Here is a 129987-nt window from a genome sequence, read left to right as displayed (position 1 = left end):
GCCAAGGTCATTTCGTCTGCGGGGAAGGTCATGGTTTCAGTTTTCTGGGATGCCAAGGGCATTGTGTTCATGGACTATCTTGAAAAGGGACAAACCATAAATGGACAGTACTATTCTAACCTACTGAGACAGTTACGCGAGGCTATCAAAAAGAAGCGACCAGGAAAGCTGACGAAAGGGGTGCTGTTCCATCAAGACAATGCCCCAACTCACAAGTCAACAGTGGCCATGGCCACTATCCACGAGTGTGGATTCGAACTGGTAGATCACCCACCATACTCCCCTGACTTGGCACCCTCGGACTTTCATCTGTTCTCAAACCTGAAAAAAACTTGGCTGGGAAGCACTATTGGAACAAGATGAAAGCTTCTATGCCAAGGGAATCGAAGCACTCAAGCACAGCTGGAAGAAGTGTGTGGAGTTACAGGGAGACTATGTAGAAAAATAACCCTGAATTTGTTCAATTTGACAACTGCATCATAGTCAGCCTTAGAACTTTTCAGCCTACCCTCGTACACACACACACACACACACACACACACACACACACACACACACACACACACACACACACACACACACACACACAAATCAAATCAACTTTATTTATATAGCGCCAAATCACAACAAACAGTTGCCCCAAGGTGCTTTATATTGTAAGGCAAGGCCATACAATAATTACGGAAAAACCCCAACGGTCAAAACGACCCCCTGTGAGCAAGCACTTGGCGACAGTGGGAAGGAAAAACTCCCTTTTAACAGGAAGAAACCTCCAGCAGAACCAGGCTCAGGGAGGGGCAGTCTTCTGCTGGGACTGGTTGGGGCTGAGGGAGAGAATCAGGAAAAAGACATGCTGTGGAGGGGAGCAGAGATCAATCACTAATGATTAAATGCAGAGTGGTGCATACAGAGCAAAAAGAGAAAGAAACACTCAGTGCATCATGGGAACCCCCCAGCAGTCTAAGTCTATAGCAGCATAACTAAGGGATGGTTCAGGGTCACCTGATCCAGCCCTAACTATAAGCTTTAGCAAAAAGGAAAGTTTTAAGCCTAATCTTAAAAGTAGAGAGGGTGTCTGTCTCCCTGATCTGAATTGGGAGCTGGTTCCAGAGGAGAGGAGCCTGAAAGCTGAAGGCTCTGCCTCCCATTCTACGCTTACAAACCCTAGGAACTACAAGTAAGCCTGCAGTCTGAGAGCAAAGCGCTCTATTGGGGTGATATGGTACTATGAGGTCCCTAAGATAAGATGGGACCTGATTATTCAAAACCTTATAAGTAAGAAGAAGAATTTTAAATTCTATTCTAGAATTAACAGGAAGCCAATGAAGAGAGGCCAATATGGGTGAGATATGCTCTCTCCTTCTAGTCCCTGTCAGTACTCTAGCTGCAGCATTTTGAATTAACTGAAGGCTTTTCAGGGAACTTTTAGGACAACCTGATAATAATGAATTACAATAGTCCAGCCTAGAGGAAATAAATGCATGAATTAGTTTTTCAGCATCACTCTGAGACAAGACCTTTCTAATTTTAGAGATATTGCGCAAATGCAAAAAAGCAGTCCTACATATTTGTTTAATATGTGCATTGAATGACATATCCTGATCAAAAATGACTCCAAGATTTCTCACAGTATTACTAGAGGTCAGGGTAATGCCATCCAGAGTAAGGATCTGGTTAGACACCATGTTTCTAAGATTTGTGGGGCCAAGTACAATAACTTCAGTTTTATCTGAGTTTAAAAGCAGGAAATTAGAGGTCATCCATGTCTTTATGTCTGTAAGACAATCCTGCAGTTTAGCTAATTGGTGTGTGTCCTCTGGCTTCATGGATAGATAAAGCTGGGTATCATCTGCGTAACAATGAAAATTTAAGCAATGCTGTCTAATAATACTGCCTAAGGGAAACATGTATAAAGTGAATAAAATTGGTCCTAGCACAGAACCTTGTGGAACTCCATAATTAACCTTAGTCTGTGAAGAAGATTCCCCATTTACATGAACAAATTGTAATCTATTAGATAAATATGATTCAAACCACTGCAGCGCAGTGCCTTTAATACCTATGGCGTGCTCTAATCTCTGTAATAAAATTTTATGGTCAACAGTATCAAAAGCAGCACTGAGGTCTAACAGAACAAGCACAGAGATGAGTCCACTGTCTGAGGCCATAAGAAGATCATTTGTAACCTTCACTAATGCTGTTTCTGTACCATGATGAATTCTAAAACCTGACTGAAACTCTTCAAATAGACCATTCCTCAGTTAGCTGTTTTACAACTACCCTTTCAAGAATTTTTGAGAGAAAAGGAAGGTCGGAGATTGGCCTATAATTAGCTAAAATAGCTGGGTCAAGTGATGTCTTTTTAAGTAATGGTTTAATTACTGCCACCTTAAAAGCCTGTGGTACATAGCCAACTAATAAAGATAGATTGATCATATTTAAGATCGAAGCATTAATTAATGGTAGGGCTTCCTTGAGCAGCCTGGTAGGAATGGACATGTTGATGGTTTGGAGGAAGTAACTAATGAAAATAACTCAGACAGAACAATCAGAGAGAAAGAGTCTAACCAAATACCGGCATCACTGAAAGCAGCCAAAGAGAACGATACGTCTTTTTCTCTAATAGTTAGAATTTTATTAGCAAAGAAAGTCATGAAGTCATTACTAGTTAAAGTTAAAGGAATACTCGGCTCAATAGAGCTGACTCTTTGTCAGCCTGGCTACAGTGCTGAAAAGAAACCTGGGGTTGTTCTTATTTTCTTCAATTAGTGATGAGTAGTAAGATCAATCAATCAATCAATCAATTTTTTTATATAGCGCCAAATCACAACAAACAGTTGCCCCAAAGCGCTTTATATTGTAAGGCAAGGCCATACAATAATTATGTAAAACCCCAACGGTCAAAACGACCCCCTGTGAGCAAGCACTTGGCTACAGTGGGAAGGAAAAACTCCCTTTTAACAGGAAGAAACCTCCAGCAGAACCAGGCTCAGGGAGGGGCAGTCTTCTGCTGGGACTGGTTGGGGCTGAGGGAGAGAGACACACACACACACACACACACACACATACATATGAAGCAGCAGGACCTTCGTGGCCGGGACGACGGTGGGGATCAAACCCACGCGGCTCACACAAAAGACCATTCCTCTACCAGGTTAGCCAAAGGGGAACTCCCCGTTAGCCAAGCTAGCAGGAACGTCTTTTCAATTGGGACCCGGGACTTTCATCCCGCTACACATCTCCCCACCATTTTTGACTTCGTCCCGAAGTCACAGGTGCATGTTAGCATACTCTGTGATCCACATCCTGTTCGTGACGCCAGATTGAAGCAGCAGGACCTTCGTGGCCGGGACGACGGTGGGGGATCGAACCCAGGCGGCTCACACAAAAGACCGTTCCTCTACCAGGTCAGCCAAAGGGGAACTCCCCGTTAGCCAAGCTAGCGGGAACGTCTTTTCAATTGGGACCCGGGACTTTCATCCCGCTACACACACATACATACACACACACACATATATACAAGGTCTATTAGAAAAGTATGCGACCTTATTATTTTTTTCAAAAACCATATGGATTTGAATCATGTGATTACATCAGACATGCTTGAACCCTCGTGGGCATGCGAGAGTTTTTTTCACGCCTGTCGGTTACGTCATTCGCCTGTGGGCAGTCTTTGAGTGAGGAGTGGCCCACCCTCTCGTCGATTTTTTGAGACTGCTGCTTTGTTTGATCAAAATTTTTTCAAAACTGTAAGGCACAACTGAGTGGACACCATTCGATAAATTCAGCTGGTTTTTGGTAAAAATTTTAACGGCTGATGAGAGATTTTGGTCTGGTAGTGTCGCCGTAAGGACGGCCCACGGTGCCTGACGGGGATCTGCGCTTCGAGGCGGCAGCGTCTCGTTGTTTCAAGTTGAAAACTTCCACATTTCAGGCTCTGTTGACCCAGGAAGTCGTCAGAGAACAGAGAACTTTCAGAAGAAGTTGGCATGAGGAGTTTATTCGGACATTCCATTGTTAACGGACATTTTGTAATGAAAGAACGTGCGGGCAGAGTCGCATGTTGGGCCGGACCCGACCGCGGGGGGTCGTGACAGGAAAAACACCTCCGTTGGAAACCTTAACGGGCAAGTTGGAACATGCCCAAACTGTTAAACAATTTCTCAGTTACTCACTTGTTGAAAGCCATCAAAAGCCGCCTGAATTTTACAAATGGTTTTCAACACGGAGGTGTTTTTCCTGTCGCGGCGCACACAGATTCGCCGAGTCGTCACGGAAACGACTCGGCGAATTTACGCGCACGTCTTTCATTAAAAAATGTCCTTAAACAGTGGAATGTCCGCATAAAGTCCTCATGCCGGCCTCTTCTGAATCTTCTCTGTTCTCTCACGACGTCCTGGGTGAATTAAGCCTTAAATTAGGATGTTTTCAGGTCGAAACAGGCCGACGACGGCTCCTGGAAGCGCTGCGCGACGTCCCGATCCGTGGGAAGTCCTTACACTGACAGAAACACCCCATAATCTCTCATCAGCCGTTAAACTTTTCACTGAAAACCAGCTTAATTTCTCGAATAGTGTCCACTCGGATATTCCTCACAGGTCCAGAAAAATTTTTGATAAAGCAACGCGCGCTGTCTCGAGCAGCGTGTGAAACAAAGGAATTCAGCCGAGAGGGCGGGACCACATCTCATTCAAGGCCTGCCTACAGGGAAATGACGTCACCGATACGCGTGAAAAAACTCACGCATGCGCACGGGGGTTCAAGCATGATTGGTCGCACGTCATTCAAATCCATATAGTTTTTAAAAAAAATAAAAAGGTAGGATACTTTTCTGATAGACTTCGTATACATACATACACACATACACATATATATATATATATACATACATACACACATACGTACACACACATATATATACATACATACATATACACACATATATATCAGAGGTGTCAATTAACGAAGTACAAATACTTCGTTACTGTACTTAAGTACACTTTTTAGGTATCTATACTTTACTCCATTACTTATTTTTCTGCCTACTTCTGACTTCTACTCATTACATTTTCACACAAGTATCTGTACTTTCTGTTCCTTACATTTTTAAAACAAACAGCCTCGTTACTCTTGGCGGCTTCAGTTCAATGTTTTTATATATATATTTATATATATATATATTTCACGTCATGTGCACCTGTAATCAACTTTTCTGCAGCACGGCTTTGCTTTGAACCGTGAACCAATCGAAGCAGTGGTTCGCAGATTGAAGCAATGATTCGACCTATTGCTTCGTTTATTCTTTCTTTCGCTTAATTTTCCCCCGCTAAAACCCTGAAGAGCATACTTCTGTGAGTATTATTTACCTTTTCTATGTTAAACCGACCTGTTATGGTCTTCTGAAACAATTGATAGATGTATTTTATAACTTAAAAACGTGAGCGACGCTAACATGGGAAGGTTGTTAAAGGCAAACATACTGGTAGACCAAGGAAGACATCAAAGTGTCAAGACAGAAAACTTAAAGCAATATGTCTCAAAAACTGAAAATGCACAACAAATGAGGAACGAATTGGAGGAAACTGGAGTCAACGTCTGTGACCGAACTGTAAGAAACAGCCTAACGGAAATGGGATTTACATACAGAAAAGCGAAACGAAAGCCATCATTAACACCTAAATAGAAAAAACAAGGTTACAATGGGCTAAGGAAAATTAATCGTGGACTGTGGATGACTGGATGAAAGTCATATTCAGTGATGAATCTCGAATCTGCATTGGGCAAGGTGATGATGCTGGAACTTTTGTTTGGTGCCGTTCCAATGAGATTTATAAAGATGACTGCCTGAAGAGAACATGTAAATTTCCAGTCATTGATGATATGGGGCTGCATGTCAGGTAAAGGCACTGGGGAGATGGCTGTCATTACATCATCAATAAATGCACAAGTTTACGTTGATATTTTGGACACTTTTCTTATCCCATCAATTGAAAGGATGTTTGGGGATGATGAAATCATTTTTCAAGATGATAATGCATCTTGCCATAGAGCAAAAACTGTGAAAACATTCCTTGCAAAAAGACACACAGGGTCAATGTCATGGCCTGCAAATAGTCCGGATCTTAATCCAATTGAAAATCTTTGGTGCAAGTTGAAGAAAATGGTCCATGACAAGGCTCCAACCTGCAAAGCTGATCTGGCAACAGCAATCAGAGAATGTTGGAGCCAGATTGATGAAGAGTACTGTTTGTCACTCATTAAGTCCATGCCTCAGAAACTGCAAGCTGTTATAAAAGCCAGAGGTGGTGCAACAAAATACTAGTGATGTGGAGTGTTCTTTTGTTTTTCATTCCATAATTTTTTCCTCAGAATTGAGTGATTCCATATTTTTTTTCCCTCTGCTTGGTCTAAAAAAGTAACCGTTACTGCCACAATTTTTTTTTCTGATTTCTTATAGTGTTTCTTAAAGCCAGAAAGTTGCCATTTGAAATGACTACTTTTGTGTCATGTCTGTGATCTGCTTTTTTTCTACAAAATTAAACAACTGAATGAACATCCTCCGAGGCCGGTGATTCCATAATTTTTGCCAGAGGTTGTAGTCAGGAATGAGGGAAAGATGAATGCAGCAATGTACAGAGACATCCTGGATGAAAACCTGCTCCAGAGCGTTCTTGATCTCATACTGGGACAACGGTTTGTCTTTCAGCTGTACAATGATGCTAAGCACACAGCCAAGATATCAGAGGAGTGGCTTCAGGACAACTCTGTGAATGTCCTTGAATGGCCCGGCCCGAGCCCAGACCTGAATCTGATTGAACATCTCTGGAGAGATCTGAAAATGGCTGTATAGTGACACTCACCATCCAACCTGATAGGTGCTGCAAAGAGGAATGGGCAAAACTGCACAGATAGGTGCACCAAGCTTGTGGCATCATATTCAAGAGTAATTGCTGCCAAAGGTGCATCAACAAAGTATTGAGCACCTTTGGCAGTATTAAGGGTGTGAATACTTATGTCCATGTGATTTCTCAGCTTTCTTATTTTAATAAATTTGCAAAAATTAAAAACAAACCTTTTTCATGTTGTCACTCTGGGGCGTTGAGTAGAATTTTGAGAGAACAATAAGGCTTTAACATAGCAAAACATGGATAAAGTGATGCACTGAATACTTTCCAGAAGCTGCACAATGATGCAGAAATTACACTTACAAAACCCTACAACATATTTCAGTTGATTTGTTCATGCTTATCACTTACTTCCATGAAAGTTGTGTTAATAAGGTGTGCACCACATACTGAGCATAAAACATACACTCAGTGGTGCTGTGCAGTGAAAACCAATAGGCATACCCCTGGACCGTAAACCCAGTCTTATCGCACGACTTTTCACTTTCGGTGTTTCTGAGAATGATTTGAGATTAAATTTTTCACACCACGTTAGAAACAATCAGTCTTACAGCAAAAACAACCAGTTGAGCCACTACTTCCCTTTGAGTTTTTTTTAGATAACACAGTAAATGCATAAATGAATTTCACCTCTGAACAGCGACTGTAGCTGAACACCACCAAAATTAACTGCAACAGGAAGGAGTTTCCAACAGGGGATCCCAAACTTACCCTGAATTTCACCTCAGAACAGTGACTGTAGTCTAAATTCATTCAAAGCCAGTCTTTTTTTTTTTCAATGAAAGTCTAGATTAATGAAAGAAAAAAAGGCACAATCTTTTCTGAAATCCTGTTTATTTTCCAGAGAGAAAAAAAATTCTTACCAGTTCGCCTTTCACGTTCATCTTTCAGGTGTGTTCATGAAGCCAGCAACAATTCCACAGATTCCTGGCCTTATCACACTTTTTCCAAACAGTCTTTCTCGCCATCTTCGCTCTGTCTGATGTCGCTCCGTGACACAGACATGCTGCAAAAATTCTTCTTTTAAAAACTTGAAAGTTCTAAAAGTGTGCGATGTCCACATGCTACGTTTAGCTAAGCTTCGCACAGGAGCCAGTGTCACCACAGCAACCAACCAGTCCCGCTTTACAACTGTCGTAACAGCCAGGCTGAGTGGCATTTTTCCTCCGCTAATCTCTGCGGATCTGAGAAAACTGATTTATATCTGTAACACACAGATCAGTGTCCGCGGACTTATAAAACTTGCATGTCGTAAAAAAAAGAAAAAAAAAAAAGAACGCTTTGCGATAAGCATTTTAAAACCTCAGTAACGATCACGATTAAAGAGTACAACACTAACACACCCCCGCCCCCGCCCATGATGAGTTTTAACAGCCCTGAATATGCTGCTACACACTGGTTAGGCATATCGACAAACAAGTCCCTGAGAGCTGTGTTTAATCAAAGTTTCTGCCGCTAAAAAAAAGTGTAAACAACGGCTGCCAAGCGTGCAAGCCGATATGGTCTACAGGCAGTGACGTATTTCAGGTTTGGTGCTTAGCGGGAAGCTGGTCACGGGCGTGCAGATTTTTCAGTGGCGGGACGTTCAAATGTTGTTTATAACGGGAGAACTGCGTCCATTTTCCCAAAATGCTTAGGTTGACCGAATTATATAACCTTTGTTACATGTAATAAGACTATGTTGTCTTTAAGTGTCATATCCACTTTAATGTGTGAGTGTACCTCCATATAAATCCTGGTGACTACACACATACATGCACAACAGGTTTGATGAGGTAAAACAAAACAAAGACTGCTAAGAATGTCTTTACAGTTTTATTAATTCACTTATTACAAACAGCTCATCCCAAGAAATCAGCAGCAGATCCTGAAAAACAAAAAAGAAGCCTCAGTCAGTCCACCAGCTCAGAAAGTGTAAGAAAATGAAGTGAGATGTACAACCCTAAATCAGAAAGAGTATGGACAGAATGGAAAATACAAAATATATAAAAGCATTCTCACAATTTCTTTGACTTCTATTTAATTATACAGAGTATAAAGGCAAGATTATTTCACATATCTGGTCAACTTCATTTTTTAATATACATACATTCATGCATTTCCAGTAGGGGTGTCGGGGAGTGAAAAATTGATTCACGTCTTATTTATTACGATTCTGAACCGATCCAAAATGTCCAAGAATCGATTTTTAAAAAGCATTTTTTTAAAACATTTTCTTGCTTACTCGCAGCGTGTACTGTTTGTCAGGCAACGGCTTCCGTACTACAGCGTCCCCGCGAGGGGCGGGGTCTCCGGCGTGCTTCAAACACTCGTGCGCTGCAGAGTTCAGTGGCTGTAGCTTAGCATGGCGGACAAAGAGCTAATTCAGCCAGCACCGTCTTTGCTGAAGGCAAATGTTTGGGCGCATTTTGGATTTTACTACTTGCTGCGTAAGAAGGAGCTTGACATGACTTATGCAGTGTGCAAAATCTACAAAATGAAAGTCAAGCACGTCTGAAACACTTCAGATCCGCAAGCCCACATGCTACGTCATCACCCGGAGCTAAGAGGGGAGCAGCGTTATCTGCCGACTACTGACCAGCACTTCGCTAAACTGCCAGCCAACTCCGAACGAGCAAAGCAGATAAGTAAGTTTAAATCTAAAATCACTTGATTAACCTTGTAAAGCTCCATTTTCTTAAACAAACATTTTTAAAGTAATAACTATTTCTCAGAGCTCTTTGAATCGAAAATCGATTCTGAATCGAATCGGCACCCCAAGAATCGGAATCGAATTGAATGGTGAGTTGTTGAACGATTCACATCCCTAACTTCCAGCCTCCAATACATTCCGAGACAAAGTTTGGATGTGCGAGCATTTACCACTTTGTAATGTTGCCATTCCTCCTCACAACACCAAGACTTGTTCGCATTGAGGATACTAAGCAATGAAGCAGTTCAGGTGTTATTTTGTCCCATTCTTCTTACTGGATACAAGAGTACAGGGTCCACACTGCATTTCCATCGTGAACACCACATACATTGCTTTAAAATTTCAATGTACTTTTTTGTAAAGCATCTTGTTTTTTTGCCAAGTAAAGTTTTAAGTAGCATCTGTGAATATCACTTCATACTGTAGTGACTGACAAGGGGTTCCCAAAGCAATCCCTTGCCCAGTGTAGTCTGAGGGACTGGAGACGGATTAAAGCAAAAAACGTTGTTGGGGCGGCGGGGGGGAGACGTCACCCTCACTCAATCCAAGTTCATCCCTGGTTTGCAGTCTGAGCAGGAATAATCAAGAATTTGTGTATTTATGTGCAAAGCACAACCGGAGTGAGTGCTAAGAAGCTTTGAGCGCCTTTTATGTTATGTCGTCCTCAGAAAGAGAATTTAGACGTATTTTGGAGAAAAAAAAGGAGCAGGTGTTTGTTATACATCGTGGGTCTACAGCTGTGTTTTTAGTTTAACTACAGCAAAGACTCACAAAAGACACAGCACAGACTTTGAAAGAAAAGAAAAGTTTAAGAATGTTTTTAAAACTCTGCTTGCTGTGTTGGACGTCACCTCTCTCTGACACACTCAAACACTACTCCCCTCTCCTGCTGCAGCAGAGTGCAGAGTGGACACAGAGAAACAAACTGGGACTCACTGCCAGGAGGGAGATAAAAAAAAAAGTGTTATTCTAAAAATTGATTTCTGAACGTGGTAAATTTTATATCATGCATCCAGCTTTGATTTTTTGTCAGGACACCGCTGGTGCAAAATTTGCCTTCTGGCAGCCCAATTGACAGAAATCCATTGTGGCGTCAGAGAACTTTAATTCCTGTGGCGATCACCGCAGCCTTGCCCTTTACACACTGAAATTTTTACAAATTCATTAAAAACTAATCACATGTTCATAGGCATTCACACCCTTTGTTCAATACTTTGTTGATGCACCTTTAATAGCAATTGCATCATTCTTCTTGAATATGATGCAACAAGCTTGGCGCACCTAACTTCAGGTCTGGGCTCTGGCTGGGCTACTCAAGGACATTCACAGAGTTGTCCTGATGCCACTCCTTTGATATCTTGGCTGTGTGCTTAGGGCCACTATCCTGCTGAAAGATGAGCCATCACTGTCTCCCTCCTGTTTCCCCTCAATCCTGACTAGTCCCCAGTTCCTACCGCTGTAAAACATCCTACATGATGATGCTGCTACCACCATACTTCACTGTAGAGATGGTGTCTGGTTTCCTCCAAACATGACACCTGGCCTTCAGTTGTTCAGTCTTTGTCTGATCAGACCAGAGAATTTTGTTTCTCATGGGCTCAGAGTCCTTCAGGTGCCTTTTGGCAAACTCCAGGTGGATTGCCATGTACCTTTTACTAAGGAATGGCTTCTGTCTGGCCACTCTACCATACAGGCCTGACTGGTGAATTGCTGCAGAGATGGCTATCCTCCTGGAAGGTTCTACTCTCTCCACACAGGAATGATGGAGCTCTGACAAGTGTCCTCAGGTTCTTGGTTACCTCCCTGACTAAGGCCCTTTGCCTCTGATCGCTCAGTTTAGACGGGCGGCCAGCTCTAGGAAGAGTCCAGGTGGGTCTGAACTTCTTCCATTTACAGATTGAGGCCACTGTGCTCATTGGGACCTTCAAAGCAGCAGAAGTGTTTCTGTACCCTTCCCCAGATTTGTGCCCTGAGACAATCCTGTCTCAGGGGTCTACAGGCAATTTCATTCACTTGCTATGAATACGTCTTTTTTTTTTTTAATCATCATTGTGGCATACCATGTGTAGAATTTTGAGGAAAAAAAAAAATGTTTTAATCCATTTTGGATTAAGGTTGTAACATTAACAAAATGTGGAAAAAGTGCAGCACTGTGGATACATTCTGGATGCACTGCAAACAGACCAGAAAAATCTTTCAGAATGGAAATCATTTCATACTTTCACCCATGCTTTTTTGAGTAATGTTTTCACCTTGTTATATTAGCCCTAAATTGCCAATGTATGCAAAGTTGACAATACAAAGCATGATGCATCTCTAAAGGTCCAAACTGTCTACAATGAAACAAAAGTCAAACCAGATTTAAAGGACATGTCACATGTTATTTAATATCCCCGGTTAGCAACACATCATCAAAGTATTCATGATTGTAAATCTATCCGTGTGCATGCGGTAATAATTAGTCAGCAGGTGCATTTCCAGAAAACACCTTACTCAGTATTTCTCTGCATGTGACGTACATTTTAGGAAAAGTAGAAACATCCTGATGTCCAACAGAGAGTGAAACGCTGCTACGTCCGAAAACAAAGCTTCTGAGCTTTCATTCATAAGCAATGGCGTGGCTTTATATTGAATATACAGACAAAAGGCGACACATTTCACCCCAAAACTTTTTTCAGAGTCTGTCAGAGTTTGGTTCCTAAAATGTACCGATGCTGCTGTCTGTGTTGCAGGATGGCATTTTACTACCGTGGAGAAACTGCACGTGGAATGTCTCCACAACGCTGTTTTTGCAGGCTGCCTCACCATGCAGATGTATTTCTTACAATGGGGGGGACAGAAAGCATTGTACAGTGGAGGAAATAAGTATGTGATCCCCAGCTGATTTTGAAATTTTGCACAATGACAAACAGTATGATTTTTATGGTAGCTTTATTTTAACAGTGATAGAATATAAAAAAAATAAAATAAAAAATTACATGAAATGAAAAATAAAAATTTGCATTTCATTGAAGGAAATAAGTATTTGACCCCCTAGCAAAACATTATTTAATACTTGGTGGCAAAACCCTTGTTGGCAAGCACAAGAGTCAAACATTTCTTGTAGTTGCTTACTAGGTTGGCACACACATCAGTAGTAATTTTAGTCCGCTCCTCTCTGCAGATCATCTACAAATCATGGAGGTTCTGAGGCTGGCGTTTGGAAACTCCAAGCTTCAGCTCTCTCCATAGATTTTCTATAGGATTAAGGTCAGGAGACTGGCTAGGCCATTCCATGACCTCGATGTGCTTCTTATGGAGCCACTCCTTTGTTACCTTGGCTGTATGTTTTGGGTCATTGTCGTGCTTGAAGACCCACTTTCAAAGTCCTGACGGAGGAAAGGAGGTTGTCACCCAAGATTTTGCAATACATGACCCCGTTCATCTTCCCATCGATGTGGTGAAGGCGACCTGTCCCCTTAAAAGAGAAACACCCTCAAACCATAATGCTTCCACCACCATGCTTGATGATGGGGATGGTGTTCTTGGGGTCATATTCAGCATTTCTCTTCCTCCAAACACGTCAAGTTGAGGCCAAAGAGCTCGATTTTGGTCTCATCTGACCACAGCACCTTCTCCCAGTCTCTCTAGGAGTCATTAATATGTTCAGTAGCAAACTTGAGGCGGGCCTGGACGTGAGCCTTCTTGAGCAGAGGGACCTTGCGTGCACTGCAGGATTTTAAACCATTGCGTCTGTGTATTACCAATGGTTTTATTGGTGACTGTGGTCCCAGCTGCCTTGAGATCATTAACCAGCTCCCCCCATGTAGTTCTAGGCTGAACTCTAACCTCTCATGATCAATGAGACCCCACGAGCTGATATCTTGCATGGAGCCCCCAGTCTAGGTCAGTTGACAGTCAAGTTGTACTTCTTGCACTTCCGAATAATTGCACCAACAGTCATCACCTTCTTATTCAGCTTCTTACTTATGGTTTTGTAGCCCATCCCAGCTTTGTGTAGGTCAACAATTTTGTCCCTGACATCTTTAGACAGCTCTTTGGTCTTGCCCATGGTGGAGATGTTGGAGTGTTACTGAGTCTGTGGGCAGGTAGCTTTTTATACAGGTGACAATTTAGGACAGGTGTCTCTCATGCAGGTAATGACTTCACTAAAATTAGGAGTATGTCAATGGTCTGTGGAAGCCAACATTGCTTATGGTTGGTAAGGGATCAGCTACTTATTTCCCTCAATGAAATGCAAATTGATTTCATGTAATTTTCTCAATTTGATTTATATTTTTTCTATCACTTAAAATAAAGCTACCATAAAAATAATAAACTGTTTGTCAGTGTGCAAACTTTCAAAATCAGCGGGAGATCACATACTTCTTTTCTCCACTGTATCTAAACTGCCAGACTCGTGAGAGAACTTTGTGAGGAGATGAAGCTGGAGCTGCCGTGGGATTGTTCTCCGGTTGACGATCACGCGTGAAGACTTCTTTGTTGGTGTGGACTTTACATATTTAATCTTGGAACTTATTATACAAGTGGATGAGTGCCCTGTTCAGATCTTTTTCCTTTTTGTATTATGTTCTCCTCAGTGGAGCTGGCAGTCTTTATTTTAAATTTTACTTTGAGGCTGTTGGATTTTGGAGCTTAACGTGTGAGTCTGTTCTCTGTAACGAAGCAGTACTCTGTTTTAGCCACCCCGTGAACGTGCATGCGGAACAGTCAGCTGTTTTTCAGGCTGTCTGACCACACAGATTATTTAAAATTTTTCACAGTTATATCAATGACATCACATAAGCGTGCATAAAGCTGAGCCTCCAGCAATGACTGTTTTAACAGGCTGCATTCATGATGAACGTGTATGCGCACCAAGTCTTCTCACAGTGGAGAGTGACTGCTGCTTTTACAGTGACTGCATCAAAATGAACAGTTATCACTTAAAAACAAGTCTTCATAACACATCATCACATTTATGCAAACTTTGCAATTAATCTGCAGCTCAATTCTTAATGTTAGCAGCTATATTCCATTCAAGCGCACGCTGGGACGTTTTCCTCAAAGCTACGTAAACGCTGTCGGAAACACTCGGAAAATCGAGTACTCACAAGTACTTTGTTTTTGGCATCCACAGCTGTTTGTTGCAAATGCCGCATACTTTGAGACCGGTCACGGAAGTGTACAAAGTAATCCCGGTGGATCACCGGATGGTCACTAACAACCTAAATCTAAGTTATGATGACTATGGTGCGACATGTCCTTTTAGAAATCACTATCACTAGGGGTGCAGTTGCATACCATCCACTGTTTTTCTGATTTGGGGTTGTAGAATTTGCACTACTGTACCTGATTAGGCCTTCTCTGCTACTGCTTCTTCATCTCCTCCCTTGGTGTTACGTGTGTAAATCAGCTGCGCTCTGTGTTTGGACACCAGTTTAATCATACCTACAAGATGAAATGACACTTTCAGCAAACATTTTACCACAATGACTTCTGAACCGTTCCTTGTCTGGGGCTGAATAATGTGATGTAATGAATAAATAAAATAAACAAACATATGCACATCTTGTTTTCTGAGTTAACGGCATCAGACATTTACATACACCCACTTTCAAAATGTCTTAAATTGCAAAATCCTCTTAAATCTTTATTTGTAAGAATAATTAATAGCATGTCTTTAGTATTTTATAAACCAATTACACAGAAATGTCCCAGTCAATGTTCTGCCCCTAATGAGTCATCTGATACTGAACATCTGCCAACACCAACTACGGCTCAGGTACTTGTGCAAGCACAATGTCAATCCAATGTACATGGCAAGATTGACAAGTGAACAGCTCTGCAACATGTAAAAACACCTAGTGTAAGCAAGCTGTTTCATATGTTCCCTAATTATACTTTATGCAGTGTAACAGTAAAACGAGAACACATAGCAATATTGAATAAATAAGAGACTGGTGGCTGTGTTTTACAACCCCTGGCAAAAATTAGGGAATCACCGGCCTCGGAGGATGTTTATTCAGTTGTTTAATTTTGTAGAAAAAAAAAAAAAGCAGATCACAGACATGACACAAAACTAAAGTCATTTCAAATGGCAACTTTCTGGCTTTAAGAAACACTATAAGAAATCAGGAAAAATAATTGTGGCAGTCAGTAACGGTTACTTTTTTAGACCAAGCAGAGGGAAAAAAAAAAAAAATATGGGCTCACTCAATTCTGAGGAATAAATTATGGAATCACCCTGTAAATTTTCATCCCCAAAACTAACATCTGCATCAAATCAGATCTGCTCGTTAGTCTGCATCTAAAAAGGAGTGATCACACCTTGGAGAGCTGTTGCACCAAGTGGACTGACATGAATCATGGCTCCAACATGAGAGATGTCAATTGAAACAAAGGAGAAGATCAACAAACTCTTAAAAGAGGGTAAATCATCACGCAATGTTGCAAAAGATGTTGGTTGTTCACAGTCAGCTGTGTCTAAGCTCTGGACCAAATACAAACAACATGGGAAGGTTGTTAAAGGCAAACATACTGGTAGACCAAGGAAGACATCAAAGCCTCAAGACAGAAAACTTAAAGCAATATGTCTCAAAAATCGAAAATGCACAACAAAACAAATGAGGAACGAATGGGAGGAAACTGGAGTCAATGTCTGTGACCGAACTGTAAGAAACCACCTAAAGGAAATGGGATTTACATACAGAAAAGCTAAACGAAAGCCACCATTACTTTTGTTTGGTGCCGTTCCAATGAGATTTATAAAGATGACTGCCTGAAGAAAACATGTAAATTTCCACAGTCATTGATGATATGGGGCTGCATGCCAGGTAAAGGCACTGGGGAGATGGCTGTCATTACATCATCAATAAATGCACAAATTTACGTTGATATTTTGGACACTTTTCTTATCCCATCAATTGAAAGGATGTTTGGGGATGATGAAATCATTTTTCAAGATGATAATGTATCTTGCCATAGAGCAAAAACTGTGAAAACATTCCTTGCAAAAAGACACATAGGGTCAATGTCATGGCCTGCAAATAGTCCGGATCTTAATCCAATTGAAAATCTTTGGAAGTTGAAGAAAATGGTCCATGACAAGGCTCCAACCTGCAAAGCTGATCTGGCAACAGCAATCAGAGAAAGTTGGAGCCAGATTGATGAAGAGTACTGTTTGTCACTCATTAAGTCCATGCCTCAGAGACTGCAAGCTGTTATAAAAGCCAGAGGTGGTGCAACAAAATACTAGTGATGTGTTGGAGCGTTCTTTTGTTGTTCATGATTCCATAATTTTTTCCTCAGAATTGAGTGATTCCATATTTTTTTTCCCTCTGCTTGGTCTAAAAAAATAACCGTTACCGACTGCCACAATTTGTTTTCCTGATTTCTTATAGTGTTTCTTAAAGCCAGAAAGTTGCCATTTGAAATGACTTTACTTTTGTGTCATGTCTGTGATCTGCTTTTTTTCTACAAAATAAAACAACTGAATGAACATCCTCTGAGGCCGGTGATTCCATAATTTTTGCCAGGGGTTGTAGTTGTTAAAAATACATTCATACTCTATCATTATAACATCTCAGTTTCAGAACATTTTTTCAGCTACAGTTTCATAACATTTCAGAAAGGGCCAAATGAGTGCAGGTTTTCTTTGCAACCACCCACTCCACCAGGCGATTTCACTAATTAACATCACTTTGAGCAGGTGGAGTCAATTAATTAGTGAAATCACCTGGTGGAGTGGGTAGTTGCAAAGAAAACCTGCACTCATTTGGCCCTTTCTGAAATGTTATGAAATGTGAAAATATGTAATGTCTCAGGGTTTTGACCGACAGGTGCTACACAGTAAAATCACCAGTGTTAATTTAACACTGTCAGTTTTAGACTGGTGATCTTACTGTGTATACTGTTACCAACTCCAGTGATCGTGCAAGGATTACAGAGTTGTTGGACGCACCATTTAACTCGCTAAAAACTTTCAAAATGACAAGGATGTAGAGCATATGGATGCATATGACTATCTGAAAACTCATGAAAGGTATACATGTCCTGTAGATAAGAAAAGAAAATGTGAATAAAAAATGTGGGAAAATAAAGCAATATCCACATCATGCCTCTGTCAGACAAGTTCAAGCTCTGTCAGATTATTCTGGCGATTGAGTAAATCGGATAAAAAGTACTTTTGTGTATTTATTATCAACAGTCCAGGGCTCTCCCTAAGCAATGGCACAATGTCGCTGCGTCATCACGGAGATTGTCAAATTTAGTGCATCTCTTTCTGTTTTCCTGGGTAATCACGTATTTTTTTCACATCTTTACAAGTTTTGGATCTTTAATGGTGTCAGGAGCTCAGCCAAAGTCTTGACATTTTGCTGAAATGGCGATGGGATGTGGCTCTGTTTTTGTTTCTCCCAACTAGTAAAATTAAACCATTTAAAAAAAATTTTTTTTAAGGCTGGTGAACTGTGGCCCTGCGCGATTTTTTTTAATCCCTCTTTCTCTGCGATTCAGCCAATGCATTTCAGCTGGAGGTTGAACATGCAAGCCTCACAATCAGGTTTTTGTTTTAATTATTACTTTGAGTTACCGTGTTTGTGAAGCGTTGTGTGTTGCCCAAAAAAGCGAAAATTAAAAAGCTAGTCTGAGCAAAACACAGAAGGAAGAGTGGACTTCTTCCAGAGACTGTCAGTGTGTTCGAGGATGGAGCTGTGAGGGCAGTGCTGAGCCGCTCACACACAGCCACCGGCCGCCACGCGAATAGCCACTTCCCATGTAGAGCGGGTAGCGGACGAAATGATGTTAAAACAAAAAAACACACACACACAAAAAAAACACACTACCTCGCTTTAAATGCGCAGTAAGCTATTTCAGATGATCAACATGGACCGTTTTTCTCCTTAAAAACTTTATTTCACTCCATGTGTCCTGTTGAAAAGTTGTAACTATTGTGCTAATTTGATTAGCGCTTACACAGCTCATGCATGCTCGAGTCTTTTTGGGGTTTTTTTGGGGGGACGTTAACAGCGCCACACACAGGCCTGGCACATGTACTACAATGTTAAATTAAGCTTTGAGGCACAGAATTTGCCACTAACATTTTTGTAATCAGAATTTGCCACTAACATTTTTTGTAATAAAATTATTTGAGTTACTCGACTAATCATTTAAGCCCTACACTACAGATTATAAAGAAATACAATATAACATCAAGATTAAAAAAAAAAAAAATTGAATATTTTCAGAGTAAAAAAAAAAGAAAGAGAAAAAAAAAAAGACAAGGAGCACTAAAAAATTATCACAATAATGTAATACATTTATTTCTATAGAGGACCAAAAATAAAATAATCAACTCCAGCCCAAAATTATATACATGTAACTGCACCGATAAAAAATACCATTATTCTGGAAACCAATGATTTCAGTGCATCTGCAGAAATGTGAATGATAAAGAGCCCCATTTTTTTTGTAGTTCTGCTGCAGACATGGGTCAAACACCTGTTACATTCCTTATACAAGGAATTTGCTTTAAAAATGGTCATGGAATTGTGTGTGAAATACGTTGTGTGTGTGTGTATATTAAGTAATGATGTTTTATGCTAAAACGCTTGCTAGTCCGTAAAATGTGTCAGGCCCCGTGGAATCTCAGAAACCAAATACATTTTTAATCTAATGATACATTTTCAGCATCTCCTGGAACAACAACAACAAAAAATCTCAAAATTTGTGCATACGAGGTCTGTCAATTAAGTAACTGTCCTTTTTATTTATTTTTTTTCAAAAACTATATGGATTTCATTCATATGTTTTTACGTCAGACATGCTGGAACCCTCGTGCGCATGCGTGAGTTTTTCCACGCCTGTCGATGACGTCATTCGCCCGTAAGCACGCCTTGGGATGGAGTGGTCCCGCCCCCTCGTTGGATTTTCATTGTCTGGAAATGGCGGAATGAAAAGGACTTTTTTCCATCAGAATTTTTTCAGAAGCTGTTAGAGACTGGCACCTGGAAACCATTCGAAAAATGTATCTGGCTTTCGGTGAAAATTTTACGGGCTTCACAGAGAATAAGGTCTGTTACTACAGCTTTAAGGACCCCTTTAAGGACACTCAGCGCGCCGCGCTCCGATGACGCGGCATAAGCCACCGGACCATTTCTAAACAGATGGCTCTGTGGATACGAGACCGTCGTGTGCTCTTTCTCTGGTTATCACAAGAGCTGGACATCAGCCATTTTCCGGCAGATTTCACTTTTAACGAGATTTTGTCATGGAAAGCCGCGTGGAGGCTTCGCGCGTCACGACCGATTCGCTTTGGAAGCGAGACAAAGCAACACCTCAGTTTCGGCATGTCAGAGGACAAGTTTGGACATGTCCAGCTCTCCACAATTTCACTGATACTTACTGGACTGGTAAGCACTGAAAGCCGAGATAGACATGTCCAAATTTGTCCTCTGACAAGTCACCGTAAATTCACCGTAATCCATTCAGTCTTTTTTTCCAATGAAAGAAAATCTGGATTAATGAAAAAAGTCACATAATCTTTTCTAAAACCCTGTTTGAACAGTACAATGTTTATTTTCCAGGGAGATAAAAATTCTTACCGTGTTTCCTGATGGCACAGTTCACTTCTCCCGTTTCTCTTATCTTTCAGGTTGTTGATGAAGCCAACGACAATTCCATGGAACCTTGTCCTTATCAAACTTTTTCAAACAGTCTCTCGCCATCTTCTCTCTGTCCGACGTCGCTCTGTGACAGACATGCTGCACAATAATTATTTTAAAAACTTTACAGCACTAAAGGTTTGTGATGTCCACATGCTACGCTTATCTTAAGCTTCGCACAGGAGCCACACAGCGTCACCACAGCAACCAACCAGTCCAAGGTTGGTTGCAGAGGAACCGAGGACACTTATTTGTATCTGTAATATGCAGATCAGCGTCCGCGGACTGCCGCGGACTTATAAAACTTGCACAATGTCGTAAAAAAAAAACTTTGTGATAGACATTTTAAAAATAGTGACGATCATGATTACAGAGTAAGACACCCCCCGCCCCCATGATGAAATCTGCGGAATTTTGCGGATCCGCTGAGTTGTCACAGGCCTGTTTGATGGCCAATGAAATGGTCTTGCTGGTCCACTAAATTCCTCTTCTTCCACAAGTCCAATCCATGGAATGTCATCATAGATGCACCAGACAAAGCTCTGTGCATGAACAACTAAGGGTACACATAAACCAAAACTGCCTTCATGACCAGGGTCTTGGATCACTACTAAATCTGGATTCATCTGGCTGCTGAGTTTGTATGCTTGCATAGTTGTGAGGATGACAGGGACAAAACAATGGCACTGAAGAGTTCCCTTTATTATCTTGGTTAAATCAAATCTTGCTTTTAGTTCAGTTTCACAACTACATGAAATTCCGAGAAAACAATTTCTCGGATAGTCACACGACTGAAAAGCCGTCTGAATCTTCCGAATGGTGGAAGAGCTGGGCATGTCACAACATGTACTGTGAGGTTTCAACACGGTGACGCTTTTGCTCCGCCATCAGCTTCGTGCCAAAGCCATCGGCATGAATTTCGCTGTAACTCTTTTCACGGCCAAATCTTCTGTCACAGTGGAATGTGCAGAAAAAGTGCTGATGTCCACCTCTTCCGCAATTTTTCGGATAGTCACACGACGGTCCCACGTCACTACAGTGTTCACTTTGGAATGATTCGGTCATTTCAGCATGCTGAAGGTTGACTGGAGCGTGGGTCGCTTTCCACCGTTGTGCGGCGTCTTTAAACCGGTTGTACCGCTCCTTAATCTGTGTGATGCCCATAGCATCGTCACCGAAAGCCGCCTGAATAATCAGAATGGTTTCCACCTGGCTGTCGCCCAGTTTCTGGCAAAATTTGATGCAGTCGCGCTGCTCCAGTCATTCCGCCATTTCCTTGCAAAGAAAAAACGAGAGACTACACCCATCCTCACACAAAGGCTGCTTACAAGCAAATGACGCAATCGACAGGCATGAAAAAACTCACGCATGCGCACAAAGGTTCAAGGTTGGCTCATGCAAGCACACGTGATTCAAATCCATCAGGTTTTTGAAAAAAATAAAAAGGTCCAATACTTTTCTAACAGACATTGTATTTCAATAAAACAATTTCATCACAAACAAATAACTCCAATTTAGTGACAGACTGTCAGGTCTGTTACAGTTTGCGTGCAACTCTTGTACCACAAACTTTTTGATGTCACTGTGATACGACCAATACTACTAAAACAAAAACATTGTGTGCATACATTCAAATATGAACCATTTATACATTTGATCAATATAGAATTTCACCTTTGGAAAGCAGTTCCTGAAGAGCGTTTCTGGCGAGGGAGCCACGGATTTTCAGCCTCTCTGACACGACAGCGGGGGTGATGAGTTTATAGTTGGGAACCTCTTTGTATAGTTTGTCATAGGTGGCCTTGTCAAAAAGGACCAAGTTGTTGAGCTTATCCCTCACTTTTCCCTTGGACCACTTCTGCTCAGAAAAATTTAAAATTCAGATTTTATTTCACAGTCAAATCAAGTAAAACATTACAAATCTATAAGCATTATACCTTCTTCTTAGCTTTGCCTCCAGACTTATTGACTGGGTCTTTGTCCTTCTTAGACTTCCCAGTGTCCTTCTTCTTGTCTGCCTTGGGAGGCTAAAAGGTAGAGATCAACAATTTATAACTATGGAGAAAGACGGCATGATTGTCATGGCAACAGCAGCACCATTTCCTAGTTGGTCAAAACATGCGTAGGGATGGGTTATCAGGATGATTCGATCCACCGACATCTATAACCTTTTGGCTTAATGATTCCCTTAGTGGCCCTTCAGAGCGGTTGTTGTTTTAGAGGGTGTTTGTCAGGAAAATGATCACTTCTCTTGGTTCCTTGCGTCGCTGCTTTTCAGAAATGGCAAATCCACTTCTTTACCCCTCTCAAAGCAATTAAAATATGTCAATCGTGAGTCACTTTTGTGCAGATTAAAGTCACTAGCTGGGACTCCTGTCTTGTTGCGAGAAAGAAACGATAATCGTCGTCCGTGCTGTCCGCACAGCTCCAAATGCTGTGCCACGCTCTGCCAAGTCAAGTTAGAAAGATAAGAGCTCAGTTGTAATTAATAACTTCAAAACAAATTGCCGTTTAAACCTCTTTCCAAATGTTGTAATACAAACAGCAATCAATCAAAAATGTTTTTGGTTTTTTCCTCCCAAAATGAGACTTCCTGCGCCGACGTGCAGCAGCCGGCTGAGCGCAGCTCAGAGGTATGGAGTGACATTCATGCCATACAAATTTTGTTTATTTCTTTTTATGTCCACAGATCAAGGATCCACCATGTAGATTTTATTCAAGTCCAGAGATCAAGGATCCAGTGACCAATTTTGGCGTCTAACCCATTAAACGTGAGTGGAGTTTTTAAAAATAGGATACAGTGTTACTTTACGCTAAACAGAAAAATATCAATTGCTTTAGGCCCTAATTTATTTTATTCAATTGGCAGTACAGTCAGCAACACAGCTCCAATATCACCCGAACTGCTACAAAACACAGAAGTCCGCTGTGTTTTCACTTACTAAAAAACGAGGGCTGCATTACTATTCAGGTTACAGGATTAATGTCCTGGACGTCTGACTACATGGATTGTGGTTACTTATCAACACTCCCAGTAATCCAAGTAGGAGCTATCAAAATAATATAAACTTCTAAATAACTACTGTAGATGATTAAGAACAAGAGTCAATGTATAGGAGAGCACGGCGCTACATCACATCCAGTTAGCAACATGACCGCCATGTGTGAGCCGCTGAAAACAACCAGCTGTCACTTGTTGTGCACTGCACAGCTTCAAATCACTGTGTACATCATAAAACGATGTGGATAACCCTCACCAGTGAGGTCAGGAGTGGATATGACCTCAAACTCTCAATTATATTCCTCAACACCCGAATTATATTCCTCAACAGCCCTTGCTAGCCAATGAGAGAGGAGTTCCGAGCTGTTTGTGCAGTAAATGCCCGGCTGTCCGCAGGGGTCTATAAGGGAAATTGGGGGAATGGATGGATAGTTTGGAGTTATTTGGTAAAATTAATATGTAAAATACAGTACATTATATAAATGGCACCAAGGATAACATATAAAGTATAAAACATTTATTTCTAATGTGGTCCTCTTGATAACTGGAAGCACAAATACAAAGAGTTCAAACTAGCTGAGTAGTAGTAAATATTAACAAATGTAACAATATTCATATTAGACACTAAATAATGTAATACCTTAAGAAAATAGACAAGAGACTCGCACCATAAAACACTACTAATTGCTAATAAAAACTACCACAAAACTCTAGTGTGTTGAATAGAAACAGGAGACAGCAGGCTAAGTTTTGTCCAACATAACGTGTTCTATCTTCTGAGAGCATTTCCAGCCTGTCGGCTTATCAGGTACAAAATATGGATAGTTACTTTTGTATGCCTTTAACCACATCGCCCTACATCCAGACAAAACTCTAACTAGGAATGACGCTGTTGGTTAGCAGGCAGTATAACGTGAAAGCATGGCCGAATTAGCAAGATAGCGCCTAAGTAAAATCCTACTAATTAATTCAATTACAAGTTCTTTCATTCACTCAGAACAAAACAAAATAACATTCAGACTAACAGTATCCCAAAGGAAGTGCAGAAATAAGTCTAAAGTTATTATTTTTTTCCAAAAGCCGTTTAAAGACTATCGTTACCATGTTTCCTCGTCAAGATGTCGCAGCGAAAGGAAGTCGGCCCCTGCAAGGGCCGCCGAGACAACCTGTGCATGCGGATATGGAAAACAGAGTCATGGGAAATTGAGTTTTTTTCCCTCCTTCTTCACATCGCTTTGGCAGTGTACTGTAGACACTGCTAAGCATGTTGCTGCCCTCTGCGGGATACAGAGCTAACTGTCAGATTTACACTTCATATTTTCTTATTCAGCCCCGAATCATGTTGCTTTTGATACTAACTGGCCAACATGAAAGTGGATCTTCGCAAGGCAGCTTTACGGATAGTTTTCTATCAGTGCACTGGTGGCAATATTGGGATCTACAGTTGTAAGCAATCCAAACAGTCAATGGTGATCTGTACCCACAGTTTAGAAATGTGAGGCCGCAGATTTCTAAGCCATCCATCCATCCATTTTCTTCCGCTCTATCCGGAATCGGGTCGCGGGGGCAGCAGCTCAAGCAAAGCCGCCCAGACCTCCCGATCCACCCCCCCCCCAATTCCTCTGGGGGAACCCCAAGGCGTTCCCAAGATTTCTAAGCCATTCCCTCAAATTTCTAAATTTTGTAAACTGTACCCATGTATTTCCGTTCTCTCAGATTTCTAAACTGTAGGTACAGATTATCATTGACTGTTTGTGAAATCTGGTTTACAAAAGTCTTTTCAACGCATTTAATAATTGACATAAATGCAAGCTGTGTGGATCGTAATTCAGAACACTGTAACAAAGAGGCCTGTAACACAAATGAGCCAAAGAAATGTGAGACTTCATAATAACGACGCACTTGGTAGTACTTTTACTACGGTCTCCCACAAAACAAACCAGGAATGAGCACTGTTGCTTTTAATTTATGTCATTCATGGTGTGAATGAGACTTTAGGCCTGCTAAGCTAAAGATAACATGCTAATGCTGACTGGGTGTAAATTATTAATCAAAAATACATCCAAACTATTTTCACCACAGGTTTGTGTGTGATGTTCAGTCGTTAGTGAAACTGGCTTCATACGTTGCTGTTTGTGCAGTCTGTAATATTTCATTTTTAGGTGATTTCACACCATAAATACAGTACTGGAAGCTAACTGATGTGCTAACATCTCTTGAAGGACTACTTTCCTTCTCTGTGCCGTCAGCTTGGAGATTTGTGTTTTTGTGTTTAAGTTCCTTAAGAACACAGAACGTTTTGATAGGATTTAGTTAACCTTTTTTTTTTTTTTTTTTTTTTTTTTTATGAATTATTTATTTTGTCACTCCGTCGATGCTCCACATCTGTAGTTTCACAATAGTACAGTTGGTGGCGGTAATGCAACATTCTGGATGCCAACCGCCAATAAATTGCAAGAAGAAGAAGAAGAAGAAGAAGAAGAAGAAGAAGAAGAAGAAGCTGAAGATGTGCTAATGTCACAATGTAGAAAATTCTATGAATAAATGTGCTGTATTTTTTGTGTTACTGTATTTTATCCTGTTTCTGAGAACCATAGTGGAAGAAAATAATTTGTTTTTGTGTTATTCTTTGTCAAATTGTATGTACATGTAATATTGCCAAATAAATACGTTACTTTATAAATGTTTGCACTTAATCTGTATGTTCAAGTATAATTACAGAAACTGCAGTTATGTTGAAAACTCTCAATCTTTCATGTTAGTATAATATTTTAATGTTTGTTTTTAATGTTTAAAGTGTCCACCCCATCAAACGTATTCCTCCATCCAGAGGTACAAAGTGAAAAGATAAGTTTATTGTATAAAACACTTGAGTGATTTGTTTATATTAAATGTGTTATGATGACCAACATTCAGTCCCTCTAAATTTTTGCTTAGAATTATATAAGGAAGTAATATTGTCTGGAGCACAGCATGAAGTCTGCGTGTGTGTTTGTCTGAACCACACCAAGTACACTGTCTTTTGGACATTGTGATTTGTCTGCAATACATGTAGAAGCTGGCAAAATGTGTTATTTATATTTATTTATTTCCCCAGGAGGTGATTCTCTGAAAATTGCTGGATGTAAAAAAAAAACAAACAAACAAACAAACAAAAAAAAAACAAAACAAAACTGGTGGAACCTTTGGATGTTCCAAAGAGAAAATTAAAAACCCTTAATGAACTGAAGTTTGTGACACCTGATTCAAATTTCCTGTCCGTACATACATGGCCAATGAAGCTGATAAGACAGCCAACAATATAACAATACAAAGGTTGGTAAACTTAAAATACAATTTACTGCATCTTTCATAGCTGCGGCCAGTGAAAGTTTCAAAAACCTTGACAAACTTCATTTCCCGAAATGCATTTCTTGTCGGTGTATTTCAACGAATCACAATGAACATCGTAGGTCAGGTGTATTAAGAACAATTAAAAATAAGCTTAGATGCGGTATCAGGTGTCGTTCTATAGTACAGTTATGTAAGACAAAAGTTAGGTATTGACTGACAGTGAAACTTTAGTGGAGATGTTTTTTTCTCTCCCTCACGATGCCTGGGCGACACTGATGGTCACGTGACAGGACGCTTACCGCAAAGATGGTGATTTTCAGTGTGTATATTGTCAACAAGGCTGGAGGCTTAATTTATCAGTATGACAACTATGTTCCCAGAGCAGAGGTCGAGAAGACGTTCAGCTACCCCTTAGATTTAGTCCTCAAACACCACGATGAAAAAGTGGTTGTGTCGTTTGGACAGCGGGACGGAATCCGAGGTAATGTTTAAAACACTGCATGAGCTAGTTAGCATGTTAGCTAGCCAATCGAAATCTTGCCTTTTGCCCACTAGTAGGTAGAAAACGCGTACAAAAATGCCAAAAGTCTTATTGCATGTACCAAAGGTGTGAAAGAATATGGATCCGAATCGGTCCAAATACAAATTTAGTGAGTTGTATCACGTGACTCCAGGAGTAGCTGCAGAACGTCACTGCAACTTCGCAAAAACTGACAAATAGATCAGTGGTTCTCAATCTGGTTTTCAAGGAGCACCTAACCTGCACATTTTCCACCTCTTCCTGTTCTGCCACAATCTGAGTACCACCCGAAGTGTTGGTTAGCTGGTGCCTGGCTGGGATGAGAACGACTGAAATGGATCAAACACAGTGGCAAATCACTTATTGTCTAAAAGCAATTTAAATGGTGTATAAATAGTACATTATTTTTACTATTTTTGGTCATAGGGGAGGCCAAGCGGATAGTGTCCTTGTTTCCAGCACAGAAGCCCACCACCTATTCTCAATGTAATGTGGAGTTGCATCAGGAAGGGTATCTGTTGTAAAACGTGTGCCAAGTCAACATGCAGAGCTGAAAGAACATTTATTTTTTTGCAAGAAAAAAAAAGGGATGGCCTTGAGGGATGGGCCCGACACTTGCACAACTTTGATTCACGCACCTGTACATAGTATGTCATACTGGTGAGTTAACTCGCTGTGAACCGGTGTAGACTGAACGTGAGATATGGGCCACCACGTGCAAGTGTGAAATGTTCAAATATTTCTCATGCATCAAAGTCGTGCAACAAACTTGAAATGGCTGTGAACATTGCGGGATCTACTTGCCAACACTACATGTTGATGCTTGATGTGCATGAGATGGCACGCGCAGCTCATCAAGTCAAATAAAGAAGTGAACAGTGTGAGTGATTGCGTCAGCGCACCGCATCAGAGCGCAGCTCGTCTGAACAATTAGAACAAGATGTTAAATCTATCATAAACATATTTTTACAGCTGCACACAAGAAAGAAAGAACAGCTGTTTTACTAAGCCATTACAATGTCAACATGACAAATAATTACCTTTTTAGAAGGCTCCAAATGCTTTCTCCACCTCGTTCAGTGCGCGTGAGAAAAGTTCCAGCTGTAACAGTCTGCTGTGATTCCGGAAGCGATTAGAGGCGTTTTCAACAGCCAGCTCGAAGAGAAAATGATTAAGCCGCTATGAAATAATTATTTACAGCACACAGCATCCAGTGGAACAAAGCACGGTGTCCAGCTGGGAACACAGTGGGTGGGATCGTCACGATGATGTGCTTGCCAGTGCGCGGATCACAGTCGTGCAAGTGTCAGGGCGCCTTGAGAGTTAAGAATGTGTTAATCATTTCATATGCAGTTGTTCATATTTGGGTTGGAATGTGTTGCATAGATGTCTAACAAATTATTGTAGCTAGCAAACTACCTGCCCTATGGGCGTGAACTTTGCTAGGTGAAAATTTCAAATGCCAAAATCATACGTATATTCTGGAATGGAATTATAATTTCATAGTGATGGGGACATTTGAATGAAGAGTTTTGCCATTACACAATCACACTGGTCACTGATGTTTATGCAGCACTGAAAAAGTAATACATTTTGATGCAGCTATCTATGTAATGTTTCCCCCCAAATTAAAATCTATTCCTACTTCGTTGCTTCACTCTGAATATCTTATTGTGCTATGTAGAATAACTTTTCTGTACTGCAATAATTATGTTAGATTTAAGATGTATGTATTTTCTGAAACTAATGTATTGTTCCCTTCTATTTTTGTGATCTTTCTCCATATCTAGTGGGTCATGCAGTGCTGTCCATCAATGGAGTTGATGTGATTGGCAAGAACACAGCAGATGGCAAGGATATTCTTGAATATTTAAAAGAACCCTCAAATTATCCAGTGTCTATTCGATTTGGACGGGCCCGCCTGAGCTCCAATGAGAAGCTGATGCTGGCATCTATGTTCCACTCGTAAGTCTTTTCTTGTTTCCCTTTCACACAGGAGGTTAAGGAAATGTCATTCAGCTTACTTTTACAAACACAGATATTGATCCAGTCTTTACATTTGGCCTTCCTGCATTGGGCTAAAAATAGCAAAATGCTTCACTCAGTCCTTAGTTTGGTCTTACAAGACATAGCTTGGGTTTGATGATTTAAAAAAAAAAATTCAGTGTGTGTCATACATTTTTTGTCTTTCTGCTCTTGTTCAATTTTCCCTCCAGATTGTTTGCTATAGGTTCACAGTTGTCCCCTGAGGCTGGAAGTTCAGGGATCGAGATGCTTGAAACAGATGTATTCAAACTTCACTGCTTCCAGACTCTCACAGGTCTGTGGCATAAATCAGTGTCATTGTAGGTTAATGGAAGATCAACAAAGTAATTTCACTGTCAGTTGTCAAGAGTATGTTCCAAAAAACTCCCTTTACTGCAAAAATAGATGGTAATAAGCTGTAGTGAGTTGTCCAATACTTACACTCACAACTGTAGTCAGGAACGTTTATGTAAATCACCACTCAGAACATTAAGACCATAAATATTTGGACTTTTTTTTTTCGTTGTTTACAGTGAGGAAAATAAGTATTTGAACACCCTGCGGTTTTGCAAGTTCTCCCACTTAGCAATCATGGAGGGGTCTGAAATTTTCATCTTAGGTGCATGTCCACTGTGAGAGACATAAAAAAAAATAAAAAATCCGGAAAACACAATGTATGATTTTTTTTAATTTATTTGTATGTTACTGCTGCAAATAAGTATTTGAACACCTGTGAAAATCAATGATAATATTTGGTACAGTAGCCTTTGTTTGCAATTACAGAGGTCAAATGTTTCCTGTAGTTTTTCACCAGGTTTGCACACACTGAAGCAGGGATTTTGGTCCACTCCTCCATACAGATCTCTAGATCTTTCAGGTTTGGAGTTTCAGCTCCCTCCAAAGATTTTCTATTGAGTTCAGGTCTGGAGACTGGCCAGGCCACTCCAGGACCTTGAAATGCTTCTTATGGAGCCCCTCCTTAGTTGCCCTGGCTGTGTGTTTGGGGTCACTGTCATGCTGAAGACCCAACCATGACCCATCTTCAATGCTCTTACTGAGGGAAGGAGGTTCTTTGCCAAAATCTCGCAATACATGACCCCATCCATCCTCCCTTCAATACGGTGCAGTCATCCTGTCCCCTTTGCAGAAGAGCACCCCCAGAGTATGATGTTTCCACCCCCATGTTTTACGGTTGGGATGGTTTTCTTTGGGTTGTTCTCATCCTCTAAACATGGTAAGTGGAGTTGATTCCAAAAAGCTCTATTCTGGTCTCATCTGACCACATGACCTTCTCCCATGCCTCCTCTGGATCATCCAGATGGTCACTGGTGAACTTCCAACAGGCCTGGACATGCGCTGGCTTGAGCAGGGGGACCTTGCTGCCCTGCAGGATTTTAAACTGTGACAGCATCATGTGTTACTAATGTAATCTTTGTGACTGTGGTCCCAGCTCTCTTCAGGTCATTGACCAGGTCCTCCTTTGTAGTTCTGAGCTTTCTCAGAATCATCCTTAGCCCACAAAGTGAGATATTGCATGGAATCCCAGACCGAGGGAGATTGACAGTCATCTTGTGTTTCTTCCGCTTTCTAATAATCATAACAGTTGTTGTCTGCTACCAAGCTCCTTGCCTGTTGTCCTGTAGTCCATCCCAGCTTTGTGCAGGTCTACAGTTTTGTTCTTGGTGTCCTTAGACAACTTTTTGGTCTTGGCTATGGTGGACAGGTTGGAGTGTGATTGATTATGTGAACAGGTGTCTTTTATACAGGTAACAAGTTCAAACAGGTGCAGTTAATACAGGTAAAGAGTGCAGAATAAGAGGGCTTCTTAAAGAAAAATTAACAGGTCTGTGAGAGCCAGAATTCTTGCTGGGTGGTAGGTGTTCAAATACTTATTTGCAGCAGTAACATACAAATAAATTATTTTAAAAAATCATACATTGTGATTTCCGGATTTTTTTTTTTTTTTTTAGATTATGTCTCTCACAGTGGACATGCACCTAAAATGAAAATTTCAGACCCCCTCCATGATTTCTAAGTGGGAGAACTTGCAAAACCGCAGGGTGTTGAAATACTTATTTTCTTCACTGTAAATCCTATTCCTCCTGCAAACAAAAACTTTTGGGGAGGGACTGTTATATTGTATATATTCCGTCTCATATTCACAACTCCTCCTAAACAGTTTGGTGGATTTCAGTGAATTTTACACTGTGGTGGTTCTGGTTTGACATCTTCAACATGAGATAATTGGAATCTTTGTGTTTAGTTGATCCATCTCACGATATTGACCTCTTAGGTGCAACGTCTGCTAAGCTGGATTTCCATGAATTTTCACACAGCGGTAGCCCACCATATGAAGATGTGCGTGAAGGAAAAAGATTCCGAAATGGCTCTTCAAGGGGAGATATGGGGGTCGGCTGTGAAGTTCTGCCTTCTATACAATTACACCAATAACAAGCAAGATACACACATGAATCAAATACGAGGTCTGTTAGAAAACTATCCAACCTTTTTATTTTTTTTAAAAATTATATGGATTTGAATCATGTGTGCTTGCATCAGCCAAGCTTGAACCTTCGTGTGCATGCGTGAGTTTTTTCACGCCTGTCGGTTGTGTCATTCGCCTGTGGGCAGGCTTTGAGTGAGCACTGGTCCACCCCCCTCGTCGGATTTTCATTGTCAGGGAAATGGCTGAGCGATTGGAGCAGTGCTGAATCAAATTTTTCCAGAAACTGTGAGAGACAGCCAGGTGGAAACCATTCGGAAGATTCAGACAGCTTTCGGTGAGGATACTCTGGGTGTCACACAGATTAAGGACCATTACAACCGGATTAAAGACGGCCCACAGCGACGGGGTGCGCCGTACTCTGAGCGTCCATCGACAGGCTGAAACGACCAGATCATTTCCAAAGTGAAGGCTGTGTTGATCCGGGACGTCGTCTAACTACCAGAGAAATTGCAGAGGTGGTGTACATCAGCACTTTTGCGGCACATTCCACTGTTACAGGAGATTTTGTAATGAAAGACGTGCGGAGGAATTTGCGCGTCGGGACGGAGCCGCGTAATGGCGCACAACAAAAAGCACGTCCGTGTTGGAAGTCTCACAGGACAAGTTGTGACATGCCCAGCTGTTACACAATTTCTCGGATACTCACTCGACTGAAAAGCCACCGAAAGCTGTCTGAATCTTCCGAATGGTTTCCATTCCATTACTTTCCACATAGTCACCTTCCCTTTCTAAAAGTGACACTGTCAGCATTAGCACAGTAGTGGAAGCAGCCTTTGCTGTAGCCGTTAAACTGGCCTCTTTCTGACTGTCCATCTCATTTGTGTTTTGTCAGGCATCAAGTTCATTGTGCTGGCAGACCCTCGACAGTCTGGTATTGATGCTTTGTTGAAGAAGATTTATGAGATATATTCAGACTTTGCCCTCAAGAATCCATTCTATTCGTTGGAAATGCCAATCAGGTAAAAGTTCTGCCTTGTGAAACTGGCACTTTTTTGCTATTTTGTCTTTAAATTAGAATTCAGAAGTTGCAACTCCTTTGATGAGCCAAGCATGTGCTTTCGATCAACCACACATGATCACTTTGTGTGCCAAGATGTTACTAAAAATACTTGATTTTTGTCATTTACAGGTGTGAACTCTTTGACCATAATTTGAAAAGTGCATTGGAGGTAGCAGAGAAAGCTGGCAACTTTGGAGCTGGCTCTTGAACCAGAGGTTTGGGAGGCAATCTGGATGACAACAACAAGGTTCTCTCTAACCACAGCATTGTCTCCACACAAATGTGTCTGCTGAGTGTAAAATGTCTTTTGTGATACATTTACCCCAGTTACTGAAGTGCTGGTAATTGACAAATTGTATATAATGATGTTGTGTATATACTTAAAACATTAAATTCATTTGAATTTGGATGCGTGTGACACTGTTGTTAAATAAATTCTGTTTTTCCTTTAAAAGATTAACCTCTTCCAAGAGTCCCCTGAGTTCTTCACAGAAAAAAAATTCTTAACCACGTATTATTTGATGCTGTAATTTGAGTAAAAATACTTCACATTTTTTAAGTTATTCAAGATGTGTATGCAAACGGTCTAAATATGTAAAGAAGCACCTTGTAAAACAGGTTCTTAAGAAAGGAAGACTCTTTTCCAAACATCTGCTTTATCTGTAGCAACAAAAAACAGGCATTTGAGAGAAAAATTAAGAACAACCTGAAAATACAATGGCTACACAAAATATTGTTTTCTTCTAAAGTGGGTGGACGTTTCAGTCTGCCTTCTTAGAAACATGACCCATCTTGGTTCTGATGTTGCGCAGCAGGAAAAATACAACAGTGGAACCTCCACAGATTATCTCTGCGACCCAAAAAGCCATTTCCCAGCCGTAGTGTTTGGCAATGGTGCTGAATGGCAGCCCAGATAGAAAACCACCAACTAAGAAAAACATAAAAGGATACATTCTTCACTAAAAAATTATATAGTGTGGTAACAGCACACAACCCCCCCCAAAATCAAGAATTTTCTTGAAAATGACAAAGTGAGCAACACAGTAGCAAAACTTTTTTTTTCCCCCTGAATGGTTGTAATATTAATTACTATGGACAACAAAGATTTTTGCTTTCTGAATACTTGTAGGTGTTTCTGATGGTTGTTGGGCTGCTAATCAGCAAATAAATAACCTTATCTCTGTCACACAATCAACTTCACAGTACTATAATATAATTACAAACATAATAAATCCTCGTATTTAAGCATTCACAAAGTCTGGAATGGTAAATCATCAAAAATTAGCAATATAAATGATGACTGAATTCTGTTGCACATCTAAAAGGTTAATTGATTTGTGCACATCATGGTTCATATTTAAAATGATTACAAAATGTGACAATTCTGAAATAAACAGTCAACTTACTGTTGGCCATCAAGGCAACAATGGCATGTGATGTCCCACAGTAGTTGGATGGGGCACTTTCATTGGCTATAACCCCAAACAGTGCTATTGGTCCATAGGCACAGAAACCAAAAGCAGCACCCAAGCTAAGTATCCATACCTGAATGTACAGACAAAGAGACACATCTGTGTATTGGAGATGCGTCATGATTAATTCAACAGTATTACTGTAAATTTTGAATGGTTTTCAATACCTGTGAGCTGTCTGAAGTGACTGTAACTCTGAACAGATACATGGACACAAACAGTCCGGCCATCATCGAGATCAGGATGAAGTGTCGAGGGTTGCCATGGCTTCTCATGCCTTGCTGTACAAAAACAATTAACTTGTTTTGGTAGGGCAGCATACTATTATGTAAAATTGCAACAGAAAAGTAGAGACGGATGGGTAACTAGGTCTTAAGATATCCAGGACATGGGAATAGTATGTCAAGAGGATGGTGCAAACTGGTGTATGCATGTTGACAGAGAAGTTATATGAGCTGAGAAACATTTAAAGATCTAGGAGCCTCATTTATAAAACTGTAGGATTCATACTAAGTGTATGTACAACAAAAAAGCAAAAATGGCAGAGGAACAAAAAAAATAAAATGGCACAACTGCAAGCAAAATCATCTTTATGAATCACACTTTACTTTGAACTGTATGCACATTGATCTGCCTCACATCCTGCCCTCATTCAACCACAAATGGCCAAATGCCTTCAGCTGGACGGTGCCACCACTGGTCACACTTACCACGCTTTGTAAGAACAAAGCTAAAAACATTCCCAGTTATCAGAAAAGATGTGCTGTATCCAAAGAAGGCCATCTTTTAAGTACAAGGTTATATGATGGGTGAAGAAGAAGTCAGCAGGTCAAAGAGCCTTTTCGTATCGTGCACCCACCCTGTGGAACAGTCTTCCTGCGACCGTGAGGCAGTCTGAGTCTGTGGACATTTTTAAGTCAAGACTCAAAACCTATTTTTATTCTCTTTCTTATGGATAGTTTTTATTTTTGTTTTATTCTTTTACTTCTGTTTTTATTTGGGTGATTCTTAGACTACGGGCACTTATGTCCTTTGATCATATTGTATGAAAAACAAAAAAAGGGAAATTTCACACTTTTATAGTTATCTTTACAATGAAAGTGTGTTAAGAAATTTGTTCTAGTAGTCTATGATGACTTTTTCACCTTTTTTCAGCATCATTATATGCAAATATTGCCGTTTTGTGCTTGTCCCACACCCAGACTTTTGATTTTCAATGATAAAAATGAATGTTAAAGAAACGTTTTTTCTAATGTTTTAAAATATCTCTGAATAAAATATCAGTAAAATAATCAAAACATAATTTGGGTATTCAGTGTCATACAACTGTTGTGATTTTTTTTAAACAAAATGTAGTTGTCCCACACTATTGCTGTAATTTCCACCACAACACTGTAATGTCCCTTTAAACAGTTTGTATGAAAGATTGTTTGGGTAGTTTCTATGGAGATAAACTGTGACATCAGAGCACATGTATATAGCGCCAAATCACAACAAACAGTTGCCCCAAGGCGCTTTATATTGTAAGGCAATGGTGTGGTGGAAATTACATTTACAAGGCCAATAGTACCCATAGTTAAAGAATCACCCATTTATGTATTTGAATTTTTTATTCATTTTTAATTATTTATTAAATTTTATGTTGACTTGTTTTATGTAAGGTGCCTTGAGACAGCTTTTGCTGTGATTTGGTGCATTATAAGCTAATTAAATTACAATTAAATATGATTCGCTCAATACAGAACCTTATCTCACCCTAGACAGGATGCCAGGTTGTTGCAGGGCCACATATAGACTGACATTCACCGACACCTACGGTCAATTTAAAGTCACCAATTCACCTAACCTGCATGTCTTGGGAAGTGGGAGGAAGCTGGAGCACCCCAGGAGGGAACCCACGCAAACATGAGAAGAACATGCAATCTCCACACAGAAGGTACCAGGTGGGAAGCAATGCCACTACCTTCTTGCAAAAGCACTAACCACTAACCCACCATGCATACACATGAAGACTGAAATGTGTACTCACATGGTAACAGATGTTGCTCTTCCTCTCTTAAACAGAGGAAGAGCAAGAAAATAAATTCTGAAACAGAAATTGAAGTGCTTGTATGTGATCACAGCTGTGACATGACAAAAAATAAAGTGACATAACTAATAAACGTAAACATTCTGCTGTCTAGTTTGTTTTTATAAATCACAAAGTGTGTTAAAATTGTGTGCATCTTTTGGGTCTCATTTTGTGTGTGCAGAATGGTTATAAATTAGACCCCAGGTGCACTGTGTACGCTGTGCAAACTCACTCTGGCCACAGCCTTGTCAGAGAGGTAGCCTGCAGCTAGACTTCCCACAAGGCCTCCAACCTCCAGCGCACTCATGTATGAGCTACCTACGAAGAGGATTATAGTGACTCACAAAACTCAGCATGTGTGTTACAAGAGGTGTGGTACTGCTGCAGATCTCCTCCATACCCATGAGTGTAGACTGGCCCATGTCCTGAATGAGAAATAGCTGGCCCCAGTCGGTGTAGGCAGTCTTCACCCCAAACACCACAAGGTAGGACACAGAAAGCAGCCACAGGTAGGGCGACAGCAGGAACTCTATCAGGGTGCTGTCACCTGCAGATGACTCTGCACATCCAGGCAGCAGAAGAAACAGCATCAGGGCTGAGCACCACTGAGAAATATCACTGAAACCAGTGTAACAAGTAACAAGCCAGGTCACTGGCTACTGTTAGCATCCAGGTCTCACTACCACACAGTAACACTGAAAGCACCAGGACTCCATACACTCGAGCACTGATCGTCCTGTTAAGACAGGTGCTTCAACACACACCTCTGTCCAGCAACCTCGTGACTATTACCTCTTCCTAGACAGCTCTTATACTTGTACACCAAGCTCCCAGAGACAGGAATCTCACTACTGTGATAAGATCATGGACATAACCAAACAAAATGAGTTTCCTTTGGCAGAGGGGCTAGACTCAACCAAGAGAAATTGTGAGAAGTTCTGATACCTGGAAGGAACCCCTGGCAAAAATTATGGAATCACTGGCCTCGGAGGATGTTCATTCAGTTGTTTAATTTTGTAGAAAAAAGCAGATCACAGACATGACACAAAACTAAAGTCATTTCAAACGGCAACTTTCTGGCTTTAAGAAACACTATAAGAAATCAGGAAAAAAAAAATTGTGGCAGTCAATACCGGTTACTTTTTTAGACCAAGTAGAGGGAAAAAATATGGAATCACTCAATTCTGAGGAAAAAAATTATGGAATCATGAAAAACAAAAGAATGCTCCAACACATCACTAGTATTTTGTTGCACCACCTCTGGCTTTTATAACAGCTTGCAGTCTCTGAGGCATGGACTTAATGAGTGACAAACAGCACTCTTCATCAATCTGGCTCCAACTTTCTCTGATTGCTGTTGCCAGATCAGCTTTGCAGGTTGGAGCCTTGTCATGGACCATTTTCTTAAACTTCCACCAAAGATTTTCAATTGGATTAAGATCCGGACTATTTGCAGGCCATGACATTGCCCCTATGTCTCTTTTTGCAAGGAATGTTTTCACAGTTTTTGCTCTATGGCAAGATGCATTATCATCTTGAAAAATGATTTCATCATCCCCAAACATTCTTTCAATTGATGGGATGTCCAAAGTGTCCAAAATATCAACGTAGACTTGTGCATTTATTGATGATGTAATGACAGCTATCTCTCCAGTGCCTTTACCTGACATGCAGCCCCATATCATCAATGACTGTGGAAATTTACATGTTCTCTTCAGGCAGTCATCTTTATAAATCTCATTGGAACGGCACCAAACAAAAGTTCCAGCATCATCACCTTGCCCAATATAGATTCGAGATTCATCACTGAATATGACTTTCATCCAGTCAACCACAGTCCACGATTGCTTTTCCTTAGCCCATTGTAACCTTGTTTCTTTCTGTTTAGGTGTTAATGGTGGCTTTCGTTTAGCTTTTCTGTATGTAAATCCCATTTCCTTTAGGTGGTTTCTTACAGTTCGGTCACAGATGTTGACTCCAGTTTCCTCCCATTCGTTCCTCATTTGTTTTGTTGTGCATTTTTGATTTTTGAGACACATTGCTTTAAGTTTTCTGTCTTGACGCTTTGATGTCTTCCTTGGTCTACCAGTATGTTTGCCTTTAACAACCTTCCCATGTTGTTTGTATTTGGTCCAGAGTTTAGACACAGCTGACTGTGAACAACCAACATCTTTTGCAACACTGCGTGATGATTTACCCTCTTTTAAGAGTTTGATAATCCTCTCCTTTGTTTCAACTGACATCTCTCGTGTTGGAGCCATGATTCATGTCAGTCCACTTGGTGCAACAGCTCTCCAAGGTGTGATCACTCCTTTTTAGATGCAGACTAACGAGCAGATCTGATTTGATGCAGGTGTTAGTTTTGGGGATGAAAATGTACAGGGTGATTCCATAATTTATTCCTCAGAATTGAGTGAGTCCATATTTTTTTCCCCTCTGCTTGGTCTAAAAAAGTAACCGTTACTGACTGCCACAATTATTTTTCCTGATTTCTTATAGTGTTTCTTAAAGCCAGAAAGTTGCCATTTGAAATGACTTTAGTTTTGTGTCATGTCTGTGATCTGCTTTTTTTCTACAAAATTAAACAGCTGAATGAACATCCTCCGAGGCCGGTGATTCCATAATTTTTGCCAGGGGTTGTAGAACCATAGTAGAATGATTAGCTGATTGAACATAATAGTTTTGAGTTTGTAGCGTCAACAGCAGATGCTACTATTATTGTGAACACCCCCTTTTCTACTTTTGTTTTTTTTACTAATAGCCCAATTTCATAGCCTTAAGAGTGCATATCATGAATGCTTGGTCTTGTTGGATTTGTGAGAATCTACTGAATCTACTGGTACCTTGTTTCCCATGTAACAATAAGAAATATACTCAAAACCTGGATTAATCTTTTTAGTCACATAGCACTACTGTTATTCTGAACACTACTGTAGATCGCATCTGGCCTGAGCAAACCTTTGGCTCCCTCAGGAGCATCTAGAGGATATGGCTGGGGAGAGGGAGATCTGGGTTGTCTTACTTAACCTGCTGCCACCATGGCCTCAATAATTAGTACAAAATGGACGGATGGGAAGGTTGGACATGCACTGACTCACAATACAATAATGCATAACACAGTGTTGAATCTGTCAATGACCACGGAGAGGGTTGAGAAGGTTTGCACTGTATGCCTTTAGTTGAAACTTAAGGCATCAAATATCTCTCATTAGGTGTGCTAATGTCACAGGGTTCCCACTTTCCTGTTGCCTACCTTGTGTTTTGGTTTTATTTTGTGTGTATGTGTGCTGTGTAGTGGGCAATAGGTAATGGACCTACGAATTATCCTGTACTGCCCCAACCTGGCGATTGGTTAATTGCAGCCTTGAGAACAGTTTAAATAGGCCATTTGGAGAAACTGGGGGCGTGCAGGGGAGGACGTCTCGTGTGACGCAGACCCGGAAGCGGAAGCGGGAGAAGGAGTATCGCACGGATCAGAGACAGCTGCGGAGGAAGACAGCTGCGGAGAAGAGAGGAGACGGGACCCGCGCACAAACAGCTGAGTGAAGGGATGATTTCCCCCTACCGTGTGTGTGTGGTGTACGGTTGGGACATGAGTGAAGCACCGGCTCAGTGTTTGTTTACTTCTGTGTCCCACAGTTGTCGCATGTGTCTGGTCGAGTCGGCAGGAGAGGGAGGAGCAGATCAGCATTTAGATACGCCTTTAAAGCCACACGTAAAGGGACGTGCACCATTGAGCGTGTTGCTGTGTGTGTGGTGTTTTTTGTATTTTATTATTGAGCATGTCCGGTGGCTAAGGTCTGACTCTGCGTCCCACAGGGAAGCCTATGCCAGTGCGGTGTGGCCTGGGAAGAGGAGTGAGACGAGGAGCCGAGGAGACACGGAGTCGTTGTGCAACGCTATTGTCACGATAAGTAAAGGAACGTGTCCTGCTATATATTTGTGTGTGTGGGTCGAGCACGGGAGGGGCAATTGTTTGAGTCCCGTTATATTTGTCCCCAGCTCCGCATGGTGGTGCTGGTCTGGTGACGGAGGTGGTCGTGGAGCGGACGCGAACAAGGACTTCCGCTAGGAGTATAAGTCTGGTGTGGACGCTTGTTCATGTGGGGAACGCCTGGGGGCACGATTGAACACTGCTTCCACCTGTGGACGCCCCAGAATCCCCCCACCGGAGAGGAACTGTCTTTTTTAGTTATTTGACTGGCTTTTTAGTGGCTTAGTCCAGTCCAGTCTGGGACTTGATTTTAACAGGCTTTATTTTAATATAAAAATTTTATAAATTTTAATTAGAACTGTTACAAACCTCTCCAGTTGTCCTCATTTTTTTCGGTGGTACATTCTGGTGACAAAGAGGAGTCTTACGTTTTGACATCTCTTATTTTGGCATTGTCAGCAGGATCACCAGTACTACCTGAAAAATGAGTCAAGATGAACAGGGTAGAAGTCAAAGCATCTGTGCAAATTTTATGATGCCATGGTTTATGGGGGCTGCATGGGTTCCAAAATTTAGTGGGGAACCGACTACATTTGGAGAATGGAGGGCACAGGTGGAGGCCATGTTAAGAGCACAAGGGCTGAGCCAACAACAACAGGCTGACTTTGTTCTAGGAGCTCTTGAAGGGGATGCTAAAAGAGAACTGATATTGACTAAATCTGGTGAGAAGGACACTAGTGATAAAGTGCTAAACCTACTGGAGGCTTTGTATGCAAAACCAGCAACTAAAGCTCAGGCACGTACAAACTTTTTTGGCTGTAAACAACGGGCGGACGAAACCATAAAGGCTTTTGTCCTGCGTCTCCGAGAGACATTTTCTAAGTGGCAGGAAAGAGATGAGGGTGGGACGGAGGACTCTGATGATCTGTTGGTAGACCAGCTTATGGTGGGCCTCCGAAAAGGACAGGTTAAACAAGAACTCAGTAGACAAATGAGGCATCGGGATGACATGTCGTTCAGGGAAGTATGTAAAGAGGCTTGTGCACTGGAGCAGGAGTTAAAAGAGGAGGACGAGTCCCTCATAGCACATCGCGTCACTACTTTTGCTCCTCCAAAACAAACTGACATTAATCCCACCCAACTGAAAGAACACATTTATTCTGAATTGAAAACAGAATTGTTGGGGGAAATTGTGAAGGAGGTTAAAGAGCAAATTAAGACTTTCACATCTGCTATTGTAGCGGACATTAGGACTGAACTTTTTAATCGTGACTATTCCCCAGCTCGACCCCCCTCAAGACAGACTTCAATGCCCAAGCATCCCCCCTACAGCTGGGACGAACAGGGGAGGCCTATTTGTAGGACCTGTGGTGCTGCTGGACATATCCAAGGCCACTGTCCTCAAAGGCCTGCCAGGCCTCAGGATTTTTAACTACCCCTGCAGCTGTGGGGGCAGTCGTTGCTGAGCCCATAATACAAAGGACCCTGCCGACAGAGCACCTAGGGCCTCCAACTAAGCCGGAACCTAGAACAGCACTGGTTGGTGAGTGCCCTGATGTTTTGATTAAAATAAATAACTGCACAATCCCATTTGTTCTTGATACAGGATCTCAGGTCACCATGATGAGCCAGAGCCTTTTTCACAAACACATACAGGGGATCCAATTGACTAATGCTGAGGAGGTGCCCTGGCTGACTTTGCGTGCTGCTAATGGGCTACATATCCCCTACAGTGGCTATGTGATTGTCAATTGCGTGGTAGGCGGGGTTAATATCCCTGAGAAAGGAGTAATAATTGTTGATGACAGCTGTTTGGGGCCAGAAAAGGGCATCCTGGGAATGAACATAATAAAACCACTCTGGCTTTCACTTACACAGGGCAACCACCCAGGACTGGCAGCATTTAAGACCACCCTGACCACTCCGGAAGTGAAGTCCTGGAGCAAAGCGTTTTCAGAGTGTCAGCGGGTTGTTTGCGGTGGGCCCCAGCTGCATATGGAGGGAGCAGCAAAACTCCCAAGACAGCCCCCTGTCATCATCCCCCCCCATACGGAGATGGTCCTGTGGATGCAGGTAACTGAGACAAATGCGAACTGTACTGTGATCATTGAGCCTCTCCCCAACAGTGCTTGTGAATGGAGGGTCGGCCGGACATTAGCCACACTCAAAGAGGGGAAAGTGGCCTGCCGGCTTTGCAATCCAAACCCCTACCCGGTGGAGGTGCCCCAGCGACAGCCCCTGGCGTGGGTAACAGAGGTGGATGCCACGGACATACAGGGAGAACAAGAGCTGGTTCTGCATAGTGTTGAGCCTGACGTCATGGAAGTGGCAGTAAGAAGGGTGGTTAACGCGGCGGACCCAGACGACGGCGTGCACCCTGTTATGTCCCTGCAGGGGGATTCTCTGTTGGGGGAGCAGCAGCAGAAGATGTCCGATCTGTTAGCATGATGGCAGAAGGTGTTCTCCCGCCACGATGAGGATTCTGGGCGGACGGGTGTGGTTAAACATCAAATACCGACCGGCACAGCTCCGCCCAGCTGCGAACGTTACCGCCCAGTACCACCCAGCCTCTATACGGAGTTAAGATCTTTGCTGAAGAACATGCTCGACAGTGGAGTCGTGCGGGAGAGTTCCAGTCCCTGGGCCGCGCCTACTGTATTGGTGAGGAAGAAGGATGGCTCATGGCGCTTTTGTGTAGACTATCGCAGGTTGAACGCATTGACACATAAGGACGCTTATCCCCTCCCCCGCATCGAGGAGTCTTTAACTGGACTTAAAGCCGCAAAGTGGTACTCCACTTTGGACTTAGCTAGCGGCTACTGGCAGGTGGAGGTGGACCCAGTGGACCAAGAAAAAACTGCATTCACCACCCCCTTTGGACTCTATGAATTTGAAAGGATGCCATTTGGCCTCTGTAATGCTCCGGCAACCTTCCAGAGGCTTATGCAGCGGTGCCTGGGTAACATGGTGAATGATTTCCTCCTCATTTATCTCGATGATATTGTTGTTTTCTCTCCAGATTTCGACTGCCATCTCCGCCATCTGGAAGAGGTGTTTAGTAAGTTACAGGAGCATGGCCTGAAGTTGCAACCTCGGAAATGTTGTTTGTTCCAGAAGAGTGTGACCTATTTGGGACATGTGATTAGAGAGGAGGGGGTGGCTACGGACCCAGCAAAAATGGCGGCAGTCAAGACGTGGCCTGTACTGAAGACGGCGACGCAGGTGAAATCATTCCTGAGTTTTGCTGGTTATTATCGTCGCTTTATTGCAGCGTTTTCAAAAATCGCTATGCCATTAAATGCTCTGACACACGGCACTGCACATGAGAAGTCTGCCCCTGTAGTCTGGTCTCCAGACTGTCAACAGGCTTTTGATCAGCTAAAAGAGGCATTGATTAACGCCCCGATCTTGGCCTATGCACACTTTTCACTGCCCTTTCATTTACACACAGATGCCAGCTTTGATGGACTAGGAGCAGTGTTGGCCCAGGTGCAGAACGGTACAAAGCGGGTCATTGCCTATGCCAGCCGCAGCCTTCAGCCTGCTGAACAGAACGACCAGAACTACAGTTCCTTTAAAATGGAGTTGCTCGCGCTGAAGTGGGCTGTCACGGAGAAATTCAAAGACTATTTGTATGGTGCTGAATTTACAGTCTATACAGACAGTAACCCCTTGGTGCACCTGGAAACAGCTCGTCTAGGTGCAGTGGAGCAGAGATGGGTGGCCCAGCTGGCTAACTTTAAATATACCTTGAAGTACCGCCCAGGCACTCATAATAAGAATGCTGATGCCCTGTCGAGACTATCCGTGGGCGGTGCCGCGCCGACGCAGTCCTTCCAAGTTACAACAGCGGGGGAGACGTCGTGGGCGGAGCGTCAAGGTGCAGACCCCGACCTACAATATGTTCGGCAGATAAAGAACCAGGGACAGGAGGGACCAGCGGTCAGTGAAAATGCATCCCCTTACCTAAAGGCATTATTAAGGGACTGGAGTAAGATTGAAGTGGAAGGTGGGGTTTTAAAGAGACAGTGGGAGGAGGCGGGGGCAGGCACAATAACGCTCCAGGTTCTTGTTCCTAAGCAGGAGACCACTGTAATAATCTTCGTCCTTTCTCAATTCGTGTTTTTCAGAAAGAGGTGCCAGTAGAGAGCCCCGTACACCCCCAAGAGCAGCCCCAGCTACCAGCTACCCCCTCCAACTTGGTGGCTGCCCAAATTAACTGTGACCCAATTGACTTCAGAACAGCCTAGAGACCCACTGCAACATGCCCCACCTGACCCTCCGGAGCAACCTCCACCAGTAAGATGCTCACAGCGCTCAAATTTTGGCACGTTGCCATCAAGGTATCAGGTTTAATTGGCCGGGACGACCAAGGACAAAGAGGGGAGGAAAATGTCACAGGGTTCCCACTTTCCTGTTGCCTACCTTGTGTTTTAGTTTTATTTTGTGTGTATGTGTGCTGTGTAGTGGGCAATAGGTAATGGACCTACGAATTATCCTGTACTGCCCCAACCTGGCGATTGGTTAATTGCAGCCTTGAGAACAGTTTAAATAGGCCATTTGGAGAAACTGGGGGCGTGCAGGGGAGGACGTCTCGTGTGACGCAGACCCGGAAGCGGAAGCGGGAGAAGGAGTATCACACGGATCAGAGACAGCTGCGGAGGAAGACAGCTGCGGAGAAGAGAGGAGACGGGACCTGCGCACAAACAGCTGAGTGAAGGGACGCTTTCCCCCTACCGTGTGTGTGTGGTGTACGGTTGGGACGTGAGTGAAGCACCGGCTCAGTGTTTGTTTACTTCTGTGTCCCACAGTTGTCGCACGCGTCTGGTCGAGTCAGCAGGAGAGGGAGGAGCGGATCAGCATTTAGATACGCCTTTAAAGCCACACGTAAAGGGACGTGCACCATTGAGCGTGTTGCTGTGTGTGTGGTGTTTTTTTTATTTTACTATTGAGCATGTCCGGTGGCTAAGGTCTGACTCTGCGTCCCACAGGGAAGCCTACGCCAGCGCGGTGCGGCCTGGGAAGAGAAGTGAGACGAGGAGCTGAGGAGACACGGAGTCATTGTGCAACGCTATTGTCACGATAAGTAAAGGAACGTGTCCTGCTATATATTTGTGTGTGTGTGGGTCGAGCACCATCAACATGTTTATTAGACCCCATTCCTACCAGGCTGCTCAAGGAAGCCCTACCATTATTTAATGCTTCGATCTTAAATATGATCAATCTATCTTGTTAGTTGGCTATGTACCACAGGCTTTTAAGGTGGCAGTAATTAAACCATTACTTAAAAAGCCATCACTTGACCCAGCTATCTTAGCTAATTATAGGCCAATCTCCAACCTTCCTTTTCTCTCAAAAATTCTTGAAAGGGTAGTTGTAAAACAGCTAACTGATCATCTGCAGAGGAATGGTCTATTTGAAGAGTTTCAGTCAGGTTTTAGAATTCATCATAGTACAGAAACAGCATTAGTGAAGGTTACAAATGATCTTCTTATGGCCTCGGACAGTGGACTCATCTCTGTGCTTGTTCTGTTAGACCTCAGTGCTGCTTTTGATACTGTTGACCATAAAATTTTATTACAGAGATTAGAGCATGCCATAGGTATTAAAGGCACTGCGTTGCGGTGGTTTGAATCATATTTGTCTAATAGATTACAATTTGTTCATGTAAATGGGGAATCTTCTTCACAGACTAAATTATGGAGTTCCACAAGGTTCTGTGCCATGACCAATTTTATTCACTTTATACATGCTTCCCTTAGGCAGTATTATTAGACGGTATTGTTTAAATTTTCATTGTTACGCAGATGATACCCAGCTTTATCTATCCATGAAGCCAGAGGACACACACCAATTAGCTAAACTGCAGGATTGTCTTACAGACATAAAGACATGGATGACCTCTAATTTCCTGCTTTTAAACTCAGATAAAACTGAAGTTATTGTACTTGGCCCCACAAATCTTAGAAACATGGTGTCTAACAGATCCTTACTCTGGATGGCATTACCCTGAGCTCTAGTAATACTGTGAGAAATCTTGGAGTCATTTTTGATCAGGATATGTCATTCAAAGTGGCATATTAAACCAATATGTAGGACTGCTTTTTTGCATTTACGCAATATCTCTAAAATCAGAAAGGTCTTGTCTCAGAGTGATGCTGAAAAACTAATTCATGCATTTATTTCCTCTAGGCTGGACTATTGTAATTCATTATTATCAGGTTGTCCTAAAAGTTCCCTAAAAGCCTTCAGTTAATTCAAAATGCTGCAGCTAGAGTACTGACGGGGACTAGAAGGAGAGAGCATATCTCACCCATATTGGCCTCTCTTCATTGGCTTCCTGTTAATTCTAGAATAGAATTTAAAATTCTTCTTCTTACTTATAAGGTTTTGAATAATCAGGTCCCATCTTATCTTAGGGACCTCGTAGTACCATATCACCCCAATAGAGCGCTTCGCTCTCAGACTGCAGGCTTACTTGTAGTTCCTAGGGTTTGTAGAGTAGAATGGGAGGCAGAGCCTTCAGCTTTCAGGCTCCTCTCCTGTGGAACCAGCTCCCAATTCAGATCAGGGAGACAGACACCCTCTCTCCTTTAAGATTAGGCTTAAAACTTTCCTTTTTGCTAAAGCTTATAGTTAGGGCTGGATCAGGTGACCCTGAACCATCCCTTAGTTATGCTGCTATAGACGTAGACTGCTGGGGGGTTCCCATGATGCATTGTTTCTTTCTCTTTTTGCTCTGTATGCACCACTCTGCATTTAATCATTAGTGATCGATCTCTGCTCCCCTCCACAGCATGTCTTTTTCCTGGTTCTCTCCCTCAGCCCCAACCAGTCCCAGCAGAAGACTGCCCCTCCCTGAGCCTCGTTCTGCTGGAGGTTTCTTCCTGTTAAAAGGGAGTTTTTCCTTCCCACTGTAGCCAAGTGCTTGCTCACAGGGGGTCGTTTTGACCGTTGGGGTTTTACATAATTATTGTATGGCCTTACCTTACAATATAAAGCGCCTTGGGGCAACTGTTTGTTGTGATTTGGCGCTATATAAAAAAATTGATTGATTGATTGATTGATTTTAATATAAAAATTTTATAAATTTTAATTAGAACTGTTACAAACCTCTCCAGCTGTCCTCATTTTTTCGGCGGTACATTTTGGTGACAAAGAGGAGTCTTACGTTTTGACACTAATTTGACCCTGTACCCTTCTTTAAATGAGACAACTGACATGTGAGGAGTACACTGGGTATAGAGTCCACAGGAAAACTGACCTTCAGTTTCACAAACATGACACACAAAAACATATCTCCACCACACATTTTTGCCACAAACTTCCATCCATCCATCCATCCATTTTCTTCCGCTTTATCCGGAGTCGGTTCGCTGGGGCAGCAGGTCAAGCAAAGCCACCCAGACCTCCCGATCCACACACAACTCCCCCAGCTCCTCCGGGGGAACCCCAAGGCGTTCCCAAGCCAGCCAAGAGATGTAGTCCCTCCAGCGTGTCCTGGGTCTTCCCCGAGGCCTCCTCCCAATGGGACGTGCCCGGAACACCTCTCCAGCGAGGCATCCAGGGGGCATCCGGAAAAGATGCCCGAGCCACCTCAGCTGACTCCTTTCGACGTGGAGGAGCAGCGGCTCGACTCCGAGCTCCTCCCGAGTGACCGAGCTCCTCAGCCTATCTCTAAGAGAGCGCCCAGCCACCCTGCGGAGGAAACTCATCTCGGCCGCTTGTACTCGCGATCTTGTTCTTTCGGTCATGAGCCAAATCACATGACCATAGGTGAGGATCGGAACGTAGATCGATCGGTAAATTGAGAGCTTTGCCCTCCTACTCAGCTCTCTCTTCACCACGATGGTCCGATACAGCAACCGCATCACTGCAGATGCTGCACCGATCCATCTATCGATCTCACGCTCCATCCGTCCCACACTCGTGAACAAGACCCCGAGATACTTAAACTCCTCCACTTGAGGCAAGGACACTCCACCGACCTGAAGAGGGCAAAGCACCTTTTTCTGGTCGAGAACCATGGCCTCTGATTTGGAGGTGCTGATTTTCATCCTGGACGCTTCACACTCGGCTGCAAACCGCCCCAGTGCACGCTGAAGGTCCTGATTTGACGAAGTCAACAGAACCACATCGTCTGCAAACAGCAGAGACGAGATTCTGTGGTTCCCAAACCAGACCCCCTCCACACCCTGGCTGCGCCTAGAAATTCTGTCCATAAAAATAATGAACAGAACCGGTGACAAAGGGCAGCCCTGGCAGGGGCCAATGTGCACTGGAAACAGGTTTGACTTACTACTGGCAATGCGAACCAAGCTCCTGCTGTGGTCGTACAGGGACCGGATAGCCCTTAGCAAAGGACCCCAGACCCCGTACTCCCGAAGCACTCCCCACAGGGTGCCCCAAGGGACACGATCGAACGCCTTCTCCACATCCACAAAACACATGTGGACTGGTTGGGCGAACTCCGATGAACCCTCGAGCACCCGATGGAGCGTGTACAGCTGGTCCAGTGTGCCGCGACCAGGACGAAAACCACACTGCTCCTCCTGAATCCGAGGTTCGACCATCGGTCGAATTCTCCTCTCCAGTACTCTGGAATAGACCTTACTGGGGAGGCTGAGGAGTGTGATCCCCCTATAGTTGGAACACACCCTCCGGTCCCCCTTCTTAAACAGAGGGACCACCACCCCGGTCTGCCAATCCAGAGGCACTGTCCCCGATCGCCACGCGATGTTGCAGAGGCGTGTCAGCCAAGACAGTCCCACAACATCCAGAGACTTAAGGTACTCAGGACGGATTTCATCCACCCCAGGAGCCTTGCTACCGAGGAGCTTTCTAACCACCTCGGTGACTTTGGCCTGGGTAATGGATGAGTCCGCCTCTGAGTCCCCAGTCTCTGCCTCCTCTTCGGAAGACGTGATGACGGGATTGAGGAGATCCTCGAAGTACTCCTTCCAACGCCCGACAACATCCCCAGTCAGGGTCAACAGCTCCCCACCTGCACCGTAAACAGTGCTGGTGGAGAGCTGCTTCCGCCTCCTGAGGCGTCGGACGGTTTGCCAGAATCTCTTCGAGGCTGACCGATAGTCCTCCTCCATGGCCTCCCCGAACTCCTCCCAGACCTGAGTTTTTGCCTCTGCGACCGCACGGGTTGCGGCACGCTTGGCCTGCCGGTACCTGTCAGCTGCCTCTGGGGTCCCACCTACCAACAAAGATAAGTAGGACTCCTTCTTCAGCTTGACGGCATCCCTTACTTCCGGTGTCCACCACCGGGTTCGGGGATTGCCGCCGTGACAGGCACCAGAGACCTTGTCAATCAATCAATCAATTTTATTTATATAGCGCCAAATCACAACAAACAGTTGCCCCAAGGCGCTTTATATTGTAAGGCAAGGCCATACAATAATTACGTAAAAACCCCAACGGTCAAAACGACCCCCTGTGAGCAAGCACTTGGCGACAGTGGGAAGGAAAAACTCCCTTTTAACAGGAAGAAACCTCCAGCAGAACCAGGCTCAGGGAGGGGCAGTCTTCTGCTGGGACTGGTTGGGGCTGAGGGAGAGAACCAGCCCTAACTATAACCTTTAGCAAAAAGTAAAGTTTTAAGCCTAATCTTAAAAGTAGAGAGGGTGTCTGTCTCTCTGATCCGAATTGGAGCTGGTTCCACAGGAGAGGAGCCTGAAAGCTGAAGGCTCTGCCTCCATTCTACTCTTACAAACCCTAGGAACTACAAGTAAGCCTGCAGTCTGAGAGTGAAGCGCTCTATTGGGGTGATATGGTACTATGAGGTCCCTAAGATAAGATGGGACCTGATTATTCAAACCTTATAAGTAAGAAGAAGAATTTTAAATTCTATTCTAGAATTAACAGGAAGCCAATGAAGAGAGGCCAATATGGGTGAGATATGCTCTCTCCTTCTAGTCCCCGTTAGTACTCTAGCTGCAGCATTTTGAATTAACTGAAGGCTTTTCAGGGAACTTTTAGGACAACCTGATAATAATGAATTACAGTAGTCCAGCCTAGAGGAAATAAATGCATGAATTAGTTTTTCAGCATCACTCTGAGACAAGACCTTTCTAATTTTAGAGATATTGCGTAAATGCAAAAAAGCAGTCCTACATATTTGTTTAATATGCGCTTTGAATGACATATCCTGATCAAAAATGACTCCAAGATTTCTCACAGTATTACTAGACGTCAGGGTAATGCCATCCAGAGTAAGGATCTGGTTAGACACCATGTTTCTAAGATTTGTGGGGCCAAGTACAATAACTTCAGTTTTATCTGAGTTTAAAAGCAGGAAATTAGAGGTCATCCAGTCTTTATGTCTGTAAGACAATCCTGCAGTTTAGCTAATTGGTGTGTGTCCTCTGGCTTCATGGATAGATAAAGCTGGGTATCATCTGCGTAACAATGAAAATTTAAGCAATGCCATCTAATAATACTGCCTAAGGGAAGCATGTATATAATGAATAAAATTGGTCCTAGCACAGAACCTTGTGGAACTCCATAATTAACCTTAGTCTGTGAAGAAGATTCCCCGTTTACATGAACAAATTGTAATCTATTAGATAAATATGATTCAAACCACCAAAGCACAGTGCCTTTAATACCTATGGCATGCTCTAATCTCTGTAATAAAATGTTATGGTCAACAGTATCAAAAGCAGCACTGAGGTCTAACAGAACAAGCACAGAGATGAGTCCACTGTCTGAGGCCATAAGAAGATCATTTGTAACCTTCACTAATGCTGTTTCTGTACTATGATGAATTCTAAAACCTGACTGAAACTCTTCAAATAGACCATTCCTCTGCAGATGATCAGTTAGCTGTTTTACAACTACCCTTTCAAGAATTTTTGAGAGAAAAGGAAGGTTGGAGATTGGCCTATAATTAGCTAAGATAGCTGGGTCAAGTGATGGCTTTTTAAGTAATGGTTTAATTACTGCCACCTTAAAAGCCTGTGGTACATAGCCAACTAATAAAGATAGATTGATCATATTTTAGATCGAAGCATTAAATAATGGTAGGGCTTCCTTGAGCAGCCTGGTAGGAATGGGGTCTAATAGACATGTTGATGGTTTGGATGAAGTAACTAATGAAAATAACTCAGACAGAACAATCTGAGAGAAAGAGTCTAACCAAATACCGGCATCACTGAAAGCAGCCAAAGATAACGATACGTCTTTGGGATGGTTATGAGTAATTTTTTCTCTAATAGTTGTGTGTCCTAGCTGTGGTCCTTGTGACCACAGCTACGAGCGGCCACATCGACAATGGAGGTGGAAAAAAATGGTCCACTCGGACTCCATGTCTCCAACCTCCCCCGGGATCTGGGAGAAGCTCACCCGGAGGTGGGAGTTGAAGACCTCGCTGACAGAGGGTTCCGCCAGTCGTTCCCAGCCATTCTTGAACCATTCTATTCTAGACTGGAGTCTAACAGTTTTGATGGTTTAGAATTTTCAATCATTCAGTAAGATCAGTCTTACCTGCTTTGCCTTTCTTAGCTGCTGGCTCTATATTGGGCAGCCCCACATCTTTGGGCTCATTCTTGATGACCAGCAGGCAGATGAAGGAAACCACTACACAAATCATTCCTGAGACCAACATCGTTGTCCTCCAGCTGTAACTCTGGGCCGATACTGTGGCAATAATTGGGCCCAAACTGCCAGCCAAATTCATGCTGCAGGACAGAATGGCCCACCACGTCCCAAACTGAGAGGGCTCAAACCACTAATGGAAAATAATCAGATTAAACAAGACAGACAGGACAGGAGCATTTTCTATAGTTTGTCTTTGATGGACAAGAGGAGGGAAAAATTAACAAGTGCAATATGCTGATATGACAGCGAGCAAAACGAATGGACCATCATTGGCTGCGTAATGCAAGTTTCAAATAGTGATAGGTTAAATTCAATGATTTGGAGGAGGACTATTATTCAGGATGCATAGTTTGTTTCTCCTCTGATACCACAGAGGACAAAATGTCTCCTGTATCAGCAGATACTGTGTAAAGACGCAATAAACTCCACATCCACATCATAAACAGCCTTCTAATAATGGGGTTGGTGCTTTTTTCTGGGGTCTAACAGCAGAACACATTTATCTGCTTTGTTTGTTACATAAACAATTCATTTTAATAAAGCTAAAATGCGTAACGCTTCCAGTTATGAATACACTTGAGGTCTCCAGTCTCCTGATAGATGATGTAGAGGTGATTATGCATATAATCCGCGTCCTATAGCAGTTACTTTCACACTTACAGTGGAGTGGCAAGAGATCTGTCACAGAAAATCATGTAATCCAGAAAATGTTCCCTTTTTTCCCCGTTTTTTTTTTTTTTTTTTTTTTTTTTTAAGAAATGTATCTGTAATGAGTAAACTACAGTTGTGGTTGAAAGTTTACATACACTCATCATAGACATGAATGCCATGGCATTTTGCACTTGGAATTGTTCTTTTAGCCAGGGTGGAATGATTATCCAGCATACATCATGAATGACTTGAAAAACAAGAATTGGGTGCACAACTTTGAATTTATTTTGGATCATCGCTAATCCACGCGTGGTCAAAATTATACATACAGGCTCAAATATGTATATACATACATTACTTAAATTTTTTAATAAGTGGTGCTGAAGGTTCTACAATGTCTTTGAATGTAACAAGGCCAAGGCCTATTAACTCATTCCTGATTATAGTTGACCACAACTGGTAGTTTCTCTTTGCCACATAAAAGGATGTGTTTGACAGCACTCATTGAACTGACCAATACTCTGAACAATGGGAAAAGCCATTCTCAGTCCAAGATCTAAGAAGGAGAAACTGTAGATTCACACAAGTTGGGAAGGTCTCTTGGAGTCATTTCTAAACATCTGCAGATTCCAAGATCATCATTTCAAGTGCGTAAGTACAAAGTAGTTGAATGTGTCACCACTTTGCCAAGGTCTGGAGAACTTTCAAGTCCAGACTTAAGACACACTTATTGTCCCACTTGTATGGCTAGTAACTGGCATAGTATAGTTCTGCACTTTTTACTCTTTAATGCATTTTATTAGGAAACATAGCGTGCGTGGCCTCAACTTACTTAAATTCTGGTCTTTCAGTGAAGCTTAGGGCTATGTGGCCGGCGATCACCTTAGTATCCTGTTTTTCTTGTTGTTAATGCTGGCAAATATACTGTATTTCTGTCTTCCTGATGCCTGATTCTGTTTTTTCTCTCTGTTTAAGGTGCAGCTCCATCCAGAGATGGGTGTGGTATTTGTGCTGAAAACCATCCTGTCCTGTGCACCAACAGCATTTCTTGTATATTCATTTTGTGAATTGTTCTGTAATTTGTGTCTGTAGCATGGCTCAAGCAGAGGGTCACCCCTTTGAGTCTGGTCTGCTTGAGGTTTCTTCCTCAGAGGGAGTTTTTTCCTTACCACTGCTGCTCTGGGGGTTAGTAGGGTTGGACCTTACTTGTGTGAGGCGCCTTGGGGCAACTCTGTTGTGATCTGGCGCTATATGAATGAAAATAAATTGAAACTGAATTGAAAGAAAATTGGTTAGCAAGTTCCCGGTCACTCGGGAGGAGCTCGGAGTCGAGCCGCTGCTCCTCCATGTCGAAAGGAGTCAGTTGAGGTGGCTCGGGCATCTTTTCCGGATGCCCCCTGGACGCCTTGCTGGAGAGTGTTCCGGGCACGTCCCATTGGGAGGAGGCCCCGGGGAAGACCCAGGACACGCTGGAAGGATTACATCTCCGGCTGGCTTGGGAACGCCTTGGGGTTCCCCTGGAGGAGCTGGGGGAGGTGTGTGTGGATCAGGAGGTCTGGGCGGCTTTGCTTGAGCTGCTGCCCCCGCGACCCGACTCTGGATAAAGCGGAAGAAAATGGATGGATGGATGGATGGATGGTTAGCATGTTCAGGAACACAGGAACCACCAAAGCTCAAGCCTGCCATGAACTGGAAACTGCTGGAACACCCAGCATCACTGTCCATAGCAAAGCAAGTTTTTACATCACTATAGACCAGGGGTAGGCAACCTGTTCCAGAAAGAGCCATGAGGGTGCAGGTTTTCTTTGCAGCCACTGACTCCACCAGGTGATTTCACTGATTAACTGATTCATCTGCTCAAAGTGATATTAATCAGTAAATCACCTGGTGGAGTCAGTGGCTGCAAAAAAAACCTGCACCCTCATGGCTCTTCTGGAACAGGTTGCCTACCCCTGCTATAGACTGAGACAGTACCGACAGATCCACAATAATTCAAACTTGTGCACCCAATTCTTATTTTTTAAAGTCATAGTGATATATTGCTGGGCAATCATTCCAACCCGGCCAAAACAGTGTTGGAATACAGTTAAACTTTACTGTACACTGATTACAGAATCTTGATACATGTAATTATTACTCCCAAAGCCTACTTCTTTGTTGCTCATACCATCAGTCCTGAATGAGGCTGACCTACCTTGCGTAGCACCCTGCCACAGGGAGGCCAACCAAGGCCCTGACCCGGCAATGATGAACCAGAGACCAGAGAATATAGCAACAGAGGAGGACCAGGAGAACAACACGTTGATGCCACCCACCAAGAACAGGCCAATGGAAAGAGCCAAACGGGCACTTATCTGGTCCGAAAGTATGCCACTGATGAACTTACTGATAGCATAGGCCAAAGACTGGCTGCTGGTGATCATGGCCTACACAGAGAACCAAATTCAAGCATTCGAGCACATGTGGTTCCAAATATATTCAAGCATTACTTAAAAAAGATATCACTGACAAAAATGTAGGAAACAGTGGGTTTGCCATAATGCAACAATTATCAAATACATTCAAGTCCATAACTAATTTTACAGTAATAGCATTTTGCCTCTGTATACAACCACAAAGGAGTTAAAATGCAACAATCAAGATATGATTGACTTTTAGATCCAGTTGACTTTTAGCTTGGAGCCATTTCTTGGGTTTATCAAAAGTATTTCAGTAAACATTTAGGAATTATGTCCATAGTCCCTCAATTTTCAAAGCCCACAAGTAACTGGATAAAGTAAATGAGTAAATATAAGGTTACATGGATACATGAGCATTTTCAAGTCACCTAATATGTATTGGAATATAATTATAAAACCGATCATACCAAAGGGGCCTATTACTTATGCAACCCATAATCTTGGCTTTTATATTTTAAATTAATTTATATCAAATGGCAGAGATTTTCTTTTAGTTTGAATTTAAGGAAGATAATTTTAGAAATTTTTATACTGAGAAGCCTGATTTACATTTTGTATTTGAAATGGCATAAACAAATTAAAATGCATGAAATACCAAGTAGCCAAATACTTTTGCAAGCCACTGGATTTTATTTATCACAAACGTTCTCATGTTGATGTTAACCTGTCCACTATGACGTGTGCTGCTGCCTTTCTTGTCCAGGTCATTCTTGTAAAAGAGGTTTAGATTTCAATGCAATTCTACCTGGTTAAATAAAGGTTATTATTATTATATATTAAGTTTGTCTATTACTTTTGACCGCTGAAAATGGAAGGATGGTATATAAAAATGTCTGTAATTCGTATATAATTAAAGTAACATTTATGTTAAACCATTTTTTTTTTTAAAGTAGTGGCTACGGGTACGGACCCATATCTACAGAAACCGTTATATGGAGGGTGTCTTACCGACCAATCAGAATGCGCAAATATGTCAGTACCTGTACCATATGCGGCTAAAGGTCCAGTGTCACGTACAATTCTTTTCTGCCTCGCTTAGAAAACAGCGCTTTGAACTTGAGGTGGATGGACGATGAAAGAAGCAAAACACCATCGCAATTTACGTCGATATTTTGATGAATTTCTTCATTTACATTTGATGAATTTCTTAAATTACAGCAGCTTCATTAAACAAATGTACTCGAATTATTATCAGCACAACCGCGAGCTTACAGGCTAACCTCCGCTAACACTAGAAGACCGTTGCCAGTTATGGCTTCTGAAACAAGGGAGAAAAAAGAAACAGCACAGTTCAGCTGAAGCATTAGTGGACATAAAATATTCTGTCTGTTAAGAGCTTCACCGCTTGTCCCGCATGTGTATTTCCCACCGGTGAAATACACATGCGGGACTGCTAAAGATACGGACCAAGGTTCACTCGGTCCGTACCTTTAGCAGTCCCGCAGAAGATACGGATGTACGTACCCATAGCCACTTCATTTTTAGAAAGTTGAAAGTCTACACTCCAAGCACATCATGATTGTTTCAGTTCAGTTCTATCTCACTGAATAAAGCACAAAACTATGTTCTATACAGTTTAACCATACTTGTAAAAGCAGAAAAAACTGCTGCCATCTGAAAGTTAGAGCCTGTAGTAGTTGACTAAATATCAAGTCAGTTCTAATAAGCCAGGTGTTTCATACCCAGATCATCCTTATCCATCTTGATTTCCTGCATTAGAGAAGGCATCACAAAGGAGAATGTCTTTCTGTTAAAGTAGTACAGTGTGTAACCCACAAACATGGCCAAAAATATAGTGCTTCTGTAGTATCCATAATGTGCCGTGGCCATGACTGCAGAGTTAAACCTATAAAACAGGAAAAACAAAACAAAAACAGACGAAGAGGGAGAGAGCGCCAATCGCTTCAAGTCTTCTGCTGCTAGTGACAGTGAACTTTGCTTCAGTACTCACAGTCTAGAAGTAGCTGATTGCAAAGTGTTTGATCAATGAGGGAAGTTAATGGTCAACTTCTTGACTGCAAAACAGGCCAAGTCTAGGTTGTTACATTGTGCTGAAGTCCAAATGAAGATTTTCAGTTGATGCCATCAAGAACGTGAGTCAGTTATTTTCTGCAAGTGTCTGTGTTCAAAATATTGCGAAAACTGTGATCCAAGGTTTTGTCTCCAGCTGTTTATCCACCTGTGGGTGTTGATCAGTTTGGTGTGGTTAATAATTTACTGGACAGTCCAAAGTGCCTGCAAGCCGGAGAGACATCGTGTATTGGTGAGAAGACAATTTAAGCAATGATGATCGACAGCCAATGAGCCTTTCCAGTAGTCAGAGAAACAATAATGGCAACTCCAGTACAGATTTAGTCCACAAAAACGTACAAATCTGAACTATTGTCCTCCACAGTGAAATTCCTGGTCAAACAAGGCATGTGACCATTCCTGCTTATGCTGCTCCTCAGACTGCAGATTCCCCAGACTGCATCACATCATAGAACCAGAGTTACAAGCAACTTCTTCTTTCCCTCGTCAGTTTTTGTGTTCACGGCACTTTTCTTTTTAGCCAGAGGGAGACCACATACAGTGTGACACAACAGCAACAGTGATGCGATAAATTTAGCACAGAAATTGCAAATACAGCGTAGCAATACATGTAAAGAAAGCAACAGTACTTATATCTTCGTTTTCCTTCCTTGTACCAAGCTCCGCCCCTTTTCTTGTCTATTTTGCCCCCTCCTACCTACCGGCACAGAAAACGCCCACTTTGAAGTGGCACCGAATTCTGTGACCGTCGAACTCCATTCTGGGATTCCAAAATCGCTCACACAAACGAGTTCGTCACACAGACGTAAATGAAAGAGAACGCAGTGCAGAGCGTTTTGTTTACAAATGCTGGTTCACCACATCAACCACGGCCCGTTTGATTATGAATCAGCGGAAGAGAACAACAGCGTCTCCTAGAGTCACAGAATTTGATAGTCACAGAAATCGGCGAAACACCTGTTAACATGTATGTATGCGTTCCCTTGACAACATACAACAAACCTTTCCGTTTTTTTCTCGGTGCGTTTACGAATTTCTAAAAGTTGATTATCTGTGACAAATTTCGAACGAACTGTTTATTTGAGGTCTTCAAGTGTTTTGTCAAAATAAGAAGCATTAATCCTGAGCTAATTGTAGCTCCTGTTCTGCTGTCGTTGAAATCTGCGGATCATGGTAAGTTTCAGACTGATAAAAGACAGAAGTACAGCTAAATGTGAATTACATGATTAAACGCTATTATCACTAGTGCATGTCTGTTGAATTCAATTGTACATCAGTTGTTGATATCACCAGATTTAAGGCAGAAAATTGTCTAAGGCCTTGCACATAAAATATGAAATTATTGAAGATAAATGTTGTCAGTATGTATATGGTAAAATGGACTGCATTTATATAGCGCTTTTCCATCTGCATCAGACGCTCAAAGCGCTTTACAATAATGCCTCACATTCACCCGATGTGCTGTCCTGCAGTAAATGTTGCCTTAAGTGTTTAGCTTTTGTGTAACATGTAGTTGTGTATTAATTTTTGATAGGTTCAGGCTGTAGATTTTTGGAAATCTATTTTTGGAAATGCCATCATGTGTAAAGTGGTTTCTAGTATTTTGTCCATTTATATATATTGAGGATCAACAATATTCTCAAGGTCGGTCCAGAATCCACATTCAGATCTGGATCACCTCCAGTATTCAGTGGGGTCTTCCATGCCCTAATATCTATCTGTGGTGCAAATGTGGTGAGAATCCATGAAGTAGTTTTGACGTAATCCTTCAAAGCCTATATAAAGTGAAATCTTGATCCAGAATCAGCATCCAGATCCACATCATCTCCAAAATTCAGTGGAGTCTTCCGTGCACTAATATCTACCTGTGGTGCAAATTTGGTGAGAATCCATGAAGTATTTTTGACATAATCCTTCAAAGCCTAGGCCTATATAAAGTGAAATTGATCCAGATCCAGATCACCTTCAAAATACACTGAAGTCTTCCGTGCTCTAATATCTATCTGTAGTGTAAATTTGGTGAGAATCCATGAATGAGTTTTGACGTAATCCTTTCAATGCGTATATAAAGTGAAATCTTGATCCAGAATCCAGATCCAGATCACCTCCAAAATTCAGTGGAGTCTTCTGTGCACTAATATCTATCTGTGGTGCAAATTTGGTGAGAATCTGTGAAGTATTTTTGACATAATCCTTCAAAGACTAGGCCTATAAAGTGAAATCTTGATCCAGAATCCAGATCCAGATCACCTTCAAAATTCACTGAAGACTTCCATGCTCTAATATCTATCTGTAGTGTAAATTTGGTGAGAATCCATGAATGAGTTTTGATGTAATCCTTCAAAGCGTATATAAAGTGAAATCTTGATCCAGAATCCAGATCCGGATCCAGATTACCTCCAAAATTCAGTGGAGTCTTCTGTGCTCTAATATGTATCTGTAGTGCAAATTTGGTGAGAATCCATGAATGAGTTTTGATGTAATCTTCAAGCGTATATATAAGTGAAATCTTAATCCAGAATCCGGATCCAGATCACCTCCAAAATTCAGTGGAGTCTTCCGTGCTCTAATGTCTATCTGTAGGCAAATTTGGTGAGAATCCATAAATAATTTTGATGGAATCCTTCAAAGCATATATAAAGTGAAATCTTGATCCAGAATCCGGATCCAGATCCACCTCCAAAATTCAGTGGAGTCTTCCATGCTCTATAAGTATCTGTAGTGTAAATTTGGCAGAATCCATGATGTTTTGATGTAATCCTTCAATGCGTATAAAGTGAAATCTTGATCCAGAATCCGGATCCAGATCAGCTCCAAAATTCAGTGGAGTCTTCCGTGCTCTAAGTATCTGTAGTGTAAATTGGGGAATAAGTTTCATTACAGTAGAAGTCTTTCTGAAAGCGCAGTAAACTAGGTTTAATTATATGATTCCTCTTTGTTATGTTCTTCAATGCCATATACCAACACAGTGCAGAGTAGCTACCTAAACTCTGTGAGTGAGATAGATTATCTCGTCAATAGCTTTACATCCTCATTGAGCACAACTTTGGATGCTGTAGCTCCTCTGAAAAGAGAGCCTCAATCAGAAGTGCCTGACTCTGTGGTATACCCACAACTCGCAGCTTAAAGCAGATAACCCGTAAGCTGGAGAGGAAATGGCATCTCACTAATTTAGAAGATCTTCATTTAGCGTGGAAAAGAGTCTGTTGCTCTATAAAAAAGCCCTCCGTAAAGCTAGGACATCTTACTATTCATCACTAATTGAAGAAAATAAGAACAACCCCAGGTTCTTTTCAGCACTGTAGCCAGGCTGAAAAGAGTCAGAGCTCTACTGAGCCGAGTATTCCTTTAACTTTAACTAGTAATGACTTCATGACTTTCTTTGCAAATAAAATTTAACTATTAGAGAAAAATTATAACCATCCTAATGTTGTGTGTTGGGGGGTGTGGCTGATGTTTTGGTGTTCTTTTCTTTTCTTTGCTCTTCAGGTGGCATGAGAACGATTTGTCTGTGGAGAAGGTGCTGGCTGAAGAATCCTCACCCTCATCAACATCATGTGTAGCACCTGTGACTGGTGCTCACATGCAACCTTAAAGACTTTCAGCTGAAGCAGATAATTGGATGGCGTTCTGCATTTAAGGCATGTGTGATTCAAGCAGAAACTGCCGGGAACTCGACCTGTGATGTCCGTTTGTGAGACGCTGAGGACCGCGCCTGGGTTTGACACATCGAGCCCGTGAAGCAAGGAAGGGTGAGGACACTTGCTGTCAGCACACATCAAAGGAGATTAAGTGTTTGACTAATTGTTGATAGTAACTTGGTGTTTTGTTACGCAGTATACTGGAATTGTGATGAGAATTGTGCAGCTGCTTCTCACTGCTGTGGCTGTGCAGGATAAGTGATCCTCCACCTGTGTGAGAAGCTGCTCATTTGCATAAAGTTTAAAAAATACAGACCTGAATGTGTTGCTGATAGCGTGTGTCTTTTGAAAGATATTGTTGTAACTGCTGACTTACCCACCTCTTCTTGCTTCACAGGAGTCAGTTTGGTCGTGTCGACCCGGGGGGGTGTTTGTCTGGTGGTAGTGGGTCCAGGAACGCCGGGCTTCTATCCTTTTGGGCGCTTAAGAGCGTGCCAACAGTCACTCCACCAGAAGGACGTTGTTTCAGTTTTGTACACATTATTATGCACAGGTGAACAATAAATTGTTTCTGTTGTTGGAACCGCTTTCTGGTTATTTTTAGCGCTGGGTTCTGTCTGACGCAGGTCCGCTCCTCAACCCGCGTCGACACATAAACACCTAAAGACATATCTTTATGTTCGGCTCGCTTTCAGTAATGCTGGTATTTGGTTAGACTCTTTCTTCCAATTGTTCTGTCTGAGTATTTTCATTAGTCCACTTCCTCCAAACCATCAACATGTCTATTGACCCCATTCCTACAGGCTGCTCAAGGAAGCCCTACCATTAATTAGTGCTTCGATGTTAAATATGATCAATCTATCTTTATTGTTGGCTATGTACCCCAGGCTTATTAAGGTGGCAGTAATTAAACCATTACTTAAAAAGCCATCACTTGACCCAGCTATCTTAGCTAATTATAGGCCAATCTCCAACGGTTACTTTCTCTCAAAAATTCTTGAAAGGGTAGTTGTAAACAGCTAACTGATCATCTGCAGAGGAACGGTCTATTTGAAGAGTTTCAGTCAGGTTTCAGAGTGTGTGAATTTAAGTGAAATCTTAATTCCAGAATCCGGATCCAGATCACCTCCAAAATTCAGTGGAGTTTTCCGTGCTCTAATATCTATCTGTAGTGCAAATTTGGTGAGAATCCTTGAATGAGTTTTGATGTAATCCTTCAAAGCGTATATAAAGTGAAATCTTGATCCAGAATCTGGATCTGGATCCAGATCACCTCCAAAATTTAGTGGAGTCTTCCGTGCTCTATAAGTATCTGTAGGTTAAATTTGGTCAGAATCCATGAATGAGTTTTGACGTAATCCTTCAATGCGTATATAAAGGGAAATCTTGATCCAGAATCCGTATCCAGATCCAGATCACCTCCAGAATTCAGTGGAGTCTTCCGTGCTCTAATGTCTATCTGTAGTGTAAATTTGGTGAGAATCCATGAATGAGTTTTGATGTAATCTTTCAAAGTGTATATAAAGTGAAATCTTGACTCAGAATCTAGATCCGGAGTCTTCCCTGGCCTAATATGTATCCATGGTGAAAATTGGTGAGAATCTGTGAAGTAGTTTTGACGTAATCCTTCAAAGCCTATATAAAGTGAAACTTGATCCAGAATCCGGATCCAGATCACCTCCAAAATTTAATGGAGTCTTCCGTGGCCTAATATGTATCTGTGTTGAAAATTTTGGCAAAATCCATGCAGTAGTTTTGACATAATCCTGCTAACAGCAATCTTTCAAAGTTTCTATAAAGTGAAACTTGATCCAGAATCCAGATTTGGATCCCCTCCAAACTTCAGTGGAGTCTCCCATGGCTTAATATCTATCTGTGGTTAAAAGTTTTGTTAAAATCCGTGCAGTAGTTTTGATGTAATCTTGCTACAGATAGACAGACATTGGCGCTCCCTTGTTTTCACACAGAGTCGCCACCAGCAGATCCAACATGGATCTGTATGTTGATTTGACACTGGATGCCCTTCCTGACACAACTCCACATTACATGGAGAAATGTGTGTGGGGTTTAAATTGGGAACCTTCTGCACTGAAACCCTGGTGTGTAGAAAGCACCTTGCAAGGCAATACCCTAACAATCAGTGTGTTTTCTGAATGGGTGAATGTAAGGCATCACTGTAATGCACTTTAAGCATAAAGGTGATATATAAATGCAGCTCATTTATCATTTAGAATGTATCACAATGTTTAAAATGACAAATATAGCATAAAGTATTGTAAATGTTCTATGAATTGATGGTTGAGTCTCTTGCACAAGAGCAAAGACGGCTCCTCAGGCTGAAGGTCCAAGTGAAATACTCGTCAATACCGCAGGCTGGTTCTCAACTCTGAGGTGGATGATGGCATGTTGGGCAAATAATAATATCGTAATGGACTAACTATGTGTGTGCTTAAAATCCCCCCAGTCAGGAAAACAAAAGGGACTGCACTAAAGGACAAGGATCATATCCGGAAGAGCAACCCATAGAGCCATTTCCTGACATCAGCAAAGACCGGATTCAGTCAGTCAGGTATTCACTGACAACTCCAACACTCACTACTAAAATGAAATCTTTTGCCAGGTGTTGTGGTTTATGTTTCAGTGCTTAGGCAATGCACCATACTTATGGCTATGCAAATCCCAGAGGTTTCGCATTTATAAAGTGGTCGTTATCCTTCGCCAGCAAAATACAAACTTGGTCAATTAAGTGATTGCATCCTTGACAAATGAAGCATGTCTAAAAGGTGGAGAGGTGATGGACTGCAGATTTGAAAGGTGGGCTTTTGACCAGAGTATCTTCAGTTCCCCATTGTTAACGAATCTCTGTGATGATGTTTAGAGGGCGGGTGAAGGAGCAATCAGGAGTCAGACAAGTGATGCAGAGAGATTTATTTTTGGTTGAAGCAGAGATCAGATGTATCTTTAGAAGTCGGCGATACAGCATGCAGTGTATCCGCCAAGAGCCTTGCCACACCCCCCACCCCCAATTCCCAGAGACTTGTTTTAAGGACCTCAGCCATAACAGAAGAAGAGTCATAATACTGATATGGTCTTTAGCTAGTCAGGGCCATGATTGGTCCTGGATTGATCCTGTCTGTTGAGGCTTTTCATGTTTCAAATCCTGCAAAATCTCGGAGAGGTCGCCGCGCTGCGAGATCTCAGTAAAATTGAGAACTGCATTGATACGCTCTGATCACGCTTCACTTTAACCGCTGTACACGGACAACACAATTAACATCGCACATAAAACTATTTTTATATTGTGCCTAAAACTCTTGTGAATATATTCTCTGGGTTTTTAGACGTTGTTATTGCGTTTATTTTATGTAAACATGCGAGAATCACAGGCTGTCTCTCCGTTATTTTCAATGGGAGCTGCTGTGAGCTCCGCTCGCTTCCTGTTCATGTCGTTCTGGGGGAAAGTGAAGTTTGCTCTTTAACGTCTCTTGATTACTGTTCTTTACAACACTGTTTGTCCTCTTTGTTCCAGACTAATATATATAATATGTCTGAAATTCGGTTTGCGCTTATTAAATTCCACGCAGATTAAACATAGCAGACACGGATTTTTTGATATCATGTTTTAGCAAGTTTTCAGGGTATCATGCGGCAGTCTCTTATTAACGTGATGAAAAGCATACAAAAATGACATTTTTTGTAGTACGTATAATATTAATTTACAATTGTCATCGTTTGGATTCTCTATGTTGTTTTGACTGCAGTGATTCTCTGGCACGCAAGGGATTATGGGATACGTGAAAACCCAGAATGGCTGATTGATCCTGTCTATGGCTGATGCGGAGACGATTCATGCATTGTTTCTTCTAGATTGGACGACTGCAATGTTGTATTTTCTGATTACCGCAGTCCAGCATTAGGGGGCTCCAATTGTTCAAAATGCTGCTGCCAGACTTTTGACAGGAGCAGAAAGTTTGACCACATGCACATATTTTGGCATCTCTTTGCTGGCTTCCTGTCCATGTGAGATCAGATTTTAAGGTTCTGCTTTTAACCTCAACTTTATCTAAAGTCTGGGTCTTTTAGTGAAGCTTAGGACTAGTGGCCAGCGATCACCTTAGTGTTTCTTCTGTTTTACTTGTTGCTTAATGCTGACAAATTATACTGTATTTGTTGTCTTTCTGCTGCCCGATTCTGTTTTTTTTTTTCTCTTTTTGAGATGCGGCATCATCCAGAGATGGGAGTGGGTGTCTTCTTCTGCTGGCCTTCTGTTCTGTGCACCAGCATGGACTCCCAAAATTTCCTGTATATTTGTATTGTCAATTGTGTCGGTAGTACGGTCCAAGCAGAGGATCACTCCTTTTAGTCTGGTCTGCTTGAGGTTTCTTTCGCAAATCATGAGAGGGAGTTTTTCCTTATCACTGTCGCCTGTGTGCTTGCTCTTGGGGTTGGTAAGGTTAGACCTTACTTGTATGAAGCACCTTGATGCAACTTTGTTGTGATTTGGTGCTATATAAATGAAATACGCATAAATTGAAATTGAAATGGGATGTTTAGTCATAAATTGGAGAAACACAAAGTGTTATATCAACAAAAGACAGGAGGATGACCCTGAGCCGGGCACATCCTGCTCTACAGAAATGAGGAAAACATACATTTTTTTTTCCCTATACCCATCAGTGAAGTAAGGTCTTCAATCCCCATGTTGCTCCTGGGCCCGGTTTCATAAAGCAGTTTAATCTTGTTTAGTTGAATAAACTCACTTAGTTGACTAGTTTTTTGACATTAGTTGTTACACAAAGCCCTTAGTTGGCTGAAGTTTCATGTTGCCCGACTAAACTTTTTAGCCAGGTACAGAGGAGATTAATTTTAGTCAATAAAACTTCAATGTCCACTTGATGGAACACTCAAAAGCACCCCTACGTCGCTTGTATTCCTTCAAAAGGAGAGCTTCTCTGCTTTTGGCCATGGTTGCAGCAGACAACTGCCATGATGTGTTAGTGACAGTTCTCACATGAGCCATGAGCGTCGCTGTTATACTGAGCAGCATTGTGTGCACAAAAAGGCTGATGAAAGTGTAGAAGAAGAAAATGAAGAGTGAAACTGCTAGGCTAAAGCACCTTTCGCGTTGGCGTATTCGTAGAGCTGCGTATTGCAGCATTGTGTTTCATTGAAATATGCGCGCGTACGCAGCCTTTTTCCGTGTTCGTTTCATACTTGCAGCTGCGTGTGTTTGCTTTTTTTAATGTGCACACGGTCGCGTGTACCTTGCCGCTATTTAAACCCAGTCCACTCCTGCCGGCTGTGCAGAACACATCACTGCACTTGGAAAACAGTGAACTGTATCATGAGGTTTTTACAGTTTCATTACTGCCACGATCAGGGCGTTTGATGAGCGCACCGATATGCAGCGAGTGCGCTTTTATTTTAAAGTCACAGGTTTGATCAGACACACACACACACACACACACACACACAGAGAGAGAGAGAGAGAGAGAGAAACAAGAGTGAGAGTGAGGGAGAGCGCACGCAAGAGAGAGAGCGAGCGACCGACCTGCTGTTTTTGTTGTGTTTCTGGATTTCTGAGTTGAAGTTCGATTCCCTGTTCTGAACACACAGGTGCTGTGGGCTGTGTGATCATGTTCTCATGTTCTCCAGCTGACGCACTCAGTTTTTGGTTGTGTACAGGAGCGCCATGTTGCACAGACTTGCATACAGTAATGCTGTGCTGTGCAGACCTGCTTAAAACTGTCCAGCGTTCTACGCCAAAGAAAATTAAACATGTTTAATTTCTTCCATCCTACGCGCGTAGTCCTCAACATACTGCTGCGTAGGGAGCAAAAACTCAATGTAGAGCTGCTAAAAGTGGCCGTAGAGCTGCTCAACTCAGCGTAGACGATACGCCACAATGAGCAGCTCTACGAATACGCCGATGTGAAAGGGGCTTAAGTGCTAAGCATGTCGTTCTGCAGTTCATATGGGTCCATAAATGCTGATAAAGCCAGTTAATGAAACAAAGGATAGTTGATGACAGTGACTACCCTGGGAGTAAACAAAACTGTCACGCATGGAGCCGTCTCTCGGCAACGGCACCGTTAAGCCCGTGAAACCAGTCGACTAAGGTAAGACAGCTAATCTACAAGTTTAGCCATTGACGTGAAACGGTGATTAGACGGATAATGTTGGGTGACTAACTGTAGTCCACTAAGACAGTTTAGTAGACTGAAAGATTAGATTACTTTATGAAACCGGGCCCTGCTGTGCAGTTGAGCACCTTGAATGGGACCTTGACATCTGCGTGTGTGTGTGAATGGGAAAATGTAAGCCATCATTGTAAAGTGCTTTGAGTGTTTGCATAAAATAGAAAAGTGCGATTTAAATGCACTACATTTATTTTGAGGGATAAACCGAACAAGCATATCTGACAAACTATCCCATAACTTGCCACTTTGCCAGGACTCCACATGTAGATCCTTCAGGTAGGTCCCAGATTTTGTCTTCTGCAGAGATGGAGCGCATCAGAGCAGCATCCCGGCTTGCCAGTAAGGAGGCAGAGGCAAGGAAGGAAGCTTTTCGAAGAATGAAACAAGAAGAAAAAATTGTAAGAAAGTTGCAAAACATTTTAAAGATTTTAACTTAAGTTGCAAATTAACAACAAGAGAGTAACACCTCACATCTTCTCCAGAGACTAGCAGAAGAGTGGAAGCATCAAATTAATCAAGCGGACCTGTCCCGTAAAGAGAACGCAGAGCTGAGCGAGCTGGAATTAGAGGCCCGGGACAAAGCACAGCGTATCTTGGAGCAGGCAAACATGATGTCGATGGAGCAAGACATTGAAATCCAAAATCTCAACAAGGTAACCAACAGAACACTTGTCAGAACTGCTTATATGTGTGAATGCTGATAATGCATTTGCGATTCCCTCAGATGATTCTTGGTGCTCAGTGCCAAGCAATTCGTGATGCCCAGATTACAGAGAAGAACCAAATAAAGGCAGAATGGGCAGAGGAGAAAAAACGCCTGGATGCTATGCTGGAACAGAACCGCCAGAAGGATTTGGAGATGATGTTAGAGAAAGAAGAGCAACAAAAACAGCAAAGAATCAGGTGATCAGACCTTTGTAGGGACATTCTCTCACAAAGCTATTTTAAAAAATGAAATAAGATCAAAATTTGCCCTTTCTGAACAGCATCTGTTTTTGTCATGATCTCAAAACTAGCCATTAGACTACTCGTGAAATGTGTAAAGCAACAAGCTTTTATTCAGGATATTTTTACATTCTAGGGGAAAGCTACAAATTTTGCAGCAGATAGAACAGCACTCTGAGGAGAGGAATCGAAAAAAAGACCTAAAGGAAGTGGAAAAACTGCAGACACAAGAAAAATTGCAAACACTGAAGCTGACAGAATGTGCGGTACAGAAGCACAAGTTTCATACTGTCATATAGAAATTACATATACAGTACACTGGTGTGGGTCTTTATTTTCACCACTAATTCTCCAGGAGCTGGAGCAAAAACGAATGTATCAACAGCAGCTGCAGCGGGAGATTGAGCGCATTAATGCTGAGAATATAAAGTTCAAGGAGCAGAAGAAAGAGGAGGACAAGCTGGCTGACATCAGAAACATGCAATTCATTCTACAGAAGCAGGTAACAGAAAAAATAAATACCAAACACACTAGGGCATTTTCATTTGAGAAACCCTCAGAGATCAGAAAAATGCTCTTTAATGCATTTTAGGGCCCGGTCACACGGCGTACGGTGATAGCTGGACGAAGGAAAAAAGTCACAAAGTTACAAATCGTCAAGAAAAAGTGGACAAATGAGGACAAATGAGCCTGCACTTCTCCCATCACCGAAAAGCCTGCGAGTCCAGAGTGCATAAAAGAATGAAATAAAACCGAAACTAACAAAAGAAAAACGAAGCACACAGCAACCTTGACGCTTTAAACAAAATCAAAACAAAACATTCATGATGACATGACTTGACAGTATCAGACCGAGCATCAGCCTGTGACCATTTCTGCAGCCAATGTGCGCTCTCCACAACACCTGCAGGTGCGAGAGTTGTCTTGACAACAGGTATGTCTTCACAAAAACGTGTGCGCACAACCGTTCCAGCGACGGACGGTATGCTAACATGCGTAAATATTTACAGTAGTTGATAAAACGTTCTTGCCACCTATTGTTTCTGTATGACAACTTTGGTTTTCATCCCACACATGGATGAGTCACGTTCAGCTCGTTGGATCTTTAGTTATTGATCTGTTCAGATATTGTCAATGTTCGTGCAAGACGTCGGACTTGGGAGGTTGTATGAAGTTGGATGAACGCTCACAGTACGGGAACTACGCAAACAATGAGGAACCGTTAAGACAGAAAGAAAAACAGATTACGGACGAATTGAAGTTGTCATCGGGATTCGGTCACATTTTTCAACAGTTTGAAAATTATGACAAAGCGCCAGCTACAGGAACGAAGCTGGACGACGGTTAAACAAAGTCTCCGAAAATCAACATAAGTCCAGATTTCTTGTTTCGTTTTGGCTTCGGTGTCCTTTGTTAGTGCCGTGTGACTGGGGCTTAACACATTACTAGCATGTTGCTGTGGATCCCCACGGACTCTAGATTGGGTAGCATTTATAAAATAGGTAGCTGACATTTTTCAAGGGTGGTAATAAATTTAATACATTTTTGTGTTCCACTGCTAAGCCCCTGGCAGTGTACAAGCCAGGCTGAATGGTATATAAGTTGTGTGCCTGGAAAGTTCAAATTTCTTTTTTAGTTTTCTGAAAAATAAAGGACACGCCATGCGTGTTTAGATGTAGAAACCATCCCTCTTTATTGCTTTCGACTCAATTTCTACAATAGATGATTTACCTCTTCCTCCTAGAATGGCGTGTGAGTCCAGAATGTAATTATCAATGTCCATTGTTCACTGTTGTTAGCTAATATCCCTAATTTCTCCAAAAATATTAGTCCTATCAACTTTCTGTTTTCCGGCGTTCTTCCTTGACCCAAAATACATAAGCATACCAGACAGCAAATGTCAGCTCTCCCCAGTTTCTACATGATTGAAGAAATACACACGCATACACGTACACAGAGGCCACTTGGCTTTTAATATACAGAGTAGATGCACCAACTTTATCAATCACTGCAATGTGCACATGTATGTTTTAAACTAAACTATGCATTATGACTGCAGAAGCAGGAGGAACAACATGAAGCAGAGCAGTATCGACGCAAGAAGGAGAAGGAGCTGAGGCTCGCCAGGCTTTTGGCACAACAGAAAAGAGCAGTTGACTACCAAGCTGAACAGGTGAGCCATAAAGCCATCCCTTTATTCTGAAAAGCGGTGACGGTGATACCTCTTCACCCCAATTATAGTCAGATGAGTAGAGCTCACTGGAGCATGTTTGCCAGCTCTCCATTTGGACTGGGTTGCGGAAATCAGTTTTATCATGTGCATGTCCTCAGACTTTTAATTGAGCAGACTGTTTTTGAGTTGTTAATAAAAAAATGACAAAAAAAGAAGTCAACACATTCCACACAGAAATTGCAGACGGTGTGTGTGTGGTCGAGCGATTTTCTGATCTCAGTGTTGTGATTAGAGTGGTCCGTTGTGGTATGGGAGGACATATTCATTGTTCCTGTGAGCTCAGACGTTGCAACTTGGAATGACATCACGCCTGAGTTTAACGCGTTACAATTTCCACACAATACCACAATTCTGAAAACAAGCTGGAAGCCTCCAAGATTTCTGGAGTATAGAGCGTTACAAAAACATGCAATCCACCAAAGAGACCTCATGGACAGTGATGCCGACTCTAATCTGACCACTTTTTTCAGTAACAAGTAATCTAATGTAATCTAATCAAGATTACATTAATCTTTCCAAATCAGTAATCAGATTAAAGTTACTTCTCCAAGTTACTTTGCATTACTATTATTTTTGTATTGTGTGTCGATCGCAGCATTAAAACTCCCATGAGCAGGAGGAGGTTGGGTTCGACTGAACTGCCTACTTCGCCCACTTTCAGTGAGCTGCAAGCCTTTCAACTGTGTTTTTGTGCAGCAGCTCCAAGTTGAAAAATAGTTGTCTCTCAAAGTGCTTCCACGCTCAGAACTATGGTTTTACGAAGATATTTTTACACTTTTTTCCTTTAAAACCCTGTGCCGCTCTGTGTGTCCTTGCTAAAAACAGCTGCACACTTTTTTCCACCCAAATTCACCTAAACTCTCATAAAACTTTCTTACCACTATGGCCGACCACTTGCAATAATAACAGTAATAATAATAATAATAATAATTTCAACAACTAAAATGTTTAGAAAGAATTCAGATGTTCGAAAAATATTAGAAAGAATTCAGTAGTTACATTTATAAACAATGTTGTGGTTAGAAATTGTAAGTTTTACATTTACAGTGCTGTCAGTAATTAAATATGAGGTCAAAAAAGATGTCTTTATTTTGCTTTTTATAAAACAAGTATTTATGTTCATTGAAGAGAAGAAAGGGTGACTATAAAGTGAATATTGTCATTTTCATGTTGTGGTGGCAGGAGGTGTTGTCGTCAGCTGCTGAAAGTAACTAATAAAGTAACTAATAATCTATGTTACTTTTAAACTTGAGTAATCAGTAAAGTAACTGAGTTACTTTTTAAAAGAGTAATCAGTAATCAGATTACTTTTTCAAAGTAACTGGCAACACTGCTCATGGAAGAGGATGGATGGCACAGAAGGAAGCTTTCTACTTATAACTACTCAAGATCAATTGCACATTTTAGAGTGGGCTTTTATTGTAGCCAGTTCAAGGCAAACTAGTGCAATAGTCAAGCTGTTAAATCAGCATATGCTGGTGTCACAGATCAAACGGTCCCCCCTAAAAATTGGTCTGCCCTGCCTTCACTGCACATGTGTCATTTGAGAGCTCAGCAGCTCGTCTGAGACAGTCTCTTCACCCAAAGTGATCAAATGGATTAATGGGATTTTTAACCATCACATAACAAGGTAAAACCTCTTAAATCATTCTACATTCAGTTTTAAGAAGAAACTAGGCGATAATGTGTGAGGCTTTGAAATGATGGATGCGCAGTGAATGCAACAGCTAGCAGCTCGTGTAGCTGCGGTGCTCTGATCACTTCTTCCGTCTTTTATGATGAAATAATGCTGAATTTATGTGGAATGATTGTTGCACAAAAGCTTCAGATATCTTTCCCTGAGATAGACGATGACTCCGACGAATCCGTGAATCATGGCTGATGACTCGTGCGCATTGAAGGCAGGGCGGACTGATTTTTAGGTGTGACTGTTTGATCCCACCTAAAACACTGTGGCATCAAGCACATAAATACATAAAAATAAAACAGGCAAGTCCCCCCCCACCCCCAAAAAATTAATCATTTTCCAAAGAATGACCTAATATTTTCATGTTTTTTTTTTGTGTTTTTTTGTGTTCTGACTTCACTTGTTTTTGTGGGCCAGACCTCAAACATACAGTAAATGTGTTTTCCAGGTTACCCAACCTACTGAAAATGTTTGGTTAAAGCAGGTTTAAAGCAGGTTTGGTCGTTTCATTAGTCTCTTGAGCATATGCCATGCTAATCCTTGGCACAGACAGTAAAAATATCATTCTGTGTGGAGGTGACAATGTTTTTGTTGCTTATTAATAATATTATGAACATCTTAATTTTGTGTCTGTGCTTCTGGTAGGATGAACTGCGGGCTCGGAGAGCTCAAGACAAGAAAGAAAGAGAATGGAGGAAAAAAATTAAAGAACAGGCTGAGAAGAAAGCAAAGGATGACGCCATGTTGAAGACTGAGCGATTAGAGCAGGTTAAACAGAAAGAACACTTCCTGTCACTGGAGGCCGGAAGGGAGAAGGCAGAGTTTGAGAGGGTGCTGAAGTAAGAAGCAGTATGCATTTGTAGTACATGCAGTTAGTATTGGTGTACATGTTGTCTTACATGTTGTTGGGGATGTTGTTGGGCGGTGGAAGGAGTACTTCGAGGATCTCCTCAATCCCATCGTCACGTCTTCCGAAGAGGAGGCAGAGACTGGGGACCCAGAGGCGGACTCATCCATTACCCAGGCAGAAGTCACCGAGGTGGTTGGAAAGCTCCTCGGTGGCAAGCCTCCTGGGGTGGATGAAGTCCGTCCTGAGTACCTTAAGTCTCTGGATGTTTTGGGACTGTCTTGGCTGACACGCCTCTGCAACATCGCGTGGCGATCGGGGACAGTGCCTCTGGATTGGCAGACCGGGGTGGTGGTCCCTCTGTTTAAGAAGGGGGACCGGAGGGTGTGTTCCAACTATAGGGGGATCACACTCCTCAGCCTGCCCGGTAAGGTCTGTTCCAGAGTACTGGAGAGGAGAATTCGACCGATGGTCGAACCTCGGATTCAGGAGGAGCAGTGTGGTTTTCGTCCTGGTCGCAGCACACTGGACCAGCTCTACACGCTCCATCGGGTGCTCGAGGGTTCATGGGAGTTCGCCCAACCAGTCCACATGTGTTTTGTGGATCTGGAGAAGGCGTTCGATCGTGTCCCTCTGGGCACCTTGTTCGGAGTGCTCCGGGAGTACGGGGTCCGGGGTCCTTTGCTAAGGGCTATCCGGTCCCTGTACGACCGCAGCAGGAGCTTGGTTCGCATTGCCGGTAGTAAGTCAAACCTGTTTCCAGTGCACGTTGGCCTCCGCCAGGGCTGCCCTTTGTCACCGGTTCTGTTCATTATTTTTATGGACAGAATTTCTAGGCGCAGCCAGGGTGTAGAGGGGGTCTGGTTTGGGAACCACAGAATCCCGTCTCTGCTGTTTGCGGACGATGTGGTTCTGTTGGCTTCGTCAAATCAGGACCTTCAGCGTGCACTGGGGTGGTTTGCAGCCGAGTGTGAGGCGTCCGGGATGAAAATCAGCACCTCCAAATCCGAGGCCATGGTTCTCGACCGGAAAAAGGTGCTTTGCCCTCTTCAGGTCGGTGGAGTGTCCTTGCCTCAAGTGGAGGAGTTTAAGTATCTCGGGGTCTTATTCAGGAGGTGGCTCGGGCATTTTTTCCGGATGCCCCCTGGACGCCTCGCTGGAGAGGTGTTCCGGGCACGTCTCATTGGGAGGAGGCCCCGGGGAAGACCCAGGACACGCTGGAAGGATTACATCTCTTGGCTGGCTTGGGAATGCCTTGGGGTTCCCCCGGAGGAGCTGGGGGAGGTGTGTGTGGATTGGGAGGTCTGGGCGGCTTTGCTTGAGCTGCTGCCCTCGTGACCCGACTCCGGATAAAGCGGAAGAAAATGGATGGATGGATGGATGGATGTTGTCTTACAATGTGATACATTTATGTCCACCTGTTTCAATGTCACTTCTGCACACAGGGCACAAAAGGAAGCCATTAGAAAAGAGGAGGAGGAGGAGGTGCGCCGACATTGGGAAGCACGCAACCATGCACAGGAGGTTCTGCGGCAGATTGAGGAACAAAAGCAGAGATGGAGGGAAGAGCAAAGTGAGCGCCTTAAGGAAATGGACCATCTAAAAGAATTAGACCGCCAACGACACAGGCGCCTCGAGGAGCTGAAGGAGAAGAAGCTGAAGGACCTCAAGTAAGCAATGCAGAGCAGATGGACTGCAAGTAGACAGGGATGTCCTCTGCCCAAAAAACAACAAAAATTATATTTGGAAGCTTAGCTATGTTTTTTAAAAAAAAGGGAAAAAAGTGGATCATCAGTTCTAGATTGTTCTCGGCCACGTTGTTGGACAAGAATGTGAAGGGCCTGCTCTCTACAGGTTTTCACTCCAGTCTCCCAGCTTATTTAATTGGTTGGCACTCCATCATGTGGGGAGGTAGTCTTCAGTTAATGTCTGCTGAGGCACTTGGTTACCAGTGGTGGGCACAGCTAACCAAAAAGATAGCTTTGATAACCGCTAATCAGCTAACTAAAAAGTTATCTTTTATAACACTAAACCAATAAACCACTTAAAAAATGTATCAGAAGCTAACAGCGAACTGATAACTTTCCGTTTTGTCTCCAGTACACTCTCAGCTACTGAGAAGCCGATTTAGAGTTTAAATTCCACCAACGCTTCCAATAGAATCAAAGATGATCACAAACCCAAAACAACCAATGCGTCAGCACTTCTGTCTTTGTGGACCCTGCCCACTGCTGTAGGGAAGCATCATTTACCTTGACAGCATACAGTGGTCCAGCCGTGAGGCAGACATCTTGAAAACGAAAGCAGTTTGACTGATGGTTTTGATTCATAAATGAAATTCATCCGGATAGAATAACTACATTAATGTTAACTCTGTCATTTGTACAAAGTGAAAATATAACACACGTTTTAATTTTAAAATAATGGACTAATTCAGACGTTTTGAACATTAACACACACAGATGCCCAAAGGGATTATGGGTAAACTGAGCCTCCGTTCACACTGATTGGTTGATTCATTCATTCTGTGTAGATGGGTCAAAATGCATAGAACACTGCCATCTACTGGATGGCAGTGGGAATGGTGCCCGATTATATCACATGGTTGTTGACCTGAATCACAACTTAAGAAACAGACCTTTTGGTTTTGCAAATGCCTTTTTTTAACAAATGAAAAAAAAATGACATATTTTACAAAAGCACATTTATTTGTAAACACAAACACACACGTTACAGTAACTTGTGTTGGTTTTTATATAGGTTGTTTTTTTCTCTTTTTTTTGGTGGCTGCCTGGTAGCCAGGACCCTTCCGCTGGGGCAGAGTTAAGCTCAGCTCCTCTCACCTGCCTGACTGCTGCAAAATACATAGCAGACCAGAATCAACATGTATGATTTTAAGATTTACCAGGGTTCTCCCCAGGCAATGGAACAACAGAGTTGCACCATTATATTGTTATCACAGTGACGTTATACTGTGCCCTGCTCTCAGGTAGGGATGGAGAGTTTTCTAATCCAGCCAGGCTGTTTTTGTGCTGAACGGACTTGCTGCCTGCTCGCACCTCCCTCACCGGCAATGAGCCTAGCAGAGCCACAGAGCTGCAGCTCAGAGAGCAGAGCACAGTGGCTCTCGGTGAAAGAACAAAAACTCCTCAAAGTCTTTCAATAAAAAGAGCTCCTTCTGCCTGTGTAGCTACGGATACATTCAGTTTGCTTAAATAAGCCGCAAAGAGGGTGTGATAGTGATGAGTATCTCATTCTCTCGCAGAGAGAAGAGCCCTCCTCCTCCTCTCTCTGCGAGAGAATGAGTGAGAGGGGGAGGAACAGCAGACTAGGGCGCTACACGCTGTAAAAAAGCAGCAAAGCAGTTTTAATAAACGATCATCACACAGTCTCAGTGAAATAGTAAAGTGTGAAAAACTGATTCAGAAAGTTTTTCATCCAGGGTTTTATCTTTAAAAGAGCAGATTTACTTCTTTACCTCTTCCAGTTACTTTTTACAGAAGTATTTTTTTTCATTTTGTTGTTATTGTTGTTTATGGACCAATGACACCAGATCAAATTACTTTTATGTGAGAACTTAGTTGCCAATAAATTTGTTTTTGATTCTGATTTGACAATCAAATCAGTCCAGGTTAAGCTCTTGTTCAAACAAGACAGTTAGGAGTTATATTGTTTAAAAAAGTATGCAATCCCACTCAGAACTGTTGAGAGAGAGAGAAAAAAAAACTAAACTGTCAACATAACAGAAAAACTCTGTCTTACTGGATTAAAGGTACACTGTGTCATTTTTAAAGAAGAGAGCATGTCCATCAAATATTAATGTGTTAAACTTTTCAATGTTATTTATTTTAACTTAGACAGAAACATGCAAAAAAGAACTTTGATATTACAACATAAGTGTCATTTGTTTGGTCTATTATTCTTGCTTTCAGTGCATTTAAAACCACTCAAAATGACTCGCAGTGCTTGCGCCTTGGGTGATAATTGCCAACAGCACCCGCTATCAGGGTGGGCGGCTCCATTTTGTCAAGCAACCTCCGGTTTGCCACTGCATCGATGATTAGCTGCGTGGGAACACAGTACGTCAGAAGTGTCCAAACATGAGCAGCATTAATTGTTCAGTTCTTGGGTGCCACAACAACTGGAAGAAGAGGAAATTATCGCTTTCAGAACAATGTTTTGAACATGGAAAGTAGAGATCTGAGTACTGTGGACTAGCATTTAACTTGTTCCCTCCTCCATTGAAAGATGAAGATCTCCGATGCTAGCAAAAGGCGCTGAATTTAAAAAATCCACCCAGACGTCCCTATGTCTGTTCTTTTTATTTTGTGGAAAAAAAACCCACACCGCTGGATCCTTACCCAGAGAAATGATTGGGATCCAACGCTCTGTTGAAGAAGCCACGGCAGATGCTAGTGAGACAAACGGGTAAGCTGTGTTTGTAGCATGGTTGCTATCCAATTTACTCATTTTTTGGCATTTGATACAACCAAGCACTGCATGAAATAACACCGTACGTATATTAACGTTACGTAATCTTGGCATTACAGTGGTACTACTTGTCAGGTAGTATTTTAACAGGGCAGGGGACTCAGTTGCCCGCTACTTGGAGAACATGCTGCGGAGGGAATTGGAGCTACCGACTGAGACCCGTCTCTCAATTCAGCGGGCACACAGGCAATAACTGGACGCCCTGAACCTGGAGCAGCGCCCAGGTCGATCATTGAGAACTTTTTGGAATTCGATACTAAAGAGTCCCTTCTTAAGAAAATGTAAAAAAAACGAATACAAGTGAATGATAAACGGTTTTTGACCACGACTACCCCATTAAGGTAGTTAAAAAACGTGAAGCATACAGTGGCATCAAAAAGGTACTGAAGACACATGGTATTAAATTCCAAACACCGCTGACAAGAATCAGAACCCACTGGAAAGACGGGCCAAAAACCTATGGCAGCCCACAGGAGGCAGTGAACGAGATGCGGGAGAGAGGACTTGATGTGGAGATGGGAGAAGAACAAGAGGATGCATTTGACAGTAGGATCAAAGACGTTTTTCCATGGGAGAGGAACCAGGAGTCATCTCAGTTTAAAAAAGAAAAAGCTGAAATAATTTACTTGCAAGAAACACATCTCACAGACAAAGAACACGAAAAATTAAAAACTATGGGCTATAAAAATACATGTTTTTAGTACATTTAAAGGAAGTAGTGAAAGGGGAGTCACAATCTGATGCTCCGCTTGTCATGCCCCACCCAGTTCCAGGCTTCATTCCTTATTTCCCTCTTTATTTGGTTCTGCTCCTTTTGCCCCAGCCTTGTTTTATTAATTGCCTTTTTCATCATGTGTTTATTCTATGTTCTATTTTTGCTTTGTCACTTTCTTTCTTTGTTACTTTTATACTTCTGCCATGTTCCAGTTCCATTCTAGTTTTGTTCTATCAGTCTGTTTTCATGGTTCATCATTTAGTTATTGTTTGCCTATTGTTTTTGCTGTTCTCATTTCTGCTGTGTAGTACTGTTATGCCAGGTTTTGTTTTTCTTATAGTTTTGTCTGTCTGTTCCACTTGGTTTTGTCACAGTGTATTTCCCATGATTCTGTTTATCACGTTCTGGTATGCTTTCAGCCCTGTTCAAGTTTAGATTCCTGTTCATGTTTTTCTTTGTATGATCTTTAGTTGTCATGTCTGTAATCTCTTCACCGCTCACTTGCACCTGCCTGTCATTCTCTTTGTCTGCACTTCTCTCAGGTCTCTAAGTTGTCATGTCCAGTTTCATTGTTATCACAGTCTCTTTCTGATCACTGCACTCTCATGTCCTGCACCTGCACTTTGTCATGACTGTTGGCCACGCCCCATTCATCTGTCATATACTTGCCCCTTTGTCACCGCCTTTCTGCATCTCTTTTGCCTCTTAGTTGTCACCTGACCACGCCCCCTTCCAGGCCCTTCCTCCTCCACGTGCACCTCATTATCTTAACACCTGTTCTTATTTAAACTGCTTCAGTTCACTTCCTCCCTGCTCATTTGTTGATTCATTCACTCACCAGCACTTTGTTTCAGTCCTGTTTTGCCAAGCCGTGTTTTTTGACTCAGCTCAGTGTACCGGATCCTGCTTTTTGCCTCAGCCCTGACAACTCTGTTCGCTCGTGTACTGACCCTGCTTGTTTTTGACCATGTCCTCTGTCTTGTCCCTGCCCGGTACTTTTGCTCCGTGGACTGCCTTTTTGTTACTGAACCCAGGCCTGAATAAAACCATCCTTTACGCATACGTCCTGTTGTGAGCCTGCATTTGTGTCCAGCCTCTGTCTGTGTCTCGCCTCCGCTCAGTCCTGTCAGAACAAACGAGCCAGACATGAACACAGTGGGCTCGAACCCCGTCAACAGGAACCAGGACGCCGACACCATCAAAAGGATTTTTGATGACATTCAATTTTTCTTTGTATGTTTCCGCGACTGCTACTCTCCGAAGGAGAAATTTGATTTTCTAGAGCAGGCATGGGAACTTGTGGAAGCAAATGTTTGGCTTTATGAGCTCTTTCCTGATCTGCAGGACCTGGACGCAATTTTTTCTGGCCAAAGACTTCCCGACTGGATAAAACATCCAGAGGCCCACCTGTATTCTCAACACCTGCCCTCTGATGACGACGCTGAGTGGAGCGACTGTGATGAAGATGACGATGATGATTCTTCAGAGACAAAGCAGTTTGCAGTCTAGGACACGGTAAATGTGTTATTTAAGATACAGGACCTGTTTTTTGCATATCACGACAATCTGAGTCCACAGAACCGACGTCGCGTTCTGTCGGCCCTTGATCAGCTTTTACAAGCCGAGTCAGACGTGGTCCACTGTTTTCCAGAACTGAAGAATATAAAATCTCATTTTAAGCAGGGTCAGGTTCCTCCATGCATCGAGGATCCAATTAATTTTTTTGTTTGAATCGGACATCACCGCTGCCTGTTCAACCGCACCTCAGTACATAACAATTTCGGATGCAGCCTGGTGCGCATCAGTGCAAAAACCGGCCGCACCATCTCAGCCGGAGAAACCGGGATCACAGCCACGCTCAGCACCCATTCTGGCCCCTTCACGGGCACCACCTAAGCCTGCGCCGCGTAAGACACATGTGGATTCCACACGGGCCGAAGCGGAGTCGGTCTCCACCGTTTTGACGCCATCAGCGCATTGGCACCAGGAAGCCCCAACCGCACTCACGTCTTGGATTTCCTCATGCCTGACTTCTCAGCATCTCCCTGAAATGACAATGGCTATTCCAAGCCTACCACCTGTACCAGCCCTTCGTAAGCCTCGTGCACCTGTGCCACGAAAGACCGCGCGAGCGGCTGAACCAGTCTCCACGCTAGCGGCGCCAGCGGCTGAACCCGACTCCACGCCAGCGGCTGAACCCGACTCCACGCCAGCGGCTGAACCCGTCTCCGCGCCAGCGGCTGAACCAGCTTCCGCCTGCACTGCACCTGCGGCTGAACCAGTGTCCGCACCTGCGGCACCTCCAGCCGAACCAGTCTCCGCATGCAGTGTGCCAGCGGCTGAACCAGTCTCCGCGCTTGCGGCACCTGCGGCACGTCCAGCCCAACCCGTCTCCGCGCACCCCACGCCAGCGGCTGTACCAGTCTTTGCGCGCCCCGCGCCAGCGGCTGAACCCGACTCCGCGCCAGCGGCGCCTGCGGCTGAACCCGTGTCCGCGCCAGTGGCGCCTGTGGCTCAACCCGACTCCGCGCACAATCAATCAATCAATCAATTTTTTTATATAGCGCCAAATCACAACAAACAGTTGCCCCAAGGTGCTTTATATTGTAAGGCAAGGCCATACAATAATTATGTAAAACCCCAACGGTCAAAACGACCCCATGTGAGCAAGCACTTGGCTACAGTGGGAAGGAAAAACTCCCTTTTAACAGGAAGAAACCTCCAGCAGAACCAGGCTCAGGGAGGGGCAGTCTTCTGCTGGGACTGGTTGGGGCTGAGGGAGAGACCAGGAAAAGACATGCTGTGGAGGGGAGCAGAGATCGATCACTAATGATTAAATGCAGAGTGGTGCATACAGAGCAAAAAGAGAAAGAAACAATGCATCATGGAACCCCCCAGCAGTCTACGTCTATAGCAGCATAACTAAGGGATGGTTCAGGGTCACCTGATCCAGCCCTAACTATAAGCTTTAGCAAAAAGTAAGTTTTAAGCCTAATCTTAAAAGTAGAGAGGGTGTCTGTCTCCCTGATCTGAATTGGGAGCTGGTTCCACAGGAGAGGAGCCTGAAAGCTGAAGGCTCTGCCTCCCATTCTACTCTTACAAACCCTAGGAACTACAAGTAAGCCTGCAGTCTGAGAGCGAAGCGCTCTATTGGGTGATATGGTACTACGAGGTCCCTAAGATAAGATGGGACCTGATTATTCAAAACCTTATAAGTAAGAAGAAGAATTTTAAATTCTATTCTAGAATTAACAGGAAGCCATGAAGAGAGGCCAATATGGGTGAGATATGCTCTCTCCTTATAGTCCCCGTCAGTACTCTAGCTGCAGCATTTTGAATTAACTGAAGGCTTTTTAGGGAACTTTTAGGACAACCTGATAATAATGAATTACAATAGTCCCAGCCTAGAGGAAATAAATGCATGAATTAGTTTTTCAGCATCACTCTGAGACAGACCTTTCTGATTTTAGAGATATTGCGTAAATGCAAAAAAGCAGTCCTACATATTTGTTTAATATGCGCTTTGAATGACATATCCTGATCAAAAATGACTCCAAGATTTCTCACAGTATTACTAGAGGTCAGGGTAATGCCATCCAGAGTAAGGATCTGGTTAGACACCATGTTTCTAAGATTTGTGGGGCCAAGTACAATAACTTCAGTTTTATCTGAGTTTAAAGCAGGAAATTAGAGGTCATCCATGTCTTTATGTCTGTAAGACAATCCTGCAGTTTAGCTAATTGGTGTGTGTCCTCTGGCTTCATGGATAGATAAAGCTGGGTATCATCTGCGTAACAATGAAAATTTAAGCAATACCGTCTAATAATACTGCCTAAGGGAAGCATGTATAAAGTGAATAAAATTGGTCCTAGCACAGAACCTTGTGGAACTCCATAATTACTTTAGTCTGTGAAGAAGATTCCCCATTTACATGAACAAATTGTAATCTATTAGACAAATAAGATTCAAACCACCGCAGCGCAGTGCCTTTAATACCTATGGCATGCTCTAAATCTCTGTAATAAAATTTTATGGTCACAGTATCAAAAGCAGCACTGAGGTCTAACAGAACAAGCACAGAGATGAGTCCACTGTCCGAGGCCATAAGAAGATCATTTGTAACCTTACTAATGCTGTTTCTGTACTATGATGAATTCTAAACCTGACTGAAACTCTTCAAATAGACCATTCCTCTGCAGATGATCAGTTAGCTGTTTTACAACTACCCTTTCAAGAATTTTTGAGAGAAAAGGAAGGTTGGAGATTGGCCTATATTAGCTAAGATAGCTGGGTCAAGTGATGGCTTTTTAAGTATGGTTTAATTAGTGCCACCTTAAAAGCCTGTGGTACAGAGCCAACTACAAAGATAGATTGATCATATTTAAGATCGAAGCATTAAATAATGGTAGGGCTTCCTTGAGGCAGCCTGTAGGAATGGGGTCTAATAACATGTTGATGGTTTGGATGAAGTAACTAATGAAAATAACTCAGACAGAACAATCAGAGAGAAAGAGTCTAACCAAATACCGGCATCACTGAAAGCAGCCAAAGATAACGATACGTCTTGGGATGGTTATGAGTAATTTTTCTCTAATAGTTAAAATTTTGTTAGCAAAGAAAGTCATGAAGTCATTACTAGTTAAAGTTAATGGAATACTCAGCTCATAGAGCTCTGACTCTTTGTCAGCCTGGCTACAGTGCTGAAAAGAAACCTGGGGTTGTTCTTATTTTCTTCAATTAGTGATGAGTAGAAAGATGTCCTAGCTTTACGGAGGGCTTTTTAATAGAGCAACAGACTCTTTTTCCAGGCTAAGTGAAGATCTTCTAAATTAGTGAGACGCCATTTCCTCTCCAACGTACGGGTTATCTGCTTTAAAGCTACGAGTTTGTGAGTTATACCACGGAGTCAGGCACTTCTGATTTAAAGCTCTCTTTTTCAGCGGAGCTACAGCATCCAAAGTTTGTCTTCAATGAGGATGTAAAACTATTGACGAGATACTCTATCTCACTTACAGAGTTTAGGTAGCTACTCTGCACTGTGTTGGTATAATGGCATTAGAGAACATAAAGAAGGATCATATCCTTAAACCTAGTTACAGCGCTTTCTGAAAGACGTCTAGTGTAATGAAACTTATTCCCCACTGCTGGGTAGTCCATCAGGGTAAATGTAAATGTTATTAAGAATGATCAGACAGAAGGGAGTTTTCAGGGAATACTGTTAAGTCTTCTATTTCCATACCATAAGTCAGAACAAGATCTATCTACATTCTACATTCGGCACTCTGAGAAAGCACAGGTTTTTCTGATTGGTTCTTTTGTTGATCTGGTTTTGGTTATTGTTTTCTGTCTGCATTTTTGCTCATTTATGTGGGTTTCTTTGCTTTTTATGGTTTTTGTTCAAATACATTTATTCAGCATATGATGTTCTTTTCTGTCTCTTTTAGTCATTTTCTTAGGGTATTGTGCATATACCTAAATATCATGTGTTATGGATTCTTACGTTGGTTTGATTTGGTCAGTACCTGGGATGTGGACGCACTTTGTTTTTCTTTTGATGGGCTGTTCGGCTGAGCTCTTCTCCTTTTTGCCCAGTGGCTTCTCCATACTGTGGGACTCCTCCTGAGGAGGTTGGTTTCTTCACACCACTGTTTTGGAGTAATTTGTCCTAAATCTGGCCCAGATTGTTCCTCTGGCACCGCTCTGGGGGTCGGTTTGTACCATAGTCGAGTCCCTGATGTGTCCTTGCATGTTACTTCCCAGGTCCGCCCTCCTGACCCGGTAGTTAATCACGACCCAGTTGTATGTCATGTGCCCAGGCCCTGTGTTAGAGCTGCTGGTCGCCCTCCTGAGCCGCCTGGAGGTCTCTTTCCTGCCATGGCTATGCCTATTTTGGATCCCACGGCCGCCTGCCAGATTTTTGCTGTTCGGGTTTTCCCTGCCTGTTTTTCTGGGGCTGTTGTCAGTCATCCTTGGGGCCTCCTCTTTTTGGGCCCTGTTTGTTGTGAAAGTGTAGTGACACGGACCCACAACAGGGGGCGTTAATGAACGGACAATGGATAAGCCAAAAAGTAACAATCAATGTTGTGAATCGCACAACAACGTACAGACAGTAACAATATGGTGGACTGTCAATCATACACCAGGTGACGTGTGGGCAGGCTCGACGATAGAAGACGCCTGGAGAGAGAAGAGCTGGATCCCCACACAGCTTCCAACACCAACGGAGCTGAAGAACACCGGAGCCGCTAAGCCCTGCGCCCCAGGTGGCCGCTGTCTTCAGCAGTCAGACCCGGTACTGCTGGCAGAGAACAGAGACAGTCCAGATGAGTGTGAGTTCGCACACTCAGTAATCCCACAGTCTGTATTAAGTAAAGGAGGGAAAACCTCCACCTCCAATCACACACACTCGTGCAGCTCCTGGTCAACCACTTATCTGGGTTGGGGTGTGAGGCGAAGCCGTCGCTGTCACACCAAACGCCAATCCCTCAGATAAGGACACACTCCAGGAAAACGGCTGCAACAGAAGTTCAGGTTATTACACACAAAGTGTCAGTCAGCAGAGAAATTACCTGAATGGTAGTTGATTTCTCGGCGAGGAGGTGGAGTTGCAGTCCGGTCTTTGTAGTGGTGGTGATGGGTGACAGCTTGTGTTGATTAATGACAGCTGTCACCTCCAGCAAAGCCGACGCCCTCTCGTGCTTGAAGCCCGCACTTCAAGCAGGGCGCCATCTTGTGGTGGTGGGCCAGCAGTACCTCCTCTTCAGCGGCCCACACAACACTGTTATGGCTCTCCTGCCTCGGTCTGCCCACCGTCCTGGGCCCCCGGCCGCCCACCCAGTGTCGGGTCGTTTTTGGGCGGGTGCCCTGGGGCACCCGCTTGGGGAGGGGTACTGTCATGCCCCACCCAGTTCCAGGCTTCAGTCTTTATTTTCCCTCTTTATTTGGTTCTGCTCCTTTTGCCCCAGCCTTGTTTTATTAATTGCCTTTTTCATGTGTTTATTCTATGTTCTATTTTTGCTTTGTCACTTTCTTTCTTTGTTACTTTTATACTTCTGCCATGTTCCAGTTCCGTTCGATACGATACGATACACTTTATTGTCCCCTCAGGGAAATTTGTCTTGGACTCATGCTAGGTGCCTTACAGGAAAAGAGAAAACAAACAATACAGATAAAAACACAACCACATCCATAACAAATTAACATGACAGGAGTCAGGAGAAACACCATAAATATTGCATAATTCCAATTTTAAACATTATTGTTTAACAATTTAATAGACATGGGGACGAATGAATTTTTAAATCTATTCAGTCTACTCCGAGGAACTCTGTACCTTCTCCCAGAAGGAAGGAGAGTGTACTCTGCGTGAAGAACATGAACTGAATCCATCAGTATCCTCTGAGCTGCTTTCAAAACAGACTCTTCATAGAGTGAACTGAGGGACTGATATTGTTTCTTTCCGATTATCTGCATTGCATCATCAATTTGTCTGTTAAGTTCGTTTTAAATTGTACAGAAAGATTGCCGTACCAGGCAGTCATGCCATACCTAACTAGGCTCTCTAACACTGCCTGGTAAAACAACAACATAATTTTCTGATTGACTCCATACAAACGAAGTCTACGAAGGAAATAAAGTCTTTGATGGAATCGGGAGCACAAACTGTCCACATGTGCAGTCCAGCTGAAGGTATTGTCTATGTGCAGCCCCAAGTACTTGTATGAGTTGACCTGGTCAATGGGAATACCATGTATGACCACAGGAGTATGGTCCCCAACAGTCCTTGGATCCAGAATCATTTCCTTGGTTTTATTAACATTTAAAACCAAGTGGTTGTCATCACACCACTGCACAAAGTGTTTCACTTCAAGGAAGTACTTTGTTGGACTTGAATCTTTGTGCAGTAGGCTCAAAATAGCTGTATCATCAGAAAATTTAAAAACAAAGTTATTGCAGTAGTTATTTGTACAGTTATTAGTATAAAGAGTGAAGAGAACAGGAGAACTGACACAGCCTTGTGGTACACCTGTATTTGATGATTTGAATACCGAAAGAGCTTGATTAACTCTAACTTGTTGTAATCTATTAGTTAAAAAGGAATGATACCATCTGATTAAAAGTGGGTTAACATTCATTTCCTTTAACTTGGACAACAACAGGTATGGCTGTAATGTATTAAAGGCTGAGCTGAAATCAACCAATAAAATCCGTGCATAAGCAGTAGGATCTTCCAAGTGCTTAAGTGAAAAGTGGGTTAAGCTGTTAATGGCATCGTCAGTGCCTCTACTCTGCCTATAAGCAAATTGGAATGGATCAAGTACAGGGTTAACAACCGTCTTAAGGAAAAATAGCATAATCTTTTCAAAGCACTTGCTTACAACAGATGTTAAAGCTATTGGCCTATAGTCATTATTTCCAAGTGAGCACGATTTTTTGGCGATTGGAACAATAATGGATCTTTTCCAAAGGGTTGGTACAGTATGAAGGTCTACGGACTGCTGGAAGACAGGACACCAAGCAAGGGCCAGTTCTTCTGCACATGCTTTTATAAGCATTGCAGAGATGCCGTCTGGGCCGGTGGATTTTTTTGTAGACACCTTCTTAAAGATTGATTGAACTCTCCATGAGTCGATTACAATCCTAATATTTTGATCAACAGGAAGATTTTCCAGAATATTCTTACATCATCAGAAAAATCTTGTGTTTCAAACCTCAGAAAAAAATCATTTAACTCATTTGCTTTTCCTTGATCATCATTTGTTGCAAGTGTCTTTTTAGCTGGATTCATGTTTGTTATTATCTTGATGTTATCCCACAGCCTTTTAATGTCTGATTCGCTAAAGTTCTTCTCAATAGTTTCCCTGTGTAATATCCTGGCCTTTTTCAGCAATGTATTAAGTTCTCTTTGTACCACTTTCACACTCATTCTATCTTTGTTCTATCTTTTCCTATTAATACGCTCTTTCACCTGTTTAGTTATATACGGCTTATTATTTGGGTACACTGTAACTTCTTTCTTACTCATAACACTGTCTACACAAAATTTAATGTAATCTGTTATTGCTTCAGTGGCTTCATTTATTTCCATTTCATGAAATATTTCCCAATTAGTGCAGAGAAAGGATCCTTTAAGTATCTCCATATTGTCTTTGTCCCATAAAATCACTGTCTTTGTTTGTGGCTTACTTCTTTTAAGAGCAGTCTTATAAAGCGGGATCAGCTGGACAATATTATGATCCGAATTTGAAAGTGGAGGCTTTGATTTGGCAGTGTAAGCATTTTTCACACTGCCATAGCATTTATCCAACACTTTGTTTCCACGCATTTCGCATTTTACATATTGTTGAAAACCAGGAAGAGAGAATTCTAATTTACAATGATTAAAATCACCCAAGACAAACACTGGGGCCGCCGGTGTACGTTGCAACTGTTTATGAATGCATTCAGCTATAAGGCTTGCTGCTCTTACTGCATTCCCACTAGGTGGAACATAAACAACACAAATGATTATATTCCCAAACTCCCTCGGGAGATAGAAAGGCCTCAGTGACAGACACAATAATTCTACGTCCGATGTACACGTAGTCTCCCTCATGGTATAGTGCCTGCACCAGCTGTCATTCACAAACAGGCAAACCCCGCCCCCTCTGCTCTTTCCTGACAACTCGGATCTGTCCCCTCGGATAAGAGAGAATCCCTCAAGTTCAACAAGAGAGTCAGGAATATCTTGATGAAGCCAGGTCTCAGAAAAGACCAACATACCAGCTTCCCGGTATTCCCAGCAAACTTAGTTTTGTTCTATCAGTCTGTTTTCATGGTTCATCATTTAGTTATTGTTTGCCTATTGTTTTTGCTGTTCTCATTTCTGTTGTGTAGTACTGTTATGCCAGGTTTTGTTTTTCTTATAGTTTTGTCTGTCTGTTCCACTTGGTTTTGTCACAGTGTGTTATTTCCCATGATTCTGTTTATCACGTTCTGGTATGTTTTTTAGCCCTGTTCAAGTTTAGATTCCTGTTCATGTTTTTCTTTGTATGATCTTTAGTTGTCATGTCTGTAATCTCTTCACCGCTCACTTGCACCTGCCTGTCATTCTCTTTGTCTGCACTTCTCTCAGGTCTCTAAGTTGTCATGTCCAGTTTCATTGTTATCACAGTCTCTTTCTGATCACTGCACTCTCATGTCCCGCACCTGCACTTTGTCATCACTGTTGGCCACGCCCCATTCATGTCATTTACTTGCCCCTTTGTCACCGCCTTTCTGCATCTCTTTTGCCTCTTAGTTGTCACCTGACCACGCCCCCTTCCAGGCCCTTCCTCCTCCATGTGCACCTCATTATCTTAACACCTGTTCTTATTTAAACTGCTTCAGTTCACTTCCTCCCTGCTCATTTGTTGATTCATTCACTCACCAGCACTTTGTTTCAGTCCTGTTTTGCCAAGCCGTGTTTTTTGACTCAGCTCTGTGTACCGGATCCTGCTTTTTGCCTCAGCCCTGACAACTCTGTTCGCTCGTGTACTGACCCTGCTTGTTTTTGACCACGTCCGCTGTCTTGTCCCTGCCTGGTACTTTTGCTCCGTGGACTGCGTTCCTGTTACTGAACCCAGGCCTGAATAAAACCATCCTTTACGCATACGTCCTGTTGTGAGCCTGCATTTGTGTCCAGCCTCTGTCTGTGCCTCGCCTCCGCTCAGTCCTGTCACCGTTGATGGTTTTTTAAGTTAGTTGAAAAGCTAATCTGCTAACAAAAAAGTTAGGTTTGCTCATTAGCGGAACTGTGCCCACCACTGTTGGTTACAGTGAAAGCCTGCAGAATGCAGATGTGGCTCCGTTAATCTAGTACAGATATGGACATCCATGTGGCAGGACTGACTACAGTCACACAGGTTTTTTTTATCTTACTGATCTCCAAAGCAGCTGGTTCCATTGTTTAGTTCTTTTCTGTAATGATTGGTTCTTGTTTTTTGTCAAGGATCCCTTTGGAGTGAGGAAGTTGCTAAGTGTCCTTTAATTGACTTTATTATGACCAGAACTGAGGGACAGTACATGTTTGGGTGAATACTAAGAAGTTATTACAAAACATAAGCTGTCCAAAACTACTGTCCACCATAATGCATAGACCAATCCAAAATCAAATTGAATTTATTGCCAAGTAAGTTCACACATAGAAGGAATTTGATCTGGTGTTATTGGGGTGTAAGCAACAATAAAAAGAAAAGGAAAAAAAGTACTTCTGTAAGTAAAAGAGCCATATAATCATATAGCAAAGCTATATAGGCAGAACTATGTTCATAGTTAATATGATGTAGTGGAATGGGGACTGTGCAAAAGTATATGGTTTGTGTGCAAATCTACAGTACCTTTCAGTGGCAGGGATGACCCATCTGTACATGTGGAAGTGGGGGGGGGGGGGCAGGGTTAAAGGGGGCCTCTGGCATTATTTTTAGTGTAGCTGCGGATGGAAATAAGGTTTTTTTCTGTCTTGAGGTATTAGTCCTGATGGACCTCAGCGTCTGCCAGAGGGGAGGGTAACAAAAAGTTGTGTACTGGGTGAGAGGGATCGGCCACTATCTTTCTTGCTCGACTCGGGCCCTGGACGTGTACAGGTCCTGTAGGGATGGCAGATTGCAGTCGATCACCTTCTCTGCAGCCTGCTCCTGTCCATAGCAGTGGCAGCAGCTACCAGACGGTGATGGAAGAGGAGATGATGGATCAATGATGGCAGTGTAGAAGTTCACCATCATTGTTTTTGGCATTTTGAACTTCCTCAGCTGCCGCAGAAAGTAAGAGAACACAGCAGAGGATGTAACATTCACATCATGGCTGTAATGTTAAAAGCGGTCACTCGTCTTCACATTCTATCCAACTCCGTGATCACAGAAGCGGTTTCGTCAGTGAGGCTTCGGTGTCCCGCACGTTACATTTTTGCAAATTTATGGTGTATTTCCGGGTCATCACTAGAGATGGCAGCGTGAAAAGCTTCTAGCGACAAATTCATAAATAACTTCCCCAAAAGCTAAATGTCATCGAGTAATTACAGTAAAGAGAAGTGATTTCGAAAGGTGAGGGAAATGACATCCAATCAAAGACAAAGAAGGCGGCTCAAGCAACGGAAAGACACATTGAGGATGAAGAACAAGCATGTCATCAGAGTGACATCGACATCTTCTAATTTACCAGTAATTTTAATGAATGGACCACTTCCACCTGATTCTGATTGCTTTAGCTAGCCAAGATGTAGAAGATAGCACCAGAGTTCGGAGGGAAGACAAGTTTGCTTTGATTCTAAAAGAAATCAGAGACTTTCGTAACGACAACAGTAAGCAATTTGTTGAACTCAAGCAAGAGATTACGAAAACAAATGCAAGAGTGGACGACGCAGAGAAACAGATTGCAGCCTTTGAAGACTGCATGCAAGCTGCAGAGGAGGTCATAATGGAATTAGCGAAGCAACAAGTGGATTTCCAACAAAAGTTATCTGATGCAGAGTTACGCTCCCGAAGAAAGAACATAAGGATATACGGAGTCCCAGAGCTGGCGGAAGGAACGTCTCCTTCAGCTGTCCCGTCTTTGTGGAAAAATTATTGCATGAAAACTTGGGAATTCCCCCTACTAAAGATTTACAGATTGAAAGGGCGCACCGAGCACTGGCCCGCGTCCCCCCAGCCCATGGTAAACCCAGATCGTTGGTGGTCAGATTCCAGAGCTACCGAATGAAAGACAAGTATTGAAGACGACCTGGCAAAAGAAAGGCTTTATGTTCAACGACAGCAAAATCAGTATAGACCACAACTATGCTCCGGATGTACTGGCAAAGCGCAGGGAGTATGGAGAGATACAAAGAATCCTGAAGGAGAGCAATATAAAATTTCAGACTCTCTACCCGGCTAGAATGCGAGTTTTCTTCAAAGAAGAGATCAAAATATACGATACTGCGCAGGATGCAGTGTCGGACCTGGTGGAAAGGGGGCTACCTGTCACTCGAGTGGTGCGCACGGACTCGGACACGCTTTTGGAAAGGCTGCATGAACACCTGGAAACCTGCTCGTCGCATCCCAGGATTAAAGGAAAAGCTACAAGCATTTAGATTGAGCTAGTCTCGAAGCACAAACGCCTGATGAAAATATTTTTTTGGACTCTTGGTTTATGACGTGAAAAAGATTAGTGAGTAGATTTAAAGTTTGGATTTTTATTACAAATTAACAAATATGTCGTAAATGAGGACTTGAAAGGACTGAGACAAATATGGTAGAGGGCCCTCAACGTCCGTTTGGCCATAGAGGCTTTCCCTCGAAGAGGAGGTCCAAGAGAGGTGTGAACCTCAACTCGGGAAGTGGTTTCTAAGACCTGTTCAAAGTATAACAGTTTTAAGGTTCTATAGTTTGTTTAAGAGTTCTAAAGTGGTTTGTCATGTTATTATATTTTCAACTCTTTTCAAAGGGGAAGCTTCACATAGTGGCGGAAGGAAGAATTTTCATGTTCTTTGTTTAAAATAATCAAAATGCATAGTGGAGACCTTAAAATAATTTCCTTTAATGTAAATGGGCTATTAAGTCCAGTCAAAAGGACCAAAGTGTTGTCAAAACTTAAAAAAGAAGGGGCACAAATTTTTTCCAGGAGACTCACATGCATCTGAACATGCAAAGCTCAAGAAGCAAGGCTTTAAGCATGTATTTTCCTCTTCATACAAGTCTTCACATAAACGAGGGGTGGCCATAATCATATCTAGTAGAACATATGAACATATGACATATGAACATAAGTCTGAAATAGTGTAGACGGAAGTGGTCCGTTCATTAAAATTACTGGTAAATTAGAAGATGTCGATGTCACTCTGATTAATGTTTATGCCCCCCCAGGAAGTGACTGGTTGTTCTATAATAGTCCAGTCATTTTATGGTTTGACCCAGAAAAAATTGCAACAGAAATGATTTTGGTGGCATTTGAACCATGAAACTGTTTTATAAAACATACTAAAAGTCTAGAAAGATAAAAAATCGGGAACACTTCCAAAATCCAAGATGGCCACGCCGAAAACATGCAAAATTTGGTTTTTCCCCCAAATAACTCAAAAACTATCAATATTTAAGCACAGAAATGTATTAATGTTAAATATAAACTTGGGTATTGTGGACATCTTGACACCAAAATTAAGTATCTGTAACGGTTCTTGAGATACAGTCTATTTGTTGTTTTACATCCACTGGGACGACAATTTGGTTTGTGGTCCTATTACGTTAAAAATATTGCAGTTAAGGCCCAGAAATGTATTGAGTTGAATATAAACTTGTGTATTGTGGACATTTTAGCACCAAAAGAATGGCTGTAGCTCTTACAGTTTTTGAGATACAGCACATAAGCCATCTACACTTGGCTAAAAATGGTGAAATTATGTTGAAACCAAGTAACTTCTGAAATGTTCATTTAAAGAATGTAATAATATTTAGTGCTTGTCAGCTGCACTAACTTTTTTTAATGACACAGATGTAATCACACACTAATTTTACAGTAAAACCAATGAAGCATGATAATAATAAAAGTTCAGGTGAAATCAGTATTGTGTACATCATGACACTTGAAATTTTACTTGTTCAAATTTCAGTCTCATCATCCTGGTTATCATTGACTTGGCCTGCATTTGTACACCCTGTACTTCTGCAGTTGCCACACACTGCTGAGCAATCTAAGTTAAGTTTGCGACATGTACATCGCAATGTACTACAGTCAGTACTGCAGTTACATCTCACAGCATGCAGAAGAGAATCTGGTGCTGCTTGCAAGTCAGTCATGATTGGGACTTGACTATCAGAAACTTTCCATCCCCATTCTTGCAATGGCATGTTGTCACCTTCATCTTCACCTTTCCATTCCTGAACTTGCAAGTAATCTCTCAGACTATGAAACTTGGCAGCTGCCGAAGTGGGTGGCAAACATTGTGGCTGCACATGAGTTGTCTTTGTTGCAACCTTATCACAAAAGCGCCTGTATCTGAGAGAATTGAGGCTTTCTCCAGGTTGTCCACACAGCACTGGTGTCACCAGTGTGCCCTGGTTGTGCATTGACATTCACTCTATTATACATAATATATGAGTAACTTCTCTATTCATATTCCAGTGAAATATTGACTCAAAAAGATTATTATTACCTTCTTTAGATGAACATTTCAGAAATGGTACTTAGTTTTCAACATAACAATGCTCAATTTCATCAATTTTTGTCGAGTGTAGATGTATTTTTATACCATATCTCAAAAACTGTAATAGCTACAGCTATTTTTTTTGGTGCCAAAATGTCCACAGTGCACAAGTTTATATTCAACTTCAATGTATTTATGGGCCTTAACTGCAATATTTTTAACGTAATAGGACACAAACCGAATTGGCATCCTTGAGTGTATGTAAACTACATATAGGCTGTATCTCAAGAACCGTTACAGATAGAGGCCTAATTTTGGTGTCAAAATGTCCACAATACCCAAGTTTATATTTAACATCAATACATTTATGTGCTTAAATATTGATATTTTTTTAGTTATTTTGGAAAAACTAAATGTTTGCATGTTTTTGGACGGCCATCTTGGATTTTGGGAGTGTTCCCGATTTTTTTTTTATCTTTCTAGACTTTTAGTATGTTTTATAAAACAGCTTCAGGGTTCAAATGCCACCAAAATAATTTCTGTTGCAATTTGTTCCTGGTTGACCCCTTTTTTTTTTTCATAAAATGACTGGACTATAAGAATATATTTGAAATGATGGCTTCGGATTGATCCAAATTTAGATTCATCAGGCAAAGAGGTTCAGGGTAATTTGGTATCTAAGAAGGTAAAATCTTTAATGGAGGAGCTGGGAGTCATTGATGTATGGAGAGATAGGCACCCACAAACCAGAGATTATACATACTTCTCTGTACCGCACTCTGTGTATACCAGGATAGATTATTTTTTGTATTTAGCCAGGATAGACTTAGAATAAAGAGTTCCCAAATTGCATCAATAGATATTTCAGACCACAGCCCTTTAATTCTTATTGTAGATTTGAAAAGTAAAGAGAAGTCATTGGAGATTAAATTCATATACACTTAATGATTCAAGAACAGTGGAGAAAATTAAGGGTGACATTAAAGAATATATGAAAATCAATGATGATGGGGAAATTAAGCCAACAATTTTATGGGATGCATTAAAAGCAATGCTAAGGGGGAAACTCATATCGCTCACCGCATACATGAAAAAATGTAGGGGTAAAATGCTGGCTGAACTGCAGGCAAAACTAAAACAAATGTAAACAGAGGAAGGTAAAGACACAAATTCTGAATCTAGGGCCAGAATAAAAGAAGTAAAAAGGCAAATAGATGATATTTATACTCATGAAATACAAAAGAAAATGACTTTTTCAAACAAAAAAATTATGAAGCTGGTGCAAAATCTGCAAAAATTCTGGCATATAAGCTGTGTAAACAGCAAATGGAGACTACTATTTACAAAATTAAAAATCCCATAACTGGCCAAATTGAAGATTCAAGGGAAAAGATTAAAGAATGTTTTGAAATTTATTATCATGAGTGGCCTAGATGGCTGTACAAGTGAGTGGTATAAATGCTTGAAAACAACAACAATAAACAGGTGAGATTCCACCATCTTTGCGTGAAGCAGTCGTTTCAGTTATTCCAAAAGAAAATAAAGACAGACAGGAGTGTGGAAACTACAGGCCAATAAGTGTCTTAAATGTCGATTACAAATTGTTTACTACCATCCTAGCACATAGATTGGAGACCATATTACTGGAAATAATAAATTTAGATCAGACAGGATTTATACAACAGAGGCAAACAATGGATAACAAGAGTTATCCATTGTTGGATAATAAGAAGGACCGCATCAAGAAGTTAGTCTTGATGCAGAAAAGGCCTTTGACGCCGTAAGATGGCTGTTTCTTTTCTAAATAATGGATAGATTTGCCTTTCATAGAAATTTTATTAAGGTGATTCAATCTTTGTATTCAAAGCCAATGGCGCAGGTAAAGGTTAATGGCGATTTGTCAGATCCTTTCATTCTGGAAAGAGGAAGCAGACAGGGCTGCCCAATTTCACCACTTTTGTTTGCTTTATTTATCGAACCCCTTGGGCAATTATTAAGACAAAGTGATCAAATAAGAGGAATTGCAGTTGCAGGAATTGAACACAAGGTGGCAATGTTTGCTGATGATGTATTAGTTTACCTGGAGGAACCAGAGAAATCTTTCAATGGCTTAATGAATCTACTAAGACAATTTGGAAATTTATCAGTGTATAAACTTAATATTAAAAAAACACAAATAATGACACTAAATTATACAGCTTCAACAAATTTACAAAATAGTTACAATTTAAATTGTGAATCTCAGGATATAAAATATCTGGGTGTAACTGTAACCAAAGATTTATCAATACTTTTTAAAACAAATTATGAGCCATTATCATTAAAGATTAACGAAGACTTGCATAGGTGGAGCTTTATCCCCTTTTTAAGTCTAACCTCCAGAGTAAATGCCATTAAAATGTCAGTGCTCCCTAAACTACTGTACCTCTTTAGAACACTTCCAATAGAAGTATCTGAAAGTCAGTTTAGGGAGTGGGATAAACAGATATCACGGTTTATTTGCTAGGGAAAAAAGCCACATATTAGGTATAGTACACTGCAATTGAGGAAAAAAGATGGGGGAATGGCTATTCCATGTTTAAAATATTATTATTATGCATCTCAGTTAATCCCACTCCTGTACTGGTGCAATGAGGAATACAAATCAAAGTGGAAAGAACTAGAGCACAGGATGATCAATGCATTCCCCTTGCAAGTAGTGATAGGGGACAGAATTTTGGAGGCACAAATTGAAGAGTCTGGTAACTGCTGGATAAAGTTGACTCTGAGAATATGGCACAAAGTAATAAATCTTACAAAAATTCAGAAGATGCTATTTTTATTTAGATGGTGTGCCTTTGATTCTGACTTTCCTCCCAATAAAAGAGATGGTATCTTTAAAAACTGGATAGCAAAAGGGCTTACAACTTATCTTTCACTAAAAACGATATTTTCCATAGTTTCCAGACACTCCAGAACAAATACAATTTGAGTAATAAAGATTTTTATAGATATCTTGAAGTAAAACATAGTTTTTCTTCAAATTATTAATTTTCAGAATTTTCACAGCCTTTTAGAAAATACTGAAATCAGCACATGTTTACTAAAGCTGAAATTGATTTCTACAATGTATAATGCTCTCTCTAAATTGGACAAATGTAAAACACTGTACATAAAAAGAGAATGGGAAAAAGAGGCAACTGTCAGTATCTCAGAGGAAAACTGGGAAGTGATTTGGGAATTTCAGTGGTCATCAACTTCTTTATTTTGGCGAGAACACTGTTGGAAAAATATAATTAGATACTTTAAGACTCCTGTTCAGGGCAGTAAATATACCAATCCCTCAGTATGCTGGAGACAATATGGCTCTGACAAGGCTGACCACTATCATATATTCTGGGCTTGTCCTAAATTACACTCTTACTAGAAAGAAATTCATAAATGTTTGATTTCAGTTTTTGGTTGCAACTTGGAATTTAATTTTGGGAATCTTTATTTGGGCAGTGCAGATTATTTACAACAGAGAAGTGATAAAAATTGCTGCAAGCCCTTCTTAAAAAAATATTACTAAGAAATGGCTGACCCCAAATCCTCCCTCAGTGGACCGACATAGTCCTTGAAAATTTCAAAATGGAAAAATTAACCTATCTAATTAATATCAGAAGGGAGGAATTCTATTGTATTTGGAACAAATGGATTACATATATTACCCCAACAAGAGCAGATTTTTCATGACTTCTCTGTTATGCCCAGATTAATTGCTTCAAGTACCATCTGTGAATATTTTCCACATCCCCTACTGAGTTGGCTCCCCTTTGTTGTATATAGTTCCTTGGTTATTGTCTATTCATATCAATATAGAGATTTGTTTTTTTTCTTTTTTGTATCAAGGGCAATAAAACTGTTTTTCTTTTTAAAAAGAAAGAAGGAAAAAAAGGCCCTTTTAAAATGGGGAAAGGAAGGAAGAATGCTGTTCAGAATAATACAGTAGTAGTGCTATGTGACTAAAAAGATTAATCCAGGTTTTGAGTATATTTCTTATTGTTAAATGGGAAACAAGGTACCAGCAGATTCAGTAGATTCTCACAAATCCAACAAGACCAAGCATTCATGATATGCACACTCTTATGCTATGAAATTGGGCTATTAGTAAAAAAAAGTAGAAAAGGGGGTGCTCACAATAATAGTAGCACCTGCTGTTGACGCTACAAACTTAAAACTGTTATGTTCAAACTGCTTTTTTAGCAATCCTTTGAATCACTAAACTAGTATTTAGTTGTATAACCACAGTTTTTCATGATTTCTTCACATCTGCGAGGCATTAATTTTGTTGGTTTGGAACCATGATTTTGCTCGTTTACTAGTGTGCTTGGGGTCATTGTCTTGTTGAAACACCCATTTCAAGGGCATGTCCTCTTCAGCATAAGGCAACATGACCTCTTCAAGTATTTTGACATATCCAAACTGATCCATGATACCTGGTATGCGACATATAGGCCCAACACCATAGTAGGAGAAACATGCCCATATCATGATGCTTGCACCACCATGCTTCACTGTCTTCACTGTGAACTTATAATAATGTATTTACACATTATTCACTTTGCGTGTTTTTAGGAATCCGCTAGCTTAGCGTAGCTACTAGCTCTTAGCCGATTTAGCATGGCGGCTTCTCCTGTCTCTCCCGCACTTTTCTGCTCTGGGTGTGAAATGTTTAGTTATTCCTCGGCCTCCTTTAGCAGTAATGGTACTTGTAATAAGTGTAGCTTATTCGTAGCTTTGGAGGCCAGGCTGGGCGAATGGAGACTCGGCTCCGCACCGTGGAAAATTCTACAGCTAGCCAGGCCCCTGTAGTCGGTGCGGACCAAGGTAGCTTAGCCGCCGTTAGTTCCCCCCTGGCAGATCCCGAGCAGCCGGGAAAGCAGGCCGACTGGGTGACTGTGAGGAGGAAGCGTAGCCCTAAACAGAAGCCCCGTGTACACCGCCAACCCGTTCACATCTCTAACCGTTTTCCCCACTCGACGACACACCCGCCGAGGATCAAACTCTGGTTATTGGCGACTCTGTTTTGAGAAATGTGAAGTTAGCGACACCAGCAACCATAGTCAATTGTCTTCCGGGGGCCAGAGCAGGCGACATTGAAGGAAATTTGAAACTGCTGGTTAAGGCTAAGCGTAAATTTGGTAAGATTGTAATTCACGTCGGCAGTAATGACACCCGGTTACGCCAATCGGAGGTCACTAAAATTAACATTAAATCGGTGTGTAACTTTGCAAAAACAATGTCGGACTCTGTAGTTTTCTCTGGGCCCCTCCCCAATCGGACCGGGAGTGACATGTTTAGCCGCATGTTCTCCTTGAATTGCTGGCTGTCTGAGTGGTGTCCAAAAAATGAGGTGGGCTTCATAGATAATTGGCAAAGCTTCTGGGGAAAACCTGGTCTTGTTAGATGAGACGGCATCCGTCCCACTTTGGATGGAGCAGCTCTCATTTCTAGAAATCTGGCTAATTTTCTTAAATCCTCCAAACTGTGACTATCCAGGGTTGGGACCAGGAAGCAGAGTTGTAGTCTTACACACCTCTCTGCAGCTTCTCTCCCCCTGCCATCCCCTCATTACCCCATCCCCGTAGAGACGGTGCCTGCTCCCAGACTACCAATACCAGCAAAAATCTATTTAAGCATAAAAATTCAAAAAGAAAAAATAATATAGCACCTTCAACTGCACCACAGACTAAAACAGTTAAATGTGGTCTATTAAACATTAGGTCTCTCTCTTCTAAGTCCCTGTTGGTAAATGATATAATAATTGATCAACATATTGATTTATTCTGCCTAACAGAAACCTGGTTACAGCAGGATGAATATGTTAGTTTAAATGAGTCAACACCCCCGAGTCACACTAACTGTCAGAATGCTCGTAGCACGGGCCGGGGCGGAGGATTAGCAGCAATCTTCCATTCCAGCTTATTAATTAATCAAAAACCCAGACAGAGCTTTAATTCATTTGAAAGCTTGTCTCTTAGTCTTGTCCATCCAAATTGGAAGTCCCAAAAACCAGTTTTATTTGTTATTATCTATCGTCCACCTGGTCGTTACTGTGAGTTTCTCTGTGAATTTTCAGACCTTTTGTCTGACTTAGTGCTTAGCTCAGATAAGATAATTATAGTGGGCGATTTTAACATCCACACAGATGCTGAGAATGACAGCCTCAACACTGCATTTAATCTATTATTAGACTCTATTGGCTTTGCTCAAAAAGTAAATGAGTCCACCCACCACTTTAATCATATCTTAGATCTTGTTCTGACTTATGGTATGGAAATAGAAGACTTAACAGTATTCCCTGAAAACTCCCTTCTGTCTGATCATTTTTTAATAACATTTACATTTACTCTGATGGACTACCCAGCAGTAGGGAATAAGTTTCATTACACTAGAAGTCTTTCAGAAAGCGCTGTAACTAGGTTTAAGGATATGATTCCTTCTTTATGTTCTCTAATGCCATATAACAACACAGTGCAGAGTAGCTACCTAAACTCTGTAAGGGAGATAGAGTATCTCGTCAATAGTTTTACATCCTCATTGAAGACAGCTTTGGATGCTGTAGCTCCTCTGAAAAAGAGAGCTTTAAATCAGAAGTGTCTGACTCCATGGTATAACTCTCAAACTCGTAGCTTAAAGCAGATAACCCGTAAGTTGGAGAGGAAATGGCGTCTCACTAATTTAGAAGATCTTCACTTAGCCTGGAAAAAGAGTCTGTTGCTCTATAAAAAAGCCCTCCGTAAAGCTAGGACATCTTTCTACTCATCACTAATTGAAGAAAATAAGAACAACCCCAGGTTTCTTTTCAGCACTGTAGCCAGGCTGACAAAGAGTCAGAGCTCTATTGAGCTGAGTATTCCATTAACTTTAACTAGTAATGAGTTCATGACTTTCTTTGCTAACAAAATTTTAACTATTAGAGAAAAAATTACTCATAACCATCCCAAAGACGTATCGTTATTTTTGGCTGCTTTCAGTGATGCCGGTATTTGGTTAGACTCTTTCTCTCCGATTGTTCTGTCTGAGTTATTTTCATTAGTTACTTCATCCAAACCATCAACATGTTTATTAGACCCCATTCCTACCAGGCTGCTCAAGGAAGCCCTACCATTATTTAATGCTTCGATCTTAAATATGATCAATCTATCTTTGTTAGTTGGCTATGTACCACAGGTTTTTAAGGTGGCAGTAATTAAACCATTACTTAAAAAGCCATCACTTGACCCAGCTATCTTAGCTAATTATAGGCCAATCTCCAACCTTCCTTTTCTCTCAAAAATTCTTGAAAGGGTAGTTGTAAAACAGCTAACTGATCATCTGCAGAGGAATGGTCTATTTGAAGAGTTTCAGTCAGGTTTTAGAATTCATCATAGTACAGAAACAGCATTAGTGAAGGTTACAAATGATCTTCTTATGGCCTCGGACAGTGGACTCATCTCTGTGCTTGTTCTGTTAGACCTCAGTGCTGCTTTTGATACTGTTGACCATAAAATTTTATTACAGAGATTAGAGCATGCCATAGGTATTAAAGGCACTGCGCTGCGGTGGTTTGAATCATATTTGTCTAATAGATTACAATTTGTTCATGTAAATGGGGAATCTTCTTCACAGACTAAAGTTAATTATGGAGTTCCACAAGGTTCTGTGCTAGGACCAATTTTATTCACTTTATATATGCTTCCCTTAGGCAGTATTATTAGACGGTATTGCTTAAATTTTCATTGTTACGCAGATGATACCCAGCTTTATCTATCCATGAAGCCAGACGACACACACCAATTAGCTAACTGCAGGATTGTCTTACAGACATAAAGATATGGATGACCTCTAATTTCCTGCTTTTAAACTCAGATAAAACTGAAGTTATTGTACTTGGCCCCACAAATCTTAGAAACATGGTGTCTAACCAGATCCTTACTGTGGATGGCATTACCCTGACCTCTAGTAATACTGTGAGAAATCTTGGAGTCATTTTGATCAGGATATGTCATTCAAAGCGCATATTAAACAAATATGTAGGACTGCTTTTTTGCATTTACGCAATATCTCTAAAATCAGAAAGGTCTTGTCTCAGAGTGATGCTGAAAAACTAATTCATGCATTTATTTCCTCTAGGCTGGACTATTGTAATTCATTATTATCAGGTTGTCCTAAAAGTTCCCTAAAAAGCCTTCAGTTAATTCAAAATGCTGCAGCTAGAGTGCTGACGGGGACTAGAAGGAGAGAGCATATCTCACCCATATTGGCCTCTCTTCATTGGCTTCCTGTTAATTCTAGAATAGAATTTAAAATTCTTCTTCTTACTTATAAGGTTTTGAATAATCAGGTCCCATCTTATCTTAGGGACCTCGTAGTACCATATCACCCCAATAGAGCGCTTCGCTCTCAGACTGCAGGCTTACTTGTAGTTCCTAGGGTTTGTAAGGGTAGAATGGGAGGCAGAGCCTTCAGCTTTCAGGCTCCTCTCCTGTGGAACCAGCTCCCAATTCAGATCAGGGAGACAGACACCCTCTCTACTTTTAAGATTAGGCTTAAAACTTTCCTTTTTGCTAAAGCTTATAGTTAGGGCTGGATCAGGTGACCCTGAACCATCCCTTAGTTATGCTGCTATAGACGTAGACTGCTGGGGGGTTCCCATGATGCACTGTTTCTTTCTCTTTTTGCTCTGTATGCACCACTCTGCATTTAATCATTAGTGATCGATCTCTGCTCCCCTCCACAGCATGTCTTTTTCCTGGTTCTCTCCCTCAGCCCCAACCAGTCCCAGCAGAAGACTGCCCCTCCCTGAGCCTGGTTCTGCTGGAGGTTTCTTCCTGTTAAAAGGGAGTTTTTCCTTCCCACTGTAGCCAAGTGCTTGCTCACAGGGGGTCGTTTTGACCGTTGGGGTTTTACATCATTATTGTATGGCCTTGCCTTACAATATAAAGCGCCTTGGGGCAACTGTTTGTTGTGATTTGGCGCTATATAAAAAAAAAAATTGAATTGAATTGAACTGTGGCTTGAATTCAGAGTTTGGAGGTCATCTCACAAACTGTCTGTGACCCTTGGACCCAAAAAGAACAATTTTACTCTCATCAGTCCACAAAATATTTCTCCATTTCTCTTTAGGCTAGTTGATGTGTTCTTTGGCAAATTGTAACCTCTTCTGCACGTCTTTTATTTAACAGAGGGACTTTGCGGGGGATTCTTGCAAATAAATTAGCTTCACACAGGCGTCTTCTGTCACAGCACTTACAGGTAACTCCAGACTGTCTTTGATCATCCTGGAGCTGATCAATGGGTGAGCCTTTGCCATTCTGGTTATTCTGCTATCCATTTTGATGGTTGTTTTCCGTTTTCTTCCACGCGTCTTTTTTTTGTTTTTTTGTCCATTTTAAAGCATTGGAGATCATTGTAGATGAACAGCCTATAATTTTTTGCACCTGCGTATAAGTTTTCCTCTCTCCAATCAACTTTTTAATCAAACTATGCTGTTCTTCTGAACAATGTCTTGAATGTCCCATTTTCCTCAGGCTTTCAAAGAGAAAAGCATGTTCAACAGGTGCTGGCTTCATCCTTAAATAGGGGACACCTGATTCACACCTGTTTGTTCCACAAAATTGACGAACTCACTGACTGAATGCCACACTACTATTATGTGAACACCCCTTTTCTACTTTTTTTTTTTACTAATAGCCCAATTTCATAGCCTTAAGAGTGTGCATATCATGAATGCTTGGTCTTGTTGGATTTGTGAGAATCTACTGGTACCTTGTTTCCCATGTAACAATAAGAAATATACTCACAACCTGGATTAATCTTTTTAGTCACATAGCACTACTATTATTCTGAACACTACTGTATATGACTTTCCAAATAAAAAAAAAAATTTTTTTTGCAAATTTATTAAAAAAAAAAAAAAAAACAAACCCTAAGAAATCACATGTACACCTTGGTGCACTATTCCTCTTTGCAGCAGCTCTCAATCTCCATCAGGTTAGATGGGGAGTGTCATTGTACAGCCATTTTCACATCTCTCCAGAGATGTTCAATCAGATTCAGGTCTGGGCTCTGGCTGGGCCACTCAAGGACATTCACACAGTTGTCCTGAAGCCACGCCTTTGATGTCTTGGCTGTGTATCATTGCCCTGCTGAAAGATGAACCATCGAAGTCTGAGGTCAAGAGCGCTCTAGAGCAGCTTTTCATCCAGGATGTCGCTGTACATTGCTGCATTCGTCTTTCCCTCAATCCTGACTAGTCTCCCAGTTCCTACCACTGAAAAACATCCCCACACTATGATGCTGCCACCACCATGCTTCACTGTAGGGATGGTGCCTGGTTTCCTCCAAACATGATCCCTGGCATTCATGCCAAAGAGTTCAATTTTTGTCTCCAAGTGTACACCACCACAATGGAGTTTTAAATGCTTACAGTATTGACTTTCAGTTGTTTAAAGGGGTTTAATTAAACTCTTCCTTTTGAAAAAGTTTGCATCTTCTATTATGCTTTGTTATGACATTATGGAATAATGTAACATGCATTGGATTCCACTGGATGTTAACTTTGTTTGTGCATTGGAGACCAAGCACTCACCAGAGAACTATTCCATTGATTAATCTTCTTAGGTCAACCATTAATTTACATTACCTTTTACCAAAATAGCACCAACTTTTCCTTTTGACACCTGTGCAACTTGAAATTTACCTCAGCCATTTTTTACTATTTTTACCCCATAACAGTGACAGGGTGTACGATAGACATCAGTCATCCTGGGATGGCTATCGTACACTTTTTTTGTTAAGAGAAATGATATGTATTGTTTACTTATTGTCTGACAAGGCTGTGATGTGTTTGTGTGCAGGAGTATGGGACTTCCTGAGAAATACTCCAAAGAAGTGGAAAAGAAGGCCCGTGGCAGCAGGCCTTGACTTATTCACAACATGATTTCAGGCACAGGTCAAGTTCACAACCAGTATCTTGCCAACACTTCAGGGTTACAAGTACATTAGGTAGAGTTATAACGTTTAAAAAACACAAAAACAAAACAAAAAACTTGTTAATGCCCAGTGTTTGTAATACCAAAAAGACGACTGGGTACAATTTTTAGTTTTTTTATTTAGACTAGTATTTCCCTTTCAGTTAAGCCATGTTCTTCCACTTAATGACAGGTCCTGTTTGTCATTAATATGCATAACAAAAAGAAATTCAACGTCTGGTCGGGTTAGAATGACACTTTTAGACACAGCTGAAAGCATGTTTGGAAGTACATCAAAGTACACACACAGGCTCTTATTTCAGACCATTCTCCACAAAGGACTTAATTTTTGTTCATCAAAACCATACACACACACACGCAACCTCTGGGAGCATTTATATATTTCGGCAGCCCGTTTCACCAGGCTGTCTTCCTTGTTCTCGCCGCCAGGCGTGAGGGAGAAAATGGGATGGGAGAGTAGGAGTCTCCTTCAAAAAGTTTTCACCATGTTCACATTGCTACATGGGGAAAAAGTAACCAAGGGAAACACCACAACACCTGGCATACACAGACCTTGCACACTGACAAGGAGGGTCAGTACACACACACACACACACACACACACACACACACACACGTCTGGGGGTTGTGGGTGTTTGGTCAACACAGTCCCGTCCTTGCACATATACAGACAGTCTCACACAAGCACTGTACACGGCACGAGTGGTCACCGAAATACATGGAGTCTATGAAAGAGTACATCTAAGAGGGTGGGACAGGATAAAACTAAAGTCGACAGTCACGCGCACACACAAACACACCCTCAGTTGAGCAGCGACTTATGTCTGTATGCATTTAAAACTCCATAAAGCTACACGCCTGTGCAGAATATTCTATCAGTATTTAGTGTTGCTAGCTATAGCCATTCAAATGGCAATATATGTTCAAATATTATAAGTAACCCATCCCCCCCTCAAAATATACAATGATGAAAATGCATTTTACAGACAGATGAGACAATGGAAGCTGGTCACATGTTCAGTACATCAAAAGTAAGAGCTTCTCTACATTAATTTCTTCATGAGTGCCAAAAAAAGAAACAATCCGATGTTCCTCCACCTACTTCAAAAGGCTCGTTAGTGAGCGTCAGCTAGTCCACTTCTGCACAAACAAAAATCAATAAAATAAAAAAGACAAACATACACAAAATAATAATATACCACTTCTCTAAATAAGTAGTCATAAATATGGAATGTGAAAAACAAATACACCAATACAAATACAAACAATACAAATTAATAAAGTCCTTCAGTGCATGTTTGCATTAGAAGAGAACACAAACTTCAAAGTGGGCTGTTGCTCTGAGGCCCCCGCTGTGAGTAGAGGACCACAGGAAGCTGGTGAGGAACACAGAGAGGACAGGTGAGAGGAAGGTGTGTGCATGTGCGGCACGTTCACATGCCGTAACCAAAGCTGGGCTGTTGTGGCTGAGCATAGCCAGGTGCCGTGTAACCGTAACCGTAGACCTGCTGTGGCGGCACGGTGACGTTTGGCCCTGCTGTGAGCATCAGCTGGGCGGTGCCTGCAACACAAACATTGCAATAAACACGTCACCTTGACAACAATCCTGTCTCAAATGTGAAATTCTCACGTGACATTTATGTCTGTGTTAGCTGACAGGAAACCCCGACACACCGCAATTTACCAAGCACACACACACACATTTCTTAAATTGAGTCTTATTGACAATTTCAGAAAGGTTCTTAAGCTGTTTGGAGTGCTGCTGCTCATAAGTGAATTACAGCCAGGTCCATATGTTTTTGGAAAGCAGCAATTTATCTAAGCTTGCCTCTGTGAGTCTCCACAGTGGAGTTAAAAACAATCACTCGAGATGTGATTGTTGCGTTGACTTTCTGCTGTCATTCAAGGGGTTCAACAAAAATATAATGGCCATTTCTTTACAGAGTTTCTACATTTTCCGATCCCGTAAGTAACCAGACAACTAAATATACCCCCCCCATTACCCAAGAACGGCTGGGAATGGCTCCAGCGCCCCCATTTCACCCTTAAATGGAATAATGGTTTAGAAAATGAATGGATGAATATGTATTGGACTTAATTTATGTCAGTCATTAAGAAATACAAACAGAATGGTAAATCTGTCTGCAGTGGAAAGTTCTCAAAAATGGTGAACTTGCAGAAAGGAGATTTGTGAGGGAACTTTTGTCTGTTGCATCACCAGCGATAAAGCTTCATGATGGAGTGGAAAATACAAGATTCTTCTTAAAAATAAGGTGTAAAATTTCAGTGAGTTAGCCAATGCGCACATGGGAGTCCAGCCTAGATTTGATGTCTTATTGTTTTAAAATCCTTCCTTGCTTTACTTCGCCATGAAGCTGTAACTGGAGATGAAACAGGAAAAAGTTACATTGTACTTATTTTCTCCAACCACGGCCACAGAAGCTTATAACTCCTTCAAAGTTGTCACGGGTATCTTAGTGGCTTCCCTCATTAGCTTCTTTCTTTCTTGCACCATCAGTCAGTTTTTGAAAACATTTCCAAATGCAGATGGATTTTTTGTTACAGTATCATAGCATTTGTATTTATTAATGACTGAAGTTCAAGACATATTCAGTGACTAGGAAATGTTCAAACCTCCATCCCCTGACTGTTTTCTGAAGAAAAGTCTGCAAAAGTGATTATTTTTAAGACTACTGCTTATATTACTTTTTGGATCTGAAAACAGAGTATATGTGTATAAAAATGAGTAATTCATAAATAGAAATTTTTGTTACACCCTTTTGATTAAAACTAAAAATTGACAGGACAAACACATTTTGGTTGCACCATTGCAACTCCATTGTGTTGCACAGAAGCAAAACTCCAAAAGTAAACAGCTAACCTGCTGTCTGAGTTAAAGTTGCCATATAATTTGCCCAAAGTGTGTTTGATTTGAGCTTCTGAATTCCATTTAACAAAATGTGCCGCAGGTGACAGACATACAAGCCTTGACAACATTCTCTTTACCATAAACAATGGGTTGGGACTCGGTGGCCTGCTCCTCCTGTTTCCTCAGAGACTCCGAGGCTTCCAGTTTGTCCACCTGTGGAAAGAAAACAGCAGCAACAGTGAAAAACTTCAGCCACACCGTGAGTGAGTTTGGAACAGCAAAGGCTGAGAGGCTGACTTTGTAAAAACTGACCTCTGGGTTATTTCACTGGTTGACAGATGGGACCATTCCTGACAGGCGAAGATCAATAAAGTCCAGGTTAAAAATAATAATAATAAAGGCTGCGAGAGGCAGACCTTGCTATACTGTTGGGAGCAAACACAGAAACTACATCTTGGCAACTAGTGTCTACACTACTCAGTTTAGCTAAGACTGTTAGCAGTGTAGCCGTCCCGTTGTTTGTGGTTGGTAAGGGAGTCTAATTTACGATTTAGGAGGGGAGACAGGCTACTGGGCAATAATGGTCCCACCATCCAGCCACCCAACCGGTTCTACTGTCACATGTATGTAGAGAACTGATCCCTCACCAGTACATTCATCAAGACTTAAAAAAAGAGGTAAAAAAAAAAAAAGGAGAAACCTACCAAGATAGATTTTACACTTTTGCTGGTTTCTTGGCAGAAATGTGTTGTTGGCTGATATTTCTTACAGTATTTTGTTTGCTTATTTAGCTGAAAACTTGTATGTGCCGTATATGTGTGTTTGAAGGGATTTTGGGGGGGGGGTAGATGCTGAGGATCAACACCAACTTGAAAAAAAAATAAAAGCTCTGGGTTGTCAAATATGCCAAAACTCTCTTTTTTAAGCAGAAAATGTGCTGAGACATTTATGCTGAATATTTGCTGATATTTGTGAGACTATCTTATTTGCTTCAGTGAATGTGTTGATGAATCAAGAAGTTATGGGCGGGGGGCTCTGGATTAGAACGCCTTTTATTAGAGAGAGTGGCGACACGAGTCGGAAAAAAAAAACAAACACGGACTCATGGTGCCATCTTGGGACAAACATAGCGTTGGCTGTTAATCTGTCTGCAGGTAAATCCAGCTATTTTATTTATTTATTCGCTGAAAATGCCAGGTTGGTGCGCATTTGGATGCCAAACAGTCACAACAAGGGCATCAGATGTACAGATTCCCTTCAGATCCAAACAGAAGAAAAATTTGGGAAAATAAAGTCAGTCGTGTGGGATGGAAGCCGACATCATCATCAAAGCTTGAGAGGTAAATTTAGTGTTCAGTCCCATGCACAGTAAAACTCACCTAAACCATCAGTCCCGAAGTTTTTGCATTGTTTTCAATGTAATAAACAGTGTATATAACGGATTCTGCACAGCGGAGTTTTTGCTCACAAAAGATAAAATGTCCCGTCTGATTGCAATGTATTTCCATTAAGAACTCTGAGCAGTCTGGATGTGCACAGTAAGAGAGGTACAAATTAAAGTTCAGCTCTGACACTTGCCGATTTGTGGAACGTGGGAGAGGAATCATTTATGCGATTTAAAGTCCAACCGTTAATTTTTTTAAACTGTGTTCAGACTCGGACCCGCAGCCTGACGTGCACCTGTTAAATCAAACACAAAAGGCTGTGATTTGACACTTTTCTGCTTTTAATCCTTCGTCTGCCATCATATATCGCGCACGCTAATAAATGGATCAGAAAAGTCTACATCACATTTACAGCACGAAGTCAATAAGAGAAAACTGTACAGGTTACCTTTGATTTGGAGGTGATTGTAGAAAGAAAAGCTTGTTGGGGGTCAGATTAGTCCAGAATAAAGCATAATCCAGAGACTGAGAACTTTAACACTGTCACACACGTCATTGCATAACATGGTGTTAAAGAGCAGCAGCTGCATAAATCAGGCTTTAAATTAATTAAATAAATCATCATAAATTGTAAATTTGATTAGCTTAACTATTTTTACATTTATTTTGATATTACCTGTACCTGGATGTGTTTCTGTATGTGGTTAATGACTTTAAAAAATGTTGAAAACATAGAAGGTCCATTCAGTAGTTCAAAGCAGTTAGACCCAAATGACGCCATGTTTTGAGTTGATGCCACTCTCCAATCAAGGCACTCTACTCTGGATCAACACAGGGGTGGGGGAGTGAGTTCTTTGTTGTCAAATACATCTAATACGTTATGTTTTAGATCTAATGAGACCTGTCCAAGTCAGGACACCATTTCTGAAACCTTTCATTTGACAGTTTGGGTGAAGCAGAAGGCCACCCCACTTTGTCTGGTCTGCTTGAGGTATCTTCTCATTAAAATGGACTTTTTCCTTCCCACTGCAGACAGCGCTCGCTGACTGTCGACGGTCGAGAATTACTGTGTATGGAGCTTTGAAATGACATTTGTTGATGCCTGGAACTAAATAAATAAATTCTACTGACCTACATGTGCAGAATTTACCATCCGTGTTTAGGTTTGTACAGTTTCTGCTCAGCTACTTTCATGGCTGACCTGTAGTAATGCAAATGAAACAATATTGACCAAATATTTAATCTGGTGCTTTGCATTTTTCTGAGTCACATGATCAGTCTGCATACTAACTAGGGTTCAACAGCACAACCACCCTGTAAAGTCAGGAATAGATCAGAAAACTGAAACTGAAGAATGATTCATTCAACACATTATTAATGTTTTGTTTCGGGCTCTGGGATGCTGCACGTAGCTGCATGAAGTCACTGTCTGTGTGCATCAAGTGTAAAAATCAAGCAGATGGCTGAACATTTATCTATGATGTGTTTGTATTTTAGTGTGTTTGCTCAGCGGCTCAGAAGCAGACAGAGTGACAGAAAGAAAAGAATGTACACATTTCACAGGATAAAGCAGCCAAAAAACCACAACAAAAAAACACCAGAAGTTACCCTCTGCTGTAACAATCGTCAGTTTAAAGATAAATGTTAAATACATCTTACTGTAGAATGGTTCTGGGTTCAGTTCTCGACATACTGGTTAACTGCTGAGTCAGACATTCTAGTTACAGCAGGCTGTTTCAAGGAAAGACAGGCTGTTTTTTTCAAAGAAAGGTTGAGAAACATGCTGAGAGGCAGTTTTGTTATTTTCTTCTTGAGGAGTTGCATGACAAAGGAGAAGAAAAGCAGAGAGCCACGGTGGAGGAACAGTGAGAGAGAGATGAAGATGAGTTTGATCAGCCAGTTTAAGGTTCTCAGAAGCAGGCACGGCCAACGATGATGCCTCCTAACCTGGAGTGAGCACTGCTGATGCTACCGGGGAGGTAGGGAGGGGAGGCGGGGGTGTGCATGCTTGTGGTTCAATATGCTTTTACCTCCCCCAAAGAAAAGTCCCAAATGGCAGCTTTGATCCTCCTTACATGCTCTAGATTTGTGATCATCAGCCCTGTGCTGGAGATCTCCTACACATTTTAAATGTGCATGGTGTCACCCTGCCGGTGACACCGGCTCCGTGTCTGATCCGTCGAGCCCCGTGTCTGTCTGCCAGCCCTCAAAGAGCTGAATGCACCTGAACCACGTCATCAGCTGTGGGCGGAGCAGTGAGGAGGAGGAATACATCCAGCACAGGTGATCTCCAGCAGTGCTGCTGAGAACCGCTCTACAATAAACTGTTCAGTCACAAAGACGAGAGTGACACCCCAAAACACCAAAGGACCTTCAACAATAACCCAAGTTTATGTAATTTTGTCAGAATACTGTCAACACAGTGGGAATACCCCAAAATAGCACTTCAAAGTAAGGCCTTGCCGAGCCTCTGCCTCCTGAAATAATGTTCATCTGCAGTCTGAGGGTGCTTTCACATTTGAGTACAGGCCAGGCGAGCAAGACGGGCTTCCCTCGCTCACACACACAGTGTGTAAACGTTTGGCTGGTAATGTATACACCTGGGGTTTTCAAAGTCTGGGAGAGTGAGTCCCCCCTCAGAGAACAAACGAATAGCTGCGCCTCCCTACCCCACCGATACACATAAATACAATTTCAATATCTTTGTGTGTTTTACATTTTACAGCCTTTGAAAACATTTTAAACATGTTTTTAAATAACTTTCTATTCTTTCAAACATTTTACAGCCTTTTCAAACATTTTAAATGTGTTTTTAAAGAAGTTTCTATTCTTCCAATTTAATCTTTTGTCATATTTTAAACATTGTTTTTTAAAATATTTAAACATCTCTGTTTTTAAACATCTTTGGCATAACTAACATTTTAACATAAATAATAAGGGATGGCTATTGATAAGATTTTATTGATTCTGCTTACCTTTTAAACATGTTTGGCATAACTAACATTTTAACAGAAATAATAAGGGATGGCTATTGATAATTTTATTGATTCTGCTTACCGATCCAATTCCTCTTCGATTATCAATACCTTCTGTGAATTTTCTGTGTACTAAAACTAGGCTTTACAGGTTTTCCATGTCAAGAACAGTTTATTGAGTCTTAAAGTGAATAAATATGAAATTGGCCACTGGATCATTAAATAAACTCTACATGGTGGATCCTTGATCTCTGGACATAAATAAAAATAAACTAAATCTGTAGTTTTTCTCAAAAGCATTTCCTTTCAGACATTAATAGTACAAATTTAACTCCATACCTCTGAGCTGAGCTCTTGAAGCTGGCTGCGCTGCAAGTCAACATCAGTGTCATTCATAAAGAATGCAGGACGTCTCATTTTGGGAGGAAAAAAATGTTTTAGTCTGTTGTAGTTTGTTGTCTGTAAGAGGTGTCATTTGATTTAAAATAGCAATTCGCTTTTAAGTTATTAATGTGACTCGGCAGAGAGCGGGCAGCGTTTTCAGCTGTGCAAACGGAACGGAGACGATCTGTACATGTGGAAGGGGGGGGGGGGGCAGGGTTTAAGGGGGCCTCTGGCATTATTTTTAGTGTAGCTGCGGATGGAAATAAGGTTTTTTTCTGTCTTGAGGTATTAGTCCTGATGGACCTCAGCTGTCTGCCAGAGGGGAGGGTAACAAAAAGTTGTGTACTGGGTGAGAGGGATCGGCCACTATCTTTCTTGCTCGACTCGGGGCCCTGGACGTGTACAGGTCCTGTAGGGATGGCAGATTGCAGTCGATCACCTTCTCTGCAGCCTGCTCCTGTCCATAGCAGTGGCAGCAGCATACCAGACGGTGATGGAAGAGGAGATGATGGATCAATGATGGCAGTGTAGAAGTTCACCATCATTGTTTTTGGCATTTTGAACTTCCTCAGCTGCCGCAGAAAGTAAGAGAACACAGCAGAGGATGTAACATTCACATCATGGCTGTAATGTTAAAAGCGGTCACTCGTCTTCACATTCTATCCAACTCCGTGATCACAGAAGCGGTTTCGTCAGTGAGGCTTCGGTGTCCCGCACGTTACATTTTTGCAAATTTATGGTGTATTTCCGGGTCATCACTAGAGATGGCAGCGTGAAAAGCTTCTAGCGACAAATTCATAAATAACTTCCCCAAAAGCTAAATGTCATCGAGTAATTACAGTAAAGAGAAGTGATTTCGAAAGGTGAGGGAAATGACATCCAAATCAAAGACAAAGAAGGCGGCTCAAGCAACGGAAAGACACATTGAGGATGAAGAACAAGCATGTCATCAGAGTGACATCGACATCTTCTAATTTACCAGTAATTTTAATGAATGGACCACTTCCACCTGATTCTGATTGCTTTAGCTAGCCAAGATGTAGAAGATAGCACCAGAGTTCGGAGGGAAGACAAGTTTGCTTTGATTCTAAAAGAATCAGAGACTTTCGTAACGACAACAGTAAGCAATTTGTTGAACTCAAGCAAGAGATTACGAAAACAAATGCAAGAGTGGACGACGCAGAGAAACAGATTGCAGCCTTTGAAGACTGCATGCAAGCTGCAGAGGAGGTCATAATGGAATTAGCGAAGCAACAAGTGGATTTCCAACAAAAGTTATCTGATGCAGAGTTACGCTCCCGAAGAAAGAACATAAGGATATACGGAGTCCCAGAGCTGGCGGAAGGAACGTCTCCTTCAGCTGTCCCGTCTTTTGTGGAAAAATTATTGCATGAAAACTTGGGAATTCCCCCTACTAAAGATTTACAGATTGAAAGGGCGCACCGAGCACTGGGCCCGCGTCCCCCAGCCCATGGTAAACCCAGATCGTTGGTGGTCAGATTCCAGAGCTACCGAATGAAAGACAAGTATTGAAGACGACCTGGCAAAAGAAAGGCTTTATGTTCAACGACAGCAAAATCAGTATAGACCACAACTATGCTCCGGATGTACTGGCAAAGCGCAGGGAGTATGGAGAGATACAAAGAATCCTGAAGGAGAGCAATATAAAATTTCAGACTCTCTACCCGGCTAGAATGCGAGTTTTCTTCAAAGAAGAGATCAAAATATACGATACTGCGCAGGATGCAGTGTCGGACCTGGTGGAAAGGGGGCTACCTGTCACTCGAGTGGTGCGCACGGACTCGGACACGCTTTTGGAAAGGCTGCATGGAACACCTGGAAACCTGCTCGTCGCATCCCAGGATTAAAGGAAAAGCTACAAGCATTTAGATTGAGCTAGTCTCGAAGCACAAACGCCTGATGAAAATATTTTTTTGGACTCTTGGTTTATGACGTGAAAAAGATTAGTGAGTAGATTTAAAGTTTGGATTTTATTACAAATTAACAAATATGTCGTAAATGAGGACTTGAAAGGACTGAGACAAATATGGTAGAGGGCCCTCAACGTCCGTTTGGCCATAGAGGCTTTCCCTCGAAGAGGAGGTCCAAGAGAGGTGTGACCTCAACTCGGGAAGTGGTTTCTAAGACTGTTCAAAGTATAACAGTTTTAAGTTCTATAGTTTTGTTTAAGAGTTCTAAAGTGGTTTGTCATGTTATTATATTTTCAACTCTTTTCAAAGGGGAAGCTTCACATAGTGGCGGAAGGAAGAATTTTCATGTTCTTTGTTTAAAATAATCAAAATGCATAGTGGAGACCTTAAAATAATTTCCTTTAATGTAAATGGGCTATTAAGTCCAGTCAAAAGGACCAAAGTGTTGTCAAAACTTAAAAAAGAAGGGGCACAAATTTTTTCCAGGAGACTCACATGCATCTGAACATGCAAAGCTCAAGAAGCAAGGCTTTAAGCATGTATTTTCCTCTTCATACAAGTCTTCACATAAACGAGGGGTGGCCATAATCATATCTAGTAGAACATATGAACATATGACATATGAACATAAGTCTGAAATAGTAGACGGAAGTGGTCCGTTCATTAAAATTACTGGTAAATTAGAAGATGTCGATGTCACTCTGATTAATGTTTATGCCCCCCCAGGAAGTGACTGGTTGTTCTATAATAGTCCAGTCATTTTATGGTTTGACCCAGAAAAATTGCAACAGAAATGATTTTGGTGGCATTTGAACCATGAAACTGTTTTATAAAACATACTAAAAGTCTAGAAAGATAAAAAATCGGGAACACTCCCAAAATCCAAGATGGCCACCCGAAAACATGCAAAAATTTGGTTTTTCCCCAAATAACTCAAAACTATCAATATTTAAGCACAGAAATGTATTAATGTTAAATATAAACTTGGGTATTGTGGACATCTTGACACCAAAATTAAGTCTCTATCTGTAACGGTTCTTGAGATACAGTCTATTTGTTGTTTTACATCCACTGGGACGACAATTTGGTTTGTGTCCTATTACGTTAAAAATATTGCAGTTAAGGCCCAGAAATGTATTGAGTTGAATATAAACTTGTGTATTGTGGACATTTTAGCACCAAAAGAATGGCTGTAGCTCTTACAGTTTTTGAGATACAGCACATAAGCCATCTACACTTGGCTAAAAATGGTGAAATTATGTTGAAACCAAGTAACTTCTGAAATGTTCATTTAAAGAATGTAATAATATCTTAGTGCTTGTCAGCTGCACTAACTTTTTTAATGACACAGATGTAATCACACACTAATTTTACAGTAAAACCAATGAAGCATGATAATAATAAAAGTTCAGGTGAAATCAGTATTGTGTACATCATGACACTTGAAATTTTACTTGTTCAAATTTCAGTCTCATCATCCTGGTTATCATTGAGTTGGCCTGCATTTGTACACCCTGTACCTCTGCAGTTGCCACACTGCTGAGCAATCTAAGTTAAGTTTGCGACATGTACATCGCAATGTACTACAGTCAGTACTGCAGTTACATCTCACAGCATGCAGAAGAGAATCTGGTGCTGCTTGCAAGTCAGTCATGATTGGGACTGACTATCAGAAACTTTCCATCCCCATTCTTGCAATGGCATGTTGTCACCTTCATCTTCACCTTTCCATTCCTGAACTTGCAAGTAAACTCGCAGACGTATGAAACTTGGCAGCTGCCGAAGTGGGGTGGCAAACATTGTGGCTGCACTGAGTTGTCTTTGTTGCAACCTTATCACAAAGCGCCTGTATCTGAGAGAATTGAGGCTTCCTCCAGGTGTCCACACAGCACTGGTGTCACCAGTGTGCCCTGGTTGTGCATTGACATTCACTCTATTATACATATATATGAGTAACTTCTCTATTCATATTCCAGTTAAATATTGACTCAAAAAGATATTATTACCTTCTTTAGAGTAACATTTTCAGAAATGGTACTTAGTTTTCAACATAACAATGCTCAATTTCATCAATTTTTGTCGAGTGTAGATGTATTTTTATACCATATCTCAAAAACTGTAATAGCTACAGCTATTTTTTTTGGTGCCAAAATGTCCACAGTGCACAAGTTTATATTCAACTTCAATGTATTTATGGGCCTTAACTGCAATATTTTTAACGTAATAGGACACAAACCGAATTGGCATCCTTGAGTGTATGTAAACTACATATTAGGCTGTATCTCAAGAACCGTTTACAGATAGAGGCCTAATTTTGGTGTCAAAATGTCCACAATACCCAAGTTTATATTTAACATCAATACATTTATGTGCTTAAATATTGATATTTTTTAGTTATTTTGGAAAACTAAATGTTTGCATGTTTTTGGACGGCCATCTTGGATTTTGGAGTGTTCCCGATTTTTTTTTTATCTTTCTAGACTTTTAGTATGTTTTATAAAACAGCTTTCAGGTTCAAATGCCACCAAAATAATTTCTGTTGCAATTTGTTCCTGGTTGACCCCTTTTTTTTTTCATAAAATGACTGGACTATAGAATATATTGAAATGATGGCTTCGGATTGATCCAAATTTAGATTCATCAGGCAAAGAGGTTCAGGTAATTTGGTATCTAAGAAGGTAAAATCTTTAATGGAGGAGCTGGGAGTCATTGATGTATGGAGAGATAGGCACCCACAAACCAGAGATTATACATACTTCTCTGTACCGCACTCTGTGTATACCAGGATAGATTATTTTTGTATTTAGCCAGGATAGACTTAGAATAAAGAGTTCCCAAATTGCATCAATAGATATTTCAGACCACAGCCCTTTAATTCTTATGTAGATTTGAAAAGTAAAGAGAAGTCATTGGAGATTAAATTCATATACACTTAATGATTCAAGAACAGTGGAGAAAATTAAGGGTGACATTAAGAATATATGAAAATCAATGATGATGGGGAAATTAAGCCAACAATTTTATGGGATGCATTAAAAGCAATGCTAAGGGGGAAACTCATATCGCTCACCGCATACATGAAAAAATGTAGGGGTAAAATGCTGGCTGAACTGCAGGCAAAACTAAAACAAATGTAAACAGAGGAAGGTAAAGACACAAATTCTGAATCTAGGGCCAGAATAAAAGAAGTAAAAAGGCAAATAGATGATATTTATACTCATGAAATACAAAAGAAAATGACATTTTTCAAACAAAAAAATTATGAAGCTGGTGCAAAATCTGCAAAAATTCTGGCATATAAGCTGTGTAAACAGCAAATGGAGACTACTATTTACAAAATTAAAAATCCCATAACTGGCCAAATTGAAGATTCAAGGGAAAAGATTAAAGAATGTTTTGAAATTTATTATCATGAGTGGCCTAGATGGCTGTACAAGTGAGTGGTATAAATGCTTGAAAACAACAACAATAAACAGGTGAGATTCCACCATCTTTGCGTGAAGCAGTCGTTTCAGTTATTCCAAAAGAAAATAAAGACAGACAGGAGTGTGGAAACTACAGGCCAATAAGTGTCTTAAATGTCGATTACAAATTGTTTACTTCCATCCTAGCACATAGATTGGAGACCATATTACTGGAAATAATAAATTTAGATCAGACAGGATTTATACAACAGAGGCACAAACAATGGATAACAAGAGTTATCCATTGTTGATAATAAGAAGGACCGCATCAAGAAGTTAGTCTTGATGCAGAAAAGGCCTTTGACGCCGTAAGATGCTGTTTCTTTTCTAAATAATGGATAGATTTGCCTTTCATAGAAATTTTATTAAGGTGATTCAATCTTTGTATTCAAAGCCAATGGCGCAGGTAAAGGTTAATGGCGATTTGTCAGATCCTTTCATTCTGAAAGAGGAAGCAGACAGGGCTGCCCAATTTCACCACTTTTGTTTGCTTTATTTATCGAACCCCTTGGGCAATTATTAAGACAAAGTGATCAAATAAGAGGAATTGCAGTTGCAGGAATTGAACACAAGGTGGCAATGTTTGCTGATGATGTATTAGTTTACCTGGAGGAACCAGAGAAATCTTTCAATGGCTTAATGAATCTACTAAGACAATTTGGAAATTTATCAGTGTATAAACTTAATATTAAAAAAACACAAATAATGACACTAATTATACAGCTTCAACAAATTTACAAATAGTTACAATTTAAATTGTGAATCTCAGGATATAAAATATCTGGGTGTAACTGTAACCAAAGATTTATCAATACTTTTTAAAACAAATTATGAGCCATTATCATTAAAGATTAACGAAGACTTGCATAGGTGGAGCTTTATCCCCTTTTTAAGTCTAACCTCCAGAGTAAATGCCATTAAAATGTCAGTGCTCCCTAAACTACTGTACCTCTTTAGAACACTTCCAATAGAAGTATCTGAAAGTCAGTTTAGGGAGTGGGATAAACAGATATCACGGTTTATTTGCTAGGGAAAAAGCCACATATTAGGTATAGTACACTGCAATTGAGGAAAAAAGATGGGGGAATGGCTATTCCATGTTTAAAATATTATTATTATGCATCTCAGTTAATCCCACTCCTGTACTGGTGCAATGAGGAATACAAATCAAAGTGGAAAGAACTAGAGCACAGGATGATCAATGCATTCCCCTTGCAAGTAGTGATAGGGGACAGAATTTTGGAGGCACAAATTGAAGAGTCTGGTAACTGCTGGATAAAGTTGACTCTGAGAATATGGCACAAGTATAAATCTTACAAAAAATTCGAGATGCTATTTTTATTTAGATGGTGGTCCTTTGATTCTGACTTTCCTCCCAATAAAAGAGATGGTATCTTTAAAACTGGATAGCAAAAGGGCTTACAACTTATCTTTCACTAAAACTATTTTTCCATAGTTTCCAGACACTCCAGAACAAATACAATTTGAGTAATAAAGATTTTTATAGATATCTTGAAGTAAAACATAGTTTTTCTTCAAATTATTAATTTTCAGAATTTTCACACGCCTTTTAGAAAATACTGAAATCAGCACATGTTTACTAAGCTGAAATTGATTTCTACAATGTATAATGCTCTCTCTAAATTGGACAAATGTAAACACTGTACATAAAAGAGAAATGGGAAAAAGAGGCAACTGTCAGTATCTCAGAGGAAAACTGGGAAGTGATTTGGGAATTTCAGTGGTCATCAACTTCTTTTATTTTGGCGAGAACACTGTTGGAAAATATAATTAGATACTTTAAGACTCCTGTTCAGGGCAGTAAATATACCAATCCCTCAGTATGCTGGAGACAATATGGCTCTGACAAGGCTGACCACTATCATATATCTGGGCTTGTCCTAATTACAACTCTTACTAGAAAGAAATTCATAAATGTTTGATTTCAGTTTTTGGTTGCAACTGGGAATTAATTTTGGGAATCTTTATTTGGGCAGTGCAGATTATTTACAACAGAGAAGTGATAAAAAATTGCTGCAAGCCCTTCTTAAAAAAGATATTACTAAGGAAATGGCTGACCCCAAATCCTCCCTCAGTGGACCGACATAGTCCTTGAAAATTTCAAAATGGAAAAATTAACCTATCTAATTAATATCAGAAGGGAGGAATTCTATTGTAATTGGAACAAATGGATTACATATATTACCCCAACAAGAGCAGATTTTTCATGACTTCTCTGTATTGGCCCAGATAATTGCTTCAAGTACCATCTGTGAATATTTTCCACATCCCCTACTGAGTTGGCTCCCCTTTGTTGTATATAGTTCCTTGGTTATTGTCTATTCATATCAATATAGAGATTTGTTTTTTTCTTTTTTGTATCAAGGGCAATAAAACTGTTTTTCTTTTAAAAAGAAAGAAGGAAAAAAAGGCCCTTTTAAAATGGGGAAAGGAAGGAAGAATGCTGTTCAGAATAATACAGTAGTAGTGCTATGTGACTAAAAAGATTAATCCAGGTTTTGAGTATATTTCGTATTGTTAAATGGGAAACAAGGTACCAGCAGATTCAGTAGATTCTCACAAATCCAACAAGACCAAGCATCTCATGATATGCACACTCTTATGCTATGAAATTGGGCTATTAGTAAAAAAAAGTAGAAAAGGGGGTGCTCACAATAATAGTAGCACCTGCTGTTGACGCTACAAACTTAAAACTGTTATGTTCAAAACTGCTTTTTTAGCAATCCTTTGAATCACTAAACTAGTATTTAGTTGTATAACCACAGTTTTTCATGATTTCTTCACATCTGCGAGGCATTAATTTTGTTGGTTTGGAACCATGATTTTGCTCGTTTACTAGTTGCTTGGGGTCATTGTCTTGTTGAAACACCCATTTCAAGGGCATGTCCTCTTCAGCATAAGGCAACATGACCTCTTCAAGTATTTTGACATATCCAAACTGAATCCATGATACCTGGTATGCGACATATAGGCCCAACACCATAGTAGGAGAAACATGCCCATATCATGATGCTTGCACCACCATGCTTCACTGTCTTCACTGTGAACTTATAATAATGTATTTACACATTATTCACTTTGCGTGTTTTTAGGAATCCGCTAGCTTAGCGTAGCTACTAGCTCTTAGCCGATTTAGCATGGCGGCTTCTCCTGTCCTCTCCCGCACTTTTCCTGCTCTGGGTTGTGAAATGTTTAGTTATTCCTCGGCCTCCTTTAGCAGTAATGGTACTTGTAATAAGTGTAGCTTATTCGTAGCTTTGGAGGCCAGGCTGGGCGATTGGAGACTCGGCTCCGCACCGTGGAAAATTCTACAGCTAGCCAGGCCCCTGTAGTCGGTGCGGACCAAGGTAGCTTAGCCGCCGTTAGTTCCCCCCCTGGCAGATCCGAGCAAGCCGGAAAGCAGGCCGACTGGGTGACTGTGAGGAGAAGCGTAGCCCTAAACAGAAGCCCCGTGTACACCGCCAACCCGTTCACAATCTCTAACCGTTTTTCCCCACTCGACGACGCACCCGCCGAGGATCAAACTCTGGTTATTGGCGACTCTGTTTTGAGAATGTGAAGTTAGCGACACCAGCAACCATAGTCAATTGTCTTCCGGGTGCCAGAGCAGGCGACATTGAAGGAAATTTGAAACTGCTGGCTAAGGCTAAGCGTAAATTTGGTAAGATTGTAATTCACGTCGGCAGTAATGACACCCGGTTACGCCAATCGGAGGTCACTAAAATTAACATTAAATCGGTGTGTAACTTGCCAAAAACCATGTCGGACTCTCGTAGTTTTCTCTGGGGCCCCTCCCCAATCGGACCGGGAGTGCATGTTAGCCGCATGTTCTCCTGAATTGCTGGCTGTCTGAGTGGTGTCCAAAACAATGAGGGGTGCTTCATAGATAATTGGCAAAGCTTCTGGGGGAAAACCTGGTCTTGTTAGATGAGACGGCATCCGTCCCACTTTGGATGGAGCAGCTCTCATTTCTAGAAATCTGGCTAATTTTCTTAAATCCTCCAAACTGTGACTATCCAGGGTTGGGACCAGGAAGCAGAGTTGTAGTCTTACACACCTCTCTTGCAGCTTCTCTCCCCCCTGCCATCCCTCATTACCCCATCCCCGTAGAGACGGTGCCTGCTCCCAGACTACCAATAACCAGCAAAAATCTATTTAAGCATAAAAATTCAAAAAGAAAAAATAATATAGCACCTTCAACTGCACCACAGACTAAAACAGTTAAATGTGGTCTATTAAACATTAGGTCTCTCTCTTCTAAGTCCTGTTGGTAAATGATATAATAATTGATCAACATATTGATTTATTCTGCCTAACAGAAACCTGGTTACAGCAGGATGAATATGTTAGTTTAAATGAGTCAACACCCCCGAGTCACACTAAACTGTCAGAATGCTCGTAGCACGGGCCGGGGCGGAGGATTAGCAGCAATCTTCCATTCCAGCTTATTAATTAATCAAAAACCCAGACAGAGCTTTAATTCATTGAAAGCTTGTCTCTTAGTCTTGTCCATGCCAAATTGGAAGTCCCAAAAACCAGTTTTATTTGTTATTATCTATCGTCCACCTGTCGTTACTGTGAGTTTCTCTGTGAATTTTCAGACCTTTTGTCTGACTTAGTGCTTAGCTCAGATAAGATAATTATAGTGGGCGATTTTAACATCCACACAGATGCGAGAATGACAGCCTCAACACTGCATTAATCTATTATTAGACTCTATGGCTTTGCTCAAAAAGTAAATGAGTCCACCCACCACTTAATCATATCTTAGATCTTGTTCTGACTTATGGTATGGAAATAGAAGACTTAACAGTATTCCTGAAAACTCCCTTCTGTCTGATCATTTTTTAATACATTTACATTTACTCTGATGGACTACCCAGCAGTAGGGAATAAGTTTCATTACACTAGAAGTCCTTTCAGAAAGCGCTGTAACTAGGTTTAAGGATATGATTCCTTCTTTATGTTCTCTATGCCATATAACAACACAGTGCAGAGTAGCTACCTAAACTCTGTAAGGGAGATAGAGTATCTCGTCAATAGTTTTACATCCTCATTGAAGACAGCTTTGGATGCTGTAGCTCCTCTGAAAAAGAGAGCTTTAAATCAGAAGTGTCTGACTCCATGGTATAACTCTCAAACTCGTAGCTTAAAGCAGATAACCCGTAAGTTGGAGAGGAAATGGCGTCTCACTAATTTAGAAGATCTTCACTTAGCCTGGAAAAAGAGTCTGTTGCTCTATAAAAAAGCCCTCCGTAAAGCTAGGACATCTTTCTACTCATCACTAATTGAAGAAAATAAGAACAACCCCAGGTTTCTTTTCAGCACTGTAGCCAGGCTGACAAAGAGTCAGAGCTCTATTGAGCTGAGTATTCCATTAACTTTAACTAGTAATGAGTTCATGACTTTCTTTGCTAACAAAATTTTAAACTATTAGAGAAAAAATTACTCAGTAACCATCCCAAAGACGTATCGTTATTTTTGGCTGCTTTCAGTGATGCCGGTATTTGGTTAGACTCTTTCTCTCCGATGTGTTCTGTCTGAGTTATTTTCATTAGTTACTTCATCCAAACCATCAACATGTTTATTAGACCCCATTCCTACCAGGCTGCTCAAGGAAGCCCTACCATTATTTAATGCTTCGATCTTAAATATGATCAATCTATCTTTGTTAGTTGGCTATGTACCACAGGTTTTTAAGGTGGCAGTAATTAAACCATTACTTAAAAAGCCATCACTTGACCCAGCTATCTTAGCTAATTATAGGCCAATCTCCAACCTTCCTTTCTCTCAAAAATTCTTGAAAGGGTAGTTGTAAAACAGCTAACTGATCATCTGCAGAGGAATGGTCTATTTGAAGAGTTTCAGTCAGGTTTAGAATTCATCATAGTACAGAAACAGCATTAGTGAAGGTTACAAATGATCTTCTTATGGCCTCGGACAGTGGACTCATCTCTGTGCTTGTTCTGTTAGACCTCAGTGCTGCTTTTGATACTGTTGACCATAAAATTTTATTACAGAGATTAGAGCATGCCATAGGTATTAAAGGCACTGCGCTGCGGTGGTTTGAATCATATTTGTCTAATAGATTACAATTTGTTCATGTAAATGGGGAATCTTCTTCACAGACTAAAGTTAATTATGGAGTTCCACAAGGTTCTGTGCTAGGACCAATTTTATTCACTTTATATATGCTTCCCTTAGGCAGTATTATTAGACGGTATTGCTTAAATTTTCATTGTTACGCAGATGATACCCAGCTTTATCTATCCATGAAGCCAGACGACACACACCAATTAGCTAAACTGCAGGATTGTCTTACAGACAGAAAGATATGGATGACCTCTAATTTCCTGCTTTTAAACTCAGATAAAACTGAAGTTATTGTACTTGGCCCCACAAATCTTAGAAACATGGTGTCTAACCAGATCCTTACTGTGGATGGCATTACCTGACCTCTAGTAATACTGTGAGAAATCTTGGAGTCATTTTTGATCAGGATATGTCATTCAAAGCGCATATTAAACAAATATGTAGGACTGCTTTTTGCATTTACGCAATATCTCTAAAATCAGAAAGGTCTTGTCTCAGAGTGATGCTGAAAAACTAATTCATGCATTTATTTCCTCTAGGCTGGACTATTGTAATTCATTATTATCAGGTTGTCCTAAAAGTTCCCTAAAAAGCCTTCAGTTAATTCAAAATGCTGCAGCTAGAGTGCTGACGGGGACTAGAAGGAGAGAGCATATCTCACCCATATTGGCCTCTCTTCATTGGCTTCCTGTTAATTCTAGAATAGAATTTAAAATTCTTCTTCTTACTTATAAGGTTTTGAATAATCAGGTCCCATCTTATCTTAGGGACCTCGTAGTACCATATCACCCCAATAGAGCCTTCGCTCTCAGACTGCAGGCTTACTTGTAGTTCCTAGGGTTTGTAAGGGTAGAATGGAGGCAGAGCCTTCAGCTTTCAGGCTCCTCTCCTGTGGAACCAGCTCCCAATTCAGATCAGGGAGACAGACACCCTCTCTACTTTTAAGATTAGGCTTAAAACTTTCCTTTTTGCTAAAGCTTATAGTTAGGGCTGGATCAGGTGACCCTGAACCATCCCTTAGTTATGCTGCTATAGACGTAGACTGCTGGGGGGTTCCCATGATGCACTGTTTCTTTCTCTTTTTGCTCTGTATGCACCACTCTGCATTTAATCATTAGTGATCGATCTCTGCTCCCCTCCACAGCATGTCTTTTTCCCTGGTTCTCTCCCTCAGCCCCAACCAGTCCCAGCAGAAGACTGCCCCTCCCTGAGCCTGGTTCTGCTGGAGGTTTCTTCCTGTTAAAAGGGAGTTTTTCCTTCCCACTGTAGCCAAGTGCTTGCTCACAGGGGGTCGTTTTGACCGTTGGGGTTTTACATCATTATTGTATGGCCTTGCCTTACAATATAAAGCGCCTTGGGCAACTGTTTGTTGTGATTTGGCGCTATATAAAAAAAAAAATTGAATTGAATTGAACTGTGGCTTGAATTCAGAGTTTGGAGGTCATCTCACAAACTGTCTGTGACCCTTGGACCCAAAAAGAACAATTTTACTCTCATCAGTCCACAAAATATTTCTCCATTTCTCTTTAGGCTAGTTGATGTGTTCTTTGGCAAATTGTAACCTCTTCTGCACGTCTTTTATTTAACAGAGGGACTTTGCGGGGGATTCTTGCAAATAAATTAGCTTCACACAGGCGTCTTCTGTCACAGCACTTACAGGTAACTCCAGACTGTCTTTGATCATCCTGGAGCTGATCAATGGGTGAGCCTTTGCCATTCTGGTTATTCTGCTATCCATTTTGATGGTTGTTTTCCGTTTTCTTCCACGCGTCTTTTTTTTTGTTTTTTTGTCCATTTTAAAGCATTGGAGATCATTGTAGATGAACAGCCTATAATTTTTTGCACCTGCGTATAAGTTTTCCTCTCTCCAATCAACTTTTTAATCAAACTATGCTGTTCTTCTGAACAATGTCTTGAATGTCCCATTTTCCTCAGGCTTTCAAAGAGAAAAGCATGTTCAACAGGTGCTGGCTTCATCCTTAAATAGGGGACACCTGATTCACACCTGTTTGTTCCACAAAATTGACGAACTCACTGACTGAATGCCACACTACTATTATTGTGAACACCCCTTTTCTACTTTTTTTTTTTACTAATAGCCCAATTTCATAGCCTTAAGAGTGTGCATATCATGAATGCTTGGTCTTGTTGGATTTGTGAGAATCTACTGGTACCTTGTTTCCCATGTAACAATAAGAAATATACTCACAACCTGGATTAATCTTTTTAGTCACATAGCACTACTATTATTCTGAACACTACTGTATATGACTTTCCAAATAAAAAAAAAAAAATTTTTTTGCAAATTTATTAAAAATAAAAAAAAACAAACCCTAAGAAATCACATGTACACCTTGGTGCACTATTCCTCTTTGCAGCAGCTCTCAATCTCCATCAGGTTAGATGGGGAGTGTCATTGTACAGCCATTTTCACATCTCTCCAGAGATGTTCAATCAGATTCAGGTCTGGGCTCTGGCTGGGCCACTCAAGGACATTCACACAGTTGTCCTGAAGCCACGCCTTTGATGTCTTGGCTGTGTATCATTGCCCTGCTGAAAGATGAACCATCGAAGTCTGAGGTCAAGAGCGCTCTAGAGCAGCTTTTCATCCAGGATGTCGCTGTACATTGCTGCATTCGTCTTTCCCTCAATCCTGACTAGTCTCCCAGTTCCTACCACTGAAAAACATCCCCACACTATGATGCTGCCACCACCATGCTTCACTGTAGGGATGGTGCCTGGTTTCCTCCAAACATGATCCCTGGCATTCATGCCAAAGAGTTCAATTTTTGTCTCCAAGTGTACACCACCACAATGGAGTTTTAAATGCTTACAGTATTGACTTTCAGTTGTTTAAAGGGGTTTAATTAAACTCTTCCTTTTGAAAAAGTTTGCATCTTCTATTATGCTTTGTTATGACATTATGGAATAATGTAACATGCATTGGATTCCACTGGATGTTAACTTTGTTTGTGCATTGGAGACCAAGCACTCACCAGAGAACTATTCCATTGATTAATCTTCTTAGGTCAACCATTAATTTACATTACCTTTTACCAAAATAGCACCAACTTTTCCTTTTGACACCTGTGCAAACTTGAAATTTACCTCAGCCATTTTTTACTATTTTTACCCCATAACAGTGACAGGGTGTACGATAGACATCAGTCATCCTGGGATGGCTATCGTACACTTTTTTTGTTAAGAGAAATGATATGTATTGTTTACTTATTGTCTGACAAGGCTGTGATGTGTTTGTGTGCAGGAGTATGGGACTTCCTGAGAAATACTCCAAAGAAGTGGAAAAGAAGGCCCGTGGCAGCAGGCCTTGACTTATTCACAACATGATTTCAGGCACAGGTCAAGTTCACAACCAGTATCTTGCCAACACTTCAGGGTTACAAGTACATTAGGTAGAGTTATAACGTTTAAAAAACAACAAAAACAAAACAAAAAACTTGTTAATGCCCAGTGTTTGTAATACCAAAAAGACGACTGGGTACAATTTTTAGTTTTTTTATTTAGACTAGTATTTCCCTTTCAGTTAAGCCATGTTCTTCCACTTAATGACAGGTCCTGTTTGTCATTAATATGCATAACAAAAAGAAATTCAACGTCTGGTCGGGTTAGAATGACACTTTTAGACACAGCTGAAAGCATGTTTGGAAGTACATCAAAGTACACACACAGGCTCTTATTTCAGACCATTCTCCACAAAGGACTTAATTTTTGTTCATCAAAACCATACACACACACACGCAACCTCTGGGAGCATTTATATATTTCGGCAGCCCGTTTCACCAGGCTGTCTTCCTTGTTCTCGCCGCCAGGCGTGAGGGAGAAAATGGGATGGGAGAGTAGGAGTCTCCTTCAAAAAGTTTTCACCATGTTCACATCGCTACATGGGGAAAAAGTAACCAAGGGAAACACCACAACACCTGGCATACACAGACCTTGCACACTGACAAGGAGGGTCAGTACACACACACACACACACACACGTCTGGGGGTTGTGGGTGTTTGGTCAACACAGTCCCGTCCTTGCACATATACAGACAGTCTCACACAAGCACTGTACACGGCACGAGTGGTCACCGAAATACATGGAGTCTATGAAAGAGTACATCTAAGAGGGTGGGACAGGATAAAACTAAAGTCGACAGTCACGCGCACACACAAACACACCCTCAGTTGAGCAGCGACTTATGTCTGTATGCATTTAAAACTCCATAAAGCTACACGCCTGTGCAGAATATTCTATCAGTATTTAGTGTTGCTAGCTATAGCCATTCAAATGGCAATATATGTTCAAATATTATAAGTAACCCATCCCCCCCTCAAAATATACAATGATGAAAATGCATTTTACAGACAGATGAGACAATGGAAGCTGGTCACATGTTCAGTACATCAAAAGTAAGAGCTTCTCTACATTAATTTCTTCATGAGTGCCAAAAAAAGAAACAATCCGATGTTCCTCCACCTACTTCAAAAGGCTCGTTAGTGAGCGTCAGCTAGTCCACTTCTGCACAAACAAAAATCAATAAAATAAAAAAGACAAACATACACAAAATAATAATATACCACTTCTCTAAATAAGTAGTCATAAATATGGAATGTGAAAAACAAATACACCAATACAAATACAAACAATACAAATTAATAAAGTCCTTCAGTGCATGTTTGCATTAGAAGAGAACACAAACTTCAAAGTGGGCTGTTGCTCTGAGGCCCCCGCTGTGAGTAGAGGACCACAGGAAGCTGGTGAGGAACACAGAGAGGACAGGTGAGAGGAAGGTGTGTGCATGTGCGGCACGTTCACATGCCGTAACCAAAGCTGGGCTGTTGTGGCTGAGCATAGCCAGGTGCCGTGTAACCGTAACCGTAGACCTGCTGTGGCGGCACGGTGACGTTTGGCCCTGCTGTGAGCATCAGCTGGGCGGTGCCTGCAACACAAACATTGCAATAAACACGTCACCTTGACAACAATCCTGTCTCAAATGTGAAATTCTCACGTGACATTTATGTCTGTGTTAGCTGACAGGAAACCCCGACACACCGCAATTTACCAAGCACACACACACACATTTCTTAAATTGAGTCTTATTGACAATTTCAGAAAGGTTCTTAAGCTGTTTGGAGTGCTGCTGCTCATAAGTGAATTACAGCCAGGTCCATATGTTTTTGGAAAGCAGCAATTTATCTAAGCTTGCCTCTGTGAGTCTCCACAGTGGAGTTAAAAACAATCACTCGAGATGTGATTGTTGCGTTGACTTTCTGCTGTCATTCAAGGGGTTCAACAAAAATATAATGGCCATTTCTTTACAGAGTTTCTACATTTTCCGATCCCGTAAGTAACCAGACAACTAAATATACCCCCCCCATTACCCAAGAACGGCTGGGAATGGCTCCAGCGCCCCCATTTCACCCTTAAATGGAATAATGGTTTAGAAAATGAATGGATGAAATATGTATTGGACTTAATTTATGTCAGTCATTAAGAAATACAAACAGAATGGTAAATCTGTCTGCAGTGGAAAGTTCTCAAAAATGGTGAACTTGCAGAAAGGAGATTTGTGAGGGAACTTTTGTCTGTTGCATCACCAGCGATAAAGCTTCATGATGGAGTGGAAAATACAAGATTCTTCTTAAAAATAAGGTGTAAAATTTCAGTGAGTTAGCCAATGCGCACATGGGAGTCCAGCCTAGATTTGATGTCTTATTGTTTTAAAATCCTTCCTTGCTTTACTTCGCCATGAAGCTGTAACTGGAGATGAAACAGGAAAAAGTTACATTGTACTTATTTTCTCCAACCACGGCCACAGAAGCTTATAACTCCTTCAAAGTTGTCACGGGTATCTTAGTGGCTTCCCTCATTAGCTTCTTTCTTTCTTGCACCATCAGTCAGTTTTTGAAAACATTTCCAAATGCAGATGGATTTTTTGTTACAGTATCATAGCATTTGTATTTATTAATGACTGAAGTTCAAGACATATTCAGTGACTAGGAAATGTTCAAACCTCCATCCCCTGACTGTTTTCTGAAGAAAAGTCTGCAAAAGTGATTATTTTTAAGACTACTGCTTATATTTACTTTTTGGATCTGAAAACAGAGTATATGTGTATAAAAATGAGTAATTCATAAATAGAAATTTTTGTTACACCCTTTTGATTAAAACTAAAAATTGACAGGACAAACACATTTTGGTTGCACCATTGCAACTCCATTGTGTTGCACAGAAGCAAAACTCCAAAAGTAAACAGCTAACCTGCTGTCTGAGTTAAAGTTGCCATATAATTTGCCCAAAGTGTGTTTGATTTGAGCTTCTGAATTCCATTTAACAAAATGTGCCGCAGTGACAGACATACAAGCCTTGACAACATTCTCTTTACCATAAACAATGGGTTGGGACTCGGTGGCCTGCTCCTCCTGTTTCCTCAGAGACTCCGAGGCTTCCAGTTTGTCCACCTGTGGAAAGAAAACAGCAGCAACAGTGAAAAACTTCAGCCACACCGTGAGTGAGTTTGGAACAGCAAAGGCTGAGAGGCTGACTTTGTAAAAACTGACCTCTGGGTTATTTCACTGGTTGACAGATGGGACCATTCCTGACAGGCGAAGATCAATAAAGTCCAGGTTAAAATAATAATAATAAAGGCTGCGAGAGGCAGACCTTGCTATACTGTTGGGAGCAAACACAGAAACTACATCTTGGCAACTAGTGTCTACACTACTCAGTTTAGCTAAGACTGTTAGCAGTGTAGCCGTCCCGTTGTTTGTGGTTGGTAAGGGAGTCTAATTTACGATTTAGGAGGGGAGACAGGCTACTGGGCAATAATGGTCCCACCATCCAGCCACCCAACCGGTCTACTGTCACATGTATGTAGAGAACTGATCCCTCACCAGTACATTCATCAAGACTTAAAAAAAGAGGTAAAAAAAAAAAAAGGAGAAACCTACCAAGATAGATTTTACACTTTTGCTGGTTTCTTGGCAGAAAATGTGTTGTTGGCTGATATTTCTTACAGTATTTTGTTTGCTTATTTAGCTGAAAACTTGTATGTGCCGTATATGTGTGTTTGAAGGGATTTGGGGGGGGGTAGATGCTGAGGATCAACACCAACTT

At 41.5% G+C, this 129987-nt stretch overlaps 6 protein-coding genes and 1 long non-coding RNA gene across 9 annotated transcripts in view; 3 read left to right on the top strand and 4 right to left on the bottom strand.

Annotated features, from left to right (window-relative positions):
• Positions 1–8706: 8706 nt before the first annotated feature.
• On the bottom strand, positions 8707–24475 carry rps25 (ribosomal protein S25). Its single transcript, XM_034168060.1, has 5 exons — positions 24343–24475; positions 22178–22267; positions 21915–22098; positions 14929–15027; positions 8707–8772 (listed from the first exon to the last, which is right to left on the bottom strand). The coding sequence occupies exons 1-4, from the start codon at positions 24343–24345 to the stop codon at positions 14933–14935; spliced, it is 372 nt and encodes a 123-aa protein (XP_034023951.1). The 5' UTR covers positions 24346–24475; the 3' UTR covers positions 8707–8772; positions 14929–14932.
• A 1280-nt stretch (positions 24476–25755) lies between these two features.
• On the top strand, positions 25756–43456 carry LOC117508323. The gene is made up of 3 exons (XR_004560052.1): positions 25756–25884; positions 40244–40253; positions 43446–43456. It is a non-coding gene; the product is annotated as an uncharacterized LOC117508323 (long non-coding RNA).
• On the top strand, positions 26781–33085 carry trappc4 (trafficking protein particle complex 4). Its single transcript, XM_034168058.1, has 5 exons — positions 26781–27055; positions 28885–29059; positions 29311–29414; positions 32458–32584; positions 32755–33085. Exons 1-5 carry the CDS (start codon positions 26881–26883, stop codon positions 32831–32833), a joined length of 660 nt encoding a protein of 219 aa, XP_034023949.1. The 5' UTR covers positions 26781–26880; the 3' UTR covers positions 32834–33085.
• slc37a4a (solute carrier family 37 member 4a) lies at positions 33127–57507 on the bottom strand. Its single transcript, XM_034168057.1, is given in 9 exon segments — positions 33127–33553; positions 34032–34170; positions 34265–34378; positions 36401–36486; positions 36569–36727; positions 51599–51842; positions 54558–54603; positions 54605–54787; positions 56504–57507. Coding segments are annotated over 9 exon segments (1287 nt in total). The 5' UTR covers positions 56653–57507; the 3' UTR covers positions 33127–33386.
• A 355-nt stretch (positions 57508–57862) lies between these two features.
• Positions 57863–103752, top strand: cfap45 (cilia and flagella associated protein 45). 3 transcript variants are annotated; one of them, XM_034168055.1, is made up of 11 exons: positions 57863–58026; positions 62959–63063; positions 66948–67092; positions 67177–67347; positions 67419–67597; positions 67776–67905; positions 67995–68141; positions 69699–69812; positions 72205–72398; positions 73852–74076; positions 103608–103752. In XM_034168055.1, the coding sequence occupies exons 3-11, from the start codon at positions 67000–67002 to the stop codon at positions 103672–103674; spliced, it is 1320 nt and encodes a 439-aa protein (XP_034023946.1). In that variant the 5' UTR covers positions 57863–58026; positions 62959–63063; positions 66948–66999; the 3' UTR covers positions 103675–103752. The 3 variants fall into 3 exon arrangements, with proteins under 3 accessions (XP_034023946.1, XP_034023947.1, XP_034023945.1); XM_034168056.1 differs by lacking the exons at positions 57863–58026; positions 62959–63063 and adding an exon at positions 66459–66613; XM_034168054.1 differs by lacking the exons at positions 57863–58026; positions 62959–63063 and having other exon boundaries at positions 66752–67092.
• Positions 103753–103841: 89 nt separating this feature from the next.
• LOC117508940 (clathrin heavy chain 1-like) lies at positions 103842–112828 on the bottom strand. The gene is made up of 3 exons (XM_034168776.1): positions 112799–112828; positions 106749–106923; positions 103842–105303 (listed from the first exon to the last, which is right to left on the bottom strand). The coding sequence occupies exons 1-3, from the start codon at positions 112826–112828 to the stop codon at positions 105176–105178; spliced, it is 333 nt and encodes a 110-aa protein (XP_034024667.1). The 3' UTR covers positions 103842–105175.
• A 13536-nt stretch (positions 112829–126364) lies between these two features.
• LOC117508939 (clathrin heavy chain 1-like) overlaps positions 126365–129987 on the bottom strand; it is a 43763-nt gene continuing 40140 nt past the window's right edge. Inside the window, 2 exon segments of the mRNA XM_034168775.1 lie at positions 126365–127810; positions 129257–129332. Of these exon segments, the coding sequence (XP_034024666.1) occupies positions 127683–127810; positions 129257–129332 (204 nt within the window). The 3' untranslated portion in view covers positions 126365–127682.

Source organism: Thalassophryne amazonica, chromosome 4 (genome assembly GCF_902500255.1).
Source record: "Thalassophryne amazonica chromosome 4, fThaAma1.1, whole genome shotgun sequence".
Classification (NCBI taxonomy): domain Eukaryota; kingdom Metazoa; phylum Chordata; class Actinopteri; order Batrachoidiformes; family Batrachoididae; genus Thalassophryne; species Thalassophryne amazonica.
Note: the sequence above shows the minus strand (reverse complement) of the source record. Positions and strands in the feature narration are given on the sequence as shown.

What these genes read in the sequence shown, in the direction of transcription:
- rps25 (XM_034168060.1), bottom strand. An exon ending in GAGGCAAAGCTAAGAAGAAG is followed by an intron (nt 22,099 to 22,177) that starts GTATAATGCTTA and finishes TTTTCTGAGCAG; the next exon opens with AAGTGGTCCAAGGGAAAAGT. An exon ending in TCAGGAACTGCTTTCCAAAG is followed by an intron (nt 15,028 to 21,914) that starts GTGAAATTCTAT and finishes TTCATCTTGTAG; the next exon opens with GTATGATTAAACTGGTGTCC.
- trappc4 (XM_034168058.1), top strand. Translation starts at nt 26,881, where the DNA reads ATGGTGATTTTCAGTGTGTATATTGTCAACAAGGCTGGAGGCTTAATT. An exon ending in ACAGCGGGACGGAATCCGAG is followed by an intron (nt 27,056 to 28,884) that starts GTAATGTTTAAA and finishes CTCCATATCTAG; the next exon opens with TGGGTCATGCAGTGCTGTCC. An exon ending in CTGCTTCCAGACTCTCACAG is followed by an intron (nt 29,415 to 32,457) that starts GTCTGTGGCATA and finishes GTGTTTTGTCAG; the next exon opens with GCATCAAGTTCATTGTGCTG.
- cfap45 (XM_034168055.1), top strand. Translation starts at nt 67,000, where the DNA reads ATGGAGCGCATCAGAGCAGCATCCCGGCTTGCCAGTAAGGAGGCAGAG. An exon ending in CAAAAACAGCAAAGAATCAG is followed by an intron (nt 67,598 to 67,775) that starts GTGATCAGACCT and finishes TTTACATTCTAG; the next exon opens with GGGAAAGCTACAAATTTTGC. An exon ending in GAGTTTGAGAGGGTGCTGAA is followed by an intron (nt 72,399 to 73,851) that starts GTAAGAAGCAGT and finishes TTCTGCACACAG; the next exon opens with GGCACAAAAGGAAGCCATTA.
- LOC117508940 (XM_034168776.1), bottom strand. Translation starts at nt 112,828, where the DNA reads ATGGGCTGGGGGACGCGGGCCCAGTGCTCG. An exon ending in GGACGCGGGCCCAGTGCTCG is followed by an intron (nt 106,924 to 112,798) that starts GTGCGCCCTTTC and finishes AATAACCCAGAG; the next exon opens with GTCAGTTTTTACAAAGTCAG. An exon ending in GTCCCAACCCATTGTTTATG is followed by an intron (nt 105,304 to 106,748) that starts GTAAAGAGAATG and finishes TTTGTGTTGCAG; the next exon opens with GCACCGCCCAGCTGATGCTC.